Raw genomic sequence first — 144,179 nt, 5'->3', positions numbered from 1 at the left:
CCAAACACATTTTATGAAGCCAGTATTACACTTATCCCAAAACCAGGCAAAGACACCTCCAAAAAGGAGAACTATAGGCCAATCTACTTAATGAACATTGATGCAAAAATCCTCAACAAAATAATGGCAAACTGAATTCAGCAACACATCAAAAAGATTATTCACCACGACCAAGTAGGCTTCATCCCAGGAATGCTGGGGTGGTTCAACATACGAAAATCAATGAACATAATAAACCACATTAACAGAAGCAAAGACAAAAACCACTTGATCATCTCAATAGATGCAGAAAAACCCTTTGATAAGATCCAACATCATTTCATGATAAAAGCTCTAAGAAAACTAGGAATAGAAGGAAAGTTCCTCAACATTATAAAAGCTATATATGACAAACCTACAGCCAGCATTATACTTAACGGAGAAAAACTGAAACCATTCCCTCTAAAATCAGGAACCAGACAAGGATGCCCACTATCTCCACTCCTATTCAACATAGTACTGGAATTCCTAGCCAGAGCAATTAGGCAAGAAGAAGGAATAAAAGGAATTTAAATAGGTAAAGAAACTGTCAAAATATCCCTATTTGCAGACGACATGATCCTATACCTTAAAGACCCAAAAAACTCTACTCAGAAGCTTCTAGACATCATCAATAGCTATAGCAAGGTAGCAGGATATAAAATCAACATAGAAAAATCATTAGCATTTCTATACACTAACAATGAGCAAAATGAAAAAGAATGTATGAAAACAATTCCATTTATAATAGCCTCAAAAAAAATCAAATACCTAGGTGTAAACCTAACAAAAGATGTGAAAGACCTCTACAAGGAAAACTATACACTTCTGAAGAAAGAGATTGAGGAAGACTATAGAAAGTGGAGAGATCTCCCATGCTCATGGATTGGTAGAATCAACATAGTAAAAATGTCGATACTCCCCAAAGTAATCTACATGTTTAATGCAATTCCCATCAAAATTCCAATGACATTCATTAAAGAGATTGAAAAATCTACTGTGAAATTTATATGGAAACACAAGAGGCCACGAATAGCCAAGGCAATACTCAGTCAAAAGAACAATGCAGGAGGTATCACAATACCTGACTTCAAACTATATTACAAAGCAATAACAATGAAAACAGCATGGTACTGGCACAAAAACAGACATGAAGACCAGTGGAACAAAATAGAGGACCCAGATATGAAGCCACACAACTATGAGCAACTTATCTTTGACAAAGGAGCTAAAAATATACGATGGAGAAATAGCAGCCTCTTCAACAAAAACTGCTGGGAAAACTGGTTAGCAGTCTGCAAAAAACTGAAACTAGATCCATGTATATCACCCTATACCAAGATTAACTCAAAATGGATCAAGGATCTTAATATCAGACCCCAAACTCTTAAGTTGATACAGGAAAGAGTAGGAAATACTCTGGAGTTAGTAGGTATAGGTAACAACTTTCTCAATGAAACCCCAGCAGCACAGCAACTAAGAGATAGCATAGATAAATGGGACCTCATAAAACTAAAAAGCTTCTGTTCATCAAAAGAAATGGTCTCTAAACTGAAGAGAACACCCACAGAGTGGGAGAAAATATTTGCCAACTATACATCAGACAAAGGACTGATAACCAGAATATATAGGGAACTTAAAAAACTAAATTCTCCCAAAACTAATGAACCAATAAAGAAATGGGCACGTGAACTAAACAGAACTTTCTCAAAAAAAGAAATTCAAATGGCCAGAAAACACATGAAAAAATGCTCACCATCTCTAGCAATAAAGGAAATGCAAATTAAAACCATGCTAAGATTCCACCTCACCCCTGTTAGAATAGCCATCATCAGCAACACCACCAACAACAGGTGTTGGCGAAACCCTCTTACACTGTTGGTGGGAATGTAGACTAGTACAACCACTCTGAAAAAAAATTTGGAGGCTACTTAAAAAGCTAGACATGGATCTACCATTTGATCCAGCAATACCACTCTTGGGGATATACCCGAAAGACTGTGACACAGGCTACTCCAGAGGCACCTGCATACCCATGTTTATTGCAGCACTATTCACAATAGCCAAGTTATGGAAACAGCCAAGATGCCCCACCACCGACGAATGGATTAAGAAAATGTGGTATCTATACACAATGGAATTCTACGCAGCCATGAAGAAGAACGAAATGTTATCATTCGCTGGTAAATGGATGGAATTGGAGAACATCATTCTGAGTGAGGTTAGCCTGGCCCAAAAGACCAAAAATCATATGTGCTCCCTCATATGTGGACATTAGATCAAGGGCAAACACAACAAGGGGATTGGACTATGAGCACATGATAAAAGCAAGAGCACACAAGGAAGGAGTGAGGATAAGTAAGACACCTAAAAAACTAGCTAGCATTTGTTGCCCTTAACGCAGAGAAACTAAAGCAGATACCTTAAAGCAACTGAGGCCAATAGGAAAAAGGGAACAGGTACTAGAGAAAAGGTTAGATAAAAAAGAATTAACCTAGAAGGTAACACACACACAGAGAAAATCAATGTGAGTCAATGCCCTGTTATAGCTATCCTTATCTCAACCAGCAAAAACCCTTGTTCCTTCCTATTATTGCTTATACTCTCTCTACAACAAAATTAGAAATAAGGGCAAAATAGTTTCTGCTGGGTATTGAGGGGGGGGGGAGAGGGAGGGGGTGGAGTGGGTGGTAAGGGAGGGGGTGGGGACAGGGGGGAGAAAGGAACCAAGCCTTGTATGCACATATGAATAATAAAAGAAAAATGGAAAAAAAAAAAAGAAATCCAAGCTAAGAACGGTTTTAATTAACTACTAGCCCAAATTAAGGTAAATTTTTTAATTTAACATGTTAAAAAAAAGACCAGGTAACTTGTATAAACTTTATCCTACTGGTAATAAAGAGCCAGTGCAAAAATTTTTTAATTCCAAAGCTTATTAATTACTCAATTGCCCTCTTTCCTTTTTAGATATTATTGTCCTCTCCAATTTTTACTTGCAACGTGTATACCTCTTCCAATTTTAATATGAATATGAATGATATATTTATACTTTACCATCTGTGGCATTATTCTATATCCCCTTTGAGGAACAGCTAACAGAATTATATCATTTTCTTTTAACACTATTAAGTGGTACACTGGAATGCCACAATCTATATACATTTTCTTGTTTTGTTTTTAGAGACAGATTCTCACTGTGTAGCCCAGGCTGGACTCAAACTCACAATCTTCCTGCCTCCACCTCCGGAGTACAGTGTATGCCGCAATGCCTGGCTACACCTAATCATTTCTCACAATAGAACAGAATGGCCAGTATTAGGCTTTGAATTAGAAAACTTCTCCCTTTGCTTCCATGCAAATATCTGCTATTCAATAAGGTTGATGAGCAGTAAAGTTGATTAGTTTTATATTTACTGGGTATACTAGTGGGAAGGCACCTAGAACAGTTCTAGGCACATAAAGCACACAATAAATACTATTAATTGAAAGAAAGGGAGAAAAAAGGGAAGGAGAGGAGAAGGGAAACCATTAGACCAGAACTCAATTAAACTGGATTCTAATCCTGCCCATGTTAGGTGCTCCAGGGGAATTACTTCTCTCTGCAAGTGCTTCTACTTTTCCTATCCATCTTAAATTTTTTTTTTTCTCAACAATACTGGGGTTTGAGCTCAGGGCCTTGTACTTACTAGGCAGGCACACTATCACTTAAGTCACACCTCAAGCCCTTTTTGCTTTTGTTATTTTTCAGATAGGGTCTCAAATTTTTACTTAAGTTGGCCTAGACCTTGATCCTCCTACTTACACCTCCCATACAGCTGGGATGGCAGGCGCTTACCAGCACACTAACTGTTTCTGCTGTTATAGGGTCTCGCTTAGTATTTGCCTGGGCTGGCATTGAACTGCAATCCTCCCAATCTCCATCTCCAGGGAAACAGGACTACAGGTGTGAGTCACCAGGCCTGAATATAAATTTTGTAAGAATTACTTACTGAGTAAAAATTATGCCATTTCAAGGCATAATTATTGATAATAGCCAATCTAGAAGTCCTGTCTGTTGGAGTGCTGACTTGGATCCAATACCAAGATTGAAGGGTTATATTGTCTGTTATTATTCTAAAGTTACAAAACCAATGAACAAATTTCTGATTAGCATTTTCATTTCATTGCAGTAAAACAATGAACATTTAGCCCTAAGACTGACTTAAATTTCTATTATTAAATGCATAGATACATAATGCCTACCTCAGTCTTTAAAATAAATGCACATTAATCATCATAAATACACTAACCAGACAAGAGCAGCCTCTACCCTGTGGTTCACTTTGTTATCGTACGAATTATCCAGAAGGCAGTTGATTATAAATCATTCTCAAAAGAAATCAAACTACACATTTACACAGGAAAATTCAGCAAGTAGAGAATTTTATCTCCTAACATTTCTTAGTAAAGCATAAGAAGATGAGAACCTGAATAAATGTGAAAACTGAAAAACTGAAGGAATTAATGAATACTGTTGGAGGGAAAGTTTCATAATGGTTCTTTACAGATTCACTCAAAAAGAATAAAGACTGGGGAGGTGACCTATACTTTTGAATTTTTGCTTTTGAGAAGCTGGGGATCAAAACAAAACTTACCTTAATTCTTGCTTGCTCAATAAATTCAAAACATTCTGGAAAATAAGACAGGATATTGGTTTCAGGCAGATCCAATATGGAAATGTTTTTATATGTAAACTCACTGAGGAAAGCATTCTCAACTCCATATGCAACATTGAGAATGTGAGTCACCTTAAAGAGAAAGAAAAAAGATGATTTTTTTAAAGCCCCATGAATTAGAATATCTAAAAAGAGACCTGAGATGTTGGTATCTATAACAATAATAATAAAAAAAAATTAAACATGACTCGAATGACAACTCCTGCAGAAAGCCTTCTCTGACTGGCTCCTTCCTCACCAACTGTGCTCCTTCTATATTCTCTCATAGCCCATACATTTGCTCCTACCACTTTGAGATTGTCTCCCTTACTGCATTAGAAGCTTCATAAAGGTACACACCATGTTGAACCTACTATTATAGGTACTGTGAGGGAGCAGTGAGCTTAGCAGAAAGTGCTTTCAATATTTGTTGCACAAATCACTGAATATAAGTAGAAGTATACATGGTATACAACTCCCCTTTCAATAATTAGCTCCCCCCACCTTTTATTGGTGGCACTGGAATTTGAACTCAGGGCTCCAAGCTTGCTAGGCAGTTGCTCTACCACTTGAGCCAGTCCCAGTTCCCTTTTCTTTCATATTCTTTACTAGTAAAATTGTTTTCAACTGTGCTGTACATTAGAACCACACAGGTAAGTTTTTAAAGACTATTAATGCCACAGGGCCATAGATTCAAAGATTCTGATAAATTAGTCTGGCTGAAAAGTGAGGTGAAAAAGGGTCATGAAAGATTTTTTTTCCAGATGGTACACTCAAGCACCTCTTCCTACTCTATCTATATATTTGAGTCCCTTTCCTATCATGTGGAAAGCTCCATATGGGAGTCCATTAAGACTGTCCATTCCTGGTGGGGTAATTCATGCCTATAGTCCCAGCTACTTGGGAGGCTAAGGTAGGAGGATCTAAGGCCAAGAGTTCCAGACCAGCCTGGGCTACATAGCTAGATCATGTCTCAAAAACAAACAAATACATTCATTAAGAGAATCCAGGGGGCTGATAGAGTGGCTCAAGTGGTAAAGTGCCTGCCTAGCAAGCATGAAGCCCTGAGTTCAAACCTCAGTACCGCCCAAAAATAAAAAGAGTATCCAGGGTTGGTGACTTAACTCGGTGGGACAGTGCTTGCCTGAGATGGATCCCAAGGAAGGGGATGGGGAAAGGGAGGAAGAGACAAAGGCACAGAGAAAGTGAACAATTCCTGCTATACAGTGAGACACAGTAAGAAGAATGGAGGACAAATGCAGAGGGCCAGCGGTGGGGGGAAGAGGGAGGATATCTTGGGTATCCTTCCATTCCCTGGTGCCAGTCTCTGGTGAGGCATGACCATCATGCCTTTTTGTCCAGAGATTCCCCCTGTTTGTATAGTATTGGTATATTGTCTATTTAATCAGTTCTCTGAGAAACAGGTGGGTTGTTTTCAATAATTTGTTGTGGTGTACAATGCTGCAATTTTAACCTGGAACATTTATATGTTTCCATCTTCCAACGTGTTTTATTATAATATACCAGGTACTCAAACACCTTATTAATAATTCAAGTATTATTACTATTTCTAAACATTAAAACTAAATTCCTATAGAAATTTCTGAAGTGGTCCTCCACAGTAGAATTTCTACTACTTATAGTACTTTATCTAAATTCTAAGGCATCACTTTGAAATGTGCTGTGCATTTAAATTAAAAAACAAGTTTGCTTTGCATTATCTTTGAACTTTTCTAGAAACCCTCTGTTCAGCAACTTGGTTTAGCTTTGCTTTCTCCAGGCATTATTAACAGCAGGATCTTTTTTTTTTTTTTATTCATATGTGCATACAAGGCTTGGGTCATTTCTCCCCCCTGCCCCCACCCCCTCCCTTAACACCCACTCCGCCCCCTCCGTCTCCCCCTACCCCCTCAATACCCAGCAGAAACTATTTTGCCCTTATTTCTAATTTTGTTGTAGAGAGAGCATAAGCCATAATAGGAAGGAACAAGGGTTTTTGCTGGTTCAGATAAGGATAGCTATACAGGGAGTTGACTCACATTAATTTCCTGTGCGTGTGTGTTACCTTCTAGGTTAATTCTTTTTGATCTCACCTTTTCTCTAGTTCCTGGTCCCATTTTCCTATTGGCCTCACTTGCTTTTAAGGTATCTGCTTTAGTTTCTCTGCGTTAAAGGCAACAAATGTTAACCAATTTTTTAGGTGTCTTACCTATTCTCACCCCTCCCTTGTGTGCTAAAGCTTTTAGCATGTACTCAAAGTCCAATCCCCTTGTTGTGTTTGCCCTTGATCTAATGTCCACATATGAGGGAGAACATATGATTTTTGGTCTTTTGGGCCAGGCCAACCTCACTCAGAATGATGTTCTCCAATTCCATCCATTTACCAGAGAATGATAACATTTCGTTCTTCTTCATGGCTGCATAAAATTCCATGTGTATAGATACCACATTTTCTTAATCCATTCGTCGGTGGTGGGGCATCTTGGCTGTTTCCATAACTTGGCTATTGTGAAAAGTGCCGCAATAAACATGGGTGTGCAGGTGCCTCTGGAGTAACCTGTGTCACAGTCTTTTGGGTATATCCCCAAGAGTGGATATACCCAAAAGAGTGGATCAAATGGTAGATCAATGTCTAGCTTTTTAAGTAGCCTCCAAATTTTTTTCCAGAGTGGTTGTACTAGTTTACATTCCCACCAACAGTGTAAGAGGGTTCCTTTTTCCCCGCATCCTCGCCAACACCTGTTGTTCGTGGTGTTGCTAATGATGGCTATTCTAACAGGGGTGAGGTGGAATCTTAGTGTGGTTTTAATTTGCATTTCCTTTATCAGCAGGATCTTTTAAACAGCCTCTTTTTTCACATCACCAATATGAAACTGAATTTGAACTAGTGTGTCATTAAGAGGGAAGAGATGATAAAAAAAATTAGCCAATGCAAAAATTTATCACATTCTAGTTATCGTTTTACTCTGAGGAATGATAATTTAATAATAATTTGCTAGTTGAAGTAAGACTTTGAAATGTGCTTACATTCGTTAAAATATAGATAAATGAGAGTTCCTGTTAGGAAATCTAGTGATTCTTGTATTCTTACACAATTCAGGTGTCAGGTAGCAATAAGTATAACAAACTAAGGAGATTCCAGTTTAAACATATGTCAGTAAATCGACAAGTAAAAATATCAGGCTAGTAAATATGGAAAATATATAACAGACTAGTTAATGATTGATTAGAAGTATTTTCCTTAGAAAAATAATTACAATTATTTACCACTTTTTTTTTTTGTGGTACTTGGGCTTGAACTCAGAGCTTCATACTTGCAAGGCTGATACCCTACCACTTGAGCCATTCCTCAGACCCCATTATCTTCAATCAATTTTTTATCTTCCATTTTTTTTTCAGAGCTATGGTGACAAAAATTAAAAAAAAAAAACCAACAAAAACAACTAGGTCTTTATACTCTAGAAGTTGACTAAATAATAAGGAAGGGTAAAGCACATTCACTGATGGAAACAATATAAGGCAGAAAGTATTACGAGCTAGGAGAGGAACAAAGAGTTAATAGGCCTAAAAGGAAAGAGTAGATTTCTGAACCTGCTCCCCACTGGGGGCCTTCACATTTGCTATTCTCTCAGCTTCAAGTGTTCTTTCCCCATCTAAGCTGTGGCTGTCATAAGGCCCCAGTGAAATGTCCCACCTTCAAAGCTTAGCTCAACTCAAGACAACCGCTTTCCCCCATGCCCCGTATTCACCGTTTCCTTCTGCCTTATTACAATGAATGATGTGCTCCTACATCTTTAAATGGCTCACTCTAGTACCTGAGCTTGGTAACACCTCCTTCTAGTCATAATTCTTACTTTCCTGTAACTTTAATTCCTACCATTAGCCTTTAAAACATGCTCAAAACTCTGGATCTCCCTCCTTTGACCTTGCCATCACCTATGGTTCTGCTTGACTTTGTTTTCTACCTTCATTTCTTCACTGCCTCTCTACTTCTTGATCTTCTGAAATCTAGGTTTGGCTTCCAACTCAAATCAAACTGTTCCCACTAAAGGCAGTAATATCATTGTTCTCACAGAGTCCAAAGAACATAACTTAGTCCTATTTGTACTTAAACACTGCAGCACCTGACACTGCTGACTCTCCTTAAAACATTTTTTGGCATCTGTGACACCACATTTTTTGACCTCTCTTAGCTTCTCCTTTGCTCCTCCAGATTCTTCTTCCTTTAGTCAATCCTTATGAATTGGTATCACTCAAACCTGCAGGTTCTGGTAGAGTTCTAACATAGGCCTTCTTCTCTGCTTACCTTAAATCTTCTTCACGGTAATTTTACCTACTTGATGACTTCAATCACTATTTATAAGCTGAATATTCCTAAATCTGTATCACACTTCTCCTCACCTCAGACCTCATACATCAATTTTATTTAGATGACCCATGGCATCTGAAATTAAAGATGGTTAAAACTAGCTAAGCATGGTGGTACATGCCTGTAATTCCAGTACTGGGAAGGCTGAGGTAGGAAGATTGAGAATTTGAGGTCAGCCTGGACTACATAGCAAGACCCTGTCTCATTTAAAAAAAAAAAAAAAAAGTAAAAAACTGAGCTCATTGTTTTTCCTCTAAAACCAGTTCCTCCCACTTTGTGCCCCATCTCATGGAATGACACCATGCTACTTAGCTACCAAAAAAAGTTAGGTATCAGCCCAGACTTCTTCTTCTGCATCATCTTCAATTCCTCCTGCCCCATAAGTAATCAATCACTAATATGGGAGCAGTTTGTTCTCTAAAAAGACCCTCAAATCTCTTTATCCCCCCTGTATACTAATCTATACTACCATCATCTTTCTTTTAGATCATTACAGTACCTTCATAACCAGGCTCCCCAGTTATGCAATACTCCAATCTGTTTCCCACATTGCATCCAATGAACCATCTTTCTAAGATGCAAATTTGATCCATTTACTTCCCTAGGTAAAACCTCTCATTGGCTTTCTACCATGCTTTTGATGGAGTCCAAATAACTTAGTTTGGCTTACATGGTGTTCTGTGATCTGGCTCATGGCTACGCCTCTTGCTTGTTTCTTGGTACCCTTTTGTTCACACTTTCTAATCTGGGGTACTGAGCTTCTTTTCTGTCTCTTTAAGCATCAGCTTTCCTCTTGCATTTTCTGGGCCTTCACGCACCAATTTATCTGAACAGTTTTCTGTCTGCTCCTTCCCCAGTCCCTTCAGAGCAAAACTTCAATATTACTTTTTCCAGGAAACCTTTCCTCACTCTCCTAACCTCAACAAAACAAAACAAGCCTAGGTTAAGGGGATCCTCTTCACTTCTGCATCAAAGTACACAATATGAAAAAGCTACTTGTCTCCTCCCTTGCTGCCCCTCAGGGCATTAGTTTCCTGTGAATAGGAATCTCTTGTACTCCTCATGTATAGCAATTCTATAACCTGAAATGGTACTTGACACAATAGTAGATAGCTAAATTTCTTTTGAGTAAATACTGAAAGTCGTAAATCACAACAGTTGTATGAAGGACGGTGGAAAGAAATAATAATAGGGAAGAAGTAGTATGTGAACTGAGACTCAGGCATGCATAGGTCTTTGACAAGCAGAGATGAGGGAAAGTCTATTCCACACAGAACTATGTTAAGTAAAGGCAAGAAAGGTGTACTTCCAAGGCCATATTAATGAGGTTACAAGAAGTACACTAAGAATATAAAACTGGAAAGATGGATTGCAGATCCACATATGTGAATTAGGTGCAATTATTTTTGCAACTTTATTAAAATGAAAGTGAAAATATTACCAATTAAGTTAAAATATACATAAAATACACAATACAATTGTTCCTAAGTAAATATAATAATTAAAATAGTTCCTACACAGGTGCCAGTAGCTTACACCTGCAATCCTAGCTACTCAGGAGGCAGAGATCAGGAGGATCATAGTTTAAGGTCAGCCCCAGCAAAAAGTTAGTAAGACCCCATCTTAAGCAATAGTTGGACACAGTAGTTCACGCCTGCCAACACAGCTTTGAGGGAAGCTAAGATCAGGAGAATTATAATTCCAGGTCACTCTGGGTAAAAAGTTCACAAGAACCCAGCTCAACAGAAAAAGCAGAGTGGTGGCGGCATCTGTAATATCCCAGCTACTACAAGAGGTATAAATAGGAAGATTGTGATCCAGGCCAGCCCAGGGCAAAAGCCAGAACCATCTCACAAATAACCACAGCAAAGAGTGTTGAAGGTGTGGCTCAAGCAGTGCTCCTACAAGCACAAAGCCCTGAAGTTCAAACCCCAGTACTGCCAAAAAAAAAAAAAAACAGAGAGAGAGAAAACAATCCTACACGTGCTGCCAGACTTGGAGCATTTTTACCTTGTGCTTTCTCAGTGTATCCAGATCACGAGCAGCGTCTTGTGACCCTATAAGAAATAAGTGATAGCCCTGAGCATAAATGTAACTATTATGACCTTTTATGTAAGTGTGTGATAATTCTGTTAACCGAGCATTAAAAAACAGTAACTCGTAGGGACTTCAGTTCAATTTTCTAAAAGGCAAATCATCACAAAATATTGGTGCTATTCATCATAAAATGTTCATCTTTTATATGATCTTAGACTTTCCACTTCTAAGAATTTATCCTAAATGATGTTGTAATGATTAGCTATAAGGATGCTTATCATAGTGTTGTTTGTTGGTAATACAACAAACAGAAACAAAAAATAACTAAAAGCTCACTATGGAGGCTAAGTTAAATAAAAGATGAGTACAATTATGTAATGAAATATATACAGTCCACAGCACTATTAGAAATAGAAACGAAAAATATTTTCAGCATGGATACATGTTCTTAATATGGTAGGTAATAAAAGTAGGTTAAAAAATATCATCATATAAAAACTAAAAATATGTGTATGCTTAAAAACAGGCAGGAAGTATATGGAACAAAATATTAACTGTAGAGTTAAATGTGATTTTTTTCTAAATATTCATTGTATTTTTTACAATAAACATCTCTTCTTGGTATTAAGGAAATCAGACACCCACAAGACGACTTAATGCCAGCTGGTTTGAGAATACTCAGCATCATAGAGGCCTATAGCATCCACCTACACTTCATGTACCACTCTTACAGTCTGTCTGTCTAAGGTGGCTTCTAGATCTCCCACACTTGGAAACTGGCTTGTTAATAAGCAAATTCCTATGGGATATTTGTTAAAATAAAACAAGTTTCACAATTTTAAAAATAAGGCACTTATATTTAAACATTTTTAAGCATTTTACCTTCCTAATTTCGGGTCTATTTCCATAAACAATGTTTTTCTCACCTAATTTATCCAGGAAATCAGCCAGCTTTTATTATATGATTGTGGGTAGCTGAGAAGCCAGCAAGTATACTATTTGGCTGGGCAGGTAGAGTGGCTCAAGTGGTAGAGCATCTGCCTAGCAAGTGTGAGGTCCTGAGTTCAAACCCCGGTACTGTCAAAAAAAAAAAAAAAAAAGTATTAAGACTGGAGGTGTGGCTCAAATGGTATAGTACCCACTTTGCAAGCACAGTACCCTGAGTTTATGGCCCAGTATCATAAAAAAAAAAAAAAAAAAAATCCCTGTGCCTTGAGAGCAGCTTATCTACACTGTTTGGCCAATATTCTCTAGATAATACCAGCTCACAGGCTCTTACTAAGCCCATGTTTACTTTCATATTACTTAAAACTTGGCCTGTCAAAATATTAACATTTTTAAAAACTGGATGGTGGATATATAATTGTCTGTCATATTTTCTGTAATTTTCTATAAATTTGAAATACTTAAGAATTTAAATAAATTCTCAGTTTTCTACTGTAGGAAGGCCTACCTAACCATCTCCAGGGAGACTATAGGTTAAAATAAATTAACTTAGATTTGATAGTTCAATATGCATGTCATGTGTTAAATAATTACTTTCTTCTTTTTTTAAATAGCAAAAACTGAACATGACTTAAATGAAATTTTTTCTTTTTTTACCCTAAGCAACATCAGATGCTTAGATAATTTTCACTAAACACACCCACACACATCAGTACCAAACACAGAATAGGTCAATTGTATTTTAAAGCTGGCTACCGTATTTTCAAAGTGACTTCTACAATGACTGTGTTGGCATTAGTTAATTCTTGAGATCAAAAATGTAACCTGTGTGTTCTTCCTTTCCGAACAATGAAAAAATTAAATAAGTATTCACAGTATGGGGAAATAACTTAAGTCATTGGAAACGGACTCAGAGAACCAGCTTATTTTTCATGTAAAACTTGTTAATATTCAGTTCAAGTTAATTCTCTCTAAATTCTAGATATGCAGAATTTCTCCAATTTTAAATGAATGCTTTATGTTGCAGTCAAGTGTTAAGCTTTTAATGGAAAAAATGAACACTGGAAACCATATAATCATTAAAATTTGTTATTTTAAAAACCTTTGTTTTGAAAAACTAGAATGTCATTCTTTTGCATATTATTTTAAGTGAAATAAAAAAAACCCAAATACCAGTTTTAAGAAGTTAATGATTTTAACATTGGTTACATGAATCTATACTTGTGTTAAAACCCATAGAACTAGTAAGAGGCATGGTGAAGCACACCCGTAGTCCTAGAACTTGGAAAGGGGATAATGGAGGATTGAGAGTTCAAGGCCATCGTGGGCTACATAGTTAGCCTGTGTCAAAAAAAGTTGTGGGAAAGAAAAAATAAAACAGACTCACAGAACTATAGCAAGTCAGTTTTACCTTATAATTTTAAAGAGTTGATCAATAAGAACACAACTAAACAAGCTTAATAAGAAAAAAGAGATTTCACAATGATAGAAATCATTGTAATATTCATTATCTTAGGTAAGAATTGTTACACCGTTAGAGATGAGGTAACTCATTTAGGAAGAGTATATATGTTATTGACACTGAGACTTCTAACAAGTTCAGTGTTTTGCAATTATAAAATATGAATCATAATATACAGGTTATTTAAGATCTCTAGAAACCTGTCTCTACTTTTCAAAGAAACCATTTTAGTAAAAATATCAAATGTGTAAGTTTTGGTATAGCATGTCTTCCTAATAAATCACTATTTTCATAATCACAAAATGAAACAAAAAATTATTATGTTATAGAAGTAAATAAATAATAGTCTAAATAAATGTTTTATTTGAAAAATGTATAAGAAGTGAATTCATCAATGACAAAATAGAAGCATAAATTACTATGAGGATTAGATAACATATTTGTGAAAGAATTTATACAATTAAAGAACCATACCAAGTTAAAGTATTACCAGCCTCCCAAGAATATCAGGCTTCCTAGATCTCAGAAACATAAACCTCATAAAGTATCTCAAGCTTTTCATCTGGAATTGAAGAGACTTCAGAATGTTACCAGTTTAGACTTCTTAATAGAATGAACATAATAAATAATAAGAGCACCTTTTAACTACCCAGAAGAAACAGGAATTCTATTTTTTCAAATAAAATTGAATTTAAGAACTAGTGATTTTTGTTGTAAAAATATGACTTTTGTAATCTAGGGCGAAAATGCTTAGTAAGATTATTTACTGGCCTGTTAGATAGTTGAAGTGCTTTTATAAAGATTTTTGAAACACATTAACTGTTTAGAGTTTGCAAACTAACTAGAAAAAACAGATTACATTTTTACACCTCTTTCATTTTCTTTATTACCCGCCCCCCCCCAAATAAAAGTTCTTTAGCATACAGTGCTAGAAGAAACCGTGCCTCTTTAGGGAGATGAAGGAAGTTTTTTAAAATTAAGCTAGAAACAACCACAATTTCCCAGAGAGAAACTAAGTCTAGACAGAAACAACCCCTGCATTATTCATGCAGAACTTCAGATGTAATTATCCACGGGCCCTTGGGAACAAGGTATATATAATCAGGCAGAAAAAGGTCCCTATGTTTTTCAGAAGAAAGAAGGTTGTGACTTACGAAAGTGTCCCATTTCCCGATCTGGAGAGAAAACTAGTTTCAAAAGTCCCTTCCAGAATTCTTCTAGTACTCTGGAGAGGGTTCCAATCCCAATCTGAGAACACTACCTTGATCATTTCACTTTGGGTAAATCCACAAGGAAAAATAACAAGCAAAGTTCACGACAACTCTGAATTGATGAATAACTAGAATTTTTACCATAATTATGTTAAACCATTATTACTACAATGGAAGCCAGATAACTGACATATTGTCTTTCCTAGATATGGGAAGCCTTGGGTGAACCTTCCAGATTAGCTAAATAAGTCAAGTAATTTTTCAGTGTTAATTTGGTGAGAACATGGCATAATTTTCACTGGGCTACAAAAACTAATTGGAGATATTTATTCAGTGAATTTAAAGATAACCTTGTAACAATTCATAAAATACATACTACAATAATAATTTATACGATCTATGTGAAAACCTTTCACAACAATGTCAGGACAACCCTATGAAATAAGTAGATACTGTTACTTCAGTTAAAGCAGTTAGCTTTTGTAGGACTAGAGAGGATAAAGGACTTGGACAGTCTAATTTAAGAATTATACACAGAACAGAGCTGAAAATTCTAACTTGAAATAGTCTAGTAGGATGATAGATAGTAGGAGTCAATCAGACTTGGGCTTGATACTCAACTCTGTTATTTACTAGGTGAATTGCCTTGCACAAGTTACTGAACCAATCTCAAATTCCAGTTTCCATTTGTAAAATGGAGCTGATAATCCCTACTTAGAGTTCTTAAAAGGAGTGATAGGCTGTGTGCAGATTCACATGGTAGCTGGGTGCTCTTTCTACTCAAGAATGCCTCAGTTGTATAAATACTGACAAGCCATTTAATCTTTCCAAGTCTTCATTTCTGTATTCATAATGAAAAATGATTCAGAACTACAGCATGAAGTGGTTCTTTTGCTTGCTTGTTTGTTTTAAGAACACCATACTGGCCAGGCATCAATGGCTCACACCTATAATCCTATCTATTCAGGAGGCAGAGATCAGGAGGATCACAGTTGGAATTCAGCCTTGGCAAGTAGTTTGAGATGCTATCTCAAAAAACCCATCACAGAAATAGGGCTGGTGGAGTGGCCCTGAGTTCAAAACCCCACACTGCAAAAGAAAGAAAGAAACAACAAAAAAACCCACTGCACTACCCAGGGAGGCTCAAGCCTTCAATCCTAGCTACTTGGGTGTCTAAAATTGGGAGGATCAAGGTTTGGCCAGGGCAAATACTCTGTAAAACTCCCATTTCTAAAATAGACCAAAATTGATTGGAGATGTGACTCAAGCAGTAGAGCACCTGCTTTGCAAGATAGAAGACCTGAGTTCAAATCCCAGTCCCACCAAAAACACCATACTATATCCTGGGCAAGTACTTTTACAATCTTGCTTCTTTTCTTATGCAGGCTATGCCTGCAAAGGGATTCAGTATGTCCATATTACAAGAAACCATAAAACCATCTGACTCATAAATAAAATAAAAGCCCTCCTAAACATTCCAAAAACAGAGACCATGTGCAGATGTGGCCAGGGAAGGCCAGTATTCCACATGGCCTGTAACAGCTGCGCAGGCAAACACATGACTGCAACTGTCAACTTTTCTGTAACTTTAACCATTGTCACTTGTTTTGCCTGATAAAAGCATTATTTTTTAATTTTTTTAAAAATGCCTTTGAAAAGAAAATACAATATAGAACTTAGAAAAATAGGACAAGAGCTGTTCTAAAATTCAAATACCAGGTGCTAAGTGCTACTAGACTCGATATACTGAGGAAAAAACGTTCTGATTGCTGCAAGTTGCACATCCAAAGGGAACACTGCACCTCCCGGCCGAACAGCGATATACACACTGCCCCACATACGGGGTGGGGTGAGAAAGCCACCCAGTGAAGGGACTCACCGACTTAGTGGCAGTCACATACTCACCCAGAAGCAACCATGGCTTAACAACGCCAACCTGCAGGTCCGAGCTAAGGTCCTGCACATAGCCACAACCACCCCCACCGCTCGGCTCTACTTCTTCCACATGAATTCTGGCATCTTTCCATGTTTCTATAATTTTCTTTCCAGTTAGCGTTGTCACTCGGGTGCACTGCTTCCTGAGATTATTCCGGGAGAATGCTTTAATTTCCTGGGCTAGGGAGTGCATCACATGAGCAGTAGCTGGGAACAATACGAGTAAACCCAGCAAGCACAGAGCAGGACTGGGCGGCTCGTCCCGCGTTGCTCCGGTAATAAATACCGCCCCCCCCCCCACCCCCCGGCGCGTGCCCCTCCAGGTGACAGGTACGCCCGCGCCTGAGGACCTGCCCGTCCGGCTCCGCCTTTTCCGGCGCCGCGATGTAAGGCGAGGTTTGATTGGCCGCTGAGAAACAGGCGCTGATTGGATGTCGCTGCTTCTTCCTATGGGCGGAGAACCTGCGTTATGCCTAGAAGCAAGAGGCGTCACAGGCTGGGGACTTTTCCTATTGTTGCTGTTTGAACATTGCTGCGTTATGCAAGCAGAATGGTAAAATATACGGCTTAATTGAAAAGAGAGCTGATGTCTCCTGACTTTTTAAATGCGATGACCTTCTGGAAAGGTTCGATTGGTGTCACTTCATGGTAGTGGGCATGAATGACACTCCTGATGGTGAGGCCAGCAGAGGAATCACAGTGCAAACCAGCCTTGCAGGCCGCTTGCGATTAGGCCTATCCAGGGACTGCGGCTGACGTGAGGAGTCATGTCTTGCTTCCTGTGTCCTGCATTCTTTCTTGCTTTTACAACCAAGAGAAACCTTCACCAGACAAATGGGCATATTTGTGAGGCAGCAATCTAAAATCTGAAAAAGAAATGGTATTTTTAAAAATGATGTTAGTTTGTACATGCACATTAGCAAGGCTTAAAATATCTTGTATTTTATGATTTTTTTCACCTTCATTTTCACCTGCTGAAATACTACTGCAGAAAGCTTAATGTAGTAAACATACTCTCTAGTAAGTAAACAAATAAATAACAAAATCTGCCCATACAAATTGGAAAAATTAAATGTGAAAACATCCAAATTTACAAAATAGATAAATAGTAGAATGATAATTCTCGTTACAAAAGGATGACTTACTTTGCAAACTAAACCATACGATTTCTTCAGGAGGAATTTTCCTAACCCTTATTAAAATATAATTCAATTTAAATCGACTCCTCAGATACAATGTGTAAACACATGTATAAAGAAGAGAAGTTGCACTTAAGAAAATTTATTCTCCAACACCACATATTAAAATTAAACTTATGGGCTGAATGTGTCCATTCAAAATGCATATGTTGAAACTATAACTCCCAATTTGATGGTATTTGGAGGTAGGACCTTTGGCATAATTAGAGTTAGATTATGTCTTAAGGGTCGGGCCTCATGGGAATTGTGACTTCGTGAAAACTAGAAGAGCTGTCCCCACCCTTGCACCAGAGGGAGAATGGGCTGTCTGCAAGTCAGGAAGAGAATCCTCACCATGAACCTTGAATAGGCCAGCACCTTGTTTTTGGACTTCCTGGCCTCCAAATCATGAGAAATAAATTTCTGTTGCTTACACCACACAGTTTATCGTATTTTGTTATGACAGCCTGAGCAGAGTGAGCTATAAACCAAATTTTCACCCTCCAAAAGAGCAAGATAAAGCCAGACAAAGGTGGCTCTCACTTATAATCCTAACTACTCAGTAGGCAAAGATCAGGAGGATCTGGGATCCAAGCCAGCAGGGCAAACAGTTCACGGAGACCCTATCTCAAAAATATGCATCACAAAAAGGCTGGTGTAGTGGCTCAAGTGGTAGGTGCCTCCCTTGCTAAGCTTGAGGCCCTGAGTTCAAACTCCAGTACCTGTGAAAAAGAAAAAAGAGTGAGATAAAACCACATTATCTAGAGGTCAGTTGAAAATGAAGAACTGAAGAAATTATTTGCATAATTTAAACAATCAGAGGCTCATCAAAAACAATTCTAACCATAAATCCATATATTTATCATAGCAATGATCAAAAATAACTATCAAATATTGAGCACTAACTACATGATAGGCACTGTGCTTACAATTTTTAGATTCTTAGTGTCATGCAGTAGGCACCTAAAAATGCTTATACATATTATCTCATTTGACTTCACCACAGGCCTTTTGGTCTTCTACAGTTTATAACTGATGAAACACAGATGTAGACAGAACCATAAATAAGCCATAAATAAAATCTAAGCTTGTTTCAGTCCAGTGCCTTTGTTCTTTTTTATTTACTATGGAATACTCCCCGGCCCCCCAATTAATAACTGTAGTTGATGAACATTCACTAAGCACCAACTCTGCCAGACACTACTGTAGTCACTGGGGATGTAGCAGTGAATAAAAAATCTCTTTCATGGAGCTTATATGCTTATATTTAAGTGATGTGGGTGGACTGACAGATACGGGGTATGTGTGTGTGTGTTTAAAATAATGTTGGGTCACCACCAATGCTAAAAAAGGAAATTCAGATAAAATAAAGGGAGAGAGTGAAATGGCACTGTGCTCTTTGCTGTAAGTTGGTGAGAGAAGTCCCCTCTGATAACATGAAATTTGAGTAGATATGTGAGGAAGAGCATGAAAGAAAGTATCTAAACATGGTACATTTAGTGTCTATAGCATGTGCTTTGCCAAGTGCTGAGGTAGTACACTGGTGGAAGGTGAAGGAAAGGGGTGAGAAGTGTTCAAAAATAGACCAGGTAGCTAACGGGTCTTTAAGAAAGTGAGTTACAAGAATTGTTGGAGGTGAGGAAAGAGACATGGAAAGAACTTTGAATTGCATTCTGAGATGGGAGGGAACCGGGGAGAACAGTGATGTGATGGACCCTATGCTATACTAACCAGGTCCCCTTAAGTGACCTGTTGTCTCCACTAATGGTAATATAGTGACTGACCAGTGACAGACCCTTTAAGGACTGTCTCAGCTATAGAAGGCTGCACCTCTCAGAAAGACCATTTCCAAATGATTGATGAGGGGGCATAGAGGTGTGGCCATGTTAGCCCAACTTGGACCAACTCTCCAGGGCCATCATAGCTCTAAAGGCTAGCATGTGGCTAGCTAAGACTATTAGCGTTCTGCATAACCACTTGATTTTTCTGTCTGCCAAATCTGGCTTCCTTTTTTCCTTGCACAAGTGTTGATCTCAAGACACTCTTAAAAAGTCCTGCATGCTAAATTCTACTTCAGCCTGCCTCCAAGGAAACCAAGTTTGTGACAAGTGATATGATATTGATTATGATGTAGAAAGGTTCTTCTGGCTTCTGTAAGGAGAGGGGTCCAGGTGGAAACATGGGTAATTGTAGTGGTGTACTATGACATGATCTGGATAGAGATGACAGTTATTTTGGCTTATATAGCAGCAGGGAGGGCAACAAATGGACATGTTCTAGATACACATGCTCCTTGAATTAAGAAGGAGTTACATCCCCAAAAAACCCATGGTATACTGAAATACTGTAAGTTGGAAATGCATTTAAAACTCCTAACTTATTGAATATCAGAACTTAGCAATACAGCACTCATTGTTTACTCTAACAATGGTGTGGCTTACTGGGAACTTGCAGCTCTCAGTGCCTCTGACCAGCAATGCAAGAGATAGTAATTCATATTGCTGGCTCAGGAAAAGATCAAAATTCAAAGTACATTTTTTCACTGAATGAGTATCACTATTTCACCATTGTAAAGTTAAAGAAAAAAGAAAAAACCACAAATTTAAATATCATAAGCCAGGGACTGCTTACTTGTATATGAGAATAAAACCAAGAGGATTTAATTAGTAAATCAATGTAAGGGCTATTTGGATAATCCCAAAGTTCTTAGCCTGAGCAAATAAAGAATAAATTTGTCATTTACTGAGAAATGGACATGTCAAGTGGATAACTGTATATATGAATCTGGACTTTATAAGAAAGGTATCTTCTGGAAATGTAAATTTTGGAGTCATGAGCTTAAAATACCATTTAAAGTTGTGGAAAAAGAGAAAAAAGAAAAATAAATAAGTAAAGTTGTGGAAATGAATGAGGTGATCTGATGGTGGGAGTTGATAGAAATCTCCACGTATGCCCTCATTCAGGGGTAAGGACAATGAAGAGGACTCAGCAAAGGAAACCAAAAAGAGGTTGGGAAGATGGGAAGTAAAGAAAGAGTGAAAGTCTGAGAGTACAAGTGAAGAATGTGGTTCAACGTGGACAGTATTATTAACTGTGTCATATGTTACTGAGTGTTGAGGAAGGTAAAGTCTGAGCACTGGTGCTAGATTTAAAGGTCTTCTCAAAAAAAAAAAATGCTATCGATGTCCCAGCAGTAAACAAGTGCTGATTCAAGCCTAAAGACATCCCAAGGAGGTACATTTTTTATAGAGAAGATCATTTAATTTGGAACTTAACGACCTAACCCTTGGTCACAGAGGTACATTCTAGCAACAAGGTTGGTGGAACACATCTCTGTCTTGCTCAAGAGGCAATGTTCTTTGCATCAAATCATCCTCTACAGAAGAGGGGAGAAATTGTTGCTTACATTTTGGCAGCTGTAATTCTTGCTGAGAATGCTGTAATCTTAACATGCCTGCAGTAGCACAGGATGTTAATACACGGATTTTTAAACTCCATCCACTCAATGTAACATTTTATTTTTATTTTTTATTCTTTTTTTTAACATATTATTGATGTACTGGGGATACATTATGACATTTACAAATGTTCATACAATGTATCATAGTTGAATTCACCCCCTCCATCATTCTCCTTTATCTCCTCCCATTCCTGAAATAGTTTAAACATGCTTCATTTTTCATAGTTTGAACATGTCTCATTTTTCCATTTTCATTCATGAGTACATAATATTTCCACTATGTTCAGCCTCCTATACCCTTTCCTTATATTGTCTCCCCTGGTACCAGCCCTTAGAGAGAACCTATTTTACCTTCCTGTTCTCCATTTTTGAAAAAAAGGCATTTTAGTTTGTTTAAGATAGTTATACAGGGAGTTTCAATGTGACATTTCCATGTATATAGGTATTATAATCAATGTAACATTTTACAGAAGATAAATCAAGGTTCAGAGACATAAAACTGCTTGCCTAATGTCACATCACTTGTGATCCCTGGTCCATACATTCAATATATGATGCTCGTTTTACTGCATTATATGATTTTCTAAAAAGTCTTTTAAGGGAAAAACTGCTTTTCACAAATCTAGTCTGAGTGCAGAAGTGTTGGAAGAAGTATCACTCTCAGACCTGTAGTGCTGCTGGCAGGAGAGAAAAAAGAGGCAAAATGTGATGAGACGCAGGCCAGAGGCAGAGGCCACATTGCACCCATGAACTTTATTAGTAGAGATAGAATGTCATGAATATTTTGTCTGGGCTAGCCTCCAACTATAATCGTCTGCCTCCTGAGTAGCTATGATTACAGGCATGAGCCATTGCACCTAGCTTGGAGCCTACTTTTTAAAAATATATATATAACATATATCACCAAAGTAGGAATTCTAAAATTCTGAATTATATCCTAAGCTCTATTTCTGTAAACTTTGAAAATATTTCACTGTTTTAGACAATGCTTGGTCCTTAAATATCACCAGAGACTAGAAAAAATTCCTATTTAGAAGGAAATGCACAAAGTTTTTACTTCTGCTTTCTTTTGCTTCCTTTTATGTTGTTACTATAACATAAATAAATAAAACCATGCATATACAATCAAAAACATGGTGTATAACTGAAGTGTTCCATTAACAAATTTATATATGAGGCATTGTATTCATAAAGAAAATTTGTATTCAAACTTGTTTTAATTAAACTAATTTTTTGGAAATGTTTTTAAAACATCACACAGGAAGCAGGTGTACAACCGCAAGAGGGATTTTTTTCTTTGTAATCATTTCAGGTTGTGTCTCCATGCAAGGGCTTCACACTTGCAAAGCAGGCACTCTACCACTTGAACCACTCCTCCAGTCCATTTTGCTCTGGTTATTTTGGAGATGGGGGTCTAAGAACTATTTGCCTGGGCTGGCCTTAAACCACAATTCTCCCTATCTCAGATTCCCAGGTAGCTAGAATACAGGTGTAAGCCATCGGCATCCAGCCATCCATAAGTCATATCTGAATGAAGATTATGCATTCCCACGACAGATTTTTTAATGTAGCATGTAAGAGAATGTAATGTAGCAGAATGAAAATAGAACTTAGAATCCAATAGACCTTGGGTTGAACACCTATCTGCTGCTAACCAGCTCTTTGCATTTCAGTTACTTTATCTAAAGTAAGATTTTTGTGAACATTAGAAGTGATACTTGGGAAATGCCGGCACAGCCCCTCTAAATCTGTTAGGAAAGAAATTACACAGAGGACACAGGAACATAGTCCAAGTGTATTCTCTTCATACTGTTTGTTCCCTTCTCCTCAGTTCCAGCCCAATTAACCCCGGGAAGGAAGTGCTTCTCCTTTTCTAGGACAACCTCTTACTGATCGTGTTCCAGCATGGACAATGTCTCCCTGATGAGTGCAATGTGGCCTCTGCCTCTGGCCTCGGTCTCATCACGTTTTGCCTCTTTTTTCTCTCCTGCCAGCAGAATTCCAGGCCCGAGAATAATGCTTCTCCCAACACCTCTGTACTCAGACTAGCTTTTTGAAAAGTGACTTTTCCCTTAAAAGACTTTTCAGAAAGCCATATAGTACAGTAGAATAAGCATTTTATATTGAATGTAGGGACCTGGGATCACAAGTGATGTGATTTTAGGCAAAGCAGTTTTATTTCTCTGAACACTGATTTGTCTTCTGTAAAATGTTACATTGAGTTAGAGCATGGAGACTCTTCCTAACTACAAAGAAAAGTGCATGTTGGGAATAATATTTAATGGTATGTGTGTCTAGATTATGTAAACCTCAAAAAACCAGGTCAGATTATATAAGCCTCAAAAAACCAGGTGAAGCCAGCACCAGTGGCTCATGCCTTTAATCCTAGCTACTTGGAAGGCTGAGCTCAGAAGAGCATAGTTCAAGATCTGCCCTGGCAAATGGTTCTTGAGAACACACACCCCCATCTTCAAAATAATCAGAACAAAATGGACTGGAAGCATGACTCAAGTGGTAGAGTGCTTGCATTGTGGAGCACTAAACCCTGAATTCAAACCCCATTCCCACAAAAAAAAAAAAAAGAAAAAAAAAAGGTGAAGATGTTTGAACTTATAGGAATGACATGATCAAATATAATATGGTCTGAAGAAAATAAATCTGAGGACCAATTAGGAAGCTAAGGCAATAATCCAGGTATAAGGGACATGGCAAACTGCACATGTTGAAGACCATAGGGGAAGGTCTTCAAAAGCTACTTTTAAAAAAACTAATGAAAACTTATTAAAACAATGAATATAGGGACTGTAGAAAGAGGCTTATCAATGATGACTTGACAGGTTCTAGCTAGGGGAACTTGGGCTCTAGTGTTACAAGGATTATGAACAGTATTGTTCTAGGAAGGAGTCCATCTAATTTATTTAATGCTTGTCACATTATTAGCATTCAATAAATATTTCATGGATGCATTAATGAGTGAGTGAATCCAGAACATCTGAGTTGGGTTGGAGTCATTCAAATAGAAGCGATGGTTGAATGAAAATACATGAACATACCAAAAGAGCTGGTTTGGAGAAATTCCAAAGAAGATTTGAAAGCATAGAAACAGGAAAACACTCCAGAAAAGGAGATGTTGTAGAAATCAATACACAGCCTGAACCATGTAATCAGAAGTAAAATAGAATTTTAAAAAATCTTGTCCAGTGATGTAAAAAAGCAGACACCACTGATACAGAGAATCAACAAAAGGTAACCTGATATGATGAGGTCAACTGGTCAGTTTTTATGGAACAGCTTTCATAGGGTGAGAGGAACAGCTGTCAAATTAAAGTGGTTGAAAGAAATTGGTGTATTGGAAGTATAGGCAGACATAGGTCATGTTCAAAGGATATTATCTTGTCCATGAAAGAAAATTCACTGTCATTGTGTCCTCCTCAAGGAATGTTGACCTACCTATTTTCCTCCAGGAACTTAGTTCCCTAAACATCTTTAATCGTACTGATTATTTTTCAAATATTTCTATAATATATATGTCATACATCAACTGACTCAGTTCAATAAGGAAATCATCTATATTTCTGGATTTCTGCCCGATAAATTAGAGAGTTATAATATGTTCCCTCCAAAAGTGTTTTGGTTAATATTCAGGTGGATAATATTCAGTTGGTCCAATTCAATATACATGGATTTTATTTTATCTTAAATCTCTCTTTTTCAATTGAGTTTCTATCAACTTTTTTTCTCGTGGAAGTACCCCTAAAGAACTGTGAAATTTCTCTGGAAATATCACTATGAATATTCTATGATGATTAATAGTGAAAGCTGGAATCACTAGAGCTACACATAAGTAAAAGCACTTATTCTTTTCAAACATTGGCTGCTTAAATCTGAGCAATTTGAGAAGAGGTTATTAAAAATGGAAAGATTGTTTTCCTGATCTTTGAGGGGTTTCTCATTCCATGAAAAAAATCTTTAAAAAAAAAATCTTTTATTTCCTGATACTAAGCTTTAAAAGACTAAGCTTTAAATACTTTAGATTTTTAAAGATTTGGATTGAATTATTAAGACTTTGTTAAGGAAGCACTTAACATGAAGAAAGTAAACCATATTAGATTGAGGAGTTTGGGCAAAAAGGGTAAATTTCGCTATTTTTTAAATGCTAAACTTCTAGAAAGCAGTCTGATAATAGTACTGAAGTGAAACAGAAAAAACATTACAGTACCAGAATTTTGCTAACATAAGTTTTGTATTTTGCTGATTTTCAACAGAAGAATTTATTCCAGCTCTAAAAGTAAATGATGTTTCTTTCCAGCTTGAAAATGCCAGCAAATATTAAGATGCCCTACTGGACTTTTTTTCCCCCAAAGTGCTGGAGATCAAACCCAGGACCTAATATATGGTAGGTAATTATCTACTACTATACCTCCCAACCCCCAGAGCTTTTTATTTTCTTTGAAAAGAACAGCACTGTGTTGATGTGCTGTTTTATAACTACTTTTTTTAACATGTTCTTAGCAATTATAGGGTGTTTGTTTAGTAATCAAATATATTAAAATAGCTATATTGGGAAAAAAGCAAAAACGTTCATTTGATATGTTTCTATAAAGCAAGTCAAGGTACTTAACTGCCTTTAAATATACATTTAAATATATATGGACTAATTAGTATTGAAAAATACATAGTAAATTGTGCGTTAGATAAAGCACAGTATTTTCATATTAGTTCTAGTCATTATTGCAATAATAAATTTAGTTCTTCATACTATACCCTATATGCAATGAAACCTTTGAAGTTTCAAAAAAAAAGGAGAAAAACTCCCAATTATAGAGGAAAAAAAAGCTTTCTTATTGGTTATGTAATTATTCAAGTGAATAACTATTAGGATACTTTGCATTTGATTTAAAATGATAGGGGAAGGAGGGTTAAAAATCAAACAGAATTAGCCATGTCTTGATAAGTACTGAAATTGGGTAATGGATAAATGGAAAGGCAGTTATTTTGCTATCCTTTCTGTGTATGAAAATTTGAAAATGTCTGTAATGAAAAGTAAATTCAAAAGTAAAAGTAAATTAATACAAATTAACTTTAATCAGAATATATGCCTTTGTGAACTACTGAAAGTGGCAAGTTTCTTGAGAATTTAAGCATCTTAAAAACTTTGTTTCTTGAGGGAAATGAAAAGGCAATGCAAGGAAGGAAAACAAAATTTTAAAAAAGAAAGAAAGAATGGAAGGAAGGAAGGAAAGAGGGAAAGGAAATTTTACCTAACAAGGTAGCTAAATAGAGAGAGGGAGGGAGAAAGAAAGGCAAATATCTGTGTTTAATATTATTGAATGCTTTGGGGAAAAGTAATTCAAGGACTTTTTGTGATGTACTTTGAGTTTAGTTTTTTACCTTCTTATTTTTATATTTGAAATTTAAAAGGAGTGCTGTCTAAGAAGTGGTTCTCATTATTTACTTTACATGTTAAGTATATTAACCTTTTAATTGACTCCTTGATGATGCTTTGAAAAAGAGGTTTTGATGTAATTGTACAGTATTACACTTTAACATTTCTAGATTTTGCCAGCCTTTCCAACCACCAGAGGTCAGCACTTCATGAAATTTTATTATTTTGTAAAAGAGAGGGGAAGGACAGAAGTGTGCATATGCACATGGACTTTTGTGTGTTTGGTGTATGGATAGATATTTATGTTTTAGTAGCATAGATGATTCCAACTTGCCAGCTGTAGAGTCACACAACATGTGCTCATTTCCATGGTAACCATTTCTAGGATAAATGTGTTCCAGAACAATGGTCCCAAAATAGTCTATTATCCATTTTGTAGATTTCCATTGTGATAGCAAAAAGCAATTGTGAAAAACCTTGACCCATTCCTTAACCAGCAAAAAATCAAAACAACAAACATATATCTAAACTTGCAGAGAAAATATGGCTACGTGTGTTGAAAATTTCTGCAATAAACTAAGTATTTTGTGGGGTCGGGTTTTCATTTTATGGGTTATCTATACTTTTGTATTTTTTTGGTTTCCTTCATTTAGTTATTTATCCTTTCTGAGATTTCTCATCTATTAAATGAAGAGGAAGAAACTATGCTCCCAGGTCTCTTTTAGCTATAATATTGTTATGGTATTTTGATTTCTCCACTCACTTGAACCATTATGAGAAGTGAGTTGGGGAAATAAAAAAATTGAAGCTTAAGTCAACTTTTCCTCTTTCTAAGTTAGATAAAGGAGAGTTTTAAAAGTATGATAATAGTGTTCCAAATGTTATAGGGCTTTTGTTTTCTATTGAGGGTGGTTATATCTCCTTAAAATTTAGAGTATCTTAATTATCCCAATTGAAGGCAGATTTGAAAGTGTTCTCCAATGGGGAAAAACCCTCTCTTTTGAATGACAACAAGGAGGTAGGGCTAAATAGGGAATATCCTTTTTTTTTTTTTTTTTTCCTTTTCTCCCTCTCCTCTGCAGTATTGGGGATTGAATTCAGAGCCTAGCACTATCCAAGCAAGCAGCTCTACAATTTGAGGCACACTACCAGTCCATAGCCCCCTTTCTCTATATTTAAAGATGCTCATTCTACACATATCCTGCACATCCCTCTGTAAGGGTTCCAAGTCCATCCCTCCAGCAAACTGGACTTTGTGACCTTAAATGGGTGCGGCCAGAAAATATCAGTAGAGAGAATGGTGTAAAGCAGAATGGTCGGAGTGGAAACCTGGCTCCTTGATTTTAGTAGTTCTATTTCCTGTCACATCGTAACTTCCAACCCATGAAATTCTCTCTGGTCCCATACTTAGGGTGAGAGGGAGGAGAGAGGTCTTTTATTTATATAAAGGTAAACTTTTGTTTAAATTAGCCTTTGGCAGAATTTTCAGGCTATCATGTTTCCTTTGGGAGCAATCTTTGCTTCAGGCCCAGCTCTGAGTAAATTCCTTTCAAGTGGTTTCTTTCGTTGTTGTTGTTCTTCTTCTTTTCATTTGTTTGTATCTCATCTTTTTTTCTTTTTTCTTAGCACATATTCATTGTACAGGGGGGATTCATTGTGCCAATTCCCAATAGCCTTACATTGTACATTGGTTAGATTTCCCCCACCATCCCACCCCCAACAACCTCCTCCTTTCCCACTTAAAGCATTTGCAAGATATTTTATCATTCTATTTCATGTATGTGTATGAAGTCCATCAGCCATATTCCCTCACCTTCATCTCCTTCATTCACTCCCTCCCCACAAGTACTCCCCCTCAATGTACTTATTTCACTGTTCTGTCTTTCATTTTTAATTCCAAAGTCAATGTTCGATGGGATTTCTCAATGTATCCCAGCTGTGCATATACTTAACTGGTCAGCTCAATCCCCTCTGTTACTCTCCCTTACCCTTTCCCTCCCATAGTTTTCAAAGAAACCATGCATCCCTACATGCATGCTAACAAGTCTCTCCTTTCTCTCCTTAGTGAAAGAAACTGTCTCCTTCTTTTATCAGGGCACAGGGACTCCTTAGAGCACACCTTGGCCAGACCAAGACTATGCAGAGCCACATCCAAATATTCTAATACCTCTGTGTTTTCACACTCAGTGCAAAACCTAATCTTGCTACAAGGGAAAAGGAGGGCCTGGAGAATTTGCTTCCAACTTTTGGATATAGATACTTTTTTGGCCTTCTAAGCCTGACTAACTTTACTTAAGATGATGTTCTCCACTTCCATCCATTTACCTGCAAATGACAAAATTTCATTCTTCTTTGTGGCTGAGTAAAATTCCATTGTGTATAAATACCGCATTGTTTTAGTCCATTTGTTAGTAGTGGGGCATCTTGGCTGTTTCCATAGCTTGGCTATTGTGAATAGTGCTGCAATAAACATGGGTGTGCAGGTACCTTTGTCGTAACCTGACTCACATTCCTTTGAGTATGTCCCTAGAGGTGGTACTGCTGGATCATATGGCAGATGTATTTCTAGTTTTTTAAGGAGCCTCCATACTGTTCACCTCCCCCCGCCCCCCCACATCCTTATCAACATTTGGTGGTGGTGGTGTTCTTGATGGTAGCTATTCTAACAGGAGTGAAGTGAAATCTTAGTGTGGTTTTGATTTGCATTTCCACCAGGGATGGTGAGCACTTTTTCATGTGTTTTTTTTGCCATTTGGACTTCTTCCTTTGAAAAAGTTCTGTTTAGTTCAGTTGTCCATCTCTTTGTTGGGTCATTGCTTTTTTTGAGAGTTTAATATTTTGAGTTCTCTGTATATTCTGGTTATCAGTTCCTTGTCTGATGTATAGTTAGCAAAGATTTTCTCCCATTCTGTGGGTGGCTTCTTCAATTTAGAGACCATTTCTTTTGTTGGGCAGAAGCTATTTAATTTAATTTACTCCCATTTGTCAATCCTTTCTCTTAGGTTACTGAGCCACCTGAGTTCTACTGAGGAAATTAATGCCTATGCCTATTTCTTCCAAAGTATTCCCTGCTCTTTCCTGCAATATCTTCAAGATTTAGGGTCTGACATTAAGGTCCTTAATCCACTTTGAGTTGATACTTGTACAGGGTGACAGGCATGGATCTAGTCAAAAGTCACATGATCTCTCTCATATGCAGATAATTGACCTAAAACAAATGCAGCAATATTATGGCACATGAGTCACACCAAGGGGAAGCCACCCACAGAAGGGATAGGGCAAGGGAAGGAAAACAAAAAGTTGAATGTAGTTGTGTTGTCACTGTATTAGGGAGGAGTAAAGAGGTTGTAATACATATTTGGGTTTGGGTTGTAATACATATATGCATGGGACTAACACAAGGAAACTCCATGTATAACTATCTTTATCCCAAACTAACAAAAATGCCATGTTTCTCTTATTATCTTTTATGGTTTTTTCTCCTACAAAATCGGAGAACAGGAGGGAAGAACAGGTTCTGCCTGGAAAAGGCGGGGGTAGGGTGAGTGAGGGGGTGGGATTGGTACTGATGGACTGATGAGAGGGAGTAGTTGGTGGGGAAAGGGGTAGGAGGATGAATATGGTGCAAATACTGCATACACATGCATGTAAATGGAAAAATGATACTTGTTGAAACTGTTCCAGAAATGGGTGGGAGGAGATGGAGAGCAATGGAGGGGGTGAATTCAAATATGATATATTCAATACATCGTGAGAGCCTTTGTAAATGCTACAATGTGTCCCGTCCTGCAGGACACATCAGCGTGGGTAGCGAACCTAGAAGGGGAAGAATGAAGGGACAAGAGACACGAAGGAGACAGCAAGACAGGAGTTCTGATCAAGCTGCAAAATTTTATTGTTCACACAGGGGTATTTATGTGCTGAGGGAGTGAGGGGTATGAGGAGGTGCAGGCTGGTTGGCTGGTTCTGCTATAGGGTGCCCGTTCGCGCCGGCGGCAAGGTAAACTCCCGGAAGAGAAGCAGGGACGGCGCCATCTTGTGCTGGAGATGGAGAAGTTGGGACAAACAACCGCAAAATGTTCCAGGGCAAGGTCAAGACAGAATGGCTCACAAAGGGAGCCTTGTCTCCGACAACAATGTACCCCCAGCCAGCATAACAGTAATAATAATAATAATATACTTTTTTTTAAACAGCCCTTTGCAGTCAGTGCCACTTGTGTGTGTGTGTGTGTGTGTGTGTGTGTGTGTGTGTGTGCCTAAAGTAAAGAATGTTGGGGACTTAAAAAAGGTAGAGCAGCATCATGAAAGGAATGACTGGGCAGTGGGAGCCATAGTTTCCATTAAGTTGCCACAGGTGCCATAAGTTACCTTAAGTCCAAAACTTCATTTTGTTGCCCATAAATTAGTTTGCCTATAAATTAGTTTTGTACCCTACAAGTCCAACCTAATCAGTTATTGCCCATAAGCTAAGTAGAGCTTGAGATAACTATACTTGCCTTGCCCTGACTCCTTGTCAGACCAAGCCCAGGTAGCCCTCTTTCCTCAGAGGTCCCTGAAATACTGACTCATAGACTGCAGAACTTTTAACAAAGCAGATATCCACTAGGTTTTTGTAAGATGTGGTATCCATGTTTTCTTTCATTGACATGAAATTGCTTAGAAATGTCTGGGTATAAGTATACTATGTATCTCCTATAACTGTTTCCTACTGTGAGAATTTGGATTGTGTCTAATCTACATTATTGCAAATAGCATCACTGTGTATATATTTTTAGGAATTTTTATAGGGACTATTTCCAGAAATAGAATTTCAAATGTATGAGTGCACATTCATATTTGCAAGGCATTAATAATTTCAATGCTTTTGATAAATATGTCTAAATTGATCTCCTAAAGGGTTGCAGCAGTGTTGTAGAAGTACTCTTTTTACTCAAAAGCAATTTGTTTTAACTTGATTTTTCTTGTTTTCTAAATTATAGTCCTGTCCTGAATTTTGAGAACTTTTTTTTTTTCTCATGACATAGACAAACAAAGAAAATTCAGTTTGGATATTTTTGTTTGTTGTAGACAGAAGACATTTGATTTCATGAAAAATACAAATTACAAAGGTTAATGTTTTTCTACTATAGGTCTTCTTATATGATTCTTAGGGTTAAAATTTGCTAAGTAAAAATTAGATGTAGAATGTATTAATTAAGCTGGTGAATAAATAAGTTAACTTTTCCAAAATTAGGGCAATTATTATAAGCAAAAATGCTCTTTCATGATTCTTTGTGGAAAAAGAGAGAGAAACTATTTTGCACTGGGTCAACCAAAATAATTTTGTAATTTTTCTTGTCAATCAGGGTAAATACCTCCTAAATGTTTAATACTAAGGAAAAAAATTTAGTCAATAAGATACTTCACTATGATTCTGAATATTATCAAATTGCTTTTGCTTCACCTACATAGCAGCAGGGAATTTTTTACATAATCAAATTTCCAGTTCACCATGTGGTTCCTTGACATTAAAATGTACCAAACAAACAAAGGGTGAGAATTATTGTAGACAGGACAGGTAGCACAAGGCCTGGTGTCTTCATGTCTGTGAGTCCTTAAAGAACAAGAAATTACCAAAAAAAAAGTGATTGCTCGGGAGGTGGTTTATCTTTCTCTCTTTCTACCCAGTGACTCAGCACAATCAAAGCCCTGGGAGTATTCTTCATGTGCTTCTCTAAGATACAAGATTTAGGATGTACTACTCCTACAGGTCATGGTTTCACAGGCTGTTGCTGCCTTAGGTTCCGTTTGGTAGATATGTATTTAATTGATCTTACTAAGTTCTTCCCCTTGATTTGATCATGGCCAGGAGAGTCACTATGATATTTATTCTTACAGTCTTCTCTTTCAAAAATGTTGCCAAGAATTACCACTTAAGAAGTGTAAAAATAAAATTAATCACATGTTGAAAATACTGTTTATAACTCTAGTGCCTTTCTGGGAGAACTAAACATAGTTGTCTTTGAATAAGTAATTCAGAGAGTACTTTCAAGAGTTTCTGATTATTATTTATATTGTGTATATTGTAATTTTTATCGTAACATAAATAAAAGAATTCCAGTTTAGATTATAGACAAAGTAAAACTCTTTATATTCAAGTTTGGGGAAGTATCATTAAAAGTCCAAACTGGGTGATGAGTGGATAGATTATTATGCTCTTCCTTTTCCTTATTTATTTATTTTTTTTTTTCAGTGCTTTGAACAAGCTGTGCCTACAAGGCAAGCACTTTACCACTGAACTGCTTTATCACCAGTCTTCTTCTTTCTATCTTTTCACATTTAAAAATTTTTTTTTTCATTTTTCTTTTATTATTCATATGTGCATACAAGGCTTGGTTCATTTCTCCCCCCTGCCCCCACCCCCTCCCTTAACACCCACTCCTCCCCCTCCCTCTCCCCCCCACCCCCTCAATACCCAGCAGAAACTATTTTGCCCTTATCTCTAATTTTGTTGTAGAGAGAGTATAAGCAATAATAGGAAGGAACAAGGGGTTTTGCTGGTTGAGATAAGGATAGCTATACAGGGCATTGACTCACATTCACATTTAAAAATTTTTGTAATAAGTTTTAAAAGCTCACAACCTTTGCACTAAAGGTAGGAATATTTCTTGGAATGAAAAGAACACAAAAATCCTTCACATGAATTAAGCTAACCTGTCCTCGTGGAGGGAAAAAAAATCATTTACTCCTAGTATTTGATTATCTTTTAACATAGCATTGTTCTACAAAGAATTTGAGGTAGCTTACCTAACTCTGATAATGGTAGTCAAGTCTATTGCTTTGTATCAAATTGTTAGTTAATGTTAAATGATGATAATGGAGCTGGGTGCCAGTGGCTCATGCTTGTAATTCTAGCTACTTGGGAGACTGAGATCAGAAAGGTGGAAGCTTCAAGCCAGCCTAGGCAAAAAAAAAAAAAAATCACAAAAAAGCTTAAGGTATAGGCTCTGAGTTCAAACCCCATACCACACACACAAAAAAAAGATAATGGGGTGATGATTTTTATATTTACTTTTTCCCTACCTGAAGAGGCAATAGCAGTATGAAACAAAGAACTAATTATGTATGGCTGGAGTGGGACTTTCCCACTTGGCATAGTGGTCAAGAGGAGATACTTTGCTAACAAGAAAATATTGTCAACACTAAGACATATTCGAAAACCTAACCACTACTGAGCTGGCTTAGAGCCTATTGCTGCTTCTTCCACTTTTGTGATCTTCTCACATAGCTTATGTCTCTTATTTCCTCATGTTCAGTTCTACTTCTTAGAAATAGGGTATGAAGAGGGTGTTCCAGCAACAGATTTCCAAATGTGCTGCTTTACACAGAGCAGTTTGAAAGCTGAAAAGCTGGATGGCTGTACTTTAGCAGCCTGCAATCATTTCTAAGGTAGATTATGGTTTATGTAACCTGAAGAGGCCATCAGCCCTATTTAACACATCGTACATTCATTTAGGAAGCAGCCAGCCCTGTGTTACTTATCTCAGGGACTTATAGACAAATGACAACTTGCAGACAATTTAGCCACCTTGTGCCAAACAGCAATTTCCATTTCTTCCTTTCCACTAAACTATTTAGTCAAGGTGTTCGACATAAAGCAGAACAAAACAACTTGAGTTTCATGTTGCCAGTTTTCCTTCCCACCTTCTGTTGGAGGTGCTAAAGGTCTTGCAGCCAGAGAGGCAGATAAAGAGAGAACTTGAGTAGACAATCTACAGTGAGATATTTAGTCCTGATAAAATGTTGAATAAAGATACCATTACCTGTTACCATAGGCAAATGCACTAAACTGATCAGGAAAGAAACACTTTTCACAGCCCTGGGAGATATTCAGAAAATCTGCCTTTTTAACAGTTATGTCAGGTTAAACCTAGACATTTAGCATATAGTTGTTTGGGTAGATGAGTGCTCCTATTATGCTTTTTTCCCTTTCTTTCCTTCTTTCTTTTTAAAATTTTATTTATTTTTGCAGCACTGGGGTTTGCCTCATGCTTGCTAGGCAGGTGCTTTTTGCCACCTGTTGAGTCACTCTGCCAGCCCTCTTTCTTTCATTCTTCCTTTTTTTTTTTTTTTTTTGACAAGGTCTCACTGTATAGTCCAGGCTGGTCTGAAACTTACAATCCTCCTCCCTCTGCCTCCTGAGTGCTGGATTCCATGCATGTGCCACTGCACCTGATACCATTTTTGATAGAGTGGCTCTGAATACAGAGTGGTTCTGAATCTAGGGTCTCTGGTTCATTATATACACTTAGTGAAACCATGAACTCTAAATTGTGTTGGGCTGAAGATGTATCTCAGTGGCATGCATGAAGCTTTGCCCAGCACTTCAAAAAACAATAACAAATTGTACTAATTTTTTTTTTTTTTTTTAGCACTAGAGATCAAACATCTTATGCATGCTAAGATGTTGAGGTAGATGCTCTACCTCAGAACCACAGCTCCAGGCCTATGTATTTTTATGGATAGAATAATAGCTTCACTGGATTTATACAGGGGTACATGACCCAAAGCTAATTAGAAATCTTAGTTATAACCAAGAGCTAATTTGGCCTATAAATACTGTATCAGTATGTAAAAAAACTGATTACAATAATTCCAATGATTGTGCATAGTTACTCTGCCTTAGAATGTTTGCACAAATATTGTAGCTTTGTTTTTATTTCTGCTTTGACTCCTTGAGGGAAATGACTAAAGATGAGTTGTTCACTTCATTTCTTTCCTCTGATTCAATTCATAGGGCTTCATTCCATCTCACCCTCTTTTAAAACAAGAGTGTGAGCTACACTAACTCTGTTGTTTCTAGAATTGGTTACATAGCCAAAGTGCTCTTCTGATTTCTAGTTTGTAATCTAGTGGTTACATTTTCAGCTCATATAGTAGATAACAGAACTGCTAAGATTTTTAATTGACTATATTAAATAACAGCTATTTTCTACTTAAATTGACTTATAAATGTTTACTACATAAGTCAATCACAAAATTATTTATGCATAGATACATATGATGAAATTTTCTTTAATATGCTTCTAATGTTTTAATTATAGAATCAACTATATGAAATAAGTAAATAATTTGGATAATAGTTAGGAAATGTGACTTTCTTCTCCCATAAGATAAAAATAAATTGTCCATCCTTTTATTTCAAATATAGCACAAATTAAATCCACCTAATGGGAGAAATACAAAAAGTAATTGTGGAAAATGTGAATAAATTCTGAATCTAAACATTTGTGAAAGAGTGATGAGTTGAAGTAATAAAAATAATGTAAGAAATGGTAAAATTTTAATATGGAAACAGTCAGGGTGGAGCTATATATGTTCATGGCTTGAAAGCAGAAAAACAGGATTTGACAGTGGCAGCTTAGTTTGTATGACAGTGGTTAAGAAGCACTGGATTTGAATTAAAGTAGGAATTCAAGGTTGAATTTCAGCACCAGTGAACACCTAACTTATTGTAAACATTTAGAATTCAATGATGTTTTAATGAGGAAAAAAATCATCTTATAATGTACACATAATATTTTAGCATAATGTGTATTTCATGATAAGGAAAAACTTAATATTCTTAACATTTACACTTAATAAACACTTAGAATAGTGATTATGTTGTATGCCTAACATGAAATAGCGAAAATGTCACTTTCAGAAATTATTACTTTGAAATAGGAGTTTGTCAAGCAAAGTAATTTAATACAATTAGGTAGGTTTTTATTTATTTATTTTTGTTGTTGAATGCTAAAGCATAATGTATTAGCTATTTAAAGGATGTTATTGCCCGGTGCTAGTGGCTTGTGCCTGTAATCCTAGCTGCTTAGGAGGCAGAGATCAGGAGGATCGCTGTTCGAACCCAGCCCAGGCAAATAGTTCTGCAAGATCATATCTTGAAAAAAACCCTTCACGAAAAAGGGCTGGTGGAGAGGCTCAAGGTGTAGGCCCTGAGTTCAAGCTCTGGTACCCACTTCCCCAAAAAAAGATTTAAAAAAACTGAGGATTAGAGAACTTCAGCCACATGTCTAAGGTCACGCTACTGTAAGGAGCAAAGCTCCTTGTTCTATTAAAGCTCTGTTATTTCCTTCTCTACTGAATCCTAGGTCTTTTGTTCTTTATTAGATAATCTGACAACTCCTGTTGAAAATTAAATAAATAAATAAATAACCTTCCTCTCCTTAACTCTTTAGGTACTGCCCAATTGTCTGGTCCCATTCACGATCAAAACACTCAAAAAGGCTTATACCATTTTCATATCCTTATTTCCCATTCTAATCTTGATTAATCTCCATGACCCTGCTGAAATTGCTCTTCTCAAAGTATCCAGAACTTACAGAATGCCAAATTCAGCGAGCATTTTCTACAAATAATTTTTTTAAAGAGTATTTTTCTGCTTACATATCTTGTTACTCAATTTCTCAGTTGGTTGGGGATGTGAATCAGTGGTAGAGCGCATGCCTAGCATATGTGAGGCACTGGGTTCAATTCCTAGGACTAAAATAAAAACAAAACAAAGTAGTTCAACTCTCAGCAGTACTCAACTCGATTTACCATAGCCTTTTGAAATACTCTCTTCTCCTGGTTCTTGAGATTCCATTTGCTTCTATGTAGTGGGTAACTTCTGTTCTGTCTTTTTTACAAGCTTTTTCCTTAAAAATTAGAGTTCTTCAGGTCTGTTTACAAGATCCTATTTTCCTTTTCCAAGCTACTCTCTAAAAATGATCTAATTTATTCCCATGTTTCAGAATAACAGCCATATTCTGATATTTTTCAAATTCATATCTCTAGGTTTCTCCTTGGAGGTCCAGTTCAGTATGGTCAGTAGCCTTCCCAATTTTTGAAAGAATGTTCACCTTCAGTGTAGACCAAATATAAATGGATCATCTGTGTTCAGCTGGAAGTTATTATCATAGATTTAACCTATATTCTAACTTGAGTTTTGTTCAGCCATTAATATTGCCCAAATTCCAAGTCACATTCTAATATATTTTGAGAGGTGTGGTGCTGGGGAAGGAACCCAGGCACTTGAACATGCTATACACACACTCTGCCACTGAGCTACATGCCCAGCTCCACATTCTATTTTTACAAAATAAATTAAAAAAATCAACCAATATTTGTAAATAGTATTATGGATTCTTTCAGATACTATTTACATGCATAAAAACTCATGAGTTTTTGCATTGCGAAAATAATGAGAAAAAATAAAACCATTCATTTGTTTAAACCATCTATTATGCTAGTTTTTATGCACAGAGAAAATTGAAGTTCTTTGACTTTAAAAAGAAAGCTAAATTGATCATTAGTTTTGTAGACCAGAGGCAAGTATGTGTGAGTTGTATTATCGGAGATCTGGCAGGCTATCAGATGAATCTAATTGGATATGTATTGTCAAGATCAAAGCTGTCATTAATTTTTCATTGTCTTCTTTTTGAACTTTTGGGATCAGTTCTATTTCTAGAACTCTTCTGTTGACTACTGGAGATACCTCATGTTTCATTTAGACCTATCTGGGTTACTGTTCTGCCATACCAAGTTGCAATCTCTGGCTAACTCTTAACTCCTTATTTCATTTACTACTCATACTAGGATACTGTTGCTTTATCTTTTCCCTATTCTTTTTCTTCATCATTTTTTCTTTTTTGGGTGGGACTGGGGTTTGAACTCAGGGCTTTGCACTTATAAAGCAAGCATTCTACTGCTTGAGCCACACCCCCAGTCCATTTTGTTCTGTATTTTGGAGATGGGATCTTAGGAATTATTTGCCCAGGCTGACCTTGAACCATGATCCTTCCTATCTCAGCCTCCCAAGTAGCTAGGATTACAGGCATGAGCCACTGGTGCCCAGCGTCTTAATCATTTTTAGTAGAGTAAATTTCACACATTTTTGTCTTTGAAATGTTGGAGAAGAGTACTTGAAGTACTTATTTAGCATATATCTTACTATCAATCCTTTTTATGACTATTGCTGAATTACTGTGAAATCTATTGCCCTTTTCCCAGGTCTTCACCTAGAGTTGTTTCTTCTGTTTACATTATGGTCTGAATACATGCAGTCTTTAAAACAATTTAAAAAATAGGAACTCCTTGAAAAACTCCATTGTTATTTACTTATGCTTGACGCTTCCCATCATTTGACCCACTTTTTTCTCTCTGTATTCAATTTTGTCAGACTACAGTTACTTCGCAAAGGAAGGGATGGAGGACAGATGACACTAATATATGTCTACTACTCTATTCCTACGCTGTTTTAAAGAGAAATTTGTTCGTATATTTCTAGTCATACCTGGCTAGTAGGACCTGGTTTGAAGTCTGATGAGAGGAAAACTGTTGCATTTGTCTTTGAGAACAGGAAACAGCACCTCTGATAGAAGACATCCTCATCAAAGGTTTTTACTCTAAGAACTCATGGAAATTTTTTTCTTTTCTTGTCTCACATAGGGAGCAACAGAGGGCCTGGCTCAGCTAAGTGGTTTCAAAAGGCTGGGCCCTGGTGGCTCACGCCTGTAATCCTAACTACTTAGGAGGCTGAGATCGGGAAGATTGTGGTTGGAAGAATTCCCAGGCACATAGTTCTGGAGACACCATCTCCAAAATAAACAGGGCAAAATGGACTGAAGGTGTGGCTCAAGCGCAGCTTGCCTGCTTTGAAAGGGGGAAGCCCTGAGTTCAAACCAGTGTCTGCTTCCCTTGCCCCCTAAAAAGCAAAGTGAAACATTCTTCATGATTACCAAAAAGTGTTACAGAAATAATTCTCATTCTAGTTTCTGGAGAAACCAAAACTTAAAAAGGTAACTTAAAAGAGCTGGCGTATCAGTCAGGGGAAAATATGTAGACTTTAAGCGTGAATGGAAGCATTAATTGAAGGGGATATTTGTAAAGATTTGGGCAGGGTGAAGGAACTCTAGAGGAAACTGTGGAATCATGTTCACTGGATCTGCAAAAAATGCAATGCCATCCAACCGGTCTTTACTACCAGCACGATAAAGGGCATGTATGAATTCTGGAATCAATGATAAGGGATCCAGTACCAGCATTACCACTTTCTGTGGGTGTGGACTTTCTATAATTTAAAAACCCATCTGCATTTAAATGAAAGATAATAAAGGGCTGGGATGTAATTCAGTGGTAGAGCACTTGCCCAGCATGTGCAAGGCCTTGGATTTGATCCTCAGCACTACAAGGAAAAAAAAAAGGGAATAAAGATAATAATATCTAAAAGGATAATAATATCTAAAAGGTAGATGAGAAAATGTAACTCGAATAGTACCACCTGACACATAGTGCAAAACCACTTAATAAATTACTATTCCTTATTTCATTCCTAATAGAGATACTATGTTAACCACAGAAGCTGTTATCATTTACAATTAAGTTGTGCTGTGAGTAATAACCCCTCCCCCCAGAAAAAAAAGGGGAGCTGATATGAAAGTTTCTCTTTCATATAAAAATCCAGATCTAGATGGAGAGATTTGAAATGGCAGTTCTGTTCTAAGAAGCCCATATACATCTTCCAGCCCTGTATTCTGCCATCCTAACTGAGTGGTTGTTATCGTCTTGGTTCAAGGTGGTGGTTGTTGCATCCTTGTTACATATTGCAAAATGAAGGAAGTGAGAACTGGCAAGAGGAGAGCTGCAGCAGTCTCTTAAGGAAGGTTCTTGATTGGCCAGTTATTAGTTGTATGGCCACACTAAGTTGCAAGGGAGTCTGGGAGATGTAGTCTTTATTCTATATATAAGGAAGAAAGAGACTGTATACATACACATACGTGAACTTATATATATAATTCTTTTATGTAAAATGTAGAGAAATGCAAAATTTGTGGATACTTCATTTAGACCTAATATCTTACTCAATGGATATATTTTATTATGGTCTTGGGCTAGTTCGTTAAAAAGTTATAGTAAAAACGGAATAATAACCATAATAACTACAGAGTGTCTTTCTGTTGGATACTCTAGAGTTATAAGCAGCTGCCAGTAAGTAAATTCATATGAAAACACGATAGTGGCTTTTCTTGAGTAGTAAGAGTTAGGTTCAAATTTATAATGTGCCATTTTCTTGTTCTCTATAGAGCAGAAAAAGTAGAAAACGAGATGATCTTTCACTGGTTAGATTCTGTAATTCATCCTTTAGAACTGGTTTATTTATGGTTTCCCTAAAAGCGCACATATTTTCCCCAACATCCAACACCTTCCAATTTTTTTTTAAATCTGACTGGCCCAAACCCCTCATCACCTAGTTTCCCCTTACCAGATCTGCTCTTACTGTCCCAGGCGTCAGACCCTTGCCTCCTCTGAATTAAAATGTTAGTTTCGGCTTGGGAAATAACCAAATAAATGAAATGACTAATAGTAAATAGCTCAATAGGTGATCTCTCTGAAGTGTTTGTATTAAAAAAAAACACTTAGAAAGCATTCATATTCAGCTCTATGTATAGAATTTTAAGCACAATGACAGGTCTGATCATGATTTTATTTTGGGTGGGAATACGGTTGTTTTTAATGGACCTTAACACAAATCTATTTAATGTACTCTGTCTTGTTAGAACTAACACGAAGATTTTTGTAAGAATAGTAGGTATAGTAACTTTTAGAAATGTTTTAAAAGCTATTTGTTACAATTTCCTTTTCATAAAGTGTTTCGATCAGTCCAATGATAGCTTATTAATTCCTAGATGTGTTTTTATTGAAGATGGTAGTGCATTTCGTTACTGACTTAAATTAATAAATATAATATAAAAGATTAACACAGAGAAAGAATAGCAAAGTGGCCTCAGTCCTCTTGGCTGGAATTTCTCACCCTCATCAATTATACTAAGTCCTGGATTTGTTCACTTCTGCAACTACAGCTAATGTATTTGATCAGCGAGGGTAGACTTGGAGTCTGGAAGAAATCCATTAGGGTCAAAAATGAGATGGATAAGTAGAAAGCTTCCAAGGAGTAGGCTTTAGGATGGAGGCTGGAAAACAAAAACGGGGGAGTCCCTTCACTGATTGAGGAAACATTTATATTTTTTGCCTGCCACATGCGGGAGCCCATCAGTGTCGCCTCCGGATGGGTGCTCCTGTTGACAAATTCCAGATTGTGATTATCTCAGGAACTCCAGTTGTCTCCTCTTCCGACCACCTCTTTCCTCACACCGGCTTGGGGTTGGGGTGAGGCCGGGGAGGGAGGCGACGTCAGCCGTGCTCTGCGGGGAGCGTCCGTTCGTCTGTCTGCCAGTCGAGCAGTGGGAGGGAAACTCGCTGGGAGCCCCCAGCCCACTGTCGGGAGCTCCTCCCCTAGGGGTCTTTAGGGCGGTGTGGGAAGGAAACTTTCGAGAAGTTGGAGAAGTGTGGGACGAGCAGAGAACGCGACCCCACTCGCGTCCCGGGCCCAGGCCAGGCGCCGGGTCCCTGCAGGTCTGGGCAGTGGTGAGGCCGCGCGGGCTGACGAGGGCCGCAGGCCGCAGTTCCGCGTCCGGCCTCGCGGGGGCGCCGGCGCGGCCGATCAGGTGACCGAGCGCTCGTCCGGAGCTGCGGGAAGCGGCCTCGTTCTCAGCCGCCGGAGACGCCGCCGCCGCCGCCGCCGCCGCCGCCGCCGCCGCCACACCTAGTGGAGGAGCCGGGGAAGGCGGCTCGGTGGGGGCTGGGGCGGAGAGCGCCAGGGGTGGAGACGGAAGAGCGGCAGGCGGAAGGCAGGAGGCTGAGGGGCGCCCGCTGCTCCGGGGGGAAGGGGCCCCGAGGCGTCCGCCGCGGCTCGCTCCGTCACCCGCGCGGGATTGGGGCGCGAGGGCCATGGGCGCTCTGCCCTGAGGCGGAGGGCGCGGGCGGGAGGGGAGGAGAGGCCCGAGGGCGCTTGCTTTGGAGGCCGCGGGCCGGTGACTGACTGCGCGCGAGGCGGCCGGCGGTGGCGGTGGCACCATGTCGCGCTCCGTGCTGCAACCCAGTCAGCAGAAGCTGGCGGAGAAGCTGACCATCCTCAACGACCGGGGCGTCGGCATGCTCACCCGCCTCTACAACATCAAGAAGGTGCGCACCGGCCGGCGAGGCCGCGGCGGGGGCGGGGGCGGGCGGGGGCGGCGGCGCCGGGGGAGACCTGGCCTCTTCGCGCCGGCCGGCCGGGCCCGGGTCGCCGGGACGCGCCGCGGCCTAATGCGGCGGGTAGCGGAGAGAAGCCATTTCCCGGCTCCCGAGGCCGGGTGGGCGCGGGCCGGCTGGGCGTGAGGGACGCCCTCGTATCCCCGGGACGGGGTGCACGGGCAGGCGGGTGGGGTGGTGTGGGGGGCGGAATTCCCGAGGGCCAGGGAAACTTGGGATTCCGTGACCGAGGTGCATGGGCGCGGTGAGCAGGGCACCTCAGCCTCGCGATCTTTGGGTGCGAGCGTGGGAACGAGGAGAAGAAACGGCCGTGGGTGAACCCCGAGTCCTCCGCTCGGCCCCCCGAAGCGCTCCCTAGCTGAGTAAGAAGCCCTGGATGGAGAGCGGTTGACGTTTGGGGTTTTTGCATTATGAAGGTGGAGAGCAGGGCAAGTGAGGGTGGAACCGATTTTCTTCCAAAATACTTCCAGGCTGTGAGTCACTGGAACAGGAATAACAGCCTTCTGTCTTCCCTCCTTCCTCCTCCTCATTTTAGTTCTTCCAGTCCTATCTGATAGTACCAAACGCCATGTCTTAAAGAATGAAATACATTGCTATGACTGCTGATTTACAGCATGGTCCGGTAACCCGAGTACAGCCAACAGGCCCATGCCTTCAAATCAAGGGCTGGAGTTAAGAAAAGTAGATGTAAACATTACAAAATTACACTAAATTGGGGAAAAGCAGTGAAAATCCCTTTTAAGGCAAGTTTGATAAGTTTTAATGAATTTGATAAAGTAGGTTTTTTTTTTTTTTGGTACAATCTACAGCATTGCGAGTTTCCAATGGGTATTTGATATCGTAATTATTTTTCTTGGCTTCTTAGTAAGTCACGAATGTTTTTAATCACAGCAGTAATTGTGGGTTGTGAGTTAGGGCTGCCGAAGAAAGTTTTTTTTTTTAAATTAATACTAAGGTATTCTAGTAGGAAATTGATTTGTGTCTACAATTTGATTTGGACACTGTAATTGTAAAGACGTTAATAATGGCCGGGTGCCGGTGGCTCACGCCTGTGGTCCTAGCTACTCAGGAGGCAGAAATCAGAAGGATCGCGGATCAAAGCCAGCCCAGGAAAATAAGAGAGACCTTATCTTGAAAAACTCTTCACAAAAATAGGGCTGGTGGAGTGGCTCAAGGTGAAGGCCCTGAGTTCAAGCCCCAGTACCGCAAAAAAAAAAAAGTTCATGATAAATTTTGGAAAAGAATGGCCGTGGTCCTCTAGTTGCTCAGCTGATTGCAAGGATTGATTGACTCCAGACCTAGTGCATTCTGGAGAATAACTGCAACATGCCGATCCAGTTTGTTACATGTTATGTGGCGGGAGCTCTGAGTCATTGCAGAGAAGCCCTCTGCATTTACCAAGGAGCCTTGATTATAAACTTATGTAGCTAGGGATTATTTAATTTTAAATAGTATTACTTGTAAATTATACTGACCTGAACTTTTGGGTGAGATTAGCTTTTTAAGAAATTTGGAAATTGCTTCCTATATGAACTTTGTCACACACACACAAAAAATAGTAAGTCAAACATTACTAAAAGTTACTAGACCTGTGGTATTGTGGTTAAAGGAAATGGTTATGATGGTTTCCAGAAGAGGAAGTGAGAGTAACATCAAAAGTGATTTGGGTTTTTAGGCAAAATATCTTATTTTAAGCAGTCATTAGAACATTTTTATAGTGTAAATATAATCTACTTTAATACTCCAGTTTCATAGGTAAGATTAAACTAAATTCTGAACATTTGTACTCTTAAAATTCCAGTTCTTTGTCTTTTCTCAAAGCATTATTTTTTCACTTCCTGTTTTGAGAAACTTCAGGCTTTTGTGTTATTAACTACTGAGTAAGTGGAATATGCTCATTATATTTAAGTGTCAAATGTTTTGAGTTATTGAAATATTTCAGCACTTGCCATATATTTATAGTTGAGAAATGTTTTATTTACCTTGCTAACTACCATTTCCTTCTGGGCAGTGTAATTTATTCTTGGGGTATTACTTGGCACATGAAGCCAGTGGTTAGTGTTAAAATGAAATATAAATAAATAAATAAATAAATATAATGGAGACAGAGGAAAAGACATGTGTTACCCTAATTTTAATAATAATAGTTTTTGGGTTGTTCCCCTTGTGTGGTTTTGCATATCAGTGCCTCAGATAGTTTTTGAATCTTTCAGCCTATAGAATTGTCTGTAAGACTGTTACATCTTCCCAGCTGGCCAGGGATTAAAACATTTGTTCAAATATCTTGCCAAAGAAGTAAGATCTGTTCACCATGTGTTTATAAAGTTCATGCTGTCTGCATTTTTATGGTAATATAAACCACATAATCTTTTCAATTTCAACCTCTAACAGTCCTCAAAAAAGCCTTCCATCTCATAATACATGTCTGCCAACTAATTATCACATTTTTATTAATACATGTGTGCATTAGATTGTCAACCAGATTTGATTTTCTGATCTATTTCAGTTGGAAGTACAGATCAAATATCCCTTATCAGAAATGTTTTTGACCAGATGTATGTCGTATTTTTTTCTGATTTTGCAATATTCGTGCATACAAAATGAGATATCTTTGGGACGAGACCCAAGTCTAAATCTGAATGTCTCATATAGATCTTCTACACACAGCCTGAAAGTAATTTTACGCAGTATTTTTAATAAACCTGCATTTCGACTGAGACTCATCGCTTGAGGTCAGGTGTGGATTTATCTACTTCTTGTGGCATGTAAGTGGCTCAAAAAGTTTCAGAGTTTGGAACAGTTCAGCTTTTGAATTTTCAGATTAGGAATTCCCAACCTGTATGCAGTGGAAATGATGCTAGTAAGCATATACAAAAATACTTTAGTGAGCTAAATAAAATAAATTAATATAATAATATGCTTTAATGTTTAGTAGTGAAGTTTAATTAACATGATTACTGAAAAAAAATTAATTCATTAGCCAAAAACATTTGAAGCTTGCCAGATGTGGTGGCATGAGCCTGTAATCCCAATAAACCCAGCTATGTGGGAGGCAGGACAATCATGGTCTGAAGCTGGCTGGGGTACAGAGCAATAATCTATCAATCATATTTTTTTTTTTCTAAAACAGGGCTGGAGGTATGGATCAACTGGTAGAGCATCTGCCTAGCAAGTACAGGGCCTTGAGTTCAAACCCAGTACCACTCCCCCACTCCTAAAAGACCACCTCCAAAACAAAAAATATTTGACACTGGGTATGGTGGTGCACATGTGTAATCTCAGCACACCTTGGAGGTGGAGGCAGAAGGATCTTGAGTTCCTGGACTACATAGTGAGATCCTGTCTTAAAAATTGAGATCTGAATATTTACAAGTTAAGGAATTTTAGGGAACTTGTAATTTAAGCTGTAAGAACACATAAAAGGAAGATTTACGTAAAAGTGATGAGGTAGTTTACATTTAATTTTATTCTTTAATTCCATAATAATTTAATTTTTATTAAAAATGCCTTCCCTTTCCAAACCTAATAATATTGCTTACTTTACATGGTGAGTTTTTAAAACATTTTTTTAGGTTACTTTTCTGTCTGTTACTATAACATGGCAGGTAGTGCTGGGCCAAGAGTTAGGAGACCTGCGTTCTGTCACTGAGTTCTTTAACTTTGGGCAGGTGACTTGACTTCCCTGAATTGACCTTTTTCGCATCTGAAAATGGGAAGATTAACTGCAAAAGGAACATTAAAATGTCTTCCAGCTCTATGCTATCCTTTCCAGTTCATTGTGAAGAAGTATGGGTCATTTTAAACAGTAAATGAGCTAAGTTTAAGTTTCCCTTACATAAGGATGGTAATGCCTGCTTTGCCTACTTCACAGGATTGTTTGTGAAGGTAAGGGATGGTAATATGTGAAAAAGATTAAGGTTTCAATGAATGTTAGGGAGTATTTATTTTGAGTCTGAACAATTTATTTGGGCCATTTGTTGCCATTTAACAAAACTATCAAATTCCCAAAGAAAACTTTTTTTTTTTTAAAACTCAGGGCCTACACCTTTTTTTGTGAGGGTTTTTTTTTTTTTTTTTGGATGGGGTCTTTCGAACTATTTGCCCTGCTTGTTTGGTCCTCCTGATCTCTGCCTCCTAAGTAGCTGAGTTTAAAACATACTTCGTTTTTTTTTTTTTTTGTCATTTACCGCCAGTATGAGATTGAGCTCTGTAACAGTGCTTCCATTTTTTTTTTTTTTCCTCTTGTTAATTATTGCCTCAGCTCTAAAGGACAGAAAGGAGAAAAAGTCCTCTCAATTGCAAACATGCTTCTTTAGTGGAGTATTTTTGGGGTTTCAAACACTTTCACCTTTTTAAAAATTTGATTAGAAACTGATGCTGGCACAAGGGAGGGGTGAGGATAGGTAAGACACCTAAAAAACTAGCTAGCATTTGTTGCCCTTAACGCAGAAAAACTAAAGCAGATACCTTAAAGCAACTGAGGCCAATAGGAAAAGGGGAACAGGTACTAGAGAAAAGGTGAGATCAAAAAGAATTAACCTAGAAGGTAACACCCATGCACAGGAAATCAATGTGAGTCAATGCCCTGTATAGCTATCCTTATCTGAACCAGCAAAAACCCTTGTTCCTTCCTATTATTGCTTATACTCTCTCTACAACAAAATTAGAAATAAGGGCAAAATAGTTTCTGCTGGGTATTGAAGGGGGGGGAGAGGGAGGGGGCGGAGTGGGTGGTAAGGGAGGAGGTGGGGGCAGGGGGAGAAATGAACCAAGCCTTGTATGCACATATGAATAATAAAAGAAAAATGAAAAAAAAAAAAAAAAGAAACTGGTGCTGGTGGCTCATGCCTCCAATCCTAGCTACTTGGGAGGTTGAGATTGGGAAAATCGTGGTTCAAAGTCAGCTCGGCAAATAGTTCATGAGACTGTCTCCATATAACCACAGCAAAATGGACTGGAGGTGTGGCTAAAGCAGTAGAGCATCTGTTTTGCAAGTGCAATGCCCTAAGTTCAAACCCCAGTCCCACCAAAATGTGTGTGTATGGACAGCCCTCCTCCCTCCCCCAGTTTCTTTCTCATGATTTTGAATATGTTTATTTCTTGAGGAAAAAAATAGAATAATAGTGTAAAGTTGAAAGTCTTTAGCTGTATCTGCCTAATGAGTGGGGGGAAAATGCTTGTGAAGGGAGCAGTGCAGCGAGGGGAACTGGCTTGTCTTCCCTTTCAGAATTGTACTTGTCTCTATTTAGGGCATTATTTTCTTGGTTGGTCAATCAGGAGCAGAGAAATCAGGTCAGTCTTGTTCTAAGATTGGATTGTGGCAGTTCTGCACTAGTAAATACTGTTAACATAAGAATTTTTCCATGTTGGATTTCATTATTGAGAGCATTAAACAGATTAAGTAGGAAACACCCTCCAATAAAGCTGAATTTATAATATATGTTAAAATAAATGTAGTGTAAATATAAATATTAAATCCTGTTATTTATGCTTGTACCTAGTTGCATGTAAAATGAGGCTTTAACACTTTCTTTTTATGCTAGAGTAGGCTGAGGTAATAAATATCACTCAAAAATAGTGAGGAAAAATGATTATTTTTAATTTCTTAAGTGGCAATGATAGATTATCAATATTGTGTTTCCTTTGTGGAGTAGTTAAATAAATGTTAAAAATTTTAATGGTTACAAAAGGAATACATACAAAAACTCAAACATAACAGAAATGTATGGCCTAAAAAATACAGTCTGTTCATCTACTTTTAAAAATAAGCTGTATATAATTCTACCCTTTTCTGTACAAATGCTAGCATATGTGCATGCATATTTAATTATATTATGATTAAATTAAGTAGGTTCTTTAAAAATAAAATTGGAGAAGCAGCTGATGTAGTTTATATGTAAAGATGAAGTCAGGTTCCTTAATCTGTTGCTTTTGTATTTACACTTAAGAAATATTAAAGGAATGGGCAGATTTAGCTAGGTTCATCCAAAATGTTAAAAATGAGGAGGTCCAGATGAACATACGTGTCAGTGTTGAATGTTCTTGTCCTTTCTAGTTAGGGTGACTGAAAATCTAATGCGTGTTCATTGATAATTTAGTAAGTGTTAGCATTCTTGCAGATACTTGTTTGTAATAAAACTGCATCTTTAAAACTGTAAGTCTTAAACTGTAGGGTAGTCCCAAATATTTTGGCTTTCCTTTTCAATTATTTACTCTTTATTTATTGAATGTTTTCCCTAGCATTGGAGAGACAGGTAAATTGAGTCTATTACCAAGACATTTGCATTTTGGTGGGTGAGACAGATACATAGATTAACTAGATGTGTGTTATATGTAAGTAGGTTTGTGAGAGTCCTGAAGTTAAAGATTCTCATTGGGAGAGATAGTGACATTTGTATTTGGTTTTGAAATGTAAGCAGGAACTTCAGTCAGGACTTGACAAAGATTAGCCATTAATATATATGATTATAGAACTTTTGTTCAGTAGAATAGGTAAAGATAAAAAATGCATAAGGTTATAAAAGTACCCTAGTAATGGTCTTCTCATAGGCATACAAACGTGAACTTCTCTGTACTTGTTTTCTAAGCTTTTTCCATCTGAACAGGGTATTGTGTTGAGTTGAGAGCACTAATTCTAGTTTGTTTTAGCCATGGACAGATTATTTATCCTTTCTGGGCTATAGTTTATAAAGTGAGGATACATATCAGTGATTCCTAGCTGCAATGGAATTATCTTTTATCAGGACACAAAAGAATTATCTCTGAAGATTTTTTAAAATTTTACATATCTGGATCCTGATCTGAACCTACTGAATCAGAAAAGGCCCCTGAAATAGTTCTGATGTTAAGAACCCCTAAAATAAGTAAAATGTAAGTCGTTAATACCTCTGATTTCTTTCTCTGATAATTATTTATTGTTGTGATTCAGGTTTTTTTTAATTATTGTGCTGGGGATACATTGTGGCACTTTACAAAAGTTCTTAAAATATATCAAATATATCATAGTTGAATTCACCCCCTCCCTCATTCTCCTTTATCCCCTTTCCCCCTGTAATTCAGTTTTGTTAGCTGGGTCATCACTAAATTTTTGCGAGGCTGCTTGTAACCTCTCTACTATAGCACAACCAGCTTCATGGTTCTAATTGGCACTCCTGTTATGCTCCGGCCTATATTTTGTGGCTTTTTAAGAAGCCATGTTAATCTTATTGTTTCTAATTCTTGTAATCTTAAGTAGATAGTCCAATTCCCCCATCCTCTACATTGTGCAACACTGTTATTAACCTCACATGTTGAGAATTAAGTGAGTTAATTCATATGAAATATTAGTTTGGTGCCTGGGACAAAAAATAGAGTAAATGTTGGCTGCTGTTACTATTTCTTTTTCTGGGTTTTGGAAAGAGCAAACATTTTTCCCCCAGTCAAACTGAGAAGATAACCTTTAAGAAATATTTATTAACTGTTCCTTTTTATTGCTATTATAGTTTGATATCTACTTACTACTAATACAAAATAATAATTTGTATTTCAGAAGGTGTCTATAGTAGTCCTTTAAATACCAAAAACGTGTCAGTAGATAACACTTTAAAACGTATGATATCTTTGCTTCATAATCTGAGATTTTCCTGTATTTGGAAGCTCAGAAATGTTTAAGGGCAACAATGACATAGACATCTTTTGAGTTGAATTGTAATTAGTAACTCTCATATGAATCACTAATTTTATTTAGTTATTACTTTTCTGAGAAAGTTTACATTATGTGTAACTCAAGCTGGCCTTGAACTCACTGTGTAGTCTAGACTGGCCTTGAACTTTCATGATCCTCCTGCCTCTGCCTTCTAAGTGCTGGTATTAAAGGATTTTGAAGGATGTGATAGATTGAAGATATTCTCTCTTACAGTTCTCCCAGAACTTGTGAATGGAGTTAACCATAATCTTTGTAACTTTAAACCTTTTTCTGTCTTAATTAGGAAGTATAGTTATAAATAAAATTGCATTAATTTGAAAGCATTTCCAATAATTTCAGTATACCTTCCTACCAGTCTCTTAATAGAAACTGTCTTAGTGGACTGCTTGCTTTTCGTTCAAATTTAACCAAGTTCAACAGGAAGTGCTACTTTAAAGCATATTGGTTGGCCAAATGTAGGTGATACACAAGGAAAAAATATTTGGGAAGTTAACCACTGGTACTAGAATTCAAGGTTTGTTTTGCTGTTGATAGGTTTTTAAATCCTTCCTGACAATTTCACACTGTTGTGTAATTGCCGTTATTTAAAAAGTTAGAAAACAAAGAATGTTGCTTTTACAGTCTATAATCTCAGTTGATGTCAACTTGGTATTAATTTCAGTTTGATTAAAAACATGGAAGATTCTTGATCTTTATGTCTTCATTTTTCACAAAACCTTCTTTAAAAACTGGGTGAAAGTTATATTGCTCTTTTTTTTGGTGGGACTGGAGTTTGAACTCAAGTCTTTGCACTTGCAAAGCAGGTGCTCTACTGCTTGAGCCACAACTCCAGTCCATTTTGCTCTGGTAATTTTGGAGAAGGGGGTCTCACAAACTATTTGCCTAGGCTGGCCTCAAATCTTGACCCTCCCTATCTCAGTCTCCCAAGTAGGATTACAGGTGTGAGCCACAGTGCCTAAATTGGTCACATTTTGTATGTTTCTCCTCTTCCTCCATATGATTCAGATAGGGCTAGTTTCTTTCCCATATGGTTACAAATAGCATTCTTACTCTGACCTCTGAGGTTTTTGTTCATTTCTTTAAATTAATTCATTGAATTAAGAAAGAAATTGTTTTGTTCTTCAGTATTCAGAGGAATTTTTTTTTTCTTTTTGCTGCTGTATTGGACTAGAATTAAAAAAAATTGATCAAACTGATCAGATTTTTATAATGATTGTAATTGCTCCACAAATGTTTTGAGCAGCTAAGGTGTGGAAAGAATGAAAAATCTTTATATATAATTTTTTGAGCAAATATTTATAGATAAACCTTACTAGTGTTTTGGAATCAAATCTGAATTTGTATTTGAGACTTGCCAGTTAGTGGATGGTTTGAGCAAGTCATTTAGTTTCTCTAAAGCTCTATCTCTATTGATAGTGTAGGTGATTTTTAAAGAGTAGATGTTTTTGTACATAAGAATTGCCCAGCAAATGTTTTTATTCTCTACTGTTCGTATATTTTGGTTATTTTCTAATTTCTTCATTGTTACTTAATCTCTTGAGAAAAGATAGAGGAATATTTAATCTGTCTATATATTTTACATCGTGGTAAGTTCTTAGAAAAATATGTAGCATTAACCACGTAATGTGAAGACAAGGTAAAATTTTTTATGTGTAACAGTTTCAGGAAAGCACCCAAGAAGTAGTTTGAGTGGTAGGGTGGCAGAAAGACTTATTTTAAAGTTATACTTTAAAATTCTATCAAGTCTAGTCTTGATGTTTCTAGTCAAAGACATTTATTTTGTGACTGGATATGTTGTTTGGGGGAACATCTCTTTTTTTTTTTGTAGGACTGGAGTTTGAACTTAGGGCTCATGCACTCCAGTCCCTTTTGCTCTGGTTGTTTTGGAGATGCTCTCTTGTGAACTATATGCCTGATCTGGCCTTGAGTCACAATTGTATGATATAGCTCTGGTAGCAAAGATAGTTTCAAGTGTACTAAGATGTCCTAAAAAGCGAAAGTTGTTATCTTATGATTTCTTTGTTATGCATGAAGTTTTTTTGTTAAGGTGGGGGAAATTAATGTTTATAAATAGACTTCTGATATAGTTGGAATTTTGTTGTATTGCTGTAGGATAGTACAAAAACCTTCTTGACTAAATTACAGTTATACCTGTTTATCAGGGTAACTTTTAGTCAGATCACATTCTGTTTTTTGTTTTACTTTTTCTTTTTTTTTAAACTTGAGTATTCCTCATACAAATGTCTCTTTTATTGATAAGTAAATAAATCAGTTAAGTTGGTTTTAGAAAAAGTAAAGTGGAGCCCTTACTTGTATATAGATTCTATAAGCCTTATATTTTTATGTCATTTTTTAGTGCTCATGGTATGCCATATACTCATTCATATTCTACACACACACACATCATGAATACAAAACTTTAACGGATAGGTTGCAATTATTATCTTCAGTTTAATAGATGAAGACATTGAGGCGCAGAGGTAAAATAACTTTCTCATGGTTACATGTCTAATAAGTGATAGAGCCTGGATTTGCACGTGGGCTTCCTATCTAAAAAACTCATGTTCTTGGGGCTGGGAGTATAGAGCATGCTCTTAGCATGCGTGAGGCCCTGGATTCAGTCCTTAGTACCAAAAACAAATGTAAGACAAGCCATAAAAGTCTCTTGTTCTTAATTATAAGACTACATTCTTTCTTTAAGTAAAACAAATATCATATTGGCTTAGGGTAAATGAAAGAAATAATGTGATTGAAAAGGGAATCATAGTCATATAAGGAATTTACCACTGATTTTGCTGTGATTATTATTCATATTAGACTTTGATTTGGGTAATTATCATCATCATTATTATAGCTGTTGTTAACAAAGCTATTATTTTTTGAGCCGCTTAAGTGCCATTTTTCTAAATGCTTTTATATGGATTATCTGCCCTCTTCAAATCCTCATAATGACTCTATGAGGTAAGGTTCTAATCTGCCTCCCCCTTTCATAGATGAAGAAACTGAGACTAGTAGATGTTATATATTCAAGGTCCCATTGCTAGTCTTTTTCCGCAATCCGTTTTTTAACCTTCCTGTCATACTGCCTCCCAGTATAATATGTTTAAATAAGACCCACTGAGCAGTGTGAAAAAAGGTAAATCAATTCCAAAAGAGATTATGTATAAATCTACTTTTCCATTGGTTTTGTTTTCAGTATAAGAAGAAAGAGCTGTTTATACACATAAATACACATGCATACCCACACATATATACACATTTCTTTGGTTGATTTAGTTCTTACATAGTAAAACTTGTGATCATGGGAAATGTAGGTATTGTAGTATGTCATATCTACAGTATTTGAAGGTCACTATACTGTTAGAATGGATAGCTGAATTTTTAAATAATTAGAATTTGAAAGATAATACATATGCAAAAGGAACATAATTTGGAATTACTTTAGGATTCTGTGCTATCTCACTCATGTTTTTTAAACTTGATTCCTATTATGCCATTTATATAAGTAAATGCTAATCTGTAGCTGTTTCTTTTTAGGCTAATTCTTAGTTGTTATTCTTAGTTATTTTATTATATGATGTCTTGGGAGAAAGAAGATAAATTGGAAGTATAGTTTACAAGAAACAGTATTTCAAAGAAATCACAATCTGAGGAAGAATATGATTATGTTAATATTATGCTGAGATGGAATATACAGAGTAACTTTGTGTCATTCTCTAAAAATTAACGAGTTTCTAAGTTTTTAAAGATTGTTTCATTTAATTATATTTGAGAATTAAGAGTTTTTTTAAACTTCATTCCTATTTCTACTTATTAAAAAGGAATGTTTGCACTGATTTTTATACTATTACTTGGAAAGAATCTAGGTGACATTTCAAAAAGAGTTTCAATTTGAGCTGAAGTACAAAATTCATCCAATAACAATTTATTTTTATTCTTGGCTACAGTTTCAGGTATGTAAAATTTCACTGATGATTTTGCTCCTGTTTTTTATAGCTGCATGTAGTCTTTATTTTTCCCTCTCTCTAGTACTATTTTAAGTTGGTTTAGAAAGACCACCAAGATACTGACATGGTTGTACACTTACACAGTAGTATTTCAGTATATCTATGAATAGTACAAACTATATAGATCTATTGTATATTAAAACTCGCTATTTAGAATACCTTCAGCATTGTAGCACCATACAGTTCTAATTTTGTTTTGTTATTCATAGTCTGCAGTGCATAAGTTTTCTACTGAAAAGTATATATTGTCATAGTTTGACAATCTTTGTTTATACGTAATTTTCTCTCTTTTTATTACAATGCTTCCCCAGCAAGGACAAGTTTGGAAGGTTTGCAAAGCTTTTCACCTTCCCTCTGCCCGCTTGCCCGCTTTCAGATCAGTTTCATGTTTCATAACTTCTCTTTCTGTAATCCACAACATAGCCACAGTAAATAATAAAAATTAAATTACAATACTGTATTTCCTCACACATGGCATACAGAAATTACTTTTGAAAGGATTCATCCTTTAAAAAGTGAAATAAAAATAAATTAAACAGGAATGTTTTAATTTTAGTAATTCCCTAAGACATATCTCACTATTAATTAAATGTCACATAATAAAAAAGTGACCAGTATTCAAGATGCTATCTTTATTGCTTCAGGTAAATATTCCTTTTTAGGATACCTTACATTTGTATAGTGCTTTTATAGTTCACTGCAGAGAATGCTGCACTGCTGCTGTGGTCAAGATGTAAATATTTCCATTTGTTCTGTGCTTACAAGATGTAGAACAGATGCAGATTTATGTTTGAAGTGCTGCTGGTATGATGGAAAACAGTGTTGTAACTCAGATGTTCAGAGGAACAGGCAACACACGTTAGCAGTATAAAGACAATTTTAACAGCTTCCAGTTCTTTTGAACTAAGGCTCTTATATTAAAATGTTTAAAGTGAATAAGGAAAACATTTTGGAAAAGACATTTAAACATAAGCTTTTATTTTATCACACTTAGAAACATGTCCAGTACTATTCTACTTAATACTTAATTTGGTAATATTTTATTATTCAGATGAATACAGTCCTACCTCAAACCAAAAATTTGTTTCTTTTCCTTTTCTTTTCTTTTTTCTTTATATTTTAGGTTGAGCTTTTTCCTTCACTGCTGTTCTGCGCTAACCGCTTTGAAACTTTTCCATGCATTTTTTTCAGTAGAAGAACATCTCTGTACTGTCTTCCATTGCATATATCAGCTGTGACAATCCCTGCACTTGCCTATTCATTTTATCACCTGCTCACCAAAAACAATAAATATCTCTCAAATTTCTGATTGCAGATTTGCTATTCTTTAATTTAGAAGGAGGTTGCATTTTACTTTTTTTTTTATTACTGTTGTTTTTTAGGCATGTGGAGATCCTAAGGCCAAACCATCTTACCTTATTGATAAAAACCTGGAGTCTGCTGTGAAATTCATAGTGAGAAAATTCCCTGCTGTAGAAACCCGCAACAACAATGTAAGTAATCTCAATTTTTATTACTTTATTTAGTCATCAGTAAGGACAGCAAAGGTCAATATATAATACTTATAGCAGCTTTTATTCTTTTTATTTTGGTGTATGGATTATACTTTGCTTAAGGACAAATTCTTGTGTCTGAAACTAGAAAAAACTACTTAGCTATATTGCTATTTTATTATGGAAAACATAAATCTTAATTTTTATGTGCTATTTCTTTTCAAATTGCAACAAGAATAAGGTAAAAGATATATAGTATCAGAAATATTTGTGTAAATGTTTGGAGTGTTTTTGTTCTTAGAATCAGACTTAGTTTTCTTTGGAAGTTAGTAAATGACTTTATAGGACTTTTGTTGTTTTTAGTAGTTTTAGTTCTAAAATATATTGTTTCTCTAGTATTTTCATAATGTAGGAAACATTTATTAAAAGTAAATAATGTAATAATATTATAGTGTTAGGATCTTTATTATCCCCGTATTGCTTTTCATGTGTGAAAGTTTTGTTTCTTAGTATATTGCAGTGTTTCTATTCAGAAACTTACTGATATGGATACATATTTTGGAAGTTCTTTATAGTAACACTTTTGAATAACTAATTTTAGAAAATTAGAGTTTCATCTTACCATGCCATGTTTATGTTTTGTTGACTTTGAATCTTTTTACATCTCCTCTTTTTAATTTTATTTTTCCTTTGATATTCCCATGTTATGATCCTTACTACCTTTTACTTTATGTATAAATTTACTCTAGAAATTTCCTCTCATGTGGTTTCCCTATTTTTGAGAATTTGTTTAAAAGATATGTCATCTTTTTCAAATCACCTGTGGCCCTTGAAGATTAGTATTTAGCTGGATGATACCACTTTTACTTAAAAAATATTTTAATGTAGAAGGAAATGCCAGTCAGAATTTGAATGCAGGTTCTCATGCATTCTGTGCAAGGTACTCTACCACTTGAGCCATGTCACCAGCCCTTTTTTGCTTTAGTTATTTTTTGGATAGGATCTAGTGCTTTTTGCCTGGGGCCAGCCTTAGACTGTAATCCTCCTATCTATACCTCTCTTATAGCTGGGCTTATAGATATTGACCACCATTCTCAGTTTATTTGTTTAGATGGGTCTTGTTAACATTTTGTCCAGACTGGCCTCAAACCTCGAGCTTCTTGATCTCTACCTCCTGAGTAGCTGGAATCACAAGATTTATAATTGTTTTATAATTATGGCATTGTAAGGCATCACAATTAATTCTTGATTAGAAAATAGGTGATTCAAAGCATGCACTTTTTTTTTTTTTTTTTTTTTTTTTTTTGCGGTACTGGGGCTTGAACTTAGGGCCTACACCTTGAGCCACTCCACTAGCTTTTTTTTTTTGAGATAGAATCTCTCAAACTATTTGCTTGGGCTGGCTTTGAACCACAATCCTCCTGATCTCTGCCTCCTGAGTAGCTGGGGTTAATAGGCATGAGCCTCTGGCACCTGGCTTGCACTTCTTAAAAACATAATTATTTGTGTGGAGAACTCTTTTTTTAGTTATTGACATTAATTGAATAAGTTATCTGAGAGAGTATATGCTCTTAGAGATTTTTATGAAAATCTGTCTTATATTTAATTCTGTACACACTTTTCTTACGGCTCATAAAAATCTCTAACACATGAGTTCTTCAGAAAATCTTTGAAATTTAATGTGTGTTTATGTGTAAATTTAAATGTAGTGTATATGTTTACTGCTTAATAATAGTAAAATTTTTTGCATCAAGAATCTTTGCTGTTCTTGGCTGGCGGAGTGGCTCAAGTGGTACAGCACCTACCTAGCAAATGTGAGGCCCTGGGTTCAAACCCCAGTACTGCCAAACAATAAAAATAAATAAAATAAAATATAATTATGTGCATATATTTTAAAAAATGAATCTTTACTTTTGTTATGCTTCAGAAACTATTTAATAATGCTGTTCTTTGTTCTTGAGTAGTTTTACTTCCCTTTTTTCAACTTTTGAAGTACAAAATTGACATATAACAGCTTTATTGAAATATAATTCATATACAATTCATCCATTTGAAGTATATTATTTATTGGTTTTTAGTATACTTACAGCATTATATTGCTGTAATTCACATTTGATATTCAAACATACCCCAAATGGACCTCTGTGACCATTAGTATTCATTCCCGATTTCCTGTCAACACTCCAGCACTAGGCAAACTAATTAATCTCTTTTCTGTATGTCTCTCTGCTTGTTCAGGAGATTTCATATAAATGTAATCATAACATACGGGATTGATTGTGGCTGGTTTTTATCATTTAGCATAATATTTTCAAGGTTTATTTAAGGTATAGCATGTATCAGTATTTCATATCTTTATTGCCAAATAATATTCCATTGTGTGTGGATATACCACATTTTATCCACTCATGAGTGTTTGGTTTGTTTTTTCTCTTCTTGACTTATGAATAATGGTGTTCTGAACATTGGTATGCGGGTATTTTTGTGAATATATATTTTAGTTTCTTTGGCATAGGGTAAAGTTGCTGGGCTATGTGGTTATTCTATATTGAACCTACAAAATTGATAGCATAGTGGTGTTGAGTGTCATAACAATTTGTGGAATTTAGTCTGTTTATTTGTAAAGTCTGAATTTGTTGTATGGCTTTTACAACTATTCTGTGTAATACTATCATGTTATTTATTTCTTTTACCTGTTTATGTACTGGATATGTGTGAAGTCTTGTGATTTCACTTTTGAAGTGGGCCTTCTAAAATGTTGGAAAGAGATTCCTAGCCAGCTTGGGCTATGAAATGAGAAGTGAGGAGTTTTTTTATTATTGTTTTTTAAGTCTATAGTTAATGAAGGTTTAGAAAATGGAACCTAGCATCTGGGATTAATGGGAGATTGCAGATTGCTGGGTACTAAGTGCTCTGTACAAGTGGTATTGATATCCCAGTCTTTATATGTGCCACAGAGAACATACTTCATCTCAAGAAAAAAGGTTAGCATTATTTCTTCTTTGACACATGTCTTACAATAAGTATGACTTGTCCCCAGTTTCAGAAAGGTACTCATAAGGGATCGTTTTGATGAGAATTCAACAAAAAAAAATCTTTTAAAGTTTCTAAAACGTTTTGATGAGAATTCAACAAAAAAAAATCTTTTAAAGTTTCTAAAATAGGTTTTTACAAAAAGGTTAATTTTATTTTACAGCCATCTTCCCTCAAAATAGACGTTTTCGGTAGTTTCTTTAATAACTGCCGTCATTGCCATACTTTTTAATTTCATTAAAAGCCATGTATACATCAAAAGACTGCTGATAGTAGGATTAGTATATAATATGGCTTTAGCAGTGATGTTGAAAGTCGTTGAGTCATTTTTACTATCTTATTCCATTCTCTTGTGACATATATTATTTTTGTATCCCTAACTCTGGATTTAGGGGAAGTCTGGTACTTCCCCTAATGGAGTGAAGTATTTTTCTGCATCATGATGTTCACCTAGAGCCTATATGCTTCAAAGCAGGCTGATGAAGTAAAATTCAAAGTGAATAAAAGCCGTACCACTTTCATAATTATAGCAGCCACTTATTTTGTATCTAATATGTGGTACACTATGTGTTTGGGTGGATTTCTTCATTTAATTTCAGATTAAGCAAAAGGCATTTGTGAACTGAGGGATTATCTCATTATACTATATCTTCTGTTATCTTGAAAATGTAACTATGAAATGGTATTTGCTTCTAATATTTTTCATAGGTGTCTTATGTCATAGTACTCAAGAAGATCTGTTATTTCCCTTGGTGAAGAGAGTACTAGAAATTTCTTTCCTATTTTATTTAACAGATGAAAATTATTTTGTACAGAAATTTTTTTACAGTGGGATTAGTGTTTGAACTCAGGGCTTTTACACTTGCAAAGCAGGCACTTTACCATTTGAGCCACACTTCCAGTCCATTTTGCTCTGGTTATTTTGGAGATGGGGATATTGCAAACTATTTGCCCAGGCTGGCCTCAAAACTCAATCCTTCTGATTTCAGCCTTGCAAATAGCTAGGAGTATAGATTAGAGCCAGCAGTGTCCAGCTTGTACAGAAAAGTTTAAAGGGCCTTAAAATGGTCAGGTGTATGTTAAAACGTCTTACTGATTTTTTTTTCCTAAAATTTTTAAGCTCAGTTTTTTTCTTTCTTCCTTTGTAGTTAAATCTAAAATCTAGCTTGTGTTTTTTTTAAGCAGTAAAAATATTATTGGGTATAAAAGTGTCCTTGTGGAATTTGGCTGTTTTACAATTTAGTATAAAATTTTGTATTTAATTTCCAAATGAATGGGAAAATAATAGAAATTAACCATCCTGTATATGTTGAGTTAAATCTTGGAGTCTTCATTTAAGAATACGAACATTGTTAAGAGTGCCACAAGAGTGATGGACTCTGGACTCTGGAGTAGGACACAGGCCATTGTTGAAATAATTTGAGTTATATATTCACACTAAGAAGAATGTTTTATGTTATAGACATTACTTGTCTCCTCTCTTAAGGAATACAGTATTATAAGATCTTATGTAATAAATTATAGTTTCTTCTCATTGGAATTGAACCCAAGACCTTGCACATGCTGGGCAACTACTCTATCACTGAGCTACATTCTCAGCCCACAAGTTATATTTTTCTAAATAGTTTACAGCATCATTCAAACAAAGACAAAATAAAGCAACTTTAAGTGTTACAATTAAGCAATAAAGTTGCTTACCACCTAAGTCTGTTTTTAAACACCATTTCTATCACAGTGTGTGGCATTTAAGAGACACTAAATAAATGTTTGGTGAAGGAGTGAGACTATTTGATGCACTTTAACTTAGCCAACTTTCACTTGTATTCAGAAAGTCTTAGACCTGGGTCAGAACTACTTACTGATGCTTTTAAAAAATTACTTATTTAATTAATTTTTCTGTTTTAAGCATCTTTTATTTTATGTATTTATTTATTTAATTAATTTATTTTAATTTTTATTTTATTCATATGTGCATACAATGTTTGGATCATTTCTCCCCCCTTCCCCCCACACCCTCCCTTACCCCTCCCAACCCCTTGCTACCAGGCAGAAACTATTTTGCCCTTATCTCTAATTTTGTTGAAGAGAGAGTATAAGCAGTAATAGGAAGGACCAAGGGTTTTTGCTAGTTGAGGTAAGGATACCTATACACGGAGTTGACTTGCATTGATTTCCTGTGCGTTTGTGTTACCTTCTAGGTTAATTCTTTTTGATCTCACCTTTTCTCTAGTTCCTGGTCCCCTTTTCCTATTGGCCTCAGTTGCTTTTAAGGTATCTGCTTTAGTTTCTCTGCATTGAGAAACTAGATAGCAACAAATGCTATCTAGTTTTTTGGGTGTCTTACCTATCGTCATACCTCCCTTGTATGCTCTTGCTTTATCATGTGATCAAAGTCCAGTCCCCTTGTTATGTTTGCCCTTGATCTAATGTCCGCGTATGAGGGAGAACATAGGATTTTTGGTTTTTTGGGCCAGGCTATCCTCACTCAGAATAATGTTCTCCAGTTCCATGCATTTACCTGCGAATGATAACATTTCATTCTTCTTCATGGCTGCATAAAATTCCATTGTGTTTAAATACCACATTTTCTTAATCCATTCATCAGTAGTGGGGCATCTTGGCTGTTTCCATAACTTGGCTATTGTGAATAGGGCTACAATAAACATGGGTGTGCAGGTGCCTCTGGAGTAACCTGTGTCACATTCTTCTGGGTATATCCCCAAGGGTGGTATTGCTGGATCATATGGTAGATCTATGTTTATATTTTTAAGAAGCCTCCGAATTTTTTTCCAGAGTGGTTGTATTAGTTTACATTCCCACCAGCAGTGTAAGAGGGTTCCCTTTTCCCCTGCATTCTCGCCAATACCTGTTGTTAGTGTTGTTGCTAATGATGGCTATTCTATCGGGGGTGAGGTGGAATCTTAGTGTGGTTTTAATTTGCATTTCCTTTATGGCTAGAGATGGTGAACATTTTTTCATGTGTTTTTTGGCCATTTGCATTTCTTCTTTTGAGAAAGTTCTGTTTAGTTCACTTGCCCATTTCTTTATTGGTTCATTAGTTTTTGGAGAATTTAGTTTTTTAAGTTCCCTATATATTCTGGTTATCAGTCCTTTGTCTGATATATAGTTGGCAAATATTTTCTCCCACTCTGTGGGTGTTCTCTTCAATTTAGAGACCATTTCTTTTGATGAACAGAAGCTTTTTAGTTTTATGAAGTCCCATTTATCTATGCTATCTCTTAGTTGCTGTGCTGCTGGGGTTCCATTGAGAAAGTTCTTGCCTTTACCTATTAGTTTCAAAGTATTTCCTACTCTTTCCTGTGCCAACTTTACTTATTTAATTTCAGCTAAAAAATAATTGTGCTTTCTACTAGAGCTGTGCAGATACATCTCATTAATGATATTACTGAAAGTAATCCTGAAAAAAGTAAGATTCCCAGCTTTTAAAAACATAAATGTGACCTGGCGGAATGGCGCAAGTGGAAAAGAGCCTGCCTAGCAAATGGTGAGGCCCTGAGTTGAAACCTCAGTACCACCAAAAACAAAAGCAAAAGAACAAACAAACAAACACCAAACCCATAAATACATGTAGCGGTCAGATAAAACCAATTCAGGGGTTAGATAGGGGACAGATGTTGGATTTAGAAGGAATGATGGTAAGGACACTTAACTCCTGCCAGTCCTTGTCTTGTCATGGCTTCTGTTACAATGGTAAAATGTTGCTTAAGTGAATGATTTTGGGAAAATCACTTAGCATCTTAAAGTGTCATTGTTCTTATGTCTAAAATGAAGATGTTAATACTCATCTCAAGGAGCAGTTCAATATATCCTAAATAATTTAGCACAGTGTGTGACAAATTGCTCTTGAAGAATGGAAGCTGTTATTTATATTGTCTCTTTAACTTTTTGGTGTACTTCACAGTAAGTGCAGTAAGTATTTCTGAATGACTCCCTGCTCCCCTTCAGCACTATATATGTTTAAAACGTTTATTTGTATGGCTTCGATCAAGTAATGCACCGTCTTTTGTGTCTTTTTTCATTTTATTAGCATATATGAATATACAATGAATATTGTTTCCTCCCCCCCTGCATACAATTCATTGTGACAATGGCAAATACCTTATATTCTACATTGGTTAGATTGCCCTCACCATCCCTGGGCCCCCCCCCCAGCCCATGTCCCTGCCCCACTTAAAGCAATTGCAGGTCTCATCATTCTGTTTCATATATGTATATGAATCCCATCAACCATATTCCCTTACCTTCATCTCCTTCATTTACCCTCCCCTCCACAAGTACTCCCCCCTATCTTGGTGTCTTTAATTCCAGCTACCCTTTGCACAGCTTCACAAGCTGAAGAACAAACTTTGTAGGTAACATTGAACACATGATTGTCCTTCATTTTGTTTCTCTTTTGTGTTTCTTCCTTTGTGCCATCATCATTCACTTGGTTGCTTAAACTAGAACCTTCAAAGTCTCCTTTCATGTTTATAAAACACCAAGGTGTCACTTAGGGATTGTCATACCACTATGCTATTCCATGAATTTGTCCTTTTTATGTATAAGTTGTCTCTTGAAACAAGTGCTATGATAATCTAAACATTGGCCTTTTGTGTCATCTCTGATTGTTTCCCTTCTTCCCTTCAGGTTCTACCAGGGGAAGTTGAACAAACAAAAATAGTATTTCTCTATGACACCCCACAAATCTGTCCTTGTAGAGCACTTATCTTTGAATCCCTGTTAACTAGGAGATGGTAGTCTAAAAAGTAAAACTTAGATTTAAAGGGAATCATCTTGCTGTGCAATAATAATAAGGAGTTGTGACAATGTACTTCATTTTTGAGCATCTATATATAAAGAGACCCTAATTAGAACTCGAAGGAATATTTGGCCCTTTTTTGAGAAAGTTTACACTATGTGTAACTCAAGCTGGCCTTGAACTCATTATGTAATCTAAGCTGACCTTAAACTTACATGATCCTCCTGCTTCCACTGGGCATTATAGACATCTGCCACCATACCCAGCTAAAATCAGAAAACTTTTAATAAAGAATTTTGAAGAATGTGATGGGTTGAAGATTTTCTTAGCAATTCTTCCAGAACTTGTACATAGATTAATAACCATAGTCTAGGTAACTTTAAAACTGTATTTGTTTTAATTAGGAAGTATAGTTATTAATAAAATTGCATTAATTTGAAAGCATTTCCAATAATTTCAGTATACTTTCCTGCCAGTCCTCTTAACAGAAACTGTTATTACTGGACTGCTTTCTTTTCTTTCACACTTACCCAAGTTCAACAGGAAGTACTAGTTTAAAGCAGATTGGTTGGCCAAATATAGGCAATACACAGGAAAAAACAATTGGGAAGTTAACCATTGATAACTAGAATTCAAGGTTTGTTTTGCTGTTCATAGGTTTTTAATACTTCCTGATAATTTCACACCGTATTATATAACTTCCATAATTTTAAATGCTAGAAAACAATGAATGACAAGTAGATTGCTTTTATAGCTCTGTGCCTGCTAGGCAGGCAGCCTGCCCCTTGAGCCAGCCACTTCCTTAGCCCTTGGTCTTCACTAAATGTTAAGCTTTGCCAAAATTTAAAGAATTTTAATGCACTGATATGTTAATATTCTTTTTAAAAGACAATGAGAAGTAAGAACTCAAGGATTTTGGCTTGAACAAATGTCAAGATTTACTGGGGCAAAGGAAGCATGAGGAATAAATAGGTTTGGGTGAGGTGCAATAGAGGTAATACCCAATAGCCAAGGCTATATGTGTTAGATTCAAGAGAGGCCCATTAGAAATCAAAGTGGAAACATAGAGTGACCAGTAGTATATTTTAATCTACAACTCAGTCAAGGGTTAAGTTGAGAGACAAATTGAATAATTGTCGATGTTTTAAGAGATAGAAGGAGTGCAATAATCTTTGAGAGAAGTGGGAGAGTGAATTGACAGGGGAGTAGTGTTGTTACTTGTTATGGTCAATGATTATAAAGTCAGATTGAGATGAAGTCAGCATGAGTATATGCTTTCTCCTACTGTAGGTTTTATCAGGCAGTTGTAATGGAGAGGACAAACGATTTCAGTGAAGGTCATTTAAAATTAAAATAGGTAAGATAGGAAGTAGGACATGAAGTGATGAGTGACAGTAGGAAGATGATAGGGTGAATAGTTAGGAGGTCCCTTGAGTTCAAAGAATTTGTGGAACCAGAATATTAGAGATTTTTTTTTTTTTAAGTAGGAGTTACTCTGTCACTACTGCTACCTCACCTTGTCTTCCAAACTTCCCAAGAACAATAGCCAAAAAGACCAGAGAGAAGCCAAGATAGCTTAAAGAGAAACTTTGTTCCTTTTTTCAGGAAGTTTAGTGTCTGCTGTCATTCCTCTGTCAACATGTACCCATAGTATATACACAAAATAATGGATAAGTGCCTTCTCAGTTCTAGGTCTATCTTTACCTTCCCCATCTTTATCATCTTTATCACTCTTAGAAGCTGTGACCTTTCATCATACTATTATCTAAGAGTTTTTCCCCTTCTCTTTTATTATTTTTATCGTTGAAGTCCATTGTCTTAAAGGGATTATGAGAATCCCTGGTTTTTCCACCATCCTTGAACTTTGCACTTAGAAGATAGTTGTGGAACCAGCTCGTAAAACTGAGTATTTACCAAAAATCCAGTGAGACTTCCTGTATATTTTCTGTTTATGTCTCTCACTAGCCTATAAATGTATTTAGGATTGGGCCAGTGCTTTATTTGTTGTTTTTCTCGGTGTCTCCCACAATGCCTGACAATGATTATGATATCTATTTAAAAATAAATTAATAAGCTGTTTTTAGAAACTCTTCACTTATTTAGAGGGCACTTTTCTTTTGCTTGCCTGTCTAAATCTTATGTAAGGACAGCTGAGAAATAGGGAAGGAAACAATTCTAGGACTCTTCCCTATAGATGGAAATACATCTATCCCAAGATAGGGTCATAGCAGCATTTGGTTTTCATAATAGCTCCAAATTGTAAACAGTTCAGATGAATAAATAGCGGTATATACATTCAACTGAATACTATTCATCAATTAAAAAGAACAAACTATTGATCCATGCTGCAACTGAGCATCACTAACATTAGGTGAAATGAAAGAAGCCAGATGTAAAAATCTCTACATATTACGTGATTATATTTTGTAGGAAATACCTAGCTTATTGAGACAGAAAGCAGACCAGTGTTTACTTAGGACTGAGAGTAAGAACAGAATTAAATGTAATTGGATACAAGGGAACTTTTTGGAATGGTGAAGGTGTTCTGAAGTTGAATAGGGCTGATGGTATCACAACTATAAATTTACTAAAATCATATGAAAAACAGGGATTTTGAGCAATAAGATAGATTAGATGAGAAATGAAGTTTATTCAGAGAAGGGCTTTTTGCTCTCTTATGACCAAATTTACTGAGTTTACTTAAGCAAAATTGTAACAAATATGTTTCCTAACATTGTACTATATACTCTTTTCAGGAACAAATGGTAATTGACAGGAAGAGAAGTAAATACTTAAAAAAGCAACAGCAGAGAAGGACTCTTGAATATTACCTGATTATCTTGTATATGTCAGTAGAACCTGTTGCCATCTTGACATATATAGCTTGGTACAATTACTGATTACAAAGATGGCATCTGATCAGTAAGGAAAGCCTGATTTACGTTTGACATATTCAGGGTAGAAAAGCAGTGGAATCACATAATAGTTGTTTTTAGAAAAATATTAAAATTGAATGTAAAAGGGCTAGTTTGCTTATATTTCTATTCGTAATGGAAAATGGTGCCATTAAGTGAGGTAGGTTGTGTTTCCCTAATACAGGGTAATGTCTTTTATACAAAAATATTACACCTGACCAACTCTATTACAACAGAACATATAATTAGTGATTTTCTAATACTTGTGATAAAATTAATTCAAGTATCTGCTGTAAAGCAAAAAGGGCCAAGGGCATGTCTCAAGTGGTAGAGCACCTGCTTAGCAATTTAAGGCCTTGAGTTCAAACCCTAGCACATCCGCCCCCCCCACCATAATGTTTGTAGCTGGTACAGCGCCTAAAAATATTTGCTTATGGGCAAAATAAAACTGAATGAGAAATTTAAACTATGTTGAGATTTTTGTTATTAAGGGAGTTGATGGGCATGTAGGGTAATAGAATGCTTTTTTTAGAAGAAAGGAGATGAAGTTTCTGATCTTGGCTTTGTTATTAAATGGTTATCTCACTGTCAGAAACAAAGTTCTTAAGAATTTTTTTTTTTCTGGTATTGGGGTTGGAACTCAGGACCTCGTGCTTACTAGACAGGCATTCTACTACTTGAAACACATCCCCAGCCCTTTTTGTTTTAGTTATTTTTCAGATAGGGTCTTGCACTTTTTGCCCAAGCCAGCTTTGGACCAGGATCCTCCTGTGTCTTCCACATAGCTGGAATTACAGATGGGAGCTACCATGCCCGTCTTGTTTGTTGAGATATGGGGTCTTACTAACTTTTGCCCTTTAACTAGTTTCCTTTTGATTTCTGCCTCCTGAGTAGCTGGGGTTATAAAGATGTACCACAACACCTTGCCTTTTAAGTTTTGTAAGTAATATGTTCTTAATATTATAAAATGAGGATTTGTGTAAAAGATCATTAAGGCCTATAATAATGTAATGACTGTGTCCTTAATTGTTCAAATTAGGACACTGAAGTTGAAAGGGGGCACTATTAATAATTACCCCAGGGTAACTGAAATAAATAGAGATTAATAAATCCAGTAGCAACCAAATTATACTCTTCATGTCTTATTTTTATGAGTCTTCTTTTACCTTTTGTATTTTAGAACTCAAATTTAAAGGACTTAAAAGCAGGAAAAAGGACTAATATCAATCATAAATGTTTATTGTTGAACAAGGTAAAGATAGTATAATTTGAGGACATAGGATCATTTTAAAAATAAACCTTCACTTAATATTGCTGTAGTAGTAATGATTAAAAATGTATATAAAACAAAGAATTGTTTTGAAATATCAACTACTCTCATAAAGGAAGTTGAGAATATTTGCATATCACTATGAGTATATACCTTAATTTTTCTGGCATTTATAGGGAGAAATGAAATATTTCACTTTTGAATGTTTTCCAGACATAATTTGCTTTAAATCTCTTCAAGGACTATAGTGTTTAGGTGGTTTACCCTTGTAGATTTCTTTAAATTGGCTTTTTGTATGTGTGTGTGTGTTTGGTGAGACTGTGGTTTGAACTCAGGCCTTTGCCCTTGTAAAGTAGGCACTCTACCACTTGAGCCACACCTCCAGTTCTGGCTTTTTGTAAGTTTTTTTTTTTGTGGCACAGGGGTTAATACTTTGAACTCAAGGCCTCATGCTTGCTTGGCAGGTGCTCTTACTGCTTGAGCCACTCTGTCAGACCCTTTTTTGTAGTTTTTAAAGAATCTTTTCCTGATGTGAGGCTCACTGCTATAAATTTTCTGACTTACCATGTTTCACTACAGTTATGTATGGAGGCATCTCTTCCCAGTGCTCCCATGTAAGTATAGTAACTGCAGGAAGGCCTCAAAATTGTGTGGTTTTTGATACCAAGTTTGATACAGTGCATAACTTTCTCATGTATTGGGTAAGTGCTTCTCAGACCTTTAATATGTATTTAGCTCATGGGTACATCTTATCAAAAAGATAGATTCATATTCAGCAGGTCTGAGGTGGACCAGAAATTCTGTTTTTCTGATGAGGTCCTAAATGATGTAGGAGCTGCTGTTCAATAGACTATGCTCAAAATACCAGCATTTTGCATGGTGTATTGGAATTTTAGCAGAGCAGTCCTGTTATATAGGGCCTTATATATGACTGGGTTCTTTCAGAAATCGATTTAAAAAGAAATGTTAGGACTTGCAAATTAAGTAATAGTTGATTGAATATTTGTCTTGCACATTTCCCTTTTTCATGTCTTAACTCTAGTTTTGCTTCTTTCTCATTTGTTTTCTGTTGTTGTGGTTTTTATTTTTGTTTAATATATTATTGTGTTTTGTGGATCTGGTCAGGGAACCGTTACTGTATTTTATGTTTGTATCTACATTTTATTTTGCATGCGTAACGTGGCTTTGCCTGGATGTTCTTTTTGGTAAGTTTCAAATTTATATAGCTTATTGGTTTTTTGTAGTGTAAGTTGTAAAGTTTTTCATCTCCTTTTCTCCCTCTTCTAGTAATGTGATCATGCTCATGATTTGTTTTTCATTTTTTTAGTTTACTCGATAATTGCTTTTTCCTAACATTTTCCAATTTCCCTTTATAGTAGTGCAATTTGATACTAATCTGCTTTGATTTATTTTGTAGACACACTATCAGTTGCTGACCACTATTAGCAGTTGCTGTCTCAAGTACTTTGGCTTTTTTAAAAAAGCCCTACTCATTTAGAAATATTGTTCTAAAAGCATATGCTTCCATATAGCAATCATAAAAGAAGATTGTAGTAAAATTTAGTACCTCTTCCTCTTTGAAAATACATTCTATTTTTTGTTTGTTTTTTTTACAGCAACAGCTTGCACAGCTACAGAAAGAAAAGTCAGAGATTCTGAAAAATCTGGCATTGTATTACTTCACATTTGTAGATGTTATGGAATTTAAGGTATGTACCTTAATATATAAAATTTAGTATCTCATAAATGGTTTAATGTTTCTTGATTGTGTAATTATTTGTCACTTATAGATAATAAAATTGGAATTCTTCTAGAACTGAAACCTAGAATGTACTTTATGTGCTTTTGTTTGCTGAATTTAAAATTATTTGTACAGTGCAGTGTGATTCAATGGTAGAGCACTTGCTGAGTATTCAGTCTGCCTTGGGCATAATCACCAGCACCACAAAGAAAAAAAAATTATACAAAGAAAAGATTAAAATAAGCCTTTTTTTTTCAGGACCATGTCTGTGAATTGCTAAATACGATTGATGTTTGCCAAGTCTTCTTTGATATTGTAAGTATTGTTTTTAGAAAAAATTCTAATTTTCTGTTTCCAGAAGAACTTGGAGGACCAATTGCTTTTCTTTAGAGAAAGTTTATATAACTAGAGTGCAAAGTTGTAGTGATAATTTGGCTTGTATTATTAATTTGTATTGTATTACAAGTTGTGTTGTTAATTTTGCTTTTTTAAAAGTAAGCATTTATCACTTTTTTTTACTGAGTGTAGATCTTGTACATGCTGGGAAATAGTTGTTAGTGTTAGAATTTTATCTTAGCATGCCCAATTTAAAAAAAAAAAGAGTATAATTCTTTTTCTGTAAAAGGCATTCTTGATAGAATTTTTCTTAGTATGACAATTTCTATATATAGGAAGTCAAGAAATATCTCCTTTGACTTTGTAATGAAATTTTTTTTTTGATGTTCTGAGATAAGATCTTGCTATGTAGTCTGAGCTGGCCTCAAATACTTGGATTTTCTTGCCTCAGGAAAAAAAAAATTAAATACTCCTTTTTGTTCCTTGATAAGATTGGTACTGGTTTCTTCTTATTATGCTTCTTATTATAGTTTAAGCTTTCCCAGTTTGAATACAGTGCTCACAAGCTCTTCTTCCATAAGATTGTGTCACAAACACAAAATTATTACCTATAATTTTTTCTGTGTTTAGAGAATGGAATTAGGTAGCATTTAGAAATAGGGATAAAATAGACAACTATAGAAAATTATTAGCTTTCAGTAGTTATGAAATTTTTTGTGTTTAAAAGTTTAACAAATAGGAAGGAGTTGAATTTGATTTTTTTCTAGACTGTGAACTTTGATTTAACAAAGAACTACTTAGATTTGATTATAACCTACACAACATTAATGATACTGCTGTCTCGAATTGAAGAAAGGAAGGCAATCATTGGTTTGTACAACTATGCTCATGAAATGACCCATGGAGCAAGGTAAACTGCATTATAAAAATTTTTTCTAAAATTCTCAACTTGATGGCTTACAACTCATTGAAATTTGATATGTGTGTTTCAAGTGACCGAGAATACCCACGCCTTGGTCAGATGATTGTGGATTATGAAAACCCTTTAAAAAAGATGATGGAAGAATTTGTACCCCATAGCAAGGTAAGGGCTGGTTTTTAGATATGCTATAGCAGATTTAGGAGATTATTTGTACAATGATAGTTAAAGAAATAAAAAAAAACTATAATGGAATATGCATAGTGATTTTTATTTAATTGTGAACCACAGTACTGATTATTTAGATTCACAGTAGTGTGTATAGCATATAGAAGTAGTAAATTGTGTAGTATAGTTTTTAAAAATATGTCTACTGTCATAACAGTCTCCATAGGTTGCAGTCTCAGCTCTTTGAATTGCTGACTATGTAATACTGGTCAAGTTATTTAACCATCCTCAAGGTATTTCAGTTTTCTTTTTAGTTAGAGTGAAAATAACACTTATCCATAAGGTTTTTATGACAGTTGAATCAATTACTTCATAAAAAGTGTTTAGATACTTAGTATTTGATAAATTTTAACTATTGTATCATAATGTCTTAGAATAATATGGAAATAATTTGAAATGTCAGTCTTTTAAGATATATTAAAAAGTAGTTCTTAATGAAATAATTTTGGTCAAAAGGAGTCTTGTCATTATGGCTTCTCTGCAGCAAGAGTAACTCAGAACTATATAGTTCCTAAGTGTTTCAGGGCCCTTCTTTGGTATCTCATCCAACCTCATCATTTCTAGATAAAGATTGAGTACTGGAGAAGTATCATCACAACATAAATCCATTTGGCCTAAACCAGATCTGAAGTCCAGAGTATTAGAATCTTGTTCTGTTGTCTTCAAATGAAAAGAGTTAGACTTTAATGATAATAATCCAGTATTCATATAAATTTATTATGAGGAATTTTCTTTCAGTTTCTTTCTCATGAAAATTCTGAAGATACAGTTCCAATTTAATTTCTTTGCGTAGCTCTGTAATACCGATTGAACATCTTTAATCTGAAAATCTAAAATCCAAAATAGTTTTGAGTATTGACAGGATGTCGCAAATGGAAAATTCCACACCTGACCTAATGTGACAGGTTGCAGTTAAAACACAGCACACTAAAAATATTGTACAAAATTACATTCAGGCTATGTAATGTGCATGAAATGTAAATGAATTTTGTGTTTGGTCTTGGATTCTGTCCTCAGGAGTTCTCATTTTACATATTTTCTAAAATACACACAAAAAATAGGAATCATTTCTGATCCCAAGCATTTGGATAAGGGATATTTAACCTATGTCTTAGAGTTAGGCAATTCATTAGTGTGAAAGAGGCTAGTAGAAGATGTGGGTTTGGAAGTAAACATTGGCATTGTGGATAAAAAGTGTCAAGATATATTAAAACATATCTTGGTCATCTCCCACTCTGATTTTGGTGCTACTTTTTTTGCACCTGCAACTGTCTTTACTCTTCTGTCTGGACCCATTTCTTTTTTTTTTTTGTCAGATCACATTGTAGTTCTGGTTCTGTTTCCTTGGGTTCCTTCCATACTGTTTTCCATAATGCTTGTACTAATTTACATTCCTACCAGTCACGTAGAAGAGTTTCTCTTTCTCCTTATTCTCACTAGTATTTGTTATTTTACTTTATTTTGCCTTTTTTGGTATAGTTATCCTAACTGTGGTCACATGATATCTCATTGTAATTTTGATTTACATTTCCCTGATGATTAGTGCTATTGAGTATTTTTTTCATGTAATTGTTGGTCATTTTATATCTTTATTTGAAAGATGTCTGTTAGTACAGTTTCCCAGTTTTTGGACTATTTGTTTTGATTTGACTATTTTGTTTTGTTTTTCTTCTGTATTGTAGAAATTAGTGTCTTGTTGGATGAATAGTTTGGAATTATTTTCTCTCATTCTTTTTTGGTGGTACTAAGGTTTGAACTCAGGGTCTTTAGCTTGCTGGGAAAGTGCTGTACCACTTGAGCCACACCCCAGCCCTATTTGCTTTAATTATTTTTCAGACAGGGCCTCATGTTTTTTGCCTGGGAATGGCCTTGGCCTGCAGTCCTCCTACTTACACATCTCACATATCTGGGATTACAGATATGTATATCTTGCCCAGGTTTTTTTGTTGTTGCTGAGATGGGGTCTCACTAACTTTTTTGCCTGGGCTGGTCTTGAACTGTGATTCTTCCAATCTCTACCTCTCAAGTAGGTGGGATTACTGTGCCTGACCTATTTTTTTTCCCATGCTTTTGTTGGTTCACCCTATTGATTATTTCCAGTGCTGTGCAGAACCTTTGAAGTTTGATAAAATCTGATTTGTCTGTTCTTGCTTTAGTTACTTGTGCTTTTGAAGTATTATCCAAAAAAATCATTGCCTGCAGCAATTTATTGAAGAATTTCCCCCATTTTTTTTCTAATAGTTTCATAATTTCATAACTTACATTTAGGTCTGTTTTAAGCTGGGTTTTGCATATGGTTAGAGATGGGGTCTAGTTTCATTCTTTTTCATGTAAAATATTTGGTTTTCTTAGTGTCATTTTATTGAAGTGACTGTCCTTTCTTTGATATATGTTTTTGACAACTTTGTTGAAAGTCCATTGGCTGTTGATGCACCGTTTTACTGCTGGGTTCTCTGTTCTCTTTCACTGGTCTGTATCAGTTTCTATGCCAGTACCATTTAATTTTGGTTGCTATAGCTTTGTAGGATGTTTTTAGGTCAGGTATTGTGCCTCCTCCAGCTTTTGTTTTTTTGCTTAATAACTAATCAGGGTCTTCTGTGGCTCCATATGAGTTTTAGGATTGTCATTAATGTTAGATGGAATTGCATCAAAATTGTAGATCATTTTGTATAGTAGGACATTTTAACAATATGAGTCCTAATCCATGAACATGGAATTTTTTTCCCATTTCTTTGTGATCTCTTTGACTTCTTTCATCAGTGTTCTGTAGTTTTCACTGATCTCTAGATCATTCACTTCCTTAATTAAATTTATTTCGAGTTGTTTAATTTTGTAGCTATTGTGAATGAATTTGCATTCTTGACTTTTTTCTCAGTAAGTTCATTATTGTCATATAAAAATGCTATTGATTTCTGTAGTTTGACTTTGTTTCCTGCAACCTTACTGAATTTGTTTAGCTGTTCTAACAGCTTTTATGTGGCATTTTTAGGTTTTTATACAAATAAAATCATGCTGCCTGCAAATGGGGATAATTTGACTTTCTGCTTCCCAACTTGGTGCCCTGTATTTCTTTTTCTTGCCAGATTGCATGGGCTAAGAATATAAATGGTGAAGGGAACATTCTTTTCTTAAAGGGGACATTCAGATATTAGGGGAAACACTTTGAGCTTTTCACCACTCAGAATGATACTGGTATGGGTTTGTCAGATGAAACCTCTATTGTATTAAGGTACATTCCTTCCATACCTGATTTTTTGAGGGATTATTATTACTATTTTTGTGGAGGGATGCTCAATTTCCCTATAGCCCTTTTCTGTATCTAATAATGTGATCATGGTTTTGCTTTTGATATGATATGTTATGTTTATTGACTTGTATATGTTAGCTATTTTTGCATCCCTGATATAAATTCCACTTGATCATGGTGTATAATCTATTAGATATGCTATTGGAATCAATTTACTAGTAGTTTGTTGAGAAGTTTTGCATTTATTTTACTTTTAAATTTTTAAACATTTTTATTAGCATCTATTTGTTGTATAGGGGATTTCATTGTGACATTCCCAAATATGCTTACAATGTACCTTGGTTTGTTCATCCCCGCCATATTCTCCCTCATTCCTTGAATTTTTACATTTTACCCTAATCATGTACGGCTTTGATTTATTTACTCACTTCAAATTTGATTCTTTTTCTACTTAAGTGACAAAAATTTCCTTAAAGTCTATTTGCAGTATTCCTCATTTTTCTGTTAGGATTAAAAAAAAATCTGCCAGGAATTACATTTTTAAAAAAGAACATTAAAGAAAAAGAACATGATAATCCTAGCACAGTACTCAACATATAGTGATTTATTGATAATTACTTAAGAGAATTGTTCATTTGAGTCATTAATTTCCTAATCTTGATTTTTCTGATGTTCCGTGATACCTCAGAGTTTTGTTAGAAAGGATACCATACATCTGCCAGGATTTAAAAAAAAAGGTTCACATAATTTAATTTTATAAAAACCTTCTTAATTGGTTACATCAGAATCATTTGGTGGAACTTAATAAAATTATAAAGTCTGGTATTCTTTTTTTCCCTTTTAGATGGAGTCCTGGAAACACTGAACAAATTCCCCTGACAGTTCATGTGGGGCCAGATTAAAGAATCACTCTGTATGGAATTTTTAGGGAGGAAAGATGAATGGCGATGGTAGTTATAAAATCAAGAAACAGATGAAATGAAACATAAAATAAATACCTTGATGATAATGCTGTAGTGAACAAATAGAAGTTAACTAATTTGTTAAGTTAGAACCCAGTAGATTGATTTTATAAGTCATTAACTGGAAAAACATAAAATCTGTTAAGCTCACTTAAGACATAAGCATATAGCCCTAAAGTCTTTATTTTAGCAAGAACTATCAGCATACAAATTTACATTATACAAAAAGATGACAATTGGTCTCTACCGCTTTTAAAATAAAGAGCCCAGGTTGAGGATGTGTCTTACTGGTACAGTGCTTGCTTAGCACATGTGAGGCCCTAGTTTCAGTCCCAGCTCCATCAAAATAAATAAATAAATACCAAAAAAATGATGTACATTTTAATCATTAAGAAGGTGATATGATTTCCTGAGCAAAGCTCTTGCCTACAAATACAGAATCTATATAGTTTTTGTAAATTAAAAAAAAAAGTCTAGAGGAGGGAGCCATAACCCCAACGCATAGGGAACACGATTATAATTAGGTTCTGTTGCTTTATAAAGGTATAGTTAGAAATACATAGCAGTAGCAGCTGAAATTTAAATGAAAAAAGAAAAAATATTTCTTAACTTTGTTTTTCCTATATTAATTAGTCTCTTTCAGATGCACTAATTTCTCTTCAAATGGTGTATCCTCGAAGGAATCTTTCAGCTGATCAGTGGAGAAATGCCCAGTTGTTGAGTCTCATCAGTGCTCCCAGTACAATGCTTAATCCTGCACAATCAGACACTGTATGCTTCCATTTTTTTCCCTTTTTGAATGAAAGTAAATGATTTTTAAAAACTATCATTTAAGCAATGTTACAGTTTTTTCTAATTAGCACTAACCTACCAGTGAAATGCTCATTAGTGAAGTTATACTGTTTAATTTTTAAATTTTTAGATCTCAGCAAAACTAATGTTAAATTTATGTGACTAATAGTATGAGTACTTTTCTTTAAAGTTTAAAATACTATTTTGTTCTGTCATGGTAAAAAAATTTGAAGAAAAGCATAAAGAAAAAAAATCACCCAAAATCTTAATCAACTAGATAAAATCATTATTATATTCTTGTATATTTCTTTTCAACCATTTCTCTATGTATATGAACATAGGTGTTATGGAGAATGCACACTGACAGTTCACTGATTTGGGCATGATAGCATTTAGGCACATCAGTCTCTTTTCATTTGATTTGACAGAAGTTTATCTTTTGGAATAACGTAAATTATGAGAGAGGCTTGAGAAACTGGAAAGCTATCATTTATCAAACTGAAAACAATTTAGCAACAATATTTTTTAAAAAGATGGTTGAGGGTATACAAGTGTGAAAGGGACATGGCTCCTATTGTTCTTTATTGACTGCAAGTTTACATATAAATTATTTTACTCTTACCAACTTTTCAATTTTGTTGTGTTATTTGGACCAAGAATTGAGTAGTGAGAATTCTTAGAAGGAAAACAGGAGAGTGATTGAATATGGAAATTTCTTAGAATTTCTTTTAACCATAAATGTTTACATTCTCTTTATTAAGATGCCTTGTGAATATCTCTCTTTGGATGCAATGGAGAAGTGGATCATCTGTAAGTAAAATGAGTTAGTTTTGGGATTACTCTTCAAGTTTTAAGTTTTAGAGAAAAATAACTGGTAACATGTCTTAACCTCTCTATTTCTCACTGTGCTAAGCCGTCTGTGTGCTTAGCTTATTCAGTCCTCATCTTGACCCCGACAGAGCATAGATAGTCTTGTCTATTTTATAGGTGAGAAATCTAAAGCTTTGACTACACAGCTACTGAGTAGCAAAAACAAGGTAAGAGCCCTGACTAATTCCAGGGCTCATGAGCTACATTGTATGCACTGCTTTTTCAACATAACTTTCCACAAAAGGTGTTGTTTTTAATGATTTTCTTTTATTTCACATATATTCAGTTAAGTTTTTGACTCATGTTCGGCAATTTGATAGAAGCATGAGGGATAAAATTTCTTTTTTCTGTCCTAGGAAGCACAGAAACTATTGGGAAATAGACACACAAATGTAATTCGAAATGAGAATTGTTATACTATAGTTAAATTCCTACTCATAGGCCCACTGCCAGAGGGAAATAATTTTGAATAGTTTGTACTTTTTAAAGTTCTTATAGTACTTTGCTTCTTACTAACTTTTAGGTAGGATTTGTAAACTTTTTATTAAAGTGTTTCTCCAAGTGTGATGAAGAATCAGTTTTTCTTCTTTAATTTTTTTTGTGGATTGATATTTTAATAAAAGTAAATATGAATCATTATAGAATTTACAGAAAACGAGGTAGTGAACAAAGATATAAAATAAAAGCTCATAGTTTTGATTATTAGATTCAATTTAATCTTAACACCTACATTGTTAATTAGATTTCTACTTAGAAATCACTGTCATTTTATTAAAAATTTTAAATACTCTTAGATGTGATTTAAGAATTGAGTTGATTAGTAAATGGAGCTGTCATATGGGTGACCTTTGACATTCAGTAGTTTAAAAAATGGGAGTGACTATTGAGAATCATAGGAAAATCTCACAAAAAAAATGGGACTGGTTTATTCCTGGCTTGTCATAGAACCTTGTATGCATATAGTAGGTATTGAGTAAATATTGAATGACTAAAGATAAGGTCTTATGTCTTAGTAGAGAAGTTTAGAGAGGAAATCCAGCAAGCATATTTCAAGATTATACATTTGTGTAGAATTTCCAGATTAGATAGAAAAATGTAAAAGAAATATTTAGAATTCATATAAGACAGCAACTTAATATTTGAAGGAATATTGGATTTAAGGGTAAATACTGAGATTTAAGTCCTAGCTCTATTACTTTAATAACAACCTTGTAGAAGTCATTGAATCTTCACTTCTTTAACTGTAAAACAAGGATACATCCTGTCTTATCTAATACACAAGATAATAATGTGAAGTAATATGTGTGAAAAGACTTAGTAAACAATAAATTGCTATGAAAATGCAAGATGCTATTATTACCCTGTAATTTCTTCTTATGACTGAGAAAAGTAGATTAGCTTTATTTTTTGGTTATTTTCAACTGTAATGATTACTGTATTATTGTGTATTACTTAGTAATTTCTGATCTTTCACTTAAATATTTTCGGTGGTACTGGGGTTTGTACTTAGGGCCTTGTTCTTGCTAAGCAGATGCTTTACCACTTGAACAATATCCAAGGGCTTGACTTATCCTTTATTTTTTGACAATATTGAGGTTTGAATTCAGGGCTTTACACTTGCCAGGCAGACACTTTATCACTTGAGTTACACTACACCCTTAAAATATTTCTTAAATATTCCTGTAAATATCTTGTTAAAACGACTTCACTTTAACTGAGAAATGCCTTTTTTCTCCTTTTCATTAGTGTGGGCTCAAAGAACTGATTTTGCAAAATACAGAAAATTATAATTGGAAAAGAAAAATACTGTTTTCATATATGTATATATATACACACACACATTTTTAGGTGTATTTATGTATTATGACTTGTTACTTAAAAGCCTCAATTTACTGATTTTGTATCTTTAAAAAGAGCTATGCTGTTAGAGCTCCTGCCTTGCAAAGTGTGACACCCTGAGTTCAAACCGCAGTACAGCAAAAAAAAAAATAAGCTGTGCTATAACCAAAAGAACTTAACTTTGGAATACTTTTACATTGTGTTTGCTTCTCTTTTTATTTGAAGTTGGCTTTATTTTGTGCCATGGAATCCTAAATACCGATGCTACAGCACTGAACCTTTGGAAACTAGCTCTTCAAAGTAGCTCTTGCCTCTCTCTCTTTCGAGATGAAGTATTCCACATTCACAAAGCTGCAGAGGATTTATTTGTAAACATACGAGGGTATGAAGTTTTCAGTTATTTTGTGATTTTGTGGGGGAGGGTGGTGAGCGGATTACTTTTACTGAAGTAGGTTTGGGGATAGAGAAGTGGTCACACCTTGCAGAAGGATGTAGCAATACGGTCTTACTTTGTTCAGCCAGTTCCTGTTAACTATTCTGATGTGATAGCAATAATGTTTGTCTAGGTAACCTCACAGTCTAAAAACTTTAAGATTCCTACCCTTGTTAAAAACTTGTGTTTAGAGAAAGAAGTGTCCTCTTTTATAAACCACACATGTTTTTTGGACATAAATATTACTGGAAGCACCATAATTGTTTTAGAGCTTTGAAATCTTTAGAAGTATCAGTTAAGAATAAAATATATTTATAAAACTATTTGAAGCAATCAAAAATACTTCATTAGATTAATTATGACAATCACAGAAGTCAGACCACTGCACGTACAAAATCATGTTTCCTTAAAGTGAATGTACCGCAAGTGATTTATTTTTACTTACTCCCTGTAAAGCAAGTAATTCCCTGAAATTTGTTTCCTTGAAAATTTTAATACCTTCATTCCTCTTCACTTAAGGTCCTGCAGCCAGTATGTAAAAAGCCAAGTTGAATTCACACTTGGTAACAATTTTTTAAATCTTTCAAAACAAAGAACATTTAAAATATCCTGGGATTTCGCATACTTAGGTTGAATAATTATACTAGGATTGCTAGCTTTAGATCAAAATGAAATTTGTAAGCTGGGCACCAGTGGCTCATGCCTATAATCCTAGCTACTCAAGAGGCAAAGATTAGGAGGATCACAGTTCATAGCCAGCCCAGGCAAATAGTTCGTGAGACACTATCTCAAAAAAACCCATCACAGAAAAAGTGCTGGTGGAGTGACTCAAGGTGTAGGCCCTCAGTTCAAACCTCAGTACCATAAAAAAATAAAAAGAAATTTGTGTGCATTCATGTCTCATCCAATTCAATAATGTTCCAATGAAGTTGAGATAAAACAAAGCTTCTGTTAGTTATTAAAAAACAAAAATGTATCTGGTATTAACAGTTTACACCAATATGTATTCTCAGATCTTAGTGTATTGTAAGAATTACTGTAGATTACAAATTGAAATTCAGGTTCTTGGGTACCATGCATTACCTTTTATAACTATGCCTTGAAGAGGCATAATAATAATTTTATTGAGGTAAAATTTACAAATAAAAAAGATAAATAAATCTTAGGTGTGTAGTTCAATGACCTTGCATATGATTATTGTGCAAATATCACCCAGACCAAGATGCAGAACATTTCCATCTTCCCTAGACAATTTCTTTTGTGCCTCTTTTGTCAGTACATCTACAAGCCCTCGCTCCACCTCAAATGACCACCATTCTGACTTCTGCCACCATAAGTGCTTATGATATTCTCAGGCAGGTGATCTCTTGTTGTCAGTCATAATAGGAGAAATATTATCCAGTGTGCTTTTCAGCTTATTTTAGATGGTGGAATACTTTTAAATACTCTGTTAGATGGACATGTGCTTTTCAGCTCTTATTTTAGATGGTGGAACACCTTAAATACTTTATTAGATGGGTTTTGTCAAATCATGACACTCGTAGTCTTACAATACTGACCATCTTTTTTTATCTAAAAATATGTAAGCATTTAAAATCAGGAGTCTGTGAATATTCAGTGAACTTACATATGGTGTAGATAAGCCTAATGGAACCACAAAAATAATCATCTTAGCTTTTTTTTTTTTTTTGACTATACTGGGGTTTGAACTCTGGGACTTGCACTTGCTAGGCAGCAGGTGCTCTAGCACTTGAGCCACTCTGCCAGCCATATTGTTCTTTTTTAATGATAAAATGGTCATTTAAGAATCTCTGTATTTAAAGTCAAGAGGTTTGAATGTTTGATTGAATTATGAGCAATGAATCCAATTTAAAATATGACTACAGTCAAACTAAGCGTAAAAGCTTATTATTTATAGATGCTGATAATTATAGGATAAGTGTGTTTTAGAAAGGTGTTCAAAGGACATACATATCTTTAGTGCTTACACCAGAAATGTTCATTTGATGTAAGTAGTTTAGTCAGGTTGTCAGGAAGATACTGTTTTCTTTAATATTTTAGGAATTTTGAGTTTTTATAGCTAGTACTCATGAAATTATTTACTAGTATTTGTTTTTCCAGTGACACCTCTAATTGATGTTGGTGTTCTGTTTCTTTTTATTAAATATTTTCTAATAAGATTTTTAAATAGTAGGTAAATCATCCATAATTCTAGCTGCTAAAATAATTTAAAGCTTTCTTGACTTATTTTTCTTCACCACAAAACCACAGAGTCACTACTATTGCTCCCTCATGTGTATCCTTTCAACATTTTCCTATGCTTGTGAGGTAGCTTGATAAGTCAGAAGTGATAACTTTGCTAGCACTTTATATTCTTAGAATCACTGTTAATGGCATCAGAAGTATAATTTTATCTGTTGAGGCTTAAGGAAGTAATAAGATTTAATAAAATTAAAATCTGCATTGTGAATTTTTGTTTTATGTTTGGATTTAATAGAACATGAGATTTAGTTTTCTAGAAAGACTTAAGTACCTAAGAGGCTAGGAGAAGATGTCCCTCCATTTCATTTGAGGGACAGTTTTTTGTTGTTGTTGAAAATGTGTCATTTTGATTTTTAGTATTTTACACTTCTTTTTCACTATTATTTTTCAAGTTAAAATTGATGTATTTTTTTCTTACACATAGCTACAATAAACGTATTAATGACATAAGAGAATGCAAGGAAGCAGCCGTGTCACATGCGTAAGTAGTTCTTTTTATATGTGATACTTTTAATCAAGAATAATTTCTTAAAGCATTATTTTGTTGAAGTGAGTACAGATTGATGATGTGCAAGACGTGGTAGTGGAAGCGGGAACTTTGAATCAAGGAGAAGTACTAATCATGTCACCTCCTCATCTAGTAACTTTTGAATTAGTGCAGATTTTAAATATTTTAAAAGTGTTGGTAAAATGCTCTGAGAAGTGCCATACAAAGGGCTTTTATTTTAGGTGTCAAATCTTAACTGCCCATATGCTTCCTGTACCATTAAGTTTTGCAAGTAGTGTTGATTTGGTACTACTTCATTAAAATTGATATACTCTCATACCGTTCCAAATAGTGTACACTTTTGAGAATATATTAACTTTACATCTTTCCTCAATTTTTGTTTCTTATATTTATAAATATATAACAATCCTGAGTTAGGAACTGATATATTTTATTTAAGGCTTTTGAACTGCCAAGTTTTCTCATGAATTGATTTTACATAATTTGATATTTTATCTTATTTATTATGTATATTGTATACTTATATTTTCTCCTGTGAACTTAGATGAGATAATAGAGGCAATATTACTGTTCCAACAGTATTTCTGTAAGGCAGAGAGATGATGAGCACCATTCCATATATGATGGTATAAAACCACAAGAAGTTTTAAAATTTAACTTTAGGCTACGGGGTAGAGGTTGAAAATTTAAACCGTCTTTATTCATTTTTATCTGTCCTTTTATTTCTTATGCCTACACTTTATACTTGAATAAAGCACAGTTGTTTTCATAATTCAAAAGTGATTCTCAAGTGCAAATAGCATAGTTAAGAATCTGTTAGTATTCTTTTCTAGACCGATAGAAATACGTACAACTGTCATACTCCTCACAGCAACTGTAGAAGTAAAATAGTTAAAATAACATTTACTTCTTCTTAGAAGTGGCACCAGATGACTTTATTATCAGTAAAATGAGCTAGTAATTGAAGTTATAGTAAGGTATTACAGAAGTATTATATATCAAACAACATGAAAAATGAGTGTATCTTTTGAGGCAGGTGTCATTATATTTGTTTTATAGATGAGAAGCTGAAACTTAACAGAGGTGGAACCTAAAAATACTTGTGTACCTATATGTACCTTTATGTATCTACCTAAATTTTAAAACTTTCTCGGAGCAGTGTATATTTTGCATACTACGGAGGAGTTGAGAAACTTAGAACATTTCATGGTTTTCCCCATTCTGTTAATATGTGAAAATAAGTTCTAATTTGCATTTTAATTTAAAAATGCCCAATACATGAGTATTTATGATTATCTTTTTTCTTCCTATCTTTCTATTTCTGAACTTACTTTTAGTCAAAAATTTTATATATTTAATGGGCATGTACTTAAATAAGAATATAAATAACCAGATACTTACTAAATTACGTTCATTAATTTCTGTGTGGAAAGTGACAAAAATGTATATAGCAAGCCAGTGCTTGTGTTCAAGGATTTTCATAGTCCAGTTTATAACGTACTAATGTATATAGTCCTAAAATTATTCAAAAATAGACAGCTGGATATTGGAAATGCTTCATGAAGGAGTAGTCTGTAAAAGTGGATGGGATTTTGTTAAATGGAGAGCAGCAGAATAAATGTAGTTACAATAGTAATACAAGAAAGACAGCATAAGATTAGAGCATCATTTAATGAAAAATACATAGATTACTTTTAGTGGAGATTCTACTTCCTAAAAATAGTTTGGAAGTTGACATTGACATGCTAGGTTACTTTAATTGCCAATAATTATTTTAGTAGAAACGAACTATAATGACATTTTTCCCTGCTACAGCGGTTCCATGCACAGAGAAAGACGCAAGTTTTTAAGGTCTGCACTGAAAGAATTGGCTACTGTCCTCTCTGACCAACCTGGCTTGCTGGGTCCCAAGGTAGTTGACTTAATTCTTACTTTAGAAAGTGTATCATATGAAAAAATTTAAAAACATTTCTTCTATATGAAACTTTACAAAGGTTTGAGTCAGAGACTATATAAAAGGAGCTTTTCATTTAACCAAGAATGAATTTGCTGCCTGACACTCATTTAGTTTCCTGCATTTTCTTCACTTTTTTTTGGTGGTAGTAGGGTAGGGTTTCATGCTTGCTAGCCAGGCACTCTACCACTTGAGCCATGACCCAGCCCTCCCTGCTTCTTATGTGCATGCTCATCTCCAAGTTTCTTCTGTCTTCTTGGGTTAGTCTCCTCTTTTGAATTTTGTATTATCATTTCTTGCTAATGACTTTGATTTAGAGAAAGTTTATAAATAGATTTTGTTTTTAATCTTTGAGAATAAACATTATTTTTTTGTTTTTAAATAGGCACTTTTTGTTTTTATGGCATTATCTTTTGCCCGTGATGAAATTATCTGGCTACTTCGTCATGCAGATAACATGCCAAAGAAGAGTGCAGATGACTTTATAGATAAGTAAGTTAGTGACATTAGAAAAACATTTTTAAAATTTTATTTATTATGAACTATGGGCTGTGGAATCTAAGGACTGAAATTTGAAGTAAACCTGTTTCATTAAACTTTTTTAAAGACTATGTTTATCATAATAGAAATGTTTGTAACATATCATTTGATGGTATGAATTAGAATGCAAAAAAGTTAGGGCTTTAGTGTTTTCTCTGTAATACATTAGGTGATGATAAAGTCATTTATGCTCTTGTTCTTCCCGGTAATATTTCCTGTGAATTTGCTTTTCAAAATTATTCACTGCACAAAACATTTTTTTCCTTTATTGTTGTGCTGGGTGAGGGTACATTGTGGTTGCACAAAACATTAAAATAAGAATTCATATGTAATAGAGTTGCAGCCCAGTGTGTCATTTGAAATATCTTTCTCTTGTTTTAATCCATAGTATCTCAATAGGAGTTGATAAATGAAAACAGAGACATAAGAGCATACAGAAAGATCTTGTTTCTTGCTAATACTCTTGATATTTTTAATGATGTGGTTATGAAATGTCTGAATTTTATTTTCATTTTGGGTTTTCTGCTATCAGTTTTTAGTCTTAGCATTTTTCTTATTTGTTGTTTGTTTCCATGGTTTCTTTATTCATAGAAATAATTTTAAAAAGGAATTAATTGACATTAAATATTAAACAACATCCTTTCTTAGAAAAAAGTTCTAGAAATAATATCAAAAGCGTTTAGTATTTTCTATCCTTTGAAATATTTTTCTTAAATTTTAAAAAAGGCACATTGCTGAATTAATATTTTACATGGAAGAACTTAGAGCACATGTTAGGAAATATGGACCTGTAATGCAGAGATACTATGTGCAGTACCTTTCTGGCTTTGATGCTGTTGTCCTCAATGAACTCGTGCAGGTAAAAACTATCTCATATTATTCCCCCTTTTAGTGTTTCCTTCCTGCCTTTTTTATTTTACTTGTTTGTTCAATAGTAATTTATAAAATACAATCATGTGCCAAGCAGTGGAAATACAAATGTAAGTTAAGTCATGGTCATATCTTATCAAGGAGATGATTATCCTGAGATGAGAAAGCAATTATTTGTAGTCCATTGTGGTAGGTGTTATGCTTAAGTTTATGCAAAATTCAGAAGGAACACAATGAAGAGAACAGTTATTTATCCTCAGGACAAAGGTGTACACTGAACAAATTATAGAGGGCCTTGTGAGAGAAGGCTACTCATAAATCACATTTACTACTTAGAAAGATCACCCTGGCCCAGTGTGGATGATGGACTGCTAGAGGCCCAGAGAAGAGGCAGACATACCAGAAAGAAGAAAAATTCCTGCAGAAGGCTACGTGAGAGCCATGCTTTGACAATGGTTGTGGATATAGAAAAGATAACACACAATATACTTGATAATTAGATATTAGGGAAAAAGTAGGAAAAAATGTTTTTGAATAGTTTGTTAAAAGATGGAAAGTAAATAAAGATTTCATCTAGGTGTTCTAATTTAAATGTCCTAATTTTATTTTGGATTTTCCTTTGTTGGTTTTAGTCTTCACTTCCATAATTTCTTTACTCAGTCTTTTTCACCTTAATGTAAATTTCCTTTTATTATATTCCAAATAAATTGATTGTAAGAAAATAGTATTTTATTTTGCTTCTCTTTATAAATTCATAGTTATCCAAAGCTGAAGAGCAATATAAAATCTCTTTATTAGCTGATGATGGGTGCCTATAATCTCAGCACTTGGGAGGCTGAGGCAGGAGGATTAGGAGTTTGAGCCCATCCTGGGCTTCATAATGTAGATCTTGTCTCAAAAAAAAAAAAAAAATTCTCTACTGGTTTTTCTAAAGTAATTTATTTCTTCTTTTATCCACTAGATGGGGCTCAGATATTTCCTTTCTAGAATTGCCATTAAAAAAGGGAATAGTAAACCTGTTAAATAGCAAGAGTATTATTGCCTTGTAATTTTATAGTTATTACTTATCAGATAAGCCAGAGGCCATGGTTACTGTTTCTTTATTTATTCATTCATATTAGCATACAATCTTAAAAAGGAAATCAAGACTCCTGGTTCCATATAACTTTTGAAACTACATTGTGGCTATTTATATATTTATTAATAAATTTTACAGATTTTTAATACTGTGTTAAAATGTTTGAAGCACTTGAAATCCATTGGTGCCTTTTATATACAGTGGAGTGAACCAATAAGAAAGTTCTTAGCATTTCTTCTGGGATTATAGTAATAGTGGTAGTGTCAGCAATAGGAATAATACTCATATTAAAAGTTGCTATGTTCATTAATAGTATATTTTATTAAATCTATACACTAACTCTTGGGAGGGTAGATATAGTTATCATTATTTGCTAATGAAAAAAACACTGAATGTCATTGTACTAATGCACAGTTCATTAGGAATAAAGACAGTATTCATACTCAAATGTTTAACTCCAAAGTCTGGACTTTTTAACCTCCCTTTTCTGTAACAGAATACATTCATGGTGCTTCTAGCCTTTTGCTAAGATGTAAATGTAGAAATAAGATTGTAAACCTATAATGTAGTTACAGGTATTTTTTTTATTGTGGTAAAGTATACATAACAATTTATCATTTGAATGATTTTTAAGTATAAAGTTCATTGACATTATGTATATTCATATTGTTGTATGGGAATTGATGCTTTGAAAATATGTTTTGTATGTGTTGTTTATAAGTTAAGCATTCACTTTTAAAAAAACAATTTAACATCAACTTTAGACTAAGTTTATCAAATACTCATTTCATGTTTTTGGTTTTGCAGCACTGGGGATTGAAGCCAGGGCTCTTGTATGCTAGGCAAGCATTCTACCACTGAGCTAGATCCACAGACCCCAAATACTCATTTTCTTAATCAGTTTGAAAATTTTCTTTTTCTTTTTCTTTTATTGGAGATTAAAAGCCATTCATTTTTACTGCAGTTTTTTATTTGGGGCAGCTGCATATATTCATGTAACTATCATCTCATTTAAGATGTAGAACATTTACAGCATCTCTGAAAGTTTTCTTGTGTAACTTTTTGATAGATTCACTCACGGGTTCCCCCAAACAACAACTAATTTGCCATTAATATAGTTTTACTGTTTTGAAACTTTTTCATATAAGTGAAGTCTTGTTCTTTATATAATTTTTTCTTTTTTTATTTCTTTCACTTAGCATAATGTTTTTGAGATTCGTGTTATGGTATATATCAACATTTTATTCCTTTTTATTTCTGAAAAATATCCCATGGTAAGGATATACCAGTTCATTTTATCTATCTACTAGTTGATGGATATATGAGTTGTTTCCTTACTAGATGTTGTCAACGTTACTTTTTGCTTTTTTTTCCAGAATCTTTCTGTTTGCCCTGAAGATGAATCTATCATCATGTCCTCCTTTGTCAATACTATGACTTCCTTAAGTGTAAAACAAGGTCAGTCTTTTAAATAAAAACATCTTATAATTAAGTTTTCAAGCTTGATTATTAAGGAGAGAATTTTACAAGTTAATTTTTACAGAATCAGTTACCTCATTTTTTGGATATATTTGCTTTGCGATTTTTTTGTCTTAATTTTATTCTTTCTGAAGTAGAGGTTTCCAAAATGGGTTTGAGATAGTATTTATAAAAATCATAAGTATTATATCTTGATATTTTATATTTTAGGGAAAAAAGAAACATTTTTTAACAAAAAAAGTAAAATGGAACAACAGAGAACTGAGTATTGTAATAAAATGTATTTTTCATCCAAGCATATTTATAATAATAGTGAATACTATTTGTAAAATGTTTAACCTGTGTTAGGCACTTTAAATCTATATAATATATTATATAATTTATATCTATATAATCTCATTTAATCCCCATCACTTTTTTTCTAGATATAATGTTTTGTTCCTTTGCCATAGGGCTGAACTTTTTTTCCCATTTTTATTAGGATATATTTGTTGTACAGGGGGGATTCATTGTGGTAATTCCTAGTAGCCTTACACTGTACATTGGTTAGATTGCTCCCATCACCCATCCCCACAAACCCTTCCCTGCCCCACTTAAAACATTTGCAAGAGGTTTCATCATTCTACTTCATGTATGTACATGAAGCCCATCAACTGTATTCCCTTACCTTCATCTCCTCCATTCTTTATCCCCCTCCCTTAGTTACCCCCCCATACTGTACCTATTTAATGGCCCTGTCTTTCATTAGTGATTCCTTAGTCAGTGTTCAAAGAGGTTTCTTGAAGTATCCCCACTGTGAGTGAGTATATGTTATTTTGGTTAGTTCAACCACTTCCGTTACTCTTCCTTTCCCCTTCCCTCCCACCCCTCCCATTATTCAACAGCTTTGAATACATATCATTCCATGTTACTTTTTTTTTAAACACTCATTCCTTTTACTTGACAGATGTGAAAACTCAAGAGTTTGAGAATTAACCTTTCAATTATGTAACTTTTTTTTTTTTTTTTGGAGAGAAATGAACCAAGCCTTGTATGCACATATGAATAATAAAAGAAAAAAAAACAATTATGTAACATGATTTACGCAAACTTTAGCAGCTTTCAAATAAGAATAGTACTTGGAAGTTAGGTATGTCAATTTCAGAAATTGACATCCTAATTGGATCACCTGCCCCTTATTTGAACATTTTATTCCAATAGATTCATACCGTGTTTTAGTTTTATAGTTTTTAAACTATAGTTTTATAGTTTTTAAACTATAGTTTTATAGTTTTATAGTTGATAAAAGGTGTCAGAAACCTTGAAAACATCTGAGTAATATGTAAGTATTTATTTTGGTCAAGTCAGTGTTTATAGTTACTTGTGTGGTGATGTTTAGTTTAGATAAGGAGTTTTAGCAAGCTATCCAAACTTTCTGTTCATAGGATCCTTCATATTCTGTACTGTTGCTTCATATTGACATGTAAGCACACTGAGAGAGAGCTTAGGAAAGAAGTCTGCTTCTCTGACAATAATTGCCTCATTTATCTTTACAGGACTGAGAAGTGTTTCGGTGTCAGCTCTGAAAATAAAGTTTTTTTTTGTTTTTTAATTGTAAAATACACTTAATATAAAATTTACTTTCTTAACCATTTTTGAGTGATAGTTCACTAGTGTTAGGTATGTTTATATTATTGTACCATCAATCTCCAGATGTTTTTCATCTTGAAAAACTGAAATTCTGGCCTTAAACAACAGTCCATTTTCCTCTTCTCCTAGCCCTAGCAACCTTCATCATACTTCTGTTTCTATGAGTTTGACTTTCACATAAGTAGAACCATTTCATTCCATCTTTTTTGTGGCCTGGCTTCTTTTTTGAGAGATAGGATCTCACTATGTTGCCCAGGCTGACCTCAAATTCCTTGGGCTCAAGCAGTCCTTCTCCTCAGACTCCCAGGTGGTAGAACTTAAGACACATGCCACTGTGCCTGACTCTTAACTGTTTTATTGAGCAGGATGTCCTCAAGTTTCAGCCATGTTGTACTATGTGTTAAAATTTCTTTCCTTTTTAAGATTGAATGATACTCCCTTGTAATTACATAATTTTATTTACTAATTCATCTGTCAGTAGGTATTTGTTCCTTCCACTTTTGACTATTGTGAATAATCCTGCTGTGAATATGGATGAACAGATAAATCTTTGAAACTCTGGTTTTCTTTTGGTTATAGGCCCAGCAATGGAGCTGTCTTAGCTCTTAGATTGTAAAATGTGATTATAGGCTTGTGAAAAATACTAATTTTCTTTGTAACCTTTTTTTTTTTTTCCCTCCATTATTGCAGTTGAAGATGGGGAAGTGTTTGATTTCAGGGGAATGAGATTAGATTGGTTTAGGTTACAGGTAAGAATAACTTAATTTTTTATTCTGTTTTGAATATATGATTATTAACATGAGAAATTTTATATAACAAGTATACAAATTGTATGTCTATTGAAAAGACTTATTCATATAACTAGCTTTAAAAGAAAAATTTTATATTAGTTATTGAACTTGGACAAATATAAGTCTAACTTAAACCAATAGAAAAGTTTTTTAATAAAGTAGATTATTATAAACTAAGCTGAGTGTGGTAATACATATCTGTAATCTTAGCACTCAGGAGGATGAGGCAGGAGGATTATGCATTTAAGAACAGTCTAGATAACATAGTAAGTCCCTGTCTCAAAAAACTGAAAGAAAAGTAATTATTATAGTTTTATAATATCCAGAAACTTAAATCCCAGTTGGTCTTATGATTATCCTGGTTTAAAGTAAAAGCACAAAATCTCTTTTGACAAAATATTTATAATCTAGTTGCCAACTTCTTTTGTTTTAAATATGGAGCCAGTTTAAGTTTAACCTGGTGGACCATGCAGTGCTTGTCCTAACTATGCAGCTCTGCCATTGTAATAAGAGAGCAGCTGTAGATAATACATAAACATAGGGTCCTGGCTATGTTTCCGTAAAAATTTATTTATAAAAACAAGCAAGTCGCCTACAGTTCATAGTTTATCATCATCACCTGATCTTGTGCCAGAAACTAACTTTCTGAAATTTAAAAATAAACAGTTTTAGACTTTTAAGAGTGCTTACTTTATATATATTTCTCATGTAGTTTTTAAGGACTTTAAAATTGTAGGCCTAACATCTTTGTATGTGCTATAATTTTAACAGTAGAGTTTAATTGCCCTTTAAATATTTTTAATAATTATGGGAAGAGGAAGAGAGGAATTGTACCCTTCTTTGAGGATTTTGTAATCTAGCTGTGGTGACAAAGCATAAAATTATAAAATATTAAAAGGCAGTTAAAAATCTAAAAGATTGAGTTAAGAGATACGACAGATTGAATACGAGAATATGATTAGAAGGGAGAAAACTTTTTTTTCAAGCTGGAATTAATAGTAACAATTTAAAAGAGAAAGCAAGATTTTATCTGGGCCTTGAAAGATAGATACAATTTAAATAGGAAAATAGCTTGTACAGAAAAAGGGCAAGCAATGGATAAAGCACAAGTAAAGAAACTTTTGAGCGTGCAGTTTTACTACAAGGATGAGCAAATACTCACAGAAGTGAGAATGATCTGACTTAGCATTGGTTTGAGGTTGAAGTTGCTAAAGAACATGACCAGAGAGAGTTGAAGAGTTCTGTTGGATGCCAGTAGTTCTTGAGGTAGAGCAGGGCCAGAAGAATAACTTTTGGGAGAATGTGGTACTGTGCTTTGTGCCTTACTGGGGTCCTGTCTAATTTTGACTTTAAGGTCATTGTTCATTTATAGATCACTTTTTCTCTCTTTTTAGTACCCTTCTTACTCTTTAAAAATAAAACAAAACAAAAAAACCCACAAAAAATAGTGCTGTGGATGGAACTCAGGGTCTTGTGAACTAGCCAAGCATTTTGCATTTTGGTTTTCCATCAGTCTCTTAAGCATCTTCAGTTCCTTTTCAAACACCTTCCTTCCTTCTGCTTTCTAATGTATTTGGGTTGTTGATCCTATCTTATACTTTTATTTGAAAGTTTTCCAGTAACATATTTCTCCTTCCCTTGTTGTCAGTCATCTCAGATGAGTGTTTTAAATCAAGTTATCTCATTTGTCACTTCTTCTGACTTTATTTTCACAGTGTTACTTAAATTCTGAGTTTTTAAATTGGGCATCAGTTAAAGAATTTCAGTAAAGATTGAGCCTTTTAAAATGTCACTATCTATGGACATGATTCTGCTCTATGTAATTTGGTATCCTTGTTACAGAATTTCTTTCCCTACAGTCTGTCTTGTTGGTTTTGTTTAAGTCCTATCACCTATTTTTGGGACATTCTATACCAATTTTTTTTAGTATCTTCAGTACTTTCATAGACTCCATCAAATTAGGACAGTATTTATACTGTCCAGTTTTTAGTGATTTAATATAATCTAACACTTCACTGAGTCACTGTGCAATATTTACTCTCTTATGATGTTTCCTAAGTTTGTTTCTTTTTTTTTGGTTTATATTCATTTATTCTTATGTGCATACATTGTTTGGGCCATTACTCCCCCCTACTCCCACCCTTTCCTCTCCCCCCTACCCCTGACTTAAATACATTGCATTTCATCCTCAGAAAGTTGAAAGTACTGTCACCAGAGAGCTACTCATGGTCTCTCTGCCTTTGGTTTGCTGAAGAAGGAAAGTCTTTTATCTCAGCTTCTCTGCCTTTGGTTTGCTGAAGAAAGAAAGTCTTTTATCTCAGCTTCTTCTCTCTTCATTGGTAGGAAGGTTTTTTTGGTAGTAGTGAGGCTTGGACATAGTCTCATGGTTGCTAGGCAGGTGCTTTACCACTTGAACTACTGCACCAACTCTGTTTCTTTCTTAAACTAGATCGAAAGTTTCTTTTGGTAAGGTTCACATGACAATTATTCTACACTCCTTTGGAGTTCAAAATTAATTACCTATATGTTTAATTCTGTTTTATGGATTCTGTTACTTCAATTCATTAAAAGAAACTTTCCTTTTTTAATGGTGCCAGGCTTCAAACCCAGAACACATTCTAGGCAGTACTTTAGCACTGAGCTATACCCCTAAGCCCTAAAGAAATTATTTATAGGAATTTCAAGTTATGATCACAACAGGCAATATTTTGAAATGTTACTAATACAGCATAATAGTAGTTTAAATGTTTTTAATTAATTTTTGTTTTTACGTGTAGAATGACAAGTCAAAAATCATTGGTTTCTCCCCAAACTACTATTTGTTTTTTGTTATATGCAGGCATATACTAGTGTCTCTAAGGCTTCACTTAGCCTTGCAGATCACCGAGAACTTGGAAAGATGATGAATACGATAATCTTTCATACAAAAATGGTAGACTCTTTAGTGGAAATGTTGGTGGAGACATCAGATCTCTCTATATTTTGGTATGTTGCAATTTTCCTTAAATCTGGCTTTGAAATTTTTAGTATCTGAAGTTAAATTTCTTGATTGTGTTTATGTTAACATAGACCTTAAGACAATTCAATAATAGGCTCTTAAAAATAATGGGAATAATGAACTTTAATAAGAACTTTACCAAATTGGGGCTTTAGTCTACTTTTTAATTTTTTTATGGTGCTGGGGTTTGAACTTAGGGCTTTGTGCTTGTGAGGCAGGTGCTCTACCACTTGAGCCACACCTCCAGCCCTATGCCTACTTTTAATTCCCTGCAAGAGTACCTTTTATTGATGTCAGTTTTATTTCTTAGATTTTATTTGAAGATGTGAAAAACAGCTCAAATTACCTTTAAGCCTCCTTTGCATGATTAGACTAAGGGAAGAAAGTTGTGGATCAGTGTCAAGAAAAATAAATGTTGGAAATTAAATACCTAGTAACTTCACTTATATAGTATTAAAATTAAATGTTAGTATCATAATGATGTGATGACTACTCCCTGCATTTTTTTTTAAAACATAGCCTTTTTAAAAAAAATTTTATTTGATACTATAGTTTACTTTTCTACGCTTTCTTTGTACCCAGCAAATGCAGCCAATGAAGGAACATTATGTTTTTGTTTCCTTAGTATCTAACGTAGTAGGTACTTAATAAATGCTTGAATAAGTAAGTGAACTTGGTGGTGTACTCAAGCCAGAGTTCAAATGCAAGTATTCTGGCTTCATGTTCCACAGGTATATGGTATCAATTCTACTTACTGCTGCTTGGCCTTTAGGGAAGTGAATTGGAATAGCCTAGTAGTTTCTCTCCTTCTTTGTAAAATTCTGACATACCTAAGTGGATAGTGGTTGCAGTTTCTAGGTATTGAATAGAGGTCATTAGAAAACCTTTTTCTTTCTGTTACTTTGGGAGGTAACTCAGTCCGTGACAATTTTGGCAGGTTGTTAGGATGACTTTAATTAGTCATATTGCAAAAGAAATCTGAATCACCAAGCAGAAAAGGCCCACTTTTTAGAAGGATTTTATTAAACACATCAGCACATACATTTTTTAGGTTTAGATAAATCACATACCAAATTTGTAAGATTTTCAGTATATGTGCTGCTGAAGTGAGCACAAAATTTGCAAGATTTTTAAAGATTATTTGGAGCTCTGTATTATTGTCTGACTCAAAGGCTATCCTAGAAAGAAAATTAAAATTTTTTATTTGGGTGTTTCTCAGCTATGGTAAGCTTTCTACTGCAAAAGAATACAACAATTAGAAATTCCTCTTCCTATCTTAGAAGTAAAACACTTTGAAGCTGGGCGCACCAGTTGCTTATACCTATAATCCTAGTTACTTGGGAGGCTGAGTTCAGGAGGATTGCAGTTTGAGGCCAGTTTGGGCAGTTTGTGAGAACCCATCTCCAAAATAACCAGAGCAAAGTTGATTTGGAGGCATGACTCAAGCGGTAGAGTGCCTTTGCAAGCAGGAAGCCCTGAGTTCAAACCCCAGTCTTAACCAAAAAAAAAAAAACATTTTGAATAATGTTTAAAATTTGTAATTTTCATATTTAATTTCTATACATACATCCGGAATAAAGACATGTTTACTACTTCTGCTTTCCTTTTTACTCAGAGATTGGTGTATTTTTATCAATTGTATTTGTTTAGATTTATATTTAGCATCTTAACTTTGGATGTAATTTTAAGTTGGTGGCATATGATTGTGTAATTGGCAATGTTTTTCTTTCTTAATGATACTTGAAATAATAATGCTTCTTATAGTTGGTACTGATATAAAGTTGATGAAATTTGGGGATAATGTTTGAATGTCACATATTCATATTCTATAGGTATGGCCTGTTTCCTGTGTAAATTTTAATTTGGAATATTTGTTGATGTTATACAGATAATATTTGTATGCCTTGTAATCATTGTTGGTGTATAAAAGAAACTTTTGGGGAAATAATGACTATTCTTAAGGGAATAAATGAAACCAGTTGGTAACTTTCATTTGTTTCAAAGTAAATTAATTATAAGGTACTGTACAGAAAATTTTTGTTTTAGCTGTAAAGTATATAACTATTTAACTATAAAAATTATGATTCCATTTTTCATTTTTTTCTAATGTAGTTTTTATAGTCGTGCTTTTGAGAAGATGTTTCAGCAGTGTTTGGAGTTACCCTCTCAGTCAAGATACTCAATTGCATTTCCACTACTTTGCACTCATTTTATGAGTTGTACACATGAACTGTGTCCAGAAGAGGTAATTTCAGTGTAGTACTGTGATGTGTATGTTACACAAAGTTAGCTACATCAAATTGGTTTACAAAGTCCTAATTGCCTAATTTTGCTTCCTGTCCAATCATCTTTATGCAGAATCAGAAAAATGCTTGAGTAGATAAATGATAAAGATATAATAAATAAAAAAAATATGTGAGTGGATAGACATATATGCATACTTATCAGCTACTTATTTGCCTTTATTAAAATAAATGGTGAGTTAGGTATTAATATTTATGAATTTATTTTTATATATGCAATAATTAAGTTTGTATACTAGCTTTTCATCTTAAATTATGGAAAAGACTTGAAAATTGAATTTATAGTTTGCTGAGTAAATAAAGTCAAGGAAATTTCACTGACCTGACAGTGACTTGACGCATTAAACAAAATCTAGATTTGGTGATATTTGTGAGATAGACACACACATAAATACAACATTAAGAAATTGAACTAGTATGAAAACTGTACTCGGTATCAAAGGATATGAAGTTAGTTTGACTGGAGAAATAAATTTTAGTGATATGGACTGACTAGTGAGACATTTAATAATAATGTAAAGCTGAACATGGTAGCACATTGTATAATCCCAGCACTTGGCAAGCTGAGGCAGAAGAGTTGTAAGTTCAAGTCCAGCCTGACTACAAAGTGAGATCCTTGTCTCAAAAAAAGAGGAAAAAGTGTATTTTAAATATCTTAATGAACAGATTTTTAATGTTCTCACCACAGAAAACAAGCTGGTAAAGTAACATTTATGTTAACTAGTTTGAATCTTTCTATGATGTACATGTAGATCAAAATCTCAGTGCTGGGAGTACTCATTGTTAAAGTGCTTGCCTGGAATGTATGAGATCCTGGGTTGAATCCTCAGCACTAAAAAATATAAACAAAACATCACATTGTATCCTGTAAATAATACACAGTTACCATTTGTCAGTTGAAATAAGTAAATAACATTTTATGTGTATGAAAAAAGCATTACGAAAACTGTTAGGAAGGGAGAGGAGAAAAGAATGTTAATAAAAAGTAAAATAGGGTGAATTTGATGAAAGTACATTATATGCATGTATGTAGATATCACAGTATCACCCCTTTGTACAATTAATTTATGCAAACTACAATTTTTTTAAAAAGAAAAAGTTTCATTTACTAGAAGAAGTGTTTTGTAAGTGTGGAAAAATATACCTTAAAATTATGTAGCTTACATTTATTTCAACAGCGTAGAAATACTGTATTGTAATCTGTACATTGTGTTATATATTATATGATTATGGAAGGTTGGGGGAGGAAAACTTAAAATTTTTTTCTCTTTGTAAAGTATTACATATGTATGGTGTAAAAATTTATGGCATTATATACTCAACATTTCAGTTACCTAACAAGAAAAACCCATCAAACTGCTGTAATCCACTAAAACTGAAAAAACAATACAGAATCCTGTAGGAATGGGTAGATTTGAGTGTTTGTGAGTCTAAATATCCATATGTAATAGCCTAAAAATTAATACAATGTTTTTCCCCCTGTGGGGGCTAAGAATGCATTTTCAGCTTTTTTCTTTTTCTGTATACCCTGTCCCTGGGAAGGGGGAGTGTGCTGATGTTAGAAATGTGGAATGTCTTGTGAATTTATTTCACTGATTTGATTTTTAATACTTTTATTTCAGTACTTGAGCTGTTTGTTTTTCTTGTTTGTACGTTACAGAGTTGTGTTAAAATTTATTATCAGATATAAATTTTAAAATGAGGTAAGATTGGAAAACCTTAATTTAAATCTCTTATAATTTCTGCTTAATTTTTTAATATTGAGTACCTGAATTTAGGATTGGAACTTGAAGATTAAATGCATAGAGTTCTTTTGTTGTTACTGTCATTTTTCTTTGTGAGACAAGGGTCTCAGTGTGTAGCCCAGACTGCCGTTGAATTTTCAGTCATGCTGCCTGAGCCTCCCGAGTACTATGATTACAGGCCTTTGACACAATGCCTGGCTAAATGAATAGTTTTAATGTTAAGGAAATGATGTTTTAATTCAGACTACATTCGTGTAATTATTATTATTGCTGTCAATTCTGCTTTATCAGCGACATCATATTGGAGATCGCAGTCTTTCCTTATGTAATATGTTCCTGGATGAAATGGCCAAACAAGCTCGAAATCTCATCACTGATATTTGCACAGAACAGTGTACTCTTAGTGATCAGGTAATAATTTAAATATCTACTACAAATAGGAAATTTGTGTGTGAAGGAAAGAAAATGAGCTATTAATAAGTAATTTACTTCCTTTTTTTTTTTTTTTTTAATTCTCAAACTCCCTATAAAGCCCTTGCTATGAAATTATATTAGCTGGTAGAATTTCTGACAAATATAAAGCTTTAGGCAAGACTATATTTGTGTTCTTTCATCAGGAGATGTTTTGCTGTTTGTGGTGTTAGCACCTGATTCCATTATTTCATTGGTTTTTGCAAACTATTCTATCAGTTCTTTTATATATATTTGTTGTGATACGTTTTATATTTCTACATCTACTACTTCTGTTCCAGTGGTACAGTTCGTAAAGGAAAGGCAAAAGAAATGCTTAATTTTTGCCTTAATTTTCTAGGTGACTAGTAAATTATTTTACATTATTGTTAACTCCTAGAATTGAGCCTACTTGATAATTGCAATCTTGTGTTTGTTCACACAAGATTTACCTGTTTTTGTTTTCTACCGTGTTTTGTGGGCTACCCCAAGATACTTAGGTAAACTACTTCTCACATATATCTCTGTCCTTATTACCTGCATGATATTTGCTATAAGTCTGGATTCAGCTAATTTTGGTTTAATAGTTGTTACATGTTCAAAGTAATTGGTGTAACGTAAAATGTTAATTCTTGCCTAAATTTAGTTGCTGCCTAAGCATTGTGCCAAAACCATCAGTCAAGCAGTGAATAAGAAGTCAAAAAAGCAGACTGGTAAAAAAGGGGAACCTGAAAGGGAAAAACCAGGTGTTGAAAGCATGAGGAAAAACAGGCTGGTGGTAACCAAGTAAGCCATCTACTTTTATTGTGTATCTTTGTTCTGGTAGAGGTTTTTCAACCCTGATGGCATTAGTACTGAGACACTGGTAGGAAATGTATAGTCTTTATTTTCCAGCCATTTTTATCTTTGTAAACTTGACTGCCTGTTAGTGCTTCATTCTAAAATGTAGATTTTCTGATTTTAGGAGATAATATGTAAAAGATATTTGTCTTGATTATATTGAATACTGAAGGCCAAGAATCTGTCTAAAATTTTTTTGACATATACTATAAACAATATATAATTTTTGATTTATTTAAAATGAGGTAACTGAGACTTTATTTTGGTATGCTGTGATATATTACAACAAATCTGATATCATTGTTTCAAAACAAAAATACTAGATTAGGCAGCATTCAGGGCTCTTTGTTTACTTGTTTGTTTGGAAGGCAGACATAGGTGGATAGTAATTGTGTAAATACTTTTTGCTTAAGTTTCCTACTTCCTAAGTTGAAAAAACATTGTCATTTTGTAAACAAATGTTCCTTCTCTAGTAACAAATTGCAGTAGCAATAGGAAATGATTGTCTTTGAATGTAGAATAAGCCCTTCCTAATTTATATCAGCTCAATATAGTCATCATTAGCTGAATATAGAAATGAATGATCCTTTCTTTTTAAAATTGCCCTCATAAGTTAGTTATACCCATAATGATTTTGAACTAACATTTTAAAAGAAAAAAAATCAAATTCTGCAATAACATCTCTACATAACATCTGATATGATTATAAAATTTTGTATTGCCTATGATGAAATGTCATACATTTTATATAATGTTTATTAATTTTTTTCAGCCTTGATAAATTGCACACTGCACTTTCTGAGTTATGTTTCTCTATAAATTATGTACCAAACATGGTGGTTTGGGAGCATACCTTTACACCACGGGAATATTTGACTTCTCATCTGGAAATCCGCTTTACTAAGTAAGAATTTATTCATTCGTTGGTTCAGTTAATGAATTTGCTGTATTAATTATTGATACCTATACAGTGTTTCCTTTTATGAGGAAAAGCATTATTAGAACTGGCACAGTAGGAAGAATAATGGACTAGGAAGTATGAAAAATAGTGAATGGAGATTTAGTTAATTACCCAAATTCTATTTCCATACATATTACTATTAACTAGTAACATTGGCCAATTAAGTTAGTTTTTCTGAATCTTAGCTTTCTTATATGCAAAATGAGAAGATTGGAGAAAATCAGTCTATTTCAGCTTGCAGGTGGCAATCTAAAAGTTTATGAAATCAGTTTACTAGGTTGTAATCAATACTTGAAGAAAGAAGTGGAAGGGAAAGAGGAAGAAGAAATGAGAGGGGAGAAAAATGCATTTTGTGTAACAAGAACAGTAGACCCTTTATCACTTAAATTAAGCACATTAGTTTTTCCCTTGTTTTGGGGGCCACCATTTGCTTTTGGGGAAGCTTAATTTTATAAGAGTAAGGGAAAAGAAACACTAAGCAGAGCATATAATGATTTAAGTACAACCAAGGGTAATGCAGGACTGAGAACTTCTCTGTTTCAACTGAACTGTGTAATGTGTGGGTGGGAATTAAAACATTTTTTTTTACTATAATTGGTCAAAACCATGTGTAATAAATTTATGACTAAGGCAGGCTTACTGTATAGCTGTTGCTTCTTGAAACTCTGCAGTCATGTATATGTATGTACGTGCTGAATTGTGCTTTTAGATACACCTTATAGTAAGTCACAGTCAGATGTCAGGACTGCATGAACTCATTTTTTTCTGAATTCAAATGTATGCTGTACGTCAGTAGAATTCCACTCTCTTGAGGACTCACTTCTAATTAGAATTTTGCAAGTTACATATGTACTTCCCAAAACGATCTTGTATGTGACAAGTCAGAACCCCCTCACTTTTATAAATGTTGCTTCAAACTTTTTGTAAAGTTGCATATTTATCAAAGAAAGTGTTAATTTGACAATTTTTTCCTGAAAAAAATTTATAAATTGAAAGCAATTTGTAAAACAAAATTTTGCTAAAGGTTTTCCAAAGTTTCTGTGGTCATTAATGAGTAATATTTATATTTATCATATGCTTAACATGAAATTAAGTACTGTCAGTAGTAAGGAAATAATAAAAAGCTTAGATCTTTAGTTGGTTGTGAAGGAAGACAACAGCAGTAAGAGAACAAAATAGGACAGTATGTAAATGGGCACTAAATTGAGTGTTAAATAAATCATCAGTTGATGAGTGAAAAGGTTGGTGTTGAACAAAGACTGTTTTGCTCTCCTTAGTAAAGCAGGCATCCTGACAGTAAAACTTGAAATGCCCTTGTAGTTAGACACTAGGCCTTCTATATTTATTGGGTGGGAATGGCATATTGATAGGTTTATAGCTCCCTTGTTCTCGTTCTATAAACAAGTCTGGTCCATAATCTGTGGAAAAGCAAATGTTCTTTTTTACCAAACTTCTGCTTAGTAAATAACTTGTGCATATTAATGGGTTGATTTTTTTTTTCTTAATTTCTTGAGCAGTCTTTGGATTCGGGCTATATACAAGGGTAACAATTTTCATATTGAGTTGTCTTGTCTGGCCCCATGTCTATTGATGGGATTTGTCTATTTTTTTAAAGGATTCATCTTTATAAATAGAAGTTAAAAAAAAATGTTTACATATCCGATACTCAAAGGAGCCTTAATGAAAATGAAATACGAATGACCACTGTAGAAAAAGATCATTTAGGGAGATATTTTCAAATTTATGTTTCTTTTTTTTTAGCCTTACAGTTTCTTAGGACACCAGCAAAGTTTTGTTTTAATGTGCTATGAGGGATTAAAGAATAAAGTTTGTTTCATTGCTTTGACTGTCATGCAGTTTGTTAAGAGACAACACTAAGGCAGACTTGGGGTCTTAGACCACTTTCAAACAAAGTGACATTTTTCACTTCACTTGTTTCTGAACCTTAGTTTTTTGTTTTTGTGTTTTCACTTGTGAAATCATGGTGTTAATAATCTCATTATGAAATATGAGGATTGTATTAATTTACATAAAACCTAAAAAAGTCTTGGCAACAGTCCCAAATGAATTCAAGCTAAGTAGACAACTTATTGTCCTTGCTATAATTTACCATGTTAAGTAATTTTTTAAATTATTCTTTTATTCACATGTGCATACATTGTTTGGGTCCTTTCTCCCCCCCATGTTAAGGAATTTTTAAAGCATAGTTTTTAGAGCAGTTTTTAAGCATAAATGCTTAAGTCATTTCATTGCTGATGTTCTTAGAATGTTTTTTATTATCTGTATTCTCATTTCATTGTTTTTTAGGTAATTCTGTTTTTAGGTTATTGGAATCATAATGATGGTTGTAATTTCATGGCTTTGTAAAATTAATTTTAAAAAATTAATTTTATTGCTTATTTACTATTGAATATCAAATACGTTGAATGAATTGTTTATGAACATGGAAAAGTCATCTCTTTAATTATTTTCTCCCCCAGATCAATTGTTGGGATGACTATGTATAATCAAGCCACACAAGAAATTGCAAAACCGTCAGAGCTCCTAACAAGTGTAAGAGCATATATGACTGTACTGCAGTCAATAGAAAACTATGTGCAGATTGATATTACAAGAGTATTTAATAATGTTCTTCTTCAACAAACACAACATTTGGACAGTCATGGAGAACCAACCATTACAAGTCTGTACACAAATTGGTAAGGAACACATTTAGAAATTTGGAGTTATAGAAAGTTTTTTTTTTATAATGAACTACTTAGGAAAACTAATTTCTTATGGATAAGTGCTTATTCATGTTATCAGTCAACTTAAATTTCTATGCAGGTGTATACCATAATAAATTTTGAATTAAGCCATTTCTCCCAGTTACAAATTACTTTTCTCTGTAGGTATTTGGAAACTTTGCTAAGACAAGTCAGCAATGGCCATATAGCTTATTTCCCTGCAATGAAAGCCTTTGTGAATTTACCTACAGAAAATGAATTAACATTCAATGCAGAAGAATATTCTGACATATCAGGTGAATAATTCTGTAACATGGTCTAGAGAATGAAGAAAACTTGATTGTTCTGTTTGCAAACTTGATTTGTCTTGATTCTTTTTGGCTCTTGCTTCTCTTGTGACTGTTTTCATTTAATTTTGTGCATAATCACACAGTCTATCTTAGAAATACTTCAGTATTTCATGGTATCTTTTATTACAGAGACTTTCCTCAGGATTTTATATTAATAATTTGTTTCTGTAATGACATATTCCATTGTGTTAATGTTTATTTTCTTATTTGTACTGTCAAAAGCATAAAATTAGTTACATTTTCTTTCAGAAATGAGATCTTTATCAGAACTACTAGGCCCATATGGTATGAAGTTTCTAAGTGAGAGCCTTATGTGGCATATTTCATCACAAGTTGCTGAGCTTAAGGTAATAGCTTTTTCAGTCTTATCTTGGTTGGGTTTTTTGGGATGGGATGGCAGTGTTGGGGATTAAACACAGAGCCATATCATGCCTTGCCATATGAGGTAGGTGAGTACTCTACCACTGAGCTACATCTGTAGTCCTTTTTTTGAGACAGGATTTTGGTAAGGTTAATCAGGATGGCCTTGAATTTGTGATCCTCCTCCCTCAGTCCAAAATCAGTTTTGCCTTTTAAGCATTAATTTCTGAAAAACATTTCAAGAATGTGAACAGCAAGCCTACAGTGTTAGTTACTTTAACCTGGCATGAAAATAGTACCATGTAAATGAAATTAAAGAGTGAACAGAGCCTTTCAATAGCATATTAGTTTAATTATCTCTATTTTGTAGGTGAGAAAACAGGAAGCCTAAAGAGGTGAATTAACTTGCCCAAAAGAGTACTGAAACTCATTTCTTGGCTTTTTTAGTCAAGGCTTTATTCTGTTGCATATTTCTCTTTGAATGATGAAGTTCAAAATTTTAGCCAAAGTGTTTTACTCCTCTACGTATGTTTTGCTTTTCAAAGATGTAAACATTTTTAGGCTTAGTGGGTTTTTTTGTTGTTTTGTTTGTACTGTTAGAGAATTACCCAAGGCCTGTCACATGCTAGGCAAGTGCTCTACCACTGACACACATCCCCAGCTTAGTGCTTTTTCTTATTATCATCTTAAACTGTTTAAGCTGGGTGCAGAATATCTTTAGAATGTTTAATGCTTAAGTAAAGACATATAGGTTAATAAATTTTTAAATTTTATTTTATTATTGTTGTACTGGGGGTACACTGTGAAATTTACCAAAGTTCTTAAAATATCATAGTTGAATTCAATCCCTCCATCATTCTCCTTTATTGCCCTTCCTCCCATTCCTGGAATCATTTCAGCAGGTTTCATTTTTCCATTTTCATACATAAATACATAATATTTCCACCATATTTACCCTCCACTCAATTTTAAGTAACTTTTTCTTTTAACCTTTAAGGTAGTTTATATTGAACAAGTCTGTATGTACAAGAACTGTAGTTTTTGAAAGAATTTTGAATTTGGGCCACTAAAACTTTTGATACTTAACAGACCAGAAAAGGGACATTTTCAAATATACCTTTTACTTTGTGAAAGTTTTTTGGGTGGTTATTTGTGGCTTGCATTTTTAATTTCTTAAGAAAAGTGTATATAATACATTGTATATAACTTGCATAGTTCTAAATGTGGTAATCTGATTTTCTGAAAGTTAAGCAGATATATAGAGTAAGTTAGTTCTCACAAGCTTAATAATATTTGCTAAGGAAGTAAAGCAGCAAGAGGTAATGATTAGAACCTTAGTGTATCTAATGTGGGTTTTAATGACAAATTTTATTTGATTTTTTTTAATACACAAACTTTGTAATGTGAGCTTTGGTTCTTTATTATACTCATTCCCCTTTAATATATAAATGATTTTACAGTGTTCTCAACAAGCATCAAATTTTTTTCTGGTATTCATTTTGGTATAATAGAATTATGGTTCAGTTTAGATCTCTGAATTCACATCTGTCAGAGTTCAAATATTCTTTTCCTCTTTACTTTTTGTAGTGTGGGGGATCAAATCAGAGCCTTGTGCATTGTAGGCAAGTGCTCTACCACTGATTTACTTCTCTAACTCTTCAAGTCCAAGCATTCTTTTTTTTTTTTTTTTTTTTTTTTTGAGAAGGCTCTAATTATGTATCCCAAGCTGGCCTTGCTCTCAATCCTTCCCGGTGATGCCACATTCAAACATTGAATTGGCATTCAAACATTCTTTTTTGTTTTTTTACAGTTCTGGGGTTTGAACTCAGGGCCTACACTGTTGAGTCACTCCACCAGCCCTTTTTTTGTGAAGTGTTTTTTTGAGATAGGGTCTTTCGAACTATTTGCCCAAGCAGGCTTTGAATCAGATTCTCCTGATATCTGCCTTCTGAGTAGCTAGGATTATAGACGTGAGCCACCAGCACCTGGTTGCCTACATTCTTAAACAGTACTGCAAGACCCTGGAAGAATCTGGCCTTCCACTTTTCCTCATCTCCTTAATTCCTCCAACCTGCCTGGCCTGCTTGCTCTTGTATCATCTCAGAATATCTGCACTGAGGAATTACCATATTCATGTATTTTTGAAATATCTCCATAGCAGAATGTCTTTCTCTAAGCATACTTCATAGAATAACAAACATCATTTCTTATTCTCTCTGTCCTGCTGTATGTGTATCTTTCTTGTGAGCTCCCATGTGGTGTGTTTGTTTATGTCACTCACCAGAATGTAAATGTAAGTCTTAAAACTTTGGTGCTAAAATATGGTCCAAAACAAGGAGGCATTTTATAAATATTTGCTGGGTGCAGAAATAAAAAATTGCTAGTTTTCTGGATTCTATTTTAAAGCGTTCTAGAACTTTTTCTAAGGTCTTCATATGTATTATTAACTTCTTTAAATCCTTAAAACAGAAAGGTAAGGCCAAGAAAGATTAAGTAACTTCTCAGACTTAAATCGTTAATAAGTATTGAAAACAAAATTTAAACCCATGAGTGGGTGTGTAACTGGGGTTTGAACTCAGGGCCTCCCCTTGCCAGGCAGCTGCTCTACCACTTGAGCCACTCTACCAGCCCCTGAATCCATGTAGCATTAATCTAGCTGTGGAGCTTATTCTAGTACCAGGCTATCCAACCTCCAGAACCTAAAGAAGTCTGATCTCAGCAGTCATCTAACCTAGCTGAGTGGAGAATAAGTTACATTTTTCTAGTTGGAAGATCTGGTCTTTTTGAAAATGAAGAATCATCATGCATATCTCTAGTTATGTTGTGTCAGTATCTTTTAATTGATGCAAAGATTGTACGTATTTATGGGGTACTATTCAGTGTTTCAGTACATGTACACATAATGTAATGGTCAAGGGTAAACATCGTCTACTAAAACATTTATCATTTCTTTATGGAGAAAACATTCAGAATCCTTATGAAATATACAGCACATTCATTCTCATCATCTGTACTTATCCTACTGTACAAATTTAGAACACCAAAATTTATTTGTCCTATTTAACGATACCTCAGTACCCACTGAATAACTGTTACCCATCCCTCCCTTCTACTCTTACTCTGCTTTCCTAATCATCGTCCTACTGTGAATTTGTATGAGATCAAGCAATTTTTGTTTTTTTAGATTTTACATATAATCAAAGTCATGCAGTATTTGTCTTTCTATATCTGGCCTATTTCACTTAATAGATTTGATTTCTAGTTCCATACATTTTGTTGGCAAATTGACAGGATTTCATCCTTTCATGTGGCTGAGTAATACTCTATTGTGTATGTGGTACTTTTTTTTATCCATTCACTGACTTGATAGGCACTTAATTTGTTTCCCATTTCTTAGCTATTGTAAGTAGTGCGTCAATGAACATGACAGTGGAGATGTCTCCAGCATGCCGATTTCATTTCCTTTGGAAATATATACCCAGTAGTGGAGCTGCTAGATCACATGGTAGTTCTATGTTTAATTTTTTACAGAAACTTTTCTGTTATACCTTTCCTCTATATTGTAGTCTCTTGTCATGGTGTTGTGCTTATAGAAGTGTATCCTGAACTGAGAATAAGTTTCAGATAGAAGTCTGGTTAGTGTGAGGGTACATTTACTTACTCTGGTTCATGTACTTACTGATACAGTTTCAGATAGCGTTATTGGGTTACATGCCTGTAATGCCAGCTGCTTGGGAGATGGAGATAGGACTGTGATTTGAGGCCAGTCTTGGCAAAAAAAGTTAGCAGTATCTTAGCTCAAAAAACAAGCTGTGTGTGGTACTGCACGTCTTTGTAATCCCAGCTAGGCAGGATGCATAGGTAGGATGATTGGGATCCAAGGCCAGTCCAGGCAAAAGTACAAGACCCTGTATGAAAAACAAAATAAGAAACAGAAGGACTGGGGCATGGGTCAAGTAGTAAAGCATTTGTCTAAGCAGGCACAATGCCCTGGGTCTAATCCCCAATAGTGCCCCTCTCAAAAAAAGAAGAGATTGCATTAAATTTTATGAAGCTATACCATATAGTTCTCATAGCAACTTTCAATCAGATAAATTTTCAACCTTAAATGTACCTTTTCACATTTTATATTTTGTATTCCCTTTTTAGAGTTTTTGTTTTGGCAGTACTGGAGATTGATCTCAGGGCCATGTACTGCTAGGCAAACACTCTATCACATGAGCTGTGCCTCCAGTCCTTCAATTTTTTTTTAAACCTAAGTGTATGCTTCATAGTTATTCTTAGTAGTAGAATTTATATTTTCAGATGTCCATAATTCCAAGGTTTTTTCTTTAATTTTTCTTCTTTTGAGACAGTCTTATATAGTCTAGGCCAGCTTTGAATTTGTGATCCCCCTGCCACAGAGTGCTGGGATTACAGGCATGAATCACTACATCAACCAGGATTTTTTTTTTTAATTATTACAGATCTTATAGTCTGAAGCAATTTTTTTTAATAGACTTAACTGTTTTAGTTGCATTCTAGGTACTAATGTTATGAAATACATTTTTAAAAGAAATGGAAAGAGATTATGTTTTAATATTTCTCTCATATCTTGGAGTGACCTATTCTCTCTTTCTCAGGTATTATTAAAATTTGATTTAGAGTTGATGTAGTAATAGTATAAATAATGTTGACATTTTAAGTGCTACTGAATTCTCTGACTCAAGTGTTGTTTCTTATCTGTATTCTTTTTAAAATATTTGATGTTAAACCTGAGTCTACAACATATACAAGGTAAAAGCTTACATTTGTTGTCTTTGAGATAAATGGGTATGAATTAGCTGGGGTTTTCCTTAAAATTATTATGCTCTAAACTCCAGATGTCTTAGATTATAAAACACTTTTTCCTAAAACACTTGATTTTAGAAATCTCCTATGTGATCTTCCTTACTTCACCTAACTTTTCATTTTATTAATGATTTAATATTACTCATAAAAAAGACTTTTAAAAAATGTGTAATTTAAGAGTCAAGCATGGTAGCTTCCACCTGTAATCACAGCTACTTAGGAAGCAGAGATAGGGAGATTGTGGTTCAAGGCCAATCCATGCAAAAAAGTTAACTGGACCCTATCTCAGAACAAGCTGGACATGGTGGTACACATCTTAACCCCAGCGCCTTGGAAGGCATTGTTTGAGGCCAGCCTGAGCAAAAAGTTAGTAAGACTTCATCTCAACAAATAAGGTTTGCATGTGCCTGTGATCCCAGCTATGCAGGAAGCATGGATAGGAAGATTGTGGTCTGAGCCAGCCAGGTAAAATATACAAGGTTGTATCTGAGAAATAACCTAAGGCAAAAAGGATTGGAGGCATGGCTCAAGTGGTAAAGTACCTGCCTAGCAAATTCCGGGCCCTGAGCTGAAACCCCAGTACTGCCCCAAAAAAGTAATACATAAAATTGTGCTTAGTTTTGGTGGCCTTATGAGAGAAGGGGTTAGTAATCAAAATCAAAAACCTACCCAATGAAGGTAGTCTGTTTAAATCCTTGCCAGCCTTTTTAATATAGATTCCTCAAAGGGTTTTAACTTAAACTGGAAATGATTCAACTCTCTAGGATTTGCAACCTTCTTTATGTTGGTACTGGTGCTTTGTTTAAGGAACCTTAAGTCCTAAACCTTCAATAGGGTATGGAAGGTTCTTGGCAGAAGCTAACACAAATCCTTCTTGCAGAAAGGTATCTTCATCCTAAGCTTCCAGTGATTCCTACAAATAATGTTCAAGCACAGTGAACATTTAGTTGGACAGTATAATCTGTTGGAGATAGTAGAGGTTTCTACAGCTGGGTGGCTGCCATGATTCTTAAATCATTCTCTCTCCTGCCTCCTTCTGTTTTTGTATTTAGAGCCCTCCTTGTTGGCAGCACTCCTAAAAATGGCGATGAGTTTGGAATGCAGCTCACTTCTACCCATACAGATGTGTAATAATCTTCATTTTCAGTCTCAAGCCTTCCTAAACCTTCCTTTCCATGCCACTGCCTTCAGTTTCTGATCCCTTCCAGTATCCTGAAGCATGAATTAACTTTCTTATACATTGTATCCCTTCCACAGGTACTTGATAATCAAATTTCTCACCTCTTCTTATTCTTTGCTCCAGTTTCTTCTTCCAGCACTTTGTTGATGTTCCTCATTTGGCCTAGTTTCCACTACTGTTTCTTTGTTACTGTAATTTTATGCCTTTTAAAAAATTATTCTAAATTTACTGGATATCTGAAAAGAGCAGGGCTTTAGGCGTATGTATGAATTCCATACACCTAACCAGTGCTTCCACAAAGTGTACAAAATATTTGAGCATTTCTGTAGGAAAAATTTCTGAAAGTAGATCAAAGGGTATAAATAATTCAAGTGGTTTTGGTATTAACAAATAGCCCTCTAAAAAGCTAGCAGCTCATACTCCCTAGCAGAACATTATGATACTGCTAAGAGAATTTTAGTCTTTCTGAAACAAATGCATAAAATGTCTGGGGGTATAATTATATTTTTAAGATCATTATGACATCTTTGCTTTTATTTCTGTTTTTAAAAATGTAGTTAAACTGACATAAACTAAATACCATGTAACTGAATCTTTTTATCTTAAAGGTGAACTTAATTATTTTAGTTCCTGCTTTACTGAGGACCTCTTTGTTTCAATGAGTACGTTTTTACCAACAAAAAAAATCAGAGCTGCTTTATATTTGATGGTTGTAAATAAATCACGTGTCAGACATAGTCAACACTATGCATGTATACTTATGGTAAAGCATATTTACTACTTTCTGGACAATAAGAACCCATCTTCTTTCCTGCTAAAAATTCTTGGGTATTTCATTTGGAGTTGTGCCTATTGAGTCAACTTCCTCTAATCCTGCCAAAGGAATTATTTTGGCATTTTGCAGATCAGTTCTAGTTCTTTGTGTGGTCCTAAAAGACATGAAATTTAAATGTAAATTATGCCAAGAAGTTAATACTTTCTTTTTAACACAATATTAATTAAAAATTTAAATAAACTCAATTTGTTTCACTTGATTTGTCTCACTTTGTTCAAAGCCATTGCATTTATACTTTCTGTTACTACTCCCAGCTTTCATTCTCTGGGGGCAGGGGGGAGAAATGACCCAAGCCTTGTATGCACATATGAATAATAAAAGAAAAAAATAATAAATTCTAAGCAAATCACCAAAAAAAAATTAATCACTGAATTTAAATGTATAAAGAGTCCTATTTTAGGATGTAATTGAAGAAGAAATGGGAAAAAATTAAGTATGTAAACTATACTTTCATGAAGTATAAATTTTCAAGAAGTACAATTAACTTTTTTAAAAGAACAACATGCCAACAAATACTTTAGGGTAATGGTATCGAAATCTCATTTGGGTTATAATAAATGTACTTATTTGTAAATTGTCATAAATGGTTGTAGTTAATTCTTTCCATTTAATATATAATGTAATTTATTAATTGTAAGACACATTTATCTAGTAGATATTTCTGAAATTTTATATATCATAGTATTCATAGTTTTTTTTCTTAGCAGCACATAAAATAAGGTGCATTTTCAATTCAGTGATGTCTTTGACTTACTAACTTATGATATTGTGTTAAACTTCATGAAGACTAATGTGGTTAGTTGTACAGATTGAGTGTGTATTCGCTTTTTTTGTTTGTTTATTTCCTCTAGTGCTGGGGATCATTTTCTAGGCAAGTGCTCTACCACTGAGCCCATTGCCTGTGTATTGAATCAAGCTTTAGGTAGAGACAGTGTTGAAGTGGCTCAGAAAAAGGGAGCAGTCTTATTAAAGGCTATAGAATTGAGATTATTAAATAAACGTGACTAGAACTGAACATATGGTTAGGAGTTCAACTAGAATAAGATCAGAAAGCACCCAAAACAAAATTCATATTAGTGTTTTAGAAAAAATGATTTTTGTATCTGTATAGTTTTTCATGTTTCCCTTAAGTCACTTGTCATCAACCTTTTGTATGTAACAAAACCACCATGGTACTATAACCATACATCTTCCCATCTTGGTCTGCTGAATTGAAATAATCTAGACATGAGGCTTGGATATATTTTTAGAAAGAGCTCCATAGGTGATTGTAATGTGTAATAAAGGCTGACAATCACTATAGACAGGGAAAGTAAATAAAATTCTGGTGTAAAAGACTTTCTAGAGATCAGAAATTAAATCATAAATTCATTGGAATTATGAAATGACTAGACAAGTGTGCTGGTGACTAATTTTGTTCTAAAGAGTATGGCATATGTAACAGAGTAAAATGTCTTACCCACTTCCTTCCTGATTGTTTTACAAACTCAGCTTGTTGTCCAGGCTTGTCTCTACCGAAGTAAAATTAATTCTATTTGTTTTCATTAAAAATTTTTAATGAAATTGTTTTTCCAATGCCATATTTAAGAAAAACATTCCTTAATGAGTTATACTTTTCTTTGAATAGCTGTCCTTCACTTCCTTCTCTTATATCTCTTCTTTTTTCTTTCCTTTTCTTGGTGGTCTATAAAAGAAAACTAGATAGTTTAGACTTCCATTTTATAATTTATTCCAGGAAGCATTGCTTTAATGTAATCCCTATCAAGTGGTACCATATCCTAACAAGTTATTTTCTTCCTGTTCTTATCTAGTGGTGTTCTCATTATCTAGACAAACTCTGTCCTATCTTGTCCAGTTACAGCTTTTGCAATTTCTTTTGATTTTGAGTGGAATATATTGCTTTGTCTATCCACTTTAGTGTCTGCTTATTATTATTTATACTGTTAAGTATCTAAGGGTAAGATGACTTTTTATGTTACTACCTTGTTGCTTTTTCCTGAACTCTTCTTGAATGTGCAAACTGATGAAAAGCATTAATCCTGTGTAAGATTATTTTATTGAAACAACAAAAATATATAGTATAGAGCATCTGGATGTCATGAATTGTGTTTCCCAATTGCCAGATTGTAATTTCTAAGCATGCTCTTATCTCATTAACACAAGGAAGTCTGTGCCTGATCCATGTTCTTTTTTTTTTATTTTAGAAACTTGTGGTGGAGAATGTTGATGTGCTAACACAAATGAGGACCAGTTTTGACAAACCAGACCAGATGGCTGCACTCTTTAAAAGATTATCCTGTGAGTAACTCATAATACTTCTCATAAGCATTAAGTAGGTATTGACACTCACTATTTAACTTTTGCCCAAATTTTGTGACATAAATACAAACAGCAAAAATACTTTAAAGAATGAAGAGAAGTAGAAATTTTTTGTAGTCAAAGGATCTTTTCAGTGTACAGCATATCTGTTACCAGAATTTTTAGATTATATTTTTAATATGTCAGTTAATGAATATTGTCATTATTAATTGGTTCTTGAACCCATTAAATTTGATACAGTAAATCTACATTAATTTAGACTAAGGTAGAATTTGTTTCTGAGCCTATAAATTTCTAAACTTCAACTTTATTGAAGTCTAATTTATATATGATGAAATGGACACACTTAAGTAATGTGGTAGATATTGACAACATCTATGTAACCACAGATCAAGATATACAGCAGTCCCGTTACCTCAGAAAATTGTTTCCTCGCTTAGTAGTCAGTGTTCATCCCCCAAACCTAGATAACCACTACTGATCTCATCTGGATCACTATAAATAGAAGTTGTGTCTAGCTTCTCACACTTAGCATAGTGTTTTTGAGATTGATCCATCAGTAAAATTGCTGAATATATACTGACCAATTCAGTAATTTTGTTCTGTTGCATGAAAATCTGAGCATGTAACTTAAAAAAATTACTTTAACTGTCTTCTTGACACTAATTGTGGATGGTATACTTTATTGACTACTTTAAAATTCTTGCCAATACTGAAAAATAAGTGAGATCCTTAATAAAGTCTTTTTTGCACTAGAGAAACCAGGGAAAGAATTTATTTTCCTAAATGAAAAATAATCCCAGGACTGGGGTTGTATATTTCAGTGGTAGCGTGAACATATGCTAGACCCTTGGTTCAATCCCCAGCACTAATAATCATCGTCATCCAAAGAAAATTAAAGAAATGCATGTATTTTATATATTTTCCTTGTGATATTTTTCTTTTAAATCCTTCAAAGAATCATTTTGTTAGCCTGTATTACTTACCCTGCTTTAAAAAATAAAAACTCAAAAGAAAAGAAAAACAAATAGAAAAAAAATTTGAAAAACTCAGTAAGAATTAGCATATGATTAAAATGCAGTAAAAAGATTGACTTTTAGAATGGTTCGGTACTTGCCAGGACTACAAAGGGAAAAGAAAGGAGAGAATTTTGGTAGATGATGGAACATGAAAAAGAATGACTTGATAGTGTTATAGGAGAAAAGAGTGTGAGTAAATAGAAAACCATTTTTTAATCTTTTTTTAGTTTTACTATATTTATATTTTTATAGTCTTTTATTCTTATTTTTTAAATGTTTTTCTCATTTTTAATAGTCATCAGGCCGCCTTACTAGCCTTAACCATACTTAACTTTCCTATTAATAAGCAAGCTTGGACTTCTAACATTGGTTAGAAGCAACTAATACACTGAAATGTCTGGTACCTATTTAGTAAACTCTTCTATTTGTGTAGTTGAAACAAAATGGAATTTGTTAAAGTTCTAAAGATAATTTTCATGTTTTCAAAATAAAATCCAGAGTCCTTTGTCTAGTTTCTCCTTACTTGAATTTTGTGTGTAATAGTGCTGATTCATGACTTTGGGATTTTCCAGAACCAAAATCTAAATTCTTAAATCTTGATTACCCTTATTTATCAAATTTGTCTTTAAATAGAATTTATTAAATCTTTTTGTGTGTGAAAAAGAAATGGCCCACTTGAGACTGAGGTGTAGAGAAGACTACTCTTTCAGTTCAGGTGTGTCCAAAATGCTCTCTTTTATCTTCAGTCCTTTCTTACGCTTCAGAAGTCTCTGTATTTTTGTGGGAGTTTTATTTCACATTCTCTTAAAAAAATAAAGTATTATAATTTATTAAGAGTAGCTCTGGATTAGGAGGCAATCTGGAATTTGTTTTTATTTTTAGGGCTTCCTGTGTGACTTAAACAAATCTCATAATGTCCATATTCCTTACTTAGTAATGTCTGATACTTATTCTTAGAGCCAAGTTCATCACTTTATTGTCTCCTTGATTCCAGACCTTTATTTTCGAGCTTCCTACAGTAATTCTTCCTTTTTAAAAACTCATTCGGTTCACTTTTGTCCTCTTGCCACCACAAGTTGCTTCAGAGACCTTTACTTTAGCAGGATTTCCCAAAACTGTTCCCACAGTAAAAATCTTGATCATTGAAACTCCCATTTTCAGACCATAACCATGTGTTCTAGCTTTCCCATTCCTTTTTTCCTGTTGAAGTTCTTATCTGACTCCCTGAAACTGTGTTGTCTGCTTTCCTGATCATCCTCCTCATTACTTATTTATCCATTTTGGACTATAAATTTTGGTTAGAAGTTTTATTCTTCATTTGCCAAAATATTTACCTCTACTCTTCCTTAGTCATTTTTATTGGCTCATCTTTTACATAGTGTCAGTTTGTGATATCCTGTACTTTCATTCTTATCCTATAAGCTTGTTGGGATGAATCTTAAATATTCATCCTGAGCCTAACTTTCTGTTGATCTACATATGTTTAAACACCAAGTGAAAGTTTGACCAGCACATCTCAAAGTAGGATCCATGGATCAATCCACCTGGGAGCTTGTTAAGAATACAAATTATTGGGCTACACCCCAGACCTACTGAATTAGAAACTGGGGATTGGACCCAGCAACCTATGTTTTAACAAGCCAGTTTAAGAAACATTACTTTAGACATTTTCAACTTTATGACTCCTAGATACTTTATAGCATCTCCGGAATGGGAGATATTGTTCTCTTATGGAAGGTACAAGTAGATGGAGAGAAAAAGCCTGATGTTCTTTCTTTATGAACCATTTCATATTCTCTCTAATTCTTCATCTCACATTGCACATGCAGTAGCTATATGTTGTAGATCAGATTTTGCAAATTGGTGGGTCACATTTTGCCCAAAGACATACTTTGTTTGGCCCCATGCCTGCAATAATTTTTTTTAATTCCCTCTTTATTCATTGTTTTTTAAATGGGAAATTTCACATAAAAAATCCAAATTTCTGGCTTCTTCCACATGATAGTGATTGGCTGGAGCTATGTAGCAATTGCCCCCTTAAGAAATTTTTACTATCTTTTACCCAGTTTACTTCACTATTTTGTTACCTGCTGTAAGCATTTGAACTTAAAGCTCCTGCTACAGATCTTAACCTCCTAAATGTCATGGGCCAGATTTATTGCTTTCTATTCCTATGCCGCTTGTTAGTGGCTTCATTATCTTTTTGTGAACCACAAATGGATTCTTAATATGCATATGGTTTTCCATTTCTGACTTATATTGAGAGTCATATTCTAAACACCTCTCTTTTCACATATCTGTATATTTCAAAAACCCTGAACAATCCCCTAATTCTTAAGGATACTATAAACTCTGTGGCATGGTGTTTTTGAATCAGTCTTATATTTTCCTTTACGACCTGTTGCTTGTCAGGCCCCAGGCCAACATAGCCTCGCTCTAGTTAGTATTAGTTCCTTGGGAAGTTAATGGAAGTTATGCAGAATAAGGAGAGTGCCAGTGGTCAAATAGATTTAGCAAATAAATCACTAAATAATATTTTTTAGAACTTTTTTTCCCTCTGATGGGACTGGGATTTGAACTCAGTACTTCACTCTTGTAAATAGCAGGCACTCTTAACATTTGAGCCACACCTCCATTCACTTTTGCTCTGGTTATTTTGGAGATGTGTTCTCACGAACTATTTACCCAGGCTAGCCTCAAACTGCAATCCTCCTGATCTCAGCCTCCCATACAGCTAGGATTTCAGGTGTGAACCACTGGTGCTGGCTTTTTAGAACTTTTAATGTGTCATTATTGTATGTATTCAAGAGGAGGTTGTAGGATAAGTTTTTGCACACTTACTTGATTCAATTCTGGGTAATACCTATCCTTTGGAAAATATATGACTATCACATTACTTACCATTTTCTGATTCTTCACATTATTTCTCATTGTTCCTTTTATGGATTTACCTGGAATGCCTTTCTTTTCCTACTTCTCCTTTATGCTTAACTTGGATAATATTTTCTTAGAGAAATCTTTCTCTCTTATTTTTTCACTTTCATTTTGTTCCTTCTCTGATTAGTAATTATTTTCTAGTCTGATGCTGCCATGTCCTGGAACATCTGCTAATTTGCTATTTATCGGGCACCCTGTTGAGTGTTACAGATCGACAAAAAGATTAATGAGATTGGTTTTTCCTATGTGGAACTTAAAATGTAGTTGGGTCTTACATCATTTTGTTAATACTGTTTTTAAAGTTTTTGTCACATTTAGCTTTCATTTTTCCTGATTTTATATATATGGCTTAACAAAAATGTTTATGGTCAGAGTTTAAACAGGAATTGGATAGTCAAAATACAGGAAGTGGAGAGTACATATTTTTTCTCTCATATCGATGTGATCACATATTTGTAACAGTCCCTTTAGAATCTTTGCTACTTGAGGTTTAGAGCATTATTCTGTTTATATTTACATTCTTTCTACATAGTTCAGTACTTTGTATGAGGAGAGTGAAATAAATATTACTTTGGCTTTGTAAAGTAATGAAGGTATTAGCCCTTCCAATCCTAATCTCCCTTGAATTTATAACCTAGTTTGAATATTAACTGTATAATAATAATTTTCAAAATAATACCCTCTAACCAATATGTAAGTGATCAAATCCATTCACAGGCTTCCACAGTTTGGTCCTGCCAAAGTTGCTTATGATCGCAATAATCCTTTGTTTCTTGATTAAAGACCACAACAACTTCACAATTTAGTGTCTCAAAGTTCTTGGACCATTTGAGGCTTTTTTTTTTTTTTTTTTGGCATTACCGGTGATTGAACCCAGGGCTTCCAGCTTGCTAGGCAAGCACTCTTCATTTGAGCTATGCCTCCAGCACTGAATATTATTCCATTTAAAGGAACAGTATTTTATATTGAATTAAATAAACTATAATTTTTTCCAAAATTTATATATTAGCTACCAATACTTCTTTAATCATTTGTTGAATGAAATTGCCGTTAAAATGATGCATTTTTATCATGGACATTTTATGACTTTAAGAGTTTTCTCCAAGGTTAAGAAAGAATATAGTTCATGATTTTTTTTCTTCTTTTATCCTGCCCTTACTTTAAATTTAGCTGTTGACAGTGTCTTGAAGAGGATGACAATAATCGGCGTAATTTTATCGTTCCGGTCATTGGCACAAGAAGCACTTAGAGATGTAAGTAACCATTATAAGTACATAACCCTATGTCTACATTATCCTTTTTAATTTTTCAGAAATTGAAATTCACAGTTGACAATTAAAATTCCAGTTTTCTACTTGTAGAAAATAAAATGTATAGAAAGTTTTTTTTTTTGATATTGAAATTTGGAAGATAAAACTTGCCTTAGTTATTGCACTACCTTTTTTTTTTTCTTTTTTTTAATTCATTTATTCACATGTGCATACATTGTTGGATCATTTCTCCTCCCTTCCCCCACCCCCACCCTCTTGCACTACCTTTTAAACTTTGCTATTTATTAAAGAATTTTTCATTTAGACTATACCCAGTTTAACATTGAATACATTCCACTTCCTTTAGAAAAGTCACATGGAAATAGGTAAATAATTTTTACAAAACTAGAATTTATCAAATGATAGGATTTCATAAACTTAGAGGTCACCATTTAAAACTAATTCTGATTTTATTTGTTGTCCTTCTAGGTTTTATCCTACCACATTCCTTTTCTTGTAAGTTCTATTGAAGATTTCAAGGATCACATTCCAAGGGAAACTGACATGAAGGTAATCATGTAACGTCTGTTTGAATTTTATAGCTTCTCAACTGTAATATTTAAGACAAATGTACTAAATCCTAAACACCTGAAAAGTTTCTGTTTTAGAAGTAACATGCTTACCTTTAAAATTGCGACTTTGAGTGTGTGGTACCAAACTACTACCTAGACATTTTGAACGTCAATCTTCCTGGATCACCTGTAGCAATGTTGTAAAAATAGTTAAAAATTAGCCATTATTTCTTTAAACTGATAGCTGTTCATACATGGTCATAATGTAGAATAAGAAAGATGAACTAGTGAGCTAAGAGTTATTTTAAATACAGTTACATTCAGTCAGGTTACTTTGTTTTCTGGTTGTTATTGGGGTTTGAACTCAGGATCCTGTGCTTGCTAGGCAGGTGTGCTTCCACTTGAGTTGTGCCCCAGGCCCATTTTGTTACTTATTTATTTATTTATATCTGTTTATTTTGCTTTTAGTTATTTTTTAGAGAGAGTCTCTTGTTTTTGCCCAGAGTGGTCTCAGACTGTGATCTTTCTACCTATTCTTCCTGTATAGCTGATATCACAGGCACCCACCATCACGCCCTGCTTTTTGATCGAGATGGAATATTGCTGACTTTTTGCCTGTGCTGGCCTCGATCCATAATCCTTCTGATCTCCACCTCCCAAATAGCTAGGATTATACACATGAGCCACTGCACTCAGAACAGGTTTTAACGATAGGTATTAAAAGGTCTTTTTCTTTTAAAATGGTCTCTTACTTGTTTCACAATTCTGGGATCAAAACTGAACCCAGAGCCTTGTGCATGCTTGGCTCTATCCCGAGCTATTTCCCCATCCTGTAAAAGGATGTGAAGTATCTTTTTGTTTTGTTTTTTTTTGAGAGGGTCTTACTGTGTAGTCCAAGCTGAGCTGGAACTAGCTATGTAGCCCAGGCTAGGCTCAAGCTCTTGATCTTCCTGCCTCAGCCTTCTGAATAGTGGGATTTTGGATATGTACCACAATACCCAGCTAGTATTAGTAAATATAAGATAGAAGATTGATGGGTTTCTGTGAATCCACAATTTTTTTTTGTTATTGCTGTTGTTTTGGCAGTACTAGGTTTTGAACTCAGGGCACAATGTTTAGTAGGCAAGCACTCTGCCACTTGAGCCATACTTCTATTCTGTTTTTAAAATTTATTGAACCATGAAATCCAACCACTGATCTAATTCCAGCAAGGATTTAGCGGTAGTGATTATACATCCAGTATATGATGTACCAAAACCCATATCTGTGTTTTGAGAGCGTCCCTGTTTCTTGGAGAGATTATTTTCATTTCTGCATATCTTGAAATGGCTAAAAAAAATTCGTGAAGTTTTTTGTGACACTTGAGTTTCAAACTAGTGCTGCTCAAACTTTTTGAGGCTTATCTTCCACCACCTGTTCCTTTCTTCTCCTACACTTCCTTTTCTTACTCTGCCTCACTTTATATATATTCTCTGAGCTAACTGTATAAAAATCTCTTATCCTCTTAATTTATTCTATTTGAAAGTACTGCCTTTTTCTGTTTCTGCCTTTTGAAACACTACCCTCTTTCAAGGCCAGTTTCAGAGCCCATTTTCTAAAACTATCCCTAGATTCTCCAGTGAAAAAGAATTTTTTCCTTAGTATTGTTAGAGAATTTTTTGTTTATTTGCTGTGGAATTGAACATATCCTGCCTTTTATCGTAATTGTGTTTTTTCCACTGATACTAGATTGTAAACATCTGGAAGACCAAGATGTTTATTTTTCGTACTGTGCTTTCCAGAAAAAAAAACAAAAACATTTATTGTCCTATGATTTTATCATTGAAAACTACGTCTGAATAGCTCAAAATTATTTTTCTTTTTTTTTTTTGTTTATTCTTTGGTGGTACTGAAGTTTGAACTCAGGGCCCCTTTTGAACACTTCATATAAATCATACAAAGTTTAGTAGTTTTTACGACTTTTCTAACTTAACATATTAGTTTCAAGGTTCACTCATGTTATACCATGTATCCGTATTTAATTTTTTAACTATTGTTAAATAACATTTTATTGTATAGCTGTGGCATCAGTTGATGAACATTTGGGTTGTTTTCACTTCTTAGCTATTGTAAATAATGATACTGTGAACATCCATGTTCAGTTTTTATTTGAACATATGTTCATTTCTCTTGTGTATTACCAGGAATTGAAACAGTGTATTCAAGGTGAATACACCATTTTACATTCCCTCCAGCAGTGTCTTCTTGATTATAGGCATTCTAGTGGGTGTGAAGTAGCAGTTCATTGTTTTGATTTACATTTCCTTAATGGCAGATGATGTTAAACTTCTTTTTGTTGTTGTTGTTAAACTTCTTTTCTTGTGCTTATTGCTGCTTGTATATTTTTTTTAGAGAAATGTGTATTCAGAACCTTTGCTTATTTTTAAATTAGGTGTCTTTTTATTGTTGAAATGTAAGAATTCTTTATATATCCTGGAGAGAGGATTAATAGATACATGATTTGCACATTTTTTCCCATTTATTTAGTTGTCATTTCATTTTCTTGATGGTGTCCTCTAATGGACAAAAGTTTTTAGTTTCAATGCATTCCAATTTAAGAGTTTTTTAGTTTTAGTTCTCACATTTATTTTAGATCTGTGATCCATTTTGAGTTAATTTTTATATGTGAAGTGAGCAATATATTACAAACATGTTTATCTAGAATTTAATATATGACATGTTTCCATTTATTATAAGCTATAGTTTTACTTCTGAGGTTTTTTTGAATTAGAATATCAGAGGTAACCAGTTATATATGTAGTTTTTAACTACAGTAGTGAGCAATCATGTTAGTATCAATATTACAGTAATTTACTATGTTTACAGATATGATTAACCATTGAATCACTATAATTTTTCATTAAATAACTATGATCATAAGCATATGTCCAATATTATTGATGCATTTTGTTCATTCATCTCTCTTTACTTCATTATTTTATATCCGTGCTTCCAAGGAAAATAGTAACTTTAGAATGATTCTTTTGAGATTTGCAATACAAAGTATACAGGCTTTGTTTGGCCGGACAGCAGAAAGTTATAACTAGCAAGCAAGCAGCACATTAGAGTACTAAGTCAGTTTTTCAATGTAGGTTAGTTACACTGTAGTCCCTGTTTCAGCCAAATTTCAGAAATTCTCTAGTTTTCATATAAGGAGACTGATTTGAACAGCAAATCTATTCCTACTAAAGGGAACTTTCTCAGATATTCATTAGAGGATTTCTGTTTGTCATTTTTGTATTTTTATCAGGTTGCAATGAATGTGTATGAGTTATCATCAGCTGCTGGATTACCTTGTGAGATTGATCCTGCCTTGGTGGTAGCTCTTTCCTCACAAAAATCAGGTAAAATGCATTATTAAATAATGTAATGCTCTTAGCTGGGTGCCAGAGGCTCATGCCTGCAATCCTAGCTGCTCAGGAGGCAGAGATCAGAAGGATTGCAGTTCAAAGCCAACCTGACAAATAGTTTGAGAGACCCTATCTCAAAAATCCATCACAAAAAAGGGCGGTAAAGTGGTTCAAGGTGTAGGCACTGAGTCAAACCCCAGTACCGCAAAAAAAAAAAAAAAAAACCATGTAATACTCTTAATAAAATTATCAGAGCAGCATAGTGATAGGTTGTATTTATCCATTTATTCAAATGTCTGCTTTGTAATAAGCTTTTTTAAATTAATATTTTGGTAGTTTTAATGCATCAGTACAAAAAAGATAAAGATCCCAGCCTTCTGGAACTCATGTTGTGACATAGCCATCGTACAGAAGATAACTACGCCAGCGCACTGGATGAGGTTACTGGAATCTAATAATGTATGTAGATGCAGCAGTGAAAAGGGTCGAAGTCTGAACCTTGAGTCACTTTAGCTTTTAAAGCTCAGTGAGAAGAGGAAGAACCACCAAAAAGTAAACTTAGAAGGACCAGTAAAGTTGGAAAATTGGGAAGTACAGCCTCCAGGAAAGTGGAAAGGGAATGATCAGCTTTATAGAATTAATGAGTTATGCTGACAAGTCATTGTGAGTAGAGCTTTATGGCTAAAAGGCTGATTAGAGAGCTCTTAGTGGTGAATAAAAAGAAAAGAATGGGGGATAATATATACTTATGGTTTTATACTAAACTCTGTCAAAGAGTTTTTTTATAAGGGAGAGTAATGAAATAGAATTGTAATACTAGAATTATAAGAAAATACAAAGGTTTTTTTTGTTTTGTTCTTTTCTTTTTGTTGTTACTGGGGTCAAACCCTGGGCCTTGCACATGAGAAGCAGTGTGGTCTAATCCTGTGCTGTATACTGCAGTACAGCCCAAGAGAAGAATTTTTTAAGATGGGGAAGATGACAGCATTTGTATGCTGGTAGAAGATGGTCCATGTGATAGCAAAAAAAATTGATGTCCTATTTTAATTTGACTAGAATTGTTCTCCATAAAGAATTTATATATAATATTAAACATCTAGAGAATTTTAAAGCCAACCCTTTGAAACTCCAGATATTTAGGTATTCCAGGTAATTGTAGGTTTGTCTACAATATAAATAGCATTTCATGGTTTCTGGTATTGAAATGCTCTCCTCTGCCCCCTTGAGGCAATAGTATGGTCTTTCTTCTCATTCAATAAAATCAGTTCTCATTCAATAAAACTTTGTTTCTTCATTCATACAGTATATTAATTGTAGTCATATGGATAATTATTGTTGCTTGGTTTGCTATAGCTACTTTTTATAATCACATTTTAAAAACGTATTAAGGCTTTTTAAACATTCAATTCATAGTTCTATGTGTTGGTGAATAGTAGGGTAACTAGAATCTCCTAGGTACCCAGTAAGAGGTCAGGTATTTAGGTAACTCACAATTTGAGAACACATTATGATAAATATCTAGAAAAAGTTATTGCCTTACGACTTTAGGGCAGTGCTAGATATTTTTGTCCATGGCTGGTTTCTTCTGTTTTCTAAAAAGGACAGATTGGAAACCCAGTCCACTTAACATATTTGTATCTTTTAGGTAGTAAATTTTAAATTATATTCATATCTAGGAAAAAAATTAAGGATTTTTTTCTTTTGGTAATTTTACAGAATAATGTACTTTTTAGATTATAGTAAATAAGTTTTTTTTATAAAATACTTTCTCATAAGTTTTCAATTAAGAAATTTTAAGATTCAGTTATCCTATTGTTTTTGCCCTATAAAGGTTTTTTTTTGTTTTTCTGGGGGTTTTTTTTTTGGCGGTACTGGGGTTTGAACTCTGGGTCTCATGTTTACTAAGTAGGAGCTCTACTATTTGAGCCACCCCAGCAGTCTGTTTTTGTGTTGGGCATTTTCAACATAGGGTCTTTTAAACTATTTTGGCCATGCTGGTCTTAAACCAGAATCCTTCTAATCTCTGTCCCCCAAGTAGCTAGGATCATAGGCACCAGTGCCCAGCATGGTTTATAATCTTATAATTAAAACACATTGTCTTGCCTTTCTGTTTTATTAATGATCTTTGAAATATGCCTGAGTATAATAATAGATATTGTTTCTACTTTATTGTATGACTCTTATGACAAAATTGTGACCAATTCTATAGAGCTCTAGTGAAATACTTTATTTTGATATTTTTGAGTAAGAGTCAACAAATTTTAAATAATTAAATTAAAAAATTGTTAAATTTATTTTGTCTAGTTTAGATTATCAGCTCTTAACTAATCTTGAAGAAATAGCTTGATTTTATAACTTTTCTCCCTTAGAAAACATTAGCCCAGAAGAAGAATATAAAATTGCTTGCCTCCTCATGGTCTTTGTAGCAGTTTCTTTGCCAACACTGGCCAGTAATGTGATGTCTCAGTATAGCCCTGCTATAGAAGGTAATAGTGGTTTAAATTTGTTTGGGCAATAGAAAAATCATTGGTTTGGTATAGCCATATACTTTTCTTTATAAGTAATTGATGTTCTTTTATAATAAAATGATTTAAGTTCTTCCCCTTACTAGTAATGTTACCTGGGGCTATCTATTTTCCTTTTGCAAATCCCAGTTTTCTCATATAAGATATGTGTATAAGTAAGTTCATGTCTTGCTGAATGTGTGATGATAAAGGAAGATGAGGGGGTATTGAAATCATAGCATTATTTTAAGGATTGAATGATGAAATGTTTTTGAAGCTGCTTAGCACTTCTTTCTTAAGCTTCCAAATAGAATAAAACTAATGTATGATTTATTTTAGAGAGTGTTGGAAGTATTTGCCTGTTTAATGTAACATAGCCATGATTATTTGTTGCTCCCTTACTACATTATTTTTTGAAAGAGTTTTCATGAAAGCAAAAGGAGAACAAGTCAGTTTGTGCCTCAACTCTGCTGATAATCACGCCACTATTTATGTAGATTGTGAAGTCATTAAAGACTTGCCTTCTGTGTGTTACTTGATATTTTCTGATCACACAGAATCTACAAAACTCTGTCTTGTACTTTCTCAGGGCACTGCAACAACATACATTGCTTGGCCAAAGCCATCAACCAGATTGCTGCAGCTTTATTTACAATTCACAAAGGAAGCATTGAAGACCGTCTTAAAGAATTTCTGGCAGTATGTATAATCAAATAGCAAAACTCATGACAATTTTACAAAGAAAACTAAAAATCATGACTGTGAGATATAACTAAATTCTCTTTTGTTTGTACATACTATTTTATGTCCTCTAGTGATATTATTTTCAAATTCTTTTCTTAGTATATACATTTTGTTTTCCTTTTAATGGTTTTTGGTTTTTTTGTTTGGGAAAGAAAAGCAGGTGAAAGCAGGACCTTAAGATCAAGGAAAAGTCATTTTATCATTTTTTTTCCCTCCACCTTGAAAGTCTGTCCTCCACTTCTAGAGCTTGCAAAGTGACCTTTTTTCCTGAGCTGACATTTGGACTGCCCTAGAAATATTCCTAGGGTTTAAGAGTAGAGGGTAATAAAAGAAAAAAATTTGAGGAAAAGAGAGAAAAATGTTTCTTCTAAATATATATATATTTTATTTATTTTGAAGGCTGTTAATGATGACAAACTCATTAATAAAAACAGTATTTGCTACCAAAAGAGAGCAGTGCTAAATCTACCCTCAGTGAATATGGCTCATAGTGCAGTTTGTACAGAAAAGATGGAACACGTCAAAATGAGCTATATAATATTTGCTTAATTTTCAAGTATAAATCCTTTTAGATTTTTTTTTAAAAATTGAAACGCAAAAATAAGCAATAACTTGCAGAAAAACTTCCTTTTGAAAATAATATTATAATTTTAATTTTTTTCTTTTCATTTGCTTTATTTCATTCAGGGCTCACTGTCCTAATTTCACAAAAATTCCTGTGAATTCAAACCCAGCGTGAAATCTCATTCTGGCTTAGGACCTAAGAAATTCAGTCGTTCCCCCTTACCTGTGGGGAATGCATTCCAGGGTCATCCTGGTGAATTCCCGAAGCCTCGTATAGTACTGAACTATATTCATGTATCTGTGATAAAGTTTAACTGATAAATTAAGCACAGTGAGAGATTAATACACATAACTAGTAATAAAATAAATATTTTAGTAATATACTATAATAAAAGTTATTTGATACATCTTTCTCAAAATATTGTATTGTGATCTGAAATGATATAATGTATGCAGGGTAAGATAAGTTAAGGTGAAAGGTGTGGTCATTGTGGTATATTGTTTGGGTACTTTTGATCTTCTGGCAGTACCACAGAAGGAGGATCATCTACTTCAAATCATTCTGGATCATTGAGCCATATAAATGTTAAAGGTTGGGTGTCAGGAGTAGATGTCAATGGTTGGGGTTCCCAGTAGGTTTTTTTTTTTTTTTTTCAGAAATCTTTTGTAAGAACATTGTAATCAGAAGTTACTGTCTCTTCAACTCATCAAAGTGTTGCTTAGAAGTTATAATTTTTCAGTGTTCATAGTGTGACTTCAATGCTATATTCTATCTAAAGATTTTATTCTGTACTTTAAAGTATGTGCAATTCAAAACACTTTCTCCACATTGTTGATTCTGCTTCAGTTTCTTCATGACTTCACTCTGTAAATTCTTTTTTTTAATTAATTTCTTTTTTTACTCTCAATTCTTTATATGGTTTTTGTTTTTTATTTATTCATTGTGGCTTTCATGAATGTTACTGTATGTGCAACAGTGACTATTTCCAGCACTACATTACATCCAAATTAGGGTCTACATCAATTGCTGTCAAATACCAAGTGGGTATTTGTTGCCTTGACAAACTGAATAGTGCCCACTCTTCAAAGGGCTGAAGCAGTGCGGTTGTATTTGGAGGTAAAAATTCAATGTCTGCAATTTCATTTTCACATCAGATTCAGGATGGCTAAGTATATTGTGTATTGTTAATAGGACTTTAAATTCTAACCCTTCTATTTTTTCACTTTTGAGATGAAGCATAAACAAGATGGCTGTCACACTTTCTGACTGTGTTGGTAGAAAATGAGCAGATAATTTTTGTCTTTGTTTTTGAGAATGTGTGGGTTCTTTACTCCATATATTGTCTTTATCATGTGCCCTACAGCATTGCCACATAGGATCAGAATTCATCTGTCCTTCCATGTTTTTTGCCCCGTTACCATCTTTGTACTTTATGAATATAAGTTCTATTTGGCATCTTCTTCTAGAAGACACTGGTATCATTACAATTGAAAATTTGCTTTGAAAGTATCTTTTGTCCTTAATCAACTTGTTCAGCATTGCCAGAAATGTGACAACAGCTTCTTCATTAGCAAGTACAGCCTCTCCAAGTAATTTTTTATAGTTTCCAGCTCAAGCCTATTGCTGAGTCTGTGCAACCATACCTTACTTTCAGTAAATGGCTTGATGTCAGCCACTTGCTGAAGTCTTTGTTTGGGTTCAGTGCTTTCTGGTTCAACATGCTGCTGTCCATTTTCTGTTCATGTCTTCCACTTTTGAACTTGCTTTGTAGCCCAGGTTGGCCTTGAACTCATAATCCACCTGTGTCAGCCTCCTAAGTACTGGAGGTTGGATACTGGGATTGTAGATGTATTTCACAGGGCTTGCCTTTTCATCTTAAGTAAGCACTTAACACACACTTTGGCCATAACTTTCAGTTTTACATATGACAACAAAACTAGCACACATTTCTTTTTCCTTTCCAATTTCACAAATTGAACATTTGTTCTGACTGTAGATCTTAGTGGTCTCAGCATGTGATATTTTTTTTCTTTCTGTATGTTAAGAACTTTTACCTTTTCACTTAAAGGAAGTATTTACTGCTTCTCTTTGACATATGCAGATTGCTAATATAACAGCTAATGTGCTTTGTCACCATTATTAAGTAAAATAAATACAAGCACTGCATTACTATGACATAACTGAGATGGTTACTAAGTGACTACCAGGCAGGCAGCAGAATACAGTGTGGATGTGCTGGACAAAAGGATGAGTCATGTCTCTGGTAGGATAGAGTGGGGTGGTAGAAGATTTCATCACAGTGCTTAGAAGGGCATGCAATTTAAAACTTATGAGTAGTCTGTTTTTAGAATTTTCCATTTAATATTTTTTGATTATAGTTGGCCATAGAAAGTGAAATCATGGATAAGGGAAAGTCTATTGTATAGACTGGTAAGAGAAAGTAATTTGAGTCATTTTAAGAAACAGACTTGTTCTGAAAAATACCAGTTTTAAAAAACCAGCAAGAATATTTTATTACATTTATACCTTAATTATTTAAGTTGCTATTTGAATGTAAGCTATCTAGGCTCATCTTGTTATTTGTTTATTATTTTTATATAGCACTGAATGATTGAAATGTGTTAGAAGTTGAAGCATACTGAAAATAAACAAGTAACTGATAAACTTAATATATATTTATACTTTTAAGCTTGCATCCTCCAGTCTACTGAAAATTGGCCAGGAGACAGATAAAACCACAACAAGAAACAGAGAATCTGTTTATTTACTGCTAGATATGGTAAGTCTCATTTTGATTTTTACTAATAACAAAAATGTTTTAGTCTTTCCTCAGTGTTTTTTCTTGGCAAGTTCAAGTACATTTTTCTTTTCCATCTCTTCTGTTTAATCCACCCAAAGCCATAAAGTTTCTAAAAATTGCTGAAAAGACTGACATCACATTTTACTATTAGGTTAATATCAGAAGACTGCAAGATGAAAGATTAGCATTACTATGTGGGACATCTGAACAGTTTTTCACCTGTTGGGAAATACTTTTTCTAGTTTTATCAGTTTCAGTTCTCCTCTAACTTACTGAGTTTTCTACATCTGACTCTTCTACCCATCTAATGTGATTTCCTATAGTTACCTGTGCATTGTCAGCTCCTTCTTCTCTGTAGTATCTGTGAACCAGCTATGCTTGTTTCTATTTCACATAGAGTCATTTCCCTTACCTCCAGAGATCTGTGTCTATTCAAATGACTTAGCACATCCCATAGTTCAAATTTTTTTCCAGATTGTGTTTCCTGATTACTTTGACTTACATTAATCTTTCTTCCCTCTACATTTGCAGCTTTCTGTTTAATTAGTGTTTCTCTCTCTCTCTTTTTTTTTGGCAGCTCTGGGGTCTGAATTCAGGGCCTCATGCTTGCTAGGCAGGCGCTCTACCACTTGAGCCACTCCACCAACTTAGTGTTATGTTTGGTTTTATTTTCTAGCTTAGTCTTAAGTCACTAGTTAAACTTAATGGTATAGACCATATTTTAAATATTTTTTATTCTCTTTTATATCTAGTGTATTGTTGAAGACAATGAAAGTTCTTGATATGTTCCTGCTGATAAATCGATTTAATTAAAAAATAGCATTTTTTAAAACATTTGATAGCATTTACTGTGGCACATTTGCATTTTAGATTATAAAGTAAAAGGAAAATAGTTTGTGTCTATTTCTAATGAGAACAGTATAGAAATTATGACTTCCTAGTTGATCATAATAAATGCTTTCTTTATTAAAAAACTTGAATTTTGACACATTTTTGGAATTTTTCAGATTGTACAGGAATCACCATTCCTGACAATGGATCTCTTGGAATCTTGTTTTCCTTATGTGTTGCTGAGAAATGCATACCATGCTGTCTACAAACAAAGTGTTACATCTTCTGCATAAGATATCTTCTTATACAAGACAAGCACGCATTTTTGTTGCCTTGGTTTTATCTGTAAACTGTGGAACTGTTTTATCTTAAGGCTTGAAACACAGTTTTGTGGATTATAAGTTTCTTTCATACAGTTGTATTTTCTGATCATTGGTTTCTTAATATGGTTCTACTATAATACACTTGGTTGATTTAGGTTGTGCATTCACTGAATTCACTGAAATTATTCCTATAATTTTAGCATATCATTTGTTTAAAGAAACATATGTTTTGATATTTGATGATAAAAAACATTGCTTGTTTATTTCTGAAAAAGAATTGTATTTAGTGATTATTTTAGATAGTGATATTAAGCATTCATCTGTGTGTAAATTATTTCATATAGGGAAGAGTTTTGATCTGTACTTATGGTTCTTATTGAAAACAAAATTGGATGTGCATTTCTGTGATGTTATGAATACACTTCTACTTTATTTTGAAACATTTGCCAAACTAAATACTCTAACACTGTATAACATTAAAATGTTAAAGGACTGCTTAGCACTAGAAGCAGATCATGTCCTGAAATTCTAAAACAGCAGTGTACATTGTTGCTTGTATAAAGCCTAGTGATAATTTTTAGACTAATTTCCATGGTGCCCTGTTGACATTATCACTACCATTGTATCCTGCTGTATAATAAACAGTCTTAGACACTTATCAACTGTTGATACAAATGTTAGTCCCTAACCACTTTTTATATGTTTAAAAATTTTGAAATTTGTGTATCTGCCATAGCATACAATAAACACTAGATTGTATCACATTTCAAATTAGTTCTTTAAGATCTTTGCACATTTATTCAACAGTATGAAAGTTTTACTTTAAACTTAGTTTAAAATAAACTTTGGCTTAGAACTCTCTTAGAACATCATTTGATACCAGGTCAGCTATTTCAAGATTCATTAAATGCTTTTGGAAGATATTCTACTGGGAGTAATGAAATTAGAAAATAAAATTATATAGCACTGTTTAAAAGTTAAGAACTGAAAAATAAACTTGTGTGCTATTGGATTGCTAATTGTAACTGCTACCAAATAGAGTTATTTAAAAGAATGGGAAAAAATCGAGTATCATGTAACTACTGAAAATGTTGAGAACTGCTTTATCAGTCAGTTGTGAGTGGGAAATCCGTAAAGGGCCTTTTGCTAGTTGTTGGCATGGAGGCTGTCAGCTTATTTAGTTTGAAAACTAACCAGATGTTTTACTCTTTGATTGGCATCATAAAGACTGTTTCTCAACAGCTTTGTGTCTGTATATCATAAAAAGCTGTTGTTCACAGCTTCTTATATATACACTGGTAGCTTGTATTGAGATAAAAGAAAGTTTCTGTGAGCTCAGATATAATGATTTTATTCAGAATTAGACAATGGAATGAAATCAAGATGCTGGAAGATCATCATCCTGCTAGTTTGTGTATAGCTTGTCCAGTTTGTATTTAAATTAGGGAATAGTTGGACATATTGACAAATTTTAGTAGTTACATATGATTTTTAAGGGAAATTTTTTAATAGAATAGTTTTAGACTTAAGGTAGTGTCAGTTCACTGTGTAATCAGACTAAGGTTTAATGCTTCAAAATAGGAGGATCCTAAAGTGGTAATAACTTTGCAGTGCTATTCTGAGAGAAGAGTAGGCATTTGAGTATGTGCATTTTGGAATGTGAGGACAAGCATAAGGATGTAAATAAGCCATTTTCTACCACTGTTAGAGCAAGAAAAAAAATCATTCTTTTGTAACCATCTGAAGTCTTTCTTGTGTAAATTTTTTTCTCATATGCCCAAACATGCATAATGAGTGGTATTGTTAGTCTTTACAAAAGGTTTTCCTTCTACCAAAATACAAGTGGCAGAAGCAAAGGAAACTTGGAAAAAACAGTTAAAGGCATGTTGACAACTAATTACTATTTTTAATTTCTTGTTTTAACCTTTGTTACTTCTAACCTTATACAATGCCATACTATTTTTGTTTTCTCTATAATAATATGGTCATTCGATACATACCTATAATCTGGTTATTTCACTCAGTAGTAGAAAAGGTTTCTGATATTCTTTTTAATGCCTCCATATATGTCATGACTAATTTAGCACTTTCATTTGGATGGACAAGTTCTGTTTTTCATAATTATAAATATCTTGAATCTATGTCTTGGTGAACTTGACCTGTTATTTCCTAAGGAAATTTCTGATGAGTAAAATTGCTTGCTTTCTACTACTTTTCTATTCATTCATTCATCAGCTATTTTTACATGTCCATAAAATGGTGAGTAAAATAGAGAAGTTTGCCCTTTCACAGTGAGTTTGCATTTTAGTGATGAGAGAAGGTAAAGGAGCAGCCTTCAGAGAGTGGAAGAGATGAGTCAGTGAGGGTACTTCTTTAGAAGTCATTAGAGAAAACATCTAAGCTTATACATGAAGAACAAGAATGAGACAGAAATAGGCAGAGGAGGAAATATTGAAGGAAAAGGCCCAGGAGGCAAGCATAAACTTGACATGTGTGAGAAGTTAGAAGTATACCAATTAGTGTCTTTTGTCACAAGGAGTGGTCAAGGCCCTTATAGGATCCCCTCACTTGGCTGGGTAGTCCTTTTCCTTTTCTAGTCTGAATGTTGTCTTTGCTTTTATAGTCAAAGTTCATAAACCCAATCTAACATAGGTTGGTTAATAAAGAAGGAAGTGAACACAAATTCACTGATCTGCTGTTGACATTAATCTGAAAATAGTAAAAGTGTATTATATATCTTCAGACTTTCCAAACCAAGCCCAAATTCCATCTATTAGTAGGTTATCTAACTATAACCTGTTAATTAATGTAGTATGCAATTATGCCCATTCTATTATAATGACTCACCTTTATGAGATTACAACTATGTTATTCCTAAGTCTGTGAATAGTCCTTAAAGTAGTAACTCCTTACAGCTTTCTTTTCATCACTTCTTTCTATCTCCTCAAAATGATAGTGTAAGGCCAAATACTTATCGCTCACACCCATAATCCTAAAATGCTTGGGAAGCTAAGGTCAGGAGCATCACAGTTTGAGGCCATTCTGGGCAAATAGTTCATAACACCCATCTCCAAAATAACAAGAGCAAAATGGACTGGAGGTGTGACTCAAGCGTAGAGCTCCTGCTTTGCAAGCATGAAGGCCTGAGTTCAAACCCCACCAAAAAAAAAAACCCAAAAAACCATAAACTATCAATTCATTTGATGGCCTTATCAAATAGACAAAATGCCTACTTTTTCTGTAGAGATTTGCCATGAGCTCTGCCTTTAGGGAAAAGATTTATTTGGAAGTATGTCTTAATCTTTAGTACAAGAATGATTTTTTTTTTTTGGTGTTATTTTCAGAATGGAAAGTTACTTTAGGTATCCTAAAATTTCAGCCATTCTTGTATAAACCAAACTTTCCATACATATTGCTATCATCAACAGTCCAATTCAAGCATGTCTAATTCTAGAAGGTTTCATTTCCAAGAAAAGTTTTCAGCCTTCATTCTGGACTGAAAACAAATAGGGTTAAGTTGTCAATCTAGAAGTCCAGAGTCGAGATGCATATCACTACATCTCATTTCTGGTTTGACTGTGTAAGTGCCCCCTCCTTTACCTTCTTTCTCTTGAGGTAGATGGGCATGTTACTAGTGTGGGAGCATCCTGGTCATCCTTTTATACAAGGCTCACAAAACTGGCAAGTGGATAACCTGGAGATGGAGCTGTATGGGTATGTGACTTGGTGACTACCAAGTCTCACCTGTGGTACATATGACTGAGTCACGTTCATAGTGCACTGTAAATACACACTTCAACCAAATGCGCAATGACTGAGTCTTGAAATTAATATTTGGCAAAGTCCTTAACAGATTATCATAGGGGGAAGTTTTTAGAATACATGAATAAATAGAAAATTTTATTCAAAAATTAATTTTATTAGAACATTAGTCATTTAAATTTTAATAGTGTAGAATCATTAATTTCTCAGCATTGTCAGCTGCTAAATTGTAATGGTTTGCTTTTTTTCCATTAGTAACTGACCAAGGTAAGAAGCATTTACCCTTTAACAGGGTATGAATATTTGTTGGACATTAATAATACGATTTCATTGAAGCAATCTCACAAACAAACTTCATGTGCTATGCTAGATGATGTTTTCAGAAACCTAAGCTATTTTGTCCTTTAAAAAAATTCTAATTTTTGTATACATTTACTGTATCACACAATTACTTGAGAAAAAAAATTGTTCGTAAACTTTATGCTGTAATCTGAATGTTTGTATCCTCCCAAATTTTAAATGTGAAAATAATCACCATCATGATAGTATAATGAGGTGGGCCTTTGGGAAGTTAATTAATCCATGAGAATGGAGCTCTCTCATGAATGAAATTTGTGTCTTTATAAAAGAGACTTCAGAAAGCTACCCTGCATCTTCCCCTGAGTGAGTACATGGCAAGAAGATACCATCTCTGAACCAGAAAGCAGGATCTGAACCTTGATCTTGATCTTCCTGGACTCTGGGACTGTGAGAAATAAGTTTGCTTGTTTTTTATTTATTTCTTCCTATTTATTTTTATTGGTATTTTGAAGCAGACTCACTATGTAGCCCAGGCTGGCCTCAAACTTGCTCTGAAGCCCAAGCTGGCTTGAAATCAGAATCCGCCTCCCACAGCCTCTTATTGCTGGAACTACAAGCATACATCACCATGTCAAGCTACAAATAAATTTTTGTTTATAAGCCACCCAATCTAAGGCATTTTGATAAAACAGCCCAAATGGAATGACATTAGCATCATGGTTCTAGAAATATGGCAATATTTCTGGCTCTCAATATAACTGGCTCTCAAGATGAAAATACTGCTTCTGAATATCATGTATGCCATCTCCAGCATCTTCCCTCGAGTAGAAAGGTACAGCAAGTATCCTGTAAGAAGACTTGCATTCTTAAGGCACAGTTACACTTCAATTGGTGGATAGAATACATCACACAGGGAAATATTCACTCCAAGTTATGTATACAATATTTATCTTTATTTGAAAGAGAATATTCAATTATTAATATAAACCAGAATGCCATACTAGTGGGGAGGGGGTGGGAGGATCACAAGTTTGAGGCTAACCTAAGATACATAGTAAGGCCCTGTCTTTATTAAAAAAAAAACAAGGCCTTGCTAATTAGATGTGACCAATATTACCATAATCTGTGCAATCATGTGGTCATTGATTGATTACACACAAGTTCTGTATGCCTGAAAGCATAGTGAAGTAGGCAAGTAATTGTTAGATCTTGCAAAGGCTGGAGCTGAAGAGCAGATAATGCACAACTTGCCGGATTGAACCTGAACATAAGCTCATCCAAAAATCTTACCTTCAGTCAAAATGTACAAAGGTTTTTGTGTGCAGCCTAATGCAAGGTCTAACTGCTTGGGATGGCAAGGAAGAGAAAATTTCACCTTGGCTGATGCTGGAAATTACACCCAAGTCAAAATCCTGGCTAAAGTAATAATGAGTAATACTTATTGTAACAGAACTGTGCTAAGGTTTGTCTAACTTAGTCTTCAAAGTATTGCTCATTTAATCCTCTTCCTTATATGATGACTAGGCCCATTTACTTATGTGGAAACTGCAACTCAGAAAATAATAATCATTTGAGCAAACACACTGCAAGGAAGTTGCAGAGGCCAAGATTTAAATCTGGCCCAGGAGCTAAATTCTTCACACAGCCTCTTCAGATCTCAGGTATGACTTTTTTACCCAATAGCATTTAAAGATGCTGTACACTTAACTACAGTTCAAGGGACAGAAAGGAACGCTGAGTGCTTACATTATACCACTCTTGATAATAGAAAATTTCATGTCCATTATGGACATGAATTTTTCCTAAGTATTGAGGAATGGCTCTCCAACTTTAAATCTCTTGTCCAGGGTCACAAAATTATTGGAGCATAGTGCTGAGGTTAAAATTTATGGATGTTCCATTTCTAGCCCATATTTTTCCATTGTATCGTGGTCTTTCCCAAAACACTAAAAAAAAAAGTTCCTGGGCAGTAACAGTGGACTTGGGTGCTCTAGGTCCATAATTTGATTCCTTGTTTCTTAGCTTTTTTTCCTCTCTGCTCCTCCTCAGCTTAATCTACTAAATTAAGTTTCTTTCCTAATCTATCTCCACCTGTTAGGGTTGAAATCTGAAATGTCCTTGAAGGCTCATGTGTTAAAAGTTTGGTTACCAGCTGGTGGACTTTTGAAAGGTATTGAATCCTACAGGTTCTGACCTAATCAATGGATTAATCCCTTGATGGATTGATTAAGTGTTGACATTGGGAAGTGGTAGAAAACTAGGGGTGTGCCCTAGGAAGACATCTTGTCCCCAGGCCTTTCCTAGGTCTTTTTACATCCTGTCATATGGTGAGTAGCTTTCTTCCACCATGCCCTTTCTGCCATGATGCTCTACTTAATCATAAGCTCAGAAACAAAGGAGTCAAGTGACCAGGTACTGAAACCTCTGAAACTGTTAAGCCACAATAAATCTTTCCTGCCATAAATTGTTTCTCCCAGGTATTTGCCACAGTGATGAAAATCTGACTATGTCTGCAACATATTTACCAATTTTGAAAATACTCCATTTATTTATTAATAAATAGTACAGGCTGAGCTTGAACTTGTGATCCTCCAGCCTCAACCTCCCAACTGCTGGGACTACACGCCTGACACTTCTTTGAAGTTTAAAACTCAGAGTAGTTTTGGTTTTTTGTTTTTTTGGTAGTGCTAGGGTTTGAACTCGCAGCCTGTGCTCTACCACTTGAGCCATAATCTCTGCTAACTTTCTGTGTTATCAAGAATAATAGTTTGCCTATTCTGTGAAGTGAATTGAAGTGAGTTCCTTCTTTGGAATAAACACCAGTCATAGTATTAGAATATGTCAGGAGTTCTCTAAATGTGAGTGACTGATTCTGCCTTTATGATAGATAAATTTATTTTCAATAGTTAATCCTTGAATAGGCAAATGCATCATATAGCATTTTTGTCTTTCATGGCTGGATGGAGCTTTAGAGATACCTAGTTCACCCTACTCCAAGGTTAAGTAATTAACTCCAAAGTAACAGGAAAGGATGTGTGGGAATCAGAACTCTAGCTGCTCTATGTTCAGTGTGCCTACTCTCCAGGTGGCCATCTACATAACTGTCTTCTTACATCGATACATAGAATCCTAATGGTAATGAACATTTACTGGTTCCTTAGAGGACTTTAGGGGTGGATATGAGATCTAAGGTCATGATATCAAACAAATCTGACATTTGAATTCCAGCTGTCACAGACAAGTTTCTTCTCTGAGTTTATTTCTTTAAGTCTAGTATGGGAATAAGAGATATTTCAGAAAGCTCTTTTAAGCATTAAGTAAGATCAGGTATACAAAATCAATGAGTTTGGGACTTCCCAAATTCTGTAAATTGTGGAGTTTTTCTCTGACATTGTTAGGTTATTTGGTTTTACTTCTTATGAAATTTCCCTCTAAGAGTTTACCATATATTTTTTTTTGGAGTAGTATGGTCAGAACTTCCATTCATGACATTGTGACATGTCTGTGTCAGTCTTTTCTGCTCTAGCCCAAAAGTTTATATTATCTTAAATGGGAAATTGTTTTCTTCAGTGTTAATGTAAAAACAAGGCTAGAATTAATTTAAGATTATTTCTATATTGTACATACTTTATACTATATGTATTCTATACACAACAGATATATGAGATGTAAAACTTACATTTTCAAATGTCATTGTCCCCAAAGTATTTGCAGCAGTTGTTCCTTGGACGCCTCTGAGCTTTTCCACTTGCTCCATTTCCGGAATGGAATGTTCTCTTTTATATTCTGGCTGGCAAACCCCTGACTATACTGTAAACATAGGGCTCAAACATCATTAATTGTTTTCCTTAACACATCACCCTTGTGAGTTAAGCCTTTCTTTTAAACCTTGTAGATGCCTTTGTAATAGAACTTACTGAACCATAGTGTAATCAGTACACATTGCTGTCTCCAGTTCTGGTAATACCTTGAGGCTAGCATCTGTGTTTATTTCATTTGTTGGTTTAGTCAAATATCCAACCCTGCATAGCTCTCAGAAGCTATATTGTGAAGTAGAAAAGGTTAATGGCTAGACAGATGCTCCAGACCTCTACTGGAAGAGATGCCCTTTGCTTCATATGGGGAACAAGTGATTATACTTCTCTTCCTTCTTGTGGAGGAGCAGGGCATCGGGATGGGGTAATTCCCAAGACCTGGAACAATGGGAGCTCAGTGATGACACAAATAAGTGGTTTCTGATATTTCTGGGAAATATGAGGGAGAAGAGGCAGAAGAATCTGAGCATCTTGCATTGGCAGACATCAAAAAGTTGGCTCTTGTTGCAGAAAATGTTTTTTTCACAAGGTAATGTGAACTACTGAAGAGTAAAGAAGAGGGGCCAACAGAGAGATTACAAAGTGATTACTTAGGCTATTGTCCTGTAATAAAGAAATTATCTTTTTATTCTGATGGCTTACCTTTAAAGTCAGGACTTTGTTTAAAAAAAAAAAAAAGGCAGAAGCTTTGAGACACTTAACTGTAATCTTATCCCTTTGCAGAAATGTCTCCTGCACTCAGGCTGTCTGATGATCTCTTGTCACCAAGCACAAGGGATTAATAGGCCTTGAAATTTTATCCTATCAGTGTAATTCCTCATCTCTACTTAAGATTGCACTGGCAATTCCGTTGGCAGCTGATCACACAGTGAGGATCTTGGAGACTCGTAGGCTCTCAAAACAGCAGAACGCCCTTGGAGAATGAATGTCTCTACTGCTGGAGGTCACAGCACCCAGAAGTGACTAGAGGAGGCAGCTGATGACCTCTCTAGTGAGTTCTGCTATTTCTGTCACATCTGTGTGCAGGTCCAAGTGTTGCTGGCAAGTGAACTAATGTCTGCCTGCAGGATAGATCACGCAGCTCTGTACTACAGTCTCTTCAGCTGTGGACTATATACAACCTTCTTGAAAACCAAGATCTTAATATTTGCATTTTGCATAGAATGTTACAATTGGAAAATAGGTGTATTTTGCAAAAAATCTTTCCAAAATCCCTACCTTACCTCTATATTAACTCTATTCTGGAAATTCTGCCTTGCTTCTTAAGTTAACCTCATTGTACCTTTTGAAGTAGAGGTTCCTAAAAGAGTGCACAAAGGGTGGGCTCTCAATGAGTTTAACTGCCCCTCCATATGAGAGGGAGACCTTGAGAGTACCTGTAGCACTGGGGGAACCCGAGGTGGAGCTGCTCACCATGTGCTCTGATAGCCATTATAGTTGAATGCCCAGCTTAAATGATCACATCTGATCTTGATTTTATCACACTTTGCTAAACTTGATTGCTTTGAAGGGAAGGGAGAGAAAGGACTAGTATGTGTTCTTCTGTACACCAGAAGGGCCTCTCCAAAAGAACAAAGAAAAAAAATCATTACTTGCTCCCAACATTACAAGGATATTTCAACCAATGAGATTCTACAGTATCTGTTCAGCCATCAGACTTTCCCACCTCACAGAATATTTTCCATGGGTGGATTTCATTAGAAAGGGGGCTTGATTCCTTTTTTTTTTTTTAAACCTTGGGATTAATAATAGAAACCCTCTTGACATTCTGAGTGGTTTAACTTCCAAAGCAATCAGAAAAGTATCTCCACTTACTATGTTAACTGTTTTAGTTGATTTTTTAAAAGATTGAGTTACTAAAAGCTATCATTTAAAAGCAATGCTTGAGTAGGTAAGTTAAAGAAATATAAATTACTATTTTAAATCTACTCATCTTGAGCAGTTATGTTGCTTTCCAGAATCTAAAACCGCAGCAACTGTTACTTCATCACTCTCCATTTTCTTTCCCCAATACATATAAATTATAGAATTTAGCAATAATATATTATGTCATATCCAAGCATCAGTTCAAGAAATAGAGGGTTTTTGTTTGTTTGGTGGTACTAGGATTTGAACTCAGGGACTTGTGCTTGCTAGACAGGTACTCTACCTTGAGCCATGTCCCCAGCCCTGTTTCTTTTTTTAATACCTACTATTTGCTAGATATTGGGAGTAGAATGGTAAAATACAGAACAAAGCTAAATACAAACTCAGCCAGACTTATCTGTGATATCCTGTCCTGCCCACAGTTTCATTCAAGGGAGATACTATAAATAGGGCACATTCAGTGACAGCACAGTCTAATCCCAATGTGACCTCTCTCTGGCTGTGAATGATTAAATGAGGGCGGAAATCTGATCTAAGGGGAGTTAGTTCAGTGACTTTAATGGTGGGCTGTTTTTTATCAGCTTTTTCTATCATTAATTAGAACCAATAAGCCAAGGGTCATTAGTAAAGACTATTTAAGCTAAAGTCTCCTGGTGTAGGACCTGGGCAGAAGTTGGGAGGTTTCCTGTACTCCCAGGTTACGAGAGCAGAAAGCAGCAGAGGAAGCTAATCAAAGAAAAGAAAGCAAATGCACAAGAAGCAGCAAAGAAGCATGAAAGGATAGGGTAAGAGAGCAGCCAGATGCTTTTTTTCCCTTGAATTAGTTTAACTAGATTTATATATCTTGCAACCAAAAGAGTCCTCAATAAATATTTGTTGAGTGAATTAATGCATGCACAAAGCATTGTATCTAAATCCTTTGTATGTACAAGAATGAGATACTGTCCCTGATGTCACAGAGCTTATGGTATAGAGGTGACAGGTTTCACATATTTGATCTTAACCATAACACCAGTGTCAACAGTCAGCATTTGATGCAGGAGGCAAGCAGAAAAATGATGACTGTTCAACCTGCTTGTGTCACAGCCCAGCAAGAACGCAGCTGAAAGTTTCACTGACATTAATCATGGCCAATGCATACGTGAACACATTAGAAAATTAGCATAATAGCAATAGCAAACAAAATGAATTTTACTTCCCTAAAATTCAACGTTGGGCTTCCTTCCTGTAATACTCTGCTAGTGCATATATTTTAATTTGGTGCAAGGCATGCATAACAGAGTAGATAAAAGGCTATAAACGTCGGAGAATGTATTTATTCCAAAAACAAAAGAGTAGTCATTTTATCAAGTTGCACTCTAGCATTCAGTTTTCATCCTGTATGGCTAAGTAGCAAAGCATTTGCAATTGTGAATTCCACAGAACAGGAAAAAGGTATATTAACTTACCATAGTGGATCATTGAACTTGTTAAATGTACCTCTCCTACTTCATATTTTCTCCTTTTTGTTGAGAAAAATGCCTTTCTCAAACATGTAAATTTTACAGGTCATTGGAAGTGTCTTGCACAACATAACTGTTATGATGTGCTAAAGGATGGCACTTTTTCTCGTTGACATGTAGGGAGCTCATATGAACCCTCTATAATCTTTGCTGGCTTTTAACTGAAAGAATTTGGAAATCTTTTTGGCACTGGCAGAAACAGAGCTGCTGTGGCTGTTTATAGTTGGTCACATTTTAGCAATAGATAAGAAGGTCTTTGTTGAAGTCAATTTATTAGTACATTATGGGCCACATGTTGCCTTGAAGGCAAAGGACATTTTTCTCTTATTAAAAACCTCCCCAGTTTTTTTTGCTAAAGACCAAAGATACATAAAAGGGATCTATATTTTCTTTTTCAGCCAGTCATATGCTGAGAAACAGAACTTTAACCTTCAGAACTTCAGCAAGTTTTAGGTAACAGGAATTTTTCATGATGTGATTAGTATCATATCTACTCAGTTGGACACAAGCTTGTAAGTCTGAGTCTATTTGCTGAGTTGTTTACATTTCCTACTCCAACTAAAAGAACTGGAGATGTGAAGTGTCTATTGTGAAAATGCATGAATAATGCAAACCTCATCATCAAGTGGCCTTTCAGAAAAGGTATCAATGCAGTTACTGCTTTCTAATAAAAATATGAAAGGAGGAACTGATTGCATATACTCTTAAAATTACAGAAGAAAAATGCTATTTCATTATTTCTCTTTGTTCACATCTGCTTTTCTGTTACCTATATACTCCCTTGCCAGTTTAAGCAAAATTTCCTTTCCTTTTTTTTTTTTTAGTATCACTTATGTCGTTCTTTCATCTTTTGTACTGAAATCCTCCCAATCTCAGCCTCCCAAGTAGCTAGGATCTTAACTGTGGGCCACCAGTTCCCAGCTCCTTGAACTCCTTAGAATAAAACTTTCTCTTTTGGACTGCTATGGTTTGAGACTTGGTCCCTGATGTAATAACATTAAGGCCTTTAAGAGGGAGTAATGCTTTTCTTGAGGAAGTGAATGTGTTCTTGCTATGCGAGACCTCATTGGTTGTTGTGAGAGCCGGTTGCTGTGAAGCTAGCCTGGCGCCTCCCCTCTGTCCTGCACACATGCCCATCCCTCATGCCCTCTTGCCACTCTTTTACATGCCATCTGCCATGAGGCTCTCACAAGAACCAAAGCAGATGCTGTTGGACCTCCAAAAATATGAGCTAAATAAACTTTATAAATCAGACAGCCTCAGGTGTTTTGTTAGAGCTACCCAAAATGAACTTAGATAGGACTCTGCCATTTACTTTTGTATTTGACCTTTCTGAATCTCCCACTCAGTTGTTCCAATGGACATAGTTACATATGTGTGAACACCAAATTCATCAGAATTTGTGATTTTTGACCAGGAAGCTATTTGGCTGTTATATAAATCAGTTGCTAGAAATGTACTACAGGAAAGGATTTTCTTAGTAGTACTCAAAAGCTTGTTTTGAGTCTCAGTTCATGTGGGACTTCTGGCTCCATTCTGAGTAACACACATCAAATTCTAAATGGAGCACAGAAAACTCTCTTATTTCTATTCAAATTATTTGTATTTTGGTGCTTTGTGTCCTGAATATATTCTCAGGGTAAACTTGGCTTTAAAAGTGATTGTCCACTTAAATAAAACAACATAGAAGAAAAGGCAATAAACCCAAGAGTCCATCAGCGAATGAATAAACAAAATGTGGTATGTATATATAATTGAATATTATTCAGGCTTAGAAAGGGAAGAAATGTTGAAGCGTGACAACATGAATAAACCTTGAAGTTATAAAACAGTCATAAAAGGACAAATATTGTATGGTTCCTCTTGTCAGAAGTGTCAAATTCATTGGCACTGAAAGTGGAACAAAGGTCACCAGGGGAGCTGGGGCGTGGGGAGTGGGGCAGAATTTCAGTTGTGGAAGATGAACACGTTCTGGAAACAGATGGGGTGCTGGTGCCACAGCAATGTATGGCATACTTAAATACCACAGAACTATGTGCTTGAAAATGGTCAAAACTGGAAATTTTATATTATGTGCACTTTGCCATGGTAAAAGAAAAAGACAATAAAAAACACCATTATTTTTCTTTTGTATCCCTCCAGGAATTTCCCTATGCACATATGTATATGTATGTATGTGTACATAAAAATATGTACATGTGTATGTGTGTATATACACATATGTGTTAACATCAAGTGTTCCTTAAGTAGGTTTCTTTTCGCATTCTATTTTGGACCCATTTCCAGATTGAAATTCATAGATCTGCTCCATTCGTTTCAGTGGTGTCAAAATATAACATTATCTTGAAATACTTTAAAATTTTTATTGGGGTCCTGTTATTGAACATTCCAATTATATTCTTTTAAAAAGAAAAAAGTCAATGCAGTGGTGAACATGTAAATCTATGTGTTTGGGTATTTGAATAAAATAGGTATGCTTGACAAGTTCCTAGAATTAAGGTCTTTTAAGTGAAAGAATGTGTGTTTTTAGATGGATGAAGCCTGGGTAGGGAAATGACTGCTGGAGCAAAGGCTGACCTGAGGGTTTTGATGACATGATGTCACCTTTTGTTCTTGGCTTCCTCTTTCCACTCCTGCCATCCCCCCATGATGTCACCTTTGCTTCCAAGCTGGTTGTGCCAACTGATGCTGTGCTTACAGGGAATGCTACCTGTTTCTCTACTTCCTAGCATGGGATAGCATCAGATTTTGTGATCTCTGTCAGTGTGATGCATGAAAATATTGTCTGAGTGAGGCTGAGCATTTTTTATGTGTTTATTGATCTGTAAGAATTTTTTGTGTATATTAATAGAATTAGTTTTTGTCTATCGTGTTTGGCAGACGTTTTCTAATTTATAAATTGTCTATTTTATATAGTCGTACAGAACTCTTAGTTGCAGACAACTTGGACTCGTACTTTTTAAGGGTGAAAAGTTCTTCATGTCACTGCTAGAACGTTTATGTTCATACTTTCATTCTTTGCTTTTTGACTTATTTTTTTGGCATAAGGATTGAGGGGAAGATACTTGACTCTTGTAAGAACAATAGTTATGTACCAAATTCTTTGTGAAGTACTAATTAATTTCCATTCATCAAAATTACATTGTACCAAAAACTAGCCATGAAACTGGTTCAGAAAGTTCCAATCACAGCAATGCAGCTGGCAGTTGGCAGAGCTGGGATCAAGCTGGAGAGATGCAGCAATCATTGCTGAATATTGAATAACTAATCTGTTCATGGAATATATTACTAGAGGAAACCTGTGCCTTCATACTCCAACAGTTCCTTCATTTTACACAAGAACTGGCTCTGGAGAGGTTATACAAGAAAAGAATTTTAAAAACCTGTAAAAACTTGTGAGAACTGGGACCAGGTGCAGTGGCTCATGGATATAATCCCAGCCATGCAGGAGGTGTAGAAAGAAGATTTTGGCTCGAGGACAGTCTGACTAAAAGGTTAGCACAATCCCATCTCAACAAACAAGTCAATGGTGGTGAGAAGCCACCAGGTCCACATAGGTAGGATTCTGTCCAGGTCAGTCCTGGGGTTGGGGTGGGGAGGGAGGGGATATTCTATCTGAAGAGATAGCTAAAGCAAAAAGGGCTGCTGGCATGGCTCAA

The 144,179-nt window shown here is 34.9% G+C and overlaps 2 protein-coding genes across 6 annotated transcripts in view; one reads left to right on the top strand and one right to left on the bottom strand.

The window, feature by feature from the left end:
* Dusp19 (dual specificity phosphatase 19) overlaps positions 1-16,988 on the bottom strand; it is a 21,674-nt gene extending 4,686 nt beyond the window's left edge. The window contains exons 1-3 of one of the 2 annotated variants that reach the window (XM_074071235.1): positions 16,642-16,987; positions 11,092-11,138; positions 4,653-4,805 (exon numbers count right to left, since the gene is read on the bottom strand). In XM_074071235.1, the coding sequence (XP_073927336.1) occupies positions 4,653-4,805; positions 11,092-11,138; positions 16,642-16,864 (423 nt within the window). In that variant the 5' untranslated portion in view covers positions 16,865-16,987. Of the gene's footprint in view, positions 1-4,652; positions 4,806-11,091; positions 11,139-16,641 lie in introns of both variants that reach the window. The other variant, XM_074071236.1, reaches the window with a different exon arrangement.
* Positions 16,989-42,270: 25,282 nt separating this feature from the next.
* On the top strand, positions 42,271-130,039 carry Nckap1 (NCK associated protein 1). Of its 4 annotated transcripts, none has more exons than XM_074071231.1 (32): positions 42,271-42,736; positions 54,808-54,825; positions 55,879-55,989; positions 69,589-69,675; positions 69,966-70,022; positions 70,811-70,953; positions 71,037-71,127; positions 76,033-76,170; positions 76,953-77,001; positions 79,126-79,282; positions 82,020-82,076; positions 83,919-84,015; positions 84,443-84,549; positions 85,324-85,456; positions 87,922-88,003; positions 90,344-90,402; positions 93,284-93,429; positions 95,555-95,687; positions 97,782-97,901; positions 98,587-98,726; positions 99,553-99,684; positions 102,222-102,440; positions 102,633-102,763; positions 103,067-103,164; positions 112,227-112,320; positions 117,468-117,550; positions 118,037-118,117; positions 121,409-121,502; positions 123,878-123,994; positions 124,602-124,711; positions 128,011-128,100; positions 129,129-130,039. In XM_074071231.1, exons 1-32 carry the CDS (start codon positions 42,629-42,631, stop codon positions 129,243-129,245), a joined length of 3,399 nt encoding a protein of 1,132 aa, XP_073927332.1. In that variant the 5' UTR covers positions 42,271-42,628; the 3' UTR covers positions 129,246-130,039. The 4 variants fall into 4 exon arrangements, with proteins under 4 accessions (XP_073927332.1, XP_073927331.1, XP_073927334.1 ...); XM_074071230.1 differs by having other exon boundaries at positions 69,583-69,675; XM_074071233.1 differs by lacking the exon at positions 54,808-54,825.
* The last annotated feature ends 14,140 nt before the right edge of the window (positions 130,040-144,179 follow it).

The sequence above is a fragment of the Castor canadensis genome, chromosome 4 (assembly GCF_047511655.1).
Source record: "Castor canadensis chromosome 4, mCasCan1.hap1v2, whole genome shotgun sequence".
NCBI classification, from domain to species: domain Eukaryota; kingdom Metazoa; phylum Chordata; class Mammalia; order Rodentia; family Castoridae; genus Castor; species Castor canadensis.
This window is presented reverse-complemented; position numbering and strand designations above follow the sequence as displayed.

What these genes read in the sequence shown, in the direction of transcription:
- Nckap1 (XM_074071230.1), top strand. Translation starts at nt 42,629, where the DNA reads ATGTCGCGCTCCGTGCTGCAACCCAGTCAGCAGAAGCTGGCGGAGAAG. An exon ending in ATCCTGCACAATCAGACACT is followed by an intron (nt 76,171 to 76,952) that starts GTATGCTTCCAT and finishes CTCTTTATTAAG; the next exon opens with ATGCCTTGTGAATATCTCTC. An exon ending in CTGGCTTGCTGGGTCCCAAG is followed by an intron (nt 84,016 to 84,442) that starts GTAGTTGACTTA and finishes GTTTTTAAATAG; the next exon opens with GCACTTTTTGTTTTTATGGC.